The 123,380-nt window shown below is 42.6% G+C and overlaps 6 protein-coding genes across 6 annotated transcripts in view; 5 read left to right on the top strand and 1 right to left on the bottom strand.

Moving 5' to 3' along the window:
• Positions 1–409, top strand: part of egln1a (egl-9 family hypoxia-inducible factor 1a) — a 27,501-nt gene extending 27,092 nt beyond the window's left edge. Inside the window, exon 5 of the mRNA XM_063491061.1 lies at positions 1–409. This exon is cut by the window's left edge and continues 378 nt beyond it. The gene's annotated coding sequence lies outside the window, so the exon portion shown is untranslated.
• A 116-nt stretch (positions 410–525) lies between these two features.
• On the bottom strand, positions 526–6,615 carry gpr137ba (G protein-coupled receptor 137Ba). The gene is made up of 7 exons (XM_063491060.1): positions 5,876–6,615; positions 4,573–4,622; positions 4,245–4,467; positions 3,539–3,685; positions 2,957–3,085; positions 2,689–2,810; positions 526–2,595 (listed from the first exon to the last, which is right to left on the bottom strand). Exons 1-7 carry the CDS (start codon positions 6,254–6,256, stop codon positions 2,487–2,489), a joined length of 1,161 nt encoding a protein of 386 aa, XP_063347130.1. The 5' UTR covers positions 6,257–6,615; the 3' UTR covers positions 526–2,486.
• Positions 6,616–11,941: 5,326 nt separating this feature from the next.
• nid1a (nidogen 1a) lies at positions 11,942–23,676 on the top strand. Its single transcript, XM_063491767.1, has 20 exons — positions 11,942–12,203; positions 13,768–14,070; positions 14,148–14,374; positions 14,449–14,738; positions 14,965–15,105; positions 15,297–15,548; positions 15,831–16,031; positions 16,147–16,380; positions 16,575–16,712; positions 17,405–17,533; positions 17,915–18,052; positions 19,240–19,359; positions 19,820–20,041; positions 20,158–20,330; positions 20,841–20,967; positions 21,052–21,223; positions 21,397–21,554; positions 21,636–21,759; positions 22,490–22,602; positions 23,163–23,676. The coding sequence occupies exons 1-20, from the start codon at positions 12,000–12,002 to the stop codon at positions 23,285–23,287; spliced, it is 3,591 nt and encodes a 1,196-aa protein (XP_063347837.1). The 5' UTR covers positions 11,942–11,999; the 3' UTR covers positions 23,288–23,676.
• Positions 23,677–26,592: 2,916 nt separating this feature from the next.
• lyst (lysosomal trafficking regulator) lies at positions 26,593–92,765 on the top strand. Its single transcript, XM_063492258.1, has 54 exons — positions 26,593–26,699; positions 26,817–27,099; positions 36,604–36,695; positions 43,674–43,872; positions 47,354–47,444; positions 50,534–52,634; positions 62,337–63,279; positions 63,381–63,542; positions 65,645–65,801; positions 67,542–67,753; positions 67,874–67,940; positions 68,457–68,566; positions 69,337–69,706; positions 69,797–69,953; positions 70,066–70,239; positions 70,331–70,482; positions 71,178–71,368; positions 72,023–72,268; positions 72,908–73,081; positions 73,945–74,094; positions 75,015–75,152; positions 75,233–75,431; positions 75,522–75,650; positions 76,459–77,083; positions 77,634–77,814; positions 78,821–78,990; positions 79,142–79,372; positions 79,561–79,727; positions 80,521–80,673; positions 81,280–81,471; positions 81,577–81,788; positions 81,907–82,116; positions 82,396–82,572; positions 82,784–82,860; positions 82,980–83,168; positions 83,364–83,509; positions 83,607–83,703; positions 83,793–83,854; positions 84,029–84,084; positions 84,196–84,348; positions 85,560–85,804; positions 86,074–86,140; positions 86,228–86,384; positions 86,867–87,007; positions 87,105–87,322; positions 87,423–87,650; positions 87,774–87,963; positions 88,048–88,184; positions 88,293–88,391; positions 88,819–88,958; positions 89,063–89,160; positions 89,280–89,436; positions 90,409–90,480; positions 90,579–92,765. Exons 2-54 carry the CDS (start codon positions 27,019–27,021, stop codon positions 90,715–90,717), a joined length of 11,481 nt encoding a protein of 3,826 aa, XP_063348328.1. The 5' UTR covers positions 26,593–26,699; positions 26,817–27,018; the 3' UTR covers positions 90,718–92,765.
• A 346-nt stretch (positions 92,766–93,111) lies between these two features.
• Positions 93,112–108,311, top strand: LOC134639838 (guanine nucleotide-binding protein G(I)/G(S)/G(O) subunit gamma-4). Its single transcript, XM_063491293.1, has 3 exons — positions 93,112–93,540; positions 94,795–94,900; positions 106,069–108,311. The coding sequence occupies exons 2-3, from the start codon at positions 94,802–94,804 to the stop codon at positions 106,195–106,197; spliced, it is 228 nt and encodes a 75-aa protein (XP_063347363.1). The 5' UTR covers positions 93,112–93,540; positions 94,795–94,801; the 3' UTR covers positions 106,198–108,311.
• A 2,853-nt stretch (positions 108,312–111,164) lies between these two features.
• b3galnt2 (beta-1,3-N-acetylgalactosaminyltransferase 2) lies at positions 111,165–120,322 on the top strand. The gene is made up of 12 exons (XM_063492075.1): positions 111,165–111,434; positions 111,987–112,113; positions 112,530–112,630; positions 114,515–114,714; positions 114,984–115,079; positions 116,562–116,672; positions 116,788–116,866; positions 117,346–117,529; positions 117,864–117,989; positions 118,182–118,341; positions 118,422–118,478; positions 119,327–120,322. Exons 1-12 carry the CDS (start codon positions 111,326–111,328, stop codon positions 119,462–119,464), a joined length of 1,488 nt encoding a protein of 495 aa, XP_063348145.1. The 5' UTR covers positions 111,165–111,325; the 3' UTR covers positions 119,465–120,322.
• The last annotated feature ends 3,058 nt before the right edge of the window (positions 120,323–123,380 follow it).

Genomic DNA, 123,380 nt, shown 5'->3' with positions numbered 1-123,380 from the left:
GAACAGGTATTAAGCTCAGAGAAAGTCTTCATCTTTTTTCTCTTTTTTTTTTTTGCTGTTTATTTCTTAAAGGTACAGTGTTCTGCAAATGTGTCATGTGTTATGCTTTTCACAATGAATCAGCTGTTATAATAAGCTACTGTATGTGCTTATGTTTGCAGTCATTTCAGAAATTACCTAAAATTCAGTTTTCTGACAGAACGTCTTAGTTTAAGTTCTTCTGCAGCGCAGTAGATGCTAATGGAGGCTTTCGTGATCTTGTTTGGATACATGAACTAGCGCTGACTGATCATTTGTATTTTCAGCATCGCAATGTGAATATGCGCAGAAATGCATCTTAAGGCTACCTGAAACATGATTGCTGAGTCAGTTTATTTACGCATACCAACCTTCCACACTCTGCATGAGCAAATATTTTTAAAGCATGTTTAATTTGTTTTAATCCAGTATGTCTGGACTAAGCAGTATTTGAACTCTCTAAGCAAGGTGCCTCTTTTAAAAAAAAAAAGAAAAAAAAGCATGAACTGTGTTGCTAAAAGCACATTTCAGAATTGGTTTTATTGCAAATCATCATCTTCCAATGTCTTATGCAGCTTTTCCTCACATTATTCAGGCTTAACATGAATTATCGGACTCAACATCAAGTTTGCAAGACACATGCTTAGACAGTATCCTTGACAAGGACTCGGTTTTTATGGGCAGTCCTGTTTGCACCATATACAGTACAAAGATCTGTGCTGCTCCCTGCAGGAAACTTGCTGTACTGCATCTTTTTTTTTGTTTGTTTGTTTGGAGGTTTTTTGTCCATAGATGCGTTGCTGGCTTCAAATTGAAATGAGCATCTATTTTTGGAAATAAAAATAAAAATTTCTCAGTTTCAACAATTGATATGCTGTCGTTGTGCTCTTTTTGGGTTTTTTTAGTGATTTTACGCCGTTTCGTTCTAGAGAAGAGCTGACGTGTCTGTGCTCAGAAGTGCTCTCCTTTTCATCACTGCTCAATGGGAAAATGTGTCAGGGCTGCAGAAGCTGTTATTAGTCACTGAGCATGATCATTATGTAACAGTCGTCATGGGTTCACCTAAACCTATTTGTGTTACGTAGGGTTTGAAGATTTGCCACGAGTAATATGAGTAAAGGTGACATAGCTAAAATTCTGAAACACGTGATATTGGAGTTGCAGTTTAAAAGGACAGAAATTAAAATGCTCCATCACATTAAGTACAGATAGATTAGATTTGAATAGTAGTAACTGGCTTTTTTTCCATTGTTAAACCCACAAGTGCACGCTGCCAAATTTCAGAGGCAGTGAAGCAACCACAAACTGTAACATCTGCGCCATCATCTTGTCATGGGTGAAATGAGGTTATTCTTCTAGCAAGCTCTATTTGGTCTTCATCAATGTGGTTATCTCAGCTATCCAGTTTTTTCTAGTCATCTGCAGATACTGCACTGAAATCTCATTTACTGTAGAACAATTTGACACAATGTTGAGGTTCTTTTAAATCACCTGCCAGACACAGTTTCTATTCATTTTTCTTTAGTCTTTGGAGAGGGCTTCAGATCTTTGAAGATGACCCTCCACGCTTCCAATAGCAGAGAGGACAAGTCCTCGTTGTCAGGTGTTTAAAGAAAATGGATCACTCCCTAAAGAGAACTTAATCATCAGTACCTAATCTTGTTTTTTTGATTTTCTGTTTCTAAGTGACCACAAACCCTTGTGAGTTCTCCTTTGTTTGAGTGTTTCACCATCATTAATAGAAGCTGGAGAGGAAAGCCATCTCTTTCTGCTTTCTAGCAAGACTGTTGAAGTTAAGTATCTTTACTGTTAGTTTCTTGTGCTTATCTAGCTCAAGGCACTGACATTTATATACTGAGAATTACTAGAGATTCCTAAAAAGACATACTCCTCATGTGTTAATGTCATAGATGACTCCAGGTGCTACAGAAGTCTCCAAAAGCACATTTTTTTTTTTTTTTTTATACAAAAAGATGAGAATCTGTAGCTGCCAAAGCTGTAAGAGATCCACATAGAAACTATTCTGGTGCGATATTAAAACTAAACTTCATTCGTACAGTATTTTTCCTTTTTGTTTTTTAATATGAACTAAATGAATATCTCTTCTCTATATAAACAAATCTGTATGGAAAAAAGGAAACTTGTTCATAGATGTTACATAAAACAGAAATACAGTACATATCACAGAGATCAGGATATATATTAAGTAGTATTCAATATAAACCTTTACAAGCAGATCAGGCTTTGTACAAAGAGTGTGCAAAATCACGTCCCTTTACTGGGTCTGTATATATACTGGCAACAAAAGTCTATTAGTTCTTTAGACAAAATAGAAAATTGGATGTTTGAAGTCTTAAGGGCACTTTGATCCCAGTGTGCCTTGGTCGGTCAGTCAGTGTGCAAAACTTTACAATTTAAAAAAAAACAAAACAAAGCCAGAGGTCCGAGGGAGTCATCATGAACTCCTGTCAGTAGTGGCTGAGCTCCTCTGGAGGAGTGAAGTTGTAACTGTCATCGCCGATGTAGGCGCCGATGCCGCCGCTTTGGCTCCCCCACTCATAACTGTCGGCGGCGAGACTAGAAAGTCAAAAATCAAAACACTTGAAGCGTCTCATGAACATTTTTTTTCCTGTGCAGCAGTTTCTAGGGAACAGGTCGTGGCACGCTTACCTGGCTTGGATGTTTTGAGGCATTACGCTCCACGCTAGGTCATCGTCACTGTCGTAACGCCGCGGGTTGTCAAAGAAATAGGCCCTAGAGGAGAAGACGTGACCAGGAAGCCCAGTGCCGCTCTGCGGTACAAGCCGAACAGAAAAAACAGTAAACAGAAGGCATCAGTGCAAACACTCAAAGGTAACTGTCCTCCTTATAAACCTGTGTTGTAAACCTGTGATCTCAAGGAGGGTTCCTGACTGGTTTAAGGTAACTGCTGGCTCACCCTGTCCAGTTTAGGCTGTCGAACTCTGAAGAAGAAAACGACAAGAGATGTGGGGAGCAGCTCCCACACGAACAAGATCACTCCGAAGACGATGTAGCCGGTGTCGCCCAGAGTCGACTGTAGGTCTGCCTGAAAGAAAAAAAGAATGATGCATGCATTTGAGAATAACATGAAAGCAGAAAAGGGACACGTGCAAGTCTTACTAAATTCTGACCAGCTAGTCTGAACAGTCAAACACAGCTAATTGGCTTTTAAGAGATAAGAAATAAAATATTTAAAGGAGTTAGAAAACAGACTGATTTCTCTAGAACTCGCACTAAAACCCACTTTTTGTTACATATTTGCAGCAGAGCAAAGAAACAAAAAAGTAAGCTTTAGATGAACCGGTCTGAGCTAGCATAGCTGCTTCCCCTTGTTTCCACACTTCCTACAGTCTATTTGTGAGGTATCGATTTACTATAGAGAGCAATCATTCTTCTTATCCAGTTTATCCAGTTAGACAGGAAACCAAATGACATTTTGGGACAAAGGCACTCAAACTGTTAACATGAACCATCGTGACCCCCTCCCCCTGTGATTCACCTGGTCTGAAACGTTGTACCAGTCATAGTCAAAGGAGTTAATACTCTTGTTTGAGAGCGCCAACACCACCAGGTTGTAGCAGGCCCTGGATGCGTACAGAAGGATGACGATGGCTCCTATAACCGTCACCTGGCACACTGATGTCCCCTTCAGTTTAAAAAAAAGAAAACAGAATGACTCATGAATTCATATTAGGCTGAAAATAAGACGCAAACTGGTGAGACGTCAAGAAATGGATTAAAGAAAGTGATCTAGATTGTCACTAAAAATATTATGTGCTTCCCCTTTCCGCGCTCCACCACTCCACTAAGTTTCATGAAACTGTGCTGCTTGGTTTTTTGCATCAGCATGCTCAAAATTTAGAAAACAGACCTCCTTCATGCACAGGAGGAATTTCTGTATCTTTAATTAAGGTGTGATTGGGACAGTTGGGACAAACAAGAAGCATGTCCACACTGTATCGAACCTTAAGCTTTCGTATGCACCGCAGCACAATTTGTCACGCACAAGAACGACGCCCAGTTGCTAGGGAACGATCGCTACGTGGCAAGCACAAATTATGTGCAGAAGTGACTCTTCACACGAGGGTGCACAATACCTTTTGATGCTAGTAACGCACCGGCTGTTAAATCAGTCGTAAGTGGCAGTGTTCAGGAAGTCTACATCGCACCAATCCTGCCTGACTTTGAGTTGCAGGACATCTCACCTTGGACTCCAGGTAAATGTTGGCCAGCGACATCTTGGCGATCTTGTAAAGACACAAGGCCAGCGAGATGGCGCACAGGACGAAGAGCGTGTCGTTGATCGCGACCCTCACCAGCACGATGGTGTGGGCTTCTGCAGAGGACATCCTCACCAGCAGGGCGCACACCAAATTGACAACTAAAAACACCAGGCTGATGAACAGGAAGGTGAGATACAGTGGCAGCCTGGTGGTGAGGAAACAAAAACAGGCAAAGATTTATTAACCCCAAAAATTACTATTAAAAAGAAGAAGACTCTTTATTTTATTTAAGTCCACCAGCTGGTCTTACCTGTACTTCAAAAGCTCTGGTGCATATTTGGACTTTGCCTTAAAAATAACCTGTGAAAAGGAAACAAACACAGTTTCATTCAAATGAGCAATGGCCTTGTGTCAGACTGCTTTCACTTCTCTGTTCTTGCTCTCCGAAATGCACAAGACACTCTGATTAAACAGGAACCTCCAGGCTGTAAAACGATTTAGAGTTGAACTTCGGATATGCAATGGTCACACAGCGCAGGGCCTCAGAAGCTTTGAGCCTCGCTTCTCGTTCGCAACTGTGACTCACATCAAGCGCAAGAGGATTTACGCTAAAAATAGGCTTCAGGCAGGGGCCAGAGGAGCTATTATTTAGTATCTGGATTATGTAAGCAGTTGAAGGAATGATTCACTGCATCCCACTTTTGCACCTGATGTGAATGGGAGTCTGTTGCACTGAGAGCAACAGGTAATATTCAGTGGACGACTTACTTCCTATATGAATCACTGTTACAGTGGCATGTCAAACCCAGGGTCATGGCCTGTATCCTGACAATGCCACTCTCTAAAATTCTAAATTCTGAAAAATAAAAATAAAAAAATAAATAGAGCCATCCATCCATCCAGCCACAGTGGGTGGGTGTATGGCTCTGAGTTCATGTGCATTCAAAGATGCTCTGCAGGCATGACAAATTAAAAAAAAAATATCACATGAGGTTTATGGACCTATATTATCAAAATGTGTTTAAACTGGCCAAATGGTTCAATGCAAATGAATTTTATTTATATAGCACCAAATCACAACAACAGTCTCCTCAAGGTGCTTTAGAGTGTAAGGTAAAGTCCCAACAATAGTACTATGAAAACCCCCAACAATCAGATGACCTTCTGTGAGCAAGCACCTGGCGACAGTGGGAAGGAAAAACTCCCTTTTAACAGGAAGAAACCTCCAACAGAATCAGGCTCACAGAGGGGCAGCGATCTGCCTAGACTGGCTGGGGGTTATACCTAGAGTGACCAGGTGGTCCACCTTTCTCCCCGTCCTCCCATCCATGACAGTAGAATACACAAAACAATCACATACATCGGTGTTTTAAAGCAGCTCTCAGCATTCCCACATTATCCCACTCAAATCTACCCTTTGCCCCACATTTAGTTTGTTTGCTAGTTCATTATCACACTGCAAGTTGGATGTTGGACTAACTGGTTTATAAACCAGCTGGGGTGTGACACAATTTTTTTTTTTTTTTAGCCCAGACAGAGACTTCCCTCATTAATCAAACACTGTGCTGGCACACGAAAAAGAAAAATAACGTGACAACATCTGAGCAACTCACCTGCGCAAAGTACAGGTTCATGAGGCAGAGTGTGAAGAACTGCAGGCAAACGGGGAAGCAATAGAGCAGCCAGAAGGGAAAGGGTCCCAGAGTGTTGGCCGTGACAAAGTTCTTGAAGTAGAAGGAGAAGAGCACGGTGCGCAGCGCCGACCACAGCAGGCACAGAAACAGGAACACGGTCTGGTAGCTGAAGCGCTTGTGTCGGTACCGCAGGACCAGCCAGAGCTGGATGTAGATGAAGATGAAGAGGAGAGAGTAGAAGACGGTGTAGACCACCGTCAGGCCCAAAGTGACGTAGGGTGGCACGGCCGGGCTCAAAGTAGGCAGGGGCTGCGAGTCGTCCGACGCCCAGAGCCCCTTCTCCTCCGCCAGAGCCTCCATGACCTGCTCTCTGTGTCCGGGGTGAGAAGACGGGGGTTGATCACCGCCAGCTCCTGCGGCTTCACAGAGCCAGCTTGTCGGCTCTTGTCTCTCTCTCTCACGCCCGGCCGAAGAGAGAGATGGACGCCAGGGCGAAAACAGGAGAAAGGGGGAGGAGAAAACAAGGCTGTCAAGACGAGCGAGGAGGGAAGAAACGCAGCAAGTCCAACTTCCTGCAGCCGCGCCGGAGAGCGAAGCACATGATCAGCGATGAGAATGAGCCGTTTGTCAGGAGAGAGAGCAGGAAGCCGCTCAGAGTTGCAAGCAGGAGCTCCGAGAGAGGACCAGCCTCCTCCAGCGCCCCCATCCGCTCCGGTCTGCGCACTCGTTTACGCGACGCGACGCATCAGCTGACGCACGTCGCCGTACCTTTAACCCCGCGGAGGGGTTTCCCACCGCAGCGCCGATCCCGGGAGAGTTTACATGTGTTTACCTTCAGTTCATCAAGATGAGTGAAATAAAGAGTATAATTAATCACGCAGGGGGAGCTGCCCTCCCGGTTCACACAGTTTAATGACAAAAGTCAGGATCTTTAATCAGTTTTTATTTTTCTTTCATTTTGACTTTTTGAAATGTATTTATTTTTAACTCAGTTTAGTTTCAGTTCCTTTCCAGAGTGGAAAGTAACTAGTTTTTGATGTTTTATAATTTTTTAGTTTCAGTTTAGTTTTTAGTATGTAAAAAATATTTTCACTTCGGTTTTTATTAGTTTCAGTACTAGTTGTTTTCTTTATTGAATTCCTGTTAATGTATGGAGAGAATGTGTCAGGGTTAAGATTACACACAGAAATCTTCTTACATTATATTACATAGACGTCCGATAATTCAGGAAAATCTGGAAAGGTATTATACTGAAACAATGTAATGAACATGTCCGCCAAAGCCTCATCAGGTAAGTTCTGATAATAAATTTAACCAAATTAACAAATATTAAAACTGAAGCTTTTTACTCGATTTATTTATTTCTTTTATTCGCATCTAGTTTTAGTTTTAGTTACTGTAATAACCTCATGTTTTGAACGAGAACGTGTAAATCCCAGATCAACATTACGGTTTAAAATTTTTATGAAGTTTAAAGACTTATTATATGCTAATTAATGAATTAATTATTCTTAATGAGATACATTTGCATACAAAAAGGAGGAAAATGTTATTTTTATTTAGCGTTTGGCACTTGTCCTCTTTACAGGACAGAGCCTCAGACTTTCGAGGTTATCTCATTTCAAATTCCAGTTAATCAGAATGTATTTGTATATTTAATAGATTATTGCAGTCCAAAGGTCCTTACAGATGACTGATAAGCCAATCATAAGACAGGGCAAAAATTGAATTTACAAAAAGGACACAAGAATTGAATGAGGTCAATAAAGTAATGATTTTTTTCCTGTGATTGGCTGCAACTTGCAAACAGAAGGTTTGAACCGCCGGTGCTGTGCTCACAGTCAGAGGTGTTTGCCTCTTTCAGGACATCACTATAATGTGTCAGGTCACAGGACTTTCTAACATTAGCCTCTTATTCACACTGAACTTCAAAAAACTGGATTTAGAAACCTTACTGCCTGTAACTGGAATGAGCTCCAACAAATACAGAAATAAATAAACATGGAGCTACATTTTCTGATGTTACCAGAACATTTTAAAATGATCTATTTATGAATCTGAAATCACTCTCATGCATACTTTTCCTCAACTATGTATAATGTGTCTTTCTATTTCTATATACATTCTTTCTTGATCAAAGTGGGACATCCTGTTTAAATAAAGGGTGTAATACTGAACATGATCTAGATCCCACAGCAGAAAAGTCTGTCTGAGCAGTTGAAACCTGAGGTTTTGACTCTCTGAGAAGACACTGACATCATTATTGTAGACTTTTTCCATGTTTAATATGAATATGCAGCACTGTAACAGTAGGTTGATGACACAAAATAAGAAAAAAGTACGATAGGCTGACTTTATGGTATAAAGACACTGTTTATACAGTTAAATTATCATAAAGAAACAGCCAACCTTGGCGAAAGGCAAACTTTCAAATGGTCAACAAATGTTCGAACTAATCCTACAGAGGCGATTGTTTCCTGACCTTTAGTTCCTGTTATGAGTCATGATCCAAAAATACTGAATCCTACAGCTTTGATGAAGCAGATCGGTTCTTCATTTGACCTTTCCTGCCTGGAAAACACCCACATTTTTAGAACTTCACAGATACATTTTGCGATGTAGCTTTTCCATTTAAAAAAGTAAGTCCCATGGCTTTCATGATATCATCAGGATTATTTTCTGCCACATTTTAAACTACATCCTGAGTTTCAGAAGACCTTATATAGTTTTCATACATTGAATAGTCCACCTGGTCACAAATGAAACATTTTTTGTGTTTTAAAATGAAAATGAAATAAAATGTAACATTTCCCTGTAATTCCAACCACAAGTCACATAATTTAGTTTATGACCCAATCGGTTATTTATCCAATGTGCACAGAAATCTAAGGGACATTTGTTTGTTATGGTAAATATCCTAGCAGCAAGGTTTTGGTTTCACAAGACCAGGGCATGTGAACACGAAGAATGTCAAGGATGGAGGTCACTGTGATCCATTAATCTTTTAGCACACGGGGACAGTGCCAGCCAGACACCAAACAGGATGCCATCAGCTACAGTACCTCCGCCTTGGCTGTGAAACCACAGGTTGGTACTCTCCTATATCAGAGATATGTGATTTTGTGTTTGGCCTGTGTAAATGCGAAGATAAATGCATATATTTTTACTTTAATTAGGCCAGGTCAGTGCAGTTTGTACAGAGTGCTGGGATGAACTGTTCTGCTGTTGGGGGATACAATTGCTCTGACATGGAGTGGGAGGTGTGGATGGATGTCTTAGTCCATTCCAAAGTTTAGGTGGGTGGTAAGTGTCAAAGTAACATCCACATGAATGCCAGGACTCAAGGCATTTCCCAGCAGAACATTGCAGTAAACTGACCAGTCAGTGGTTTCACTGTTGTGGCTGTGTACTGTCAGTCTATACAGATAGCATAAAACCTCTTTGTACATGGTATATATTGGTTTCTTTGTTCACTCAGAATTACTTCAGCCTGCCTGCAGCCCTTCATATTGCCTGCATCTCTGGTTTCATCTGTAACAGTATTGGAGTGATAATGAAATAGCACTTCAGTCTGATTATCAGGCCACAGCGTCCTGTTATAGACACATCAAACACCAGCCTGCTGGTTCCTAGGCAACTTGGTAAGAGAAAGCAGACTCGCTCAGACAGTAACAAGTCAGAGCTAATGGCATCACCAGCTCTGATGTAAATATCCCAACAAGGGTCCACTGTGTCTCACCATTCAAACGCAGAGAGATCCGTTTTATTTCCTACAAACAATGTGCTGTTATGAATAACATTCTCTTCAGCCCATATATAACAATCTAAATCTGTGTTAAGGAAATACAAGTGCACTCTGTTATTTAAATATGGTGTATGCAGATTAATTTTGAAGCCATGTGAATCTGTGGGGTAGGCATTTAGAAACCACAAATGGAAATCCCACAAAGTGACCACGAGGTGGCGCCTTTTAGCTGTAGAAAAACAGAAAGACATCGGGGGGATACTGTCTTGCTGATTTTGGAAACACAGCATGTTCGGTGCTGTGAAAAAGTTTTTGCTCTCTACCTGATTTCTTCTTTTTTTGCATATTTGTTACACTTAAATGTTTCAGATCATCAAACATTTCATCTTTTAAACATTTCGTGTGTGTGTGTGTGTGTGTGTGTGTGTGTGTGTGTGTGTGTGTGTGTGTGTGTGTGTGTATGACGGACCCTGTCCGTCAGACTGAAGTAGACTAAGAGATCTCAACATCTGAGATCCCTTTGGAAGTATAATTTCTAAGGTTTTGGGACTTCAGTGAAGCACGGTAGGAGCCATTATCTACAAATGGAAAAACTTGGAACAACATCTTGAACATTCCCAGGAAAGGCCAGCCTATCAAAATTATTCCAATAACCCTTTAATGATCCATTCAGGAGGTTACAAAAGCACCAAGAACAACATCTAAAGAACTGCAGGTCTCACTTGTGTCATTTTAAAAAAGGGGGAGGTTTTTGAGTGGCCTAGTCAAAGTCTGGACTTACATCAGATTGAGATGCTTTTGAGATGCTTTGACGTGACCTTAAACAGGCCGTTCATACTCGAAAAGACTCATTGCCAGTTATTACAAATGCTTGATCATCGGCCTAACTTTGTGCTGAGTATTGGGGGGGGGGGGGGGGTCAAGATCCCTTTCTAAATAAATAAATACAGCTGGGTAAATTCCCAGATGATTAAACATGCAACTATTTTGCTGGTAATACCTGAAATGAGTAAACAAAATCAACAGCCTATCTATGCAAGATAATTCATAATTGTATTTGGGGTGGGGGGGGGGGGTGTCATAACCCCCCCTGGAAATTACGCCCCTGTGCTTGATTTTAGTTTTTGCTGCCAAAAGTGGCCAAATCAGTTGTTAGGTTTAAGGGGCAATTACATTTTGTCATGGGGCCAGGTAGGTTTTTCCCTTAATAAATGAAATAATCATTTTAAATCATTTGTATTTCCTTGGGTTGTCTTTGTCTAAAAGTTTGATGATCTGAAGCATTTAAGTGTGTCAAATATACTCAGGGGAAAATACTTCGGAAATTATAAATTGTTACTACTTGTTAGGTCAAATTTACAAAGAAAACCTAGCAGCTCAGAGGAACAGAAGAAATATTTCATTTACACAGTCTCAGCAGGTTTGAAAAAGAAGTTAGTGTTTTATCACAACATTAGGCAGCTTCATAAATCACTGTCTTATTTAAAGAAATCTCATCCTGGTGGTATTTATGAGAAAACCACAGAAACATTGTCTAAACATATCATATACTTTGGAAATCATTCTAGGTCTTGGAGGTAATTTGTCATTGAAGATACTTTAAATGCTACAGCAGTGGGTGAGTCTGCATTTTGGAGTGATGGCAAACATTTGCAAAAACCCTTTGTGGGGGACCGTGAATACCAACTGTCAGAGCACTGTGGACCAAAGAGTTGGACGGTTCACTAAGCATCTCAAAAACAGCTCCAAGTTGAAGCATATTACTGTACCGGCATGCCTCTCATTATCCCAACTGGAGATGAGTCTGATAGCCTCAGCACATGCCTCAAATGATTAGTGTATGGTACAGTGCTTTGTGATATTGTCCTTTACATAATGTTTCAGTCAAACCGGGCATGGGGCTCTGTTGCCGGTTACTGGTCCATGCTCTGATGGCCCGCTGGCCTGTGTCCAAACCTGCAAATACAGCTTCAGTGTTGTCCCTCCAGAGACAGTGGCCCTTCTATTAAAACCACTTATAATCTGCACACAGCTGTCTGTTTTCTACTGTATTGGCAACACTGCAATAATCCGTTTGAAGAATTTTAAATAAAGGATCTGCAAATGACCTTAGCTCTTCTCAGAGTTTAATTTGACTCAGTCAAAGAGCATGCCATTATAAAAAGAAAACAACAACAACAGCAGCAGCACCATACCATTTGTTTCAGGAACATTAATGAAAGCAAAGCATGGGCTACCTCTTACTGAAACTCCTCTTTGAGTTAGTGACCGCCCACAACTCTTTCTACAACTACTGGGTTGGATGTATCACTCGCGCCTTTAACGCAGGACTGCTTAGCTCCCTCTGAAAGACGGACCATGGGTTGGAAGGAGCAAGGCTGGATCGCTTGTCTGAGTTTTCTCGGCTTTGTGCTCTCGGTACAGAGCATAAGTCGAGACGAGCTTTTTCCTTTTGGTCCGAGCGCAAGAGACCAGTTACTGGAGCCAGGGAATGATCAGACGTACCGACTGGATCTGAGCAAACCGGTGTTGTTTTATGATGGCACTTTCCGCAGCATCTTTGTAAGTTAATTCTTAACCTTTTGATGATGATTATTATTAACATTAATACACTTGCGTTGGCTTTACTGGTCACCAACCGTCCGTAGTTCTTGCGCAATTGCGCGTTAGCCAGAAATGGAGTGAGTTTAAACAGTTCCTGGAAGTTGGAAAACGGAGTTCCAGCAGGCTATCACTTTTTCCTTGTCTGTGGAGTATTTGTAAATACTGGATTTCTTATCGCAGAAGCGACTGTATCATGTCGAAAGCATGTGCCCAGGCATTTCTTTGTTTCCCTCGAGGTTATTATTTTACTGCCGATACCAAATACCAAACCTTATTTTGCAATCCATCCCAAAAACACTCAGTGATGAGACAGAGAACTTTACAGAGTGGTCACTGGGAGGTTTCTGGTATAAATGCAGTAAATCATGTAAAACTGTATGATTTGCTAGAATATTAACTGTTGGCCTGTAGTGTTTTTAAACAGAAGCCGCACCATTGTGTGGAACGGACAAACAGCCCTTTATTCCCGCAGTTCTGGTTTCAAAGAAAAGTGCTACATCTCTGTTTCAGTGCTGCATGAGGAAACTGTGCCATGACGCAGTAATTACACTAACAGATGCATTCGTCAAAGCTTTGCTGATGTTTTATGCATAAAGATGTTTCTACCAAGCATTCAAGCTCTTAAAATGAAAGTTTCTTCTTTAGTAAAGCTTGCCATTCATTCCACAGTAGCCTGTCCAGTCTCAACCCAGTGGAGACTGTCTCTGCACAATCTCCATTTAAGGAGATCGTGCAGAGGTAAAGATTAACATGATTAACACACGAGCCTGAAGCTTAAATGAAACACATGAATGCAGTGTTCACCAATTAGTCTGCTGACTGCCTCCAGGTTAACCTTCCATTACCCACCACAAACATATTTCTGCGCTGCAGTCAAGATGCCCTCAAGAGTTTTGTTTTCATCTGTGAGACGGTCTGCCCTGAACTATCTCTGCCCTGGGGTGGGTGGGGGTGATTCTTCTCACCCTTCATGAGTATGATCCATATTTTACTGAGCACTTACATGTTAACCACTAACCTTAGAGCTCTCTTTCTGCAGCACCTCTGTAAATAGGATCACTGATCATTTTCCCAGATCTACCCTCCATTTTGGCAGGAAGTTTCTGTAATGACATTTAGTGCACAATCTTTAGGCTCTCTGGGGCTACTCATCGCGGGCAAGGACAGGAAACCTTTTGTTTTTTCCTTTGGTCAGGAAGTGAAGGAGCCCCCATGTCCAGTGTGTGTCTGGGCGTGTTTTCTTCACACGAGCGCCTTTTTCTTTCTTTTTCACGAGCCTCGCATGTGTTCCCACTGCAAGTGTGTAAAGACTGCGTTAAATGGCATCTTGTTTGTTCATTAGCACAGTAGTGGGACATAGCTGCTGACTCAAATCATTGCTGTAATGAAGATCAAAGTGGGTCAGATTGTATCCCCTGTGAAACAGTTCAAGTTGTGTCAAGAATAAAACTGTGTACAACATCGCAGGGATTTCATTTCAGTTTCTGTCTTCTAGATTAATGATTTTAGCTTTTCGTTTCAGATTAATACCAATGGGTTCGTCGCCACAAAAGAGCCAGAAAGCGAGCTGACATATCTTGGCAAAATGCCCCCAAATTTTGGCATGATTGCAGCTCTGCAAGGAGACCTGCACACGAGCGATGGCGTGGGGAAAGTTTTCTTCCGAGAGGACTCCAGTCCTGATATTGTACGCCGCGCTGCTGAGCACATCAACAGGGCTTTCCCTGAAGACGACGAAATCAATCCCACCCATGCTGTGGTGGTCACCTGGGTTGATGTCACCACCCATGGACTTGAGAGCAGAGGAGATAGCGGCATCAAGAAGGTGAGTGTCACATAGTTATTCAAGTAATCTAAAGTGGATGTGATCACTGACAGAGTCTATAATGTTTGGTTCCTCAGAGAAACACCTTCCAGCTGGTTATTGCATCTCTGGAGACCACCTCATATGCTATTGTCCTCTATCCAAGGGATGGGATAAAGTTTTCCTCCATGCTTGTGGGAGACACTAATGTAATCATGCATGCTGGTTTCAGTAAGGGTTTAGTCCAGGGTTTCTTCAGTTCCAGCAAGGGACCATACTACCGCACCACCAATGATGACGAGCAGTCCGTGAGGGCTTTAGCAGAGTAAGTCAGACGGTAACAATGTCGGTTCTAGAAGACATGTTTTCTGCCCATAATCTAAACTTTTCCCCCCACAGGGAGACGAACTCTGGCCTGAGGGGTGTATGGGTGTACGAGATTGGGACTTCTCCCTATTTTAGCAACGTGGCTCCAGGTGAGGTCCCTGAGCTGCCCACTGAGGCTCCACCACAAGAAGACGCTGACGCTTATGAGGAGTCCAGCGCTGCAAGGAAGCCGTTGTACACTGACGGACAAGTGGTAGCCTACCCTCCTTATCTGCGGGAACAGACTGAAGTCCACCCAGTTCAGTTCCAACCACAGAACCCGGAGGTGGTGGAGGTGGATGATCCAATTATAAATGTAGATGGTGAGCTTATGGTGTTTTAATCCAACGAGTGCTTGTTAGTGAGCCGTTCACCCACACTCGCTGATGGTAGCAAGCTTGTCTGCAGCTCTGCTTCCTGAGCCATGCTGTCTATCACACTGTATTTTGAGAGTGAGAGCATGTAGTATATAAATGTTTATTGTACTTGTCTTATCAGCTGTTCCAGTCATGGTATTCTTACCGTTCCTACCGTTTCCCATGTTTTCAGTGTTCTCGTACAACCTTGGCAGCTGTGCAAACAACAGAAATAAATGCTCCAAGTTTGGTGAATGCAGGGACTATGCCAACGGATACTGCTGCCATTGCATCTCTGGCTTCTATGGCAATGGGATACAGTGTGTGGCAGAAGGTACACGCAGAAAAGCATTTAAATATGATGTTTTTTATTAGCTGGTTAATGTGGAAATATTAGAAGAAATCTTAGCTGTCTTGTTGCAGTTTCACATGCAGTTCTTGGATGAAATTCATTTTAAGTGAAGTGGGTTTGCACGTCTCTGTGAGTAACTTCGTGTTTTTGTTTTGTTTTGGGGGGGTTTGCAGGAAAGCCACAGAGGGTAAACGGCAAAGTACACGGAAGAGTGTTTGTGGGCAGGTCTCCTTCTCCGGTGGAGTTCGCCAACATCGACCTCCACTCTTATATTGTTGTGAATGAGGGTCGAGCCTACGTCGCCATCAGTGACCTCCCGGAGACTGTTGGGCCCTCGCTGGAGCCCCTGGTGTCAATTAGTGGTGTGATTGGGTGGGCGTTTGCTCTGGAGCACCCGGGCTTCAAGAACGGCTTCAGCATCATCGGTGAGTGAGAACAACGCTGCAATGAAGATATCTCATGATGTGATATTCAGTAGCTTGTCTTGTAGTTTTTACAGGGTTTTAAAAAAAAAACTAGTGGGAAGCATAAATTTCTGTAAACAAATGTCAGCGCTGCTGCAAACACAGCTTGCATACAGCTGCAGTCTTCTGCACTGTCTCCCTGAATTCCACTCGCATTACCTCAGCTGTAACAGAAGGCCACGAGACAAAGTTCAACCCGGGCCAAAGTATTAGAGTTAACATCCTCCTCTCTGGCCTCCACAGGGGGGGAGTTCACTCGGCAGGCTGAGGTGACCTTTATGCCAGGGAATGAAAAGCTGAACATCAGGCAAGAGTTTAAAGGCATCGATGAGCACGACCACCTGATTGTGAGCACCAACCTGGACGGCCGGGTGGCCGAGGTGCCTCTTGGCTCCACCATAAAGCTCGACCCGTATTCTGAGATCTACCAGTACAACAACAACTGTGAGACATGACTTGAACAGAGAATCAATATTTCACCACCTTTTCTGATTTTGAGCGAGACATATAAGAAGTGAAAAAAGCTGAGCGTTTCTAACGTGTCCATCTCACCTTTCAGTGATCACCTCGTCGTCCACTCGGGACTACGTAGTGACTCTGCCGGATGGATCCAGGGAAACCAGGAGATATCAGTGGCGTGAGACCATCTCCTTCAACGGCTGCTATCATAGCGAGACTTTGAGAGACATGAAACCTACACAGATGCTAAACGTGGACCACATTTTTGCCACTTACGATCCTGGACAACAACTCATCCGGTTCGCCCTGACCAGCAAGATCGGGGACATCAATGGTGAGAAGACTTTTTCGTTTTCCTGCCTTTGGTTTGAGCTCACTTCCTTCCTCAGGAACAACGTCCTGACAGAGAGATTATTTTTACCAGACAGGCTTTTTGTTGCTATTGTTAAATGGTAAAAATAGGTATGTTTTGCTTCAAAAACCCAAAACAAAACCTGTTTAGAAATAAAATTCACCTTTCCTTTTCAGGAGGGCAGCCGGAGCAGAACCCATGCTTAACCGGAAGACACGGATGTGACACGAATGCTGTTTGCAAAGTCGGAGAGGGAGCAGCGTTCACTTGCCAATGTGCTGCTGGTTTCAGCGGCGATGGACGCACATGTTATGGTAAGAACTGCATATTTAATCGTGTAACAAAGAGCATATAGAGTTTATTTTCTGCTTTTGGAAAAATCTAACTGTTTCCATATCTTTCAAACTCATCATTAAAATCATCCCAGATTTTCTAAAGCCTTCCTTCCTGACTAGGGAACTGCACAATCATACAATTAGCAGGGGGAGTCCCATAGGATAAACAAAGCATTTCCGACTCAGAGACCAGGTTAACAGAGCTAGTTCAAGCTCTATACAACCGAATCTTTTGCATTAGAGACCAAACAGGAAGAGGAAGGAAGAATTTCAGACAGATGCTATCAGAAAAGTATTAGGAAATCTAATCAGGCTCTTTTCTTTAATCCCACAACATTTGATAATGAAAAACTTATCTGGCAAACCAGACTTTTCAAACTCTGACCCAATCCAAGACTATTTAAATCAAGTCATTTTGTTTATATGAGTCAACGTCACACGTAAAGATTCCCAGGATTTTACATACATAAAAACAGGAAAAAGGCACTTGGACAGAGAGGCGATCTGTCCAGGATGTACTCCGCCTCTCATCCTATGACAGCTGGGATACACTCCAGCCTCTTCTGCGACTCTGAATTAGATAAGCAAAAGACAGTAGACAGACGAAAAAAAATGTTATCAGTTTAGCATATCTTCACTACTCGTTTCTTTCTTCTTCTTTTTTTTATCAGACAACGATGAGTGCAGAGAGGATCCTCAACGCTGCGGCCCTAATGCTATCTGCAACAACCAGCCCGGGACCTTCCGCTGCGAGTGCGAAGAGGGGTATCAGTTCGGTAGTGACCAGAGAACCTGCATTAGTAAGTGGTTTTTGTGTGCTGTAAAGTGCTATTCCATATCAGGCAAACCTCACTTGGTTCTAAGGAGGTAGAGGTGCAAACATAACCTGTAATAAAATTCATTATAGTATGAAAAAGTCTGTGGTGATTATTAAACCGTGTAGCAGCAGCAGCAAATTAGTTTTGCTCAGCACAGTGGCTGTAAAGTATTTTCTGGCATGCCCCCAAAGGATCCAACTTGAATTTCAATTAAATAAATATTAAAGTATATTCATTCGTCTTAATTTCACGCCATATTTTTCACCCTGTTCCCCAACTTAAGCGGCTCTATCCAAAACCAGTCAACACATTATTTTTCTCACGCTGACAGCATTTCCCAGAACTTGTTCTGCTTCTCCTCAGAGGTTGATCGACCTGTGGACCACTGTGAGGCAGACACCCATACCTGCTCACCCCACGCTCAGTGCAGCTACACCGGAGGCTCGTCCTATGTCTGCACCTGCCTACAAGGGTTCATGGGAGACGGTAGAAGCTGCCAAGGTACTGCAGACAAACACAATGCTCTCAGAATGTGCGCAATAAAATAGACAAAGTAGGCTTATTTGTAGTTTTTAGACAGTCCAACATAAATAACATTTTTAGCATTTAATATCACAACTTGGCTTAGTTTTTTTCATTTGTTTGTTTGTTTGTGGGTTTTCTTTTTTGCATGTTAGTCCACCAACCTGCAATAAACAGTAGGTAATTTTACTGACAAAAAAAGGCTTAAAGTTTGTTGGCTGCATGTGAGAATTTGCAGTTTTCCCTGTTCCTTACATTTATGAAATCAAATTAAACAATTAAATTAAATAGGAGGAGCTTCTAAAGCAGGGGTGTGAAACATAAGGCCCAGGGGCCAGAATCGGCCCAGCAAAGACTCCACTCCGAAACACAGTTTTAACTTTACTTACTTTAACTTCACTTTATTTATATTTATTTAAGTTTTACAGCTTTTCCTACTGATAAAGATTCCCCCCACCCTGCTTCATACTACAGCAAAGTCATCTATCGATACATAATTAAATGATGGAAATTTCCTGTTTTTTTTTACTATCTGCCACAGAAATTTATGGGTTTGTTTTTTTACAGTGAGTTCACAAAAAAGGGCTTTGTTTTCTGAATGAAACTTTGAATTTTATAACTACAGGACAGTCTGGGCAACGATTTTACACATTTATCATGTAATTTCACTGGTCCGGCGCACTTAAGATCAAAGCAGCTTTAAGTGTGACCGGTCAAAAATGAGGGACATGAAGAAAAATCTGCTGAAAGTAAGGACTATGTTCAGTGTGGCCAAAATCACTTGATTCACCAAATGCATCCTTAGGAATTATTTGAATTGTTACACCATCTGCTCGGGACTGTGGGCGGTGAGGTTAGTTGCATAATACACCAACAGAGACCGAAGAGTGAAACATTAAAAACAGATGGGAATTTCATGTGTAGAGTTCCTGAGTCTGGGTGTAGGGTTTTTTGGAGGGGTTTTCTGGTCTGGGTCCTTCCATTCTTTCCACATTTTTGCTTGATTTTCTGCTATTTGAGGAAAGTTTAAGTCAAAGGTTCACCTAGGCTCTGCTGCATAGACCTCCACTCATAAAATGACACAGAAAATATTCATATTTGATTTTTTTCTGCTCTGTCATCCTCCATCCATCCATCTCGCCATCATCTCATCCATCTGCCTGAAGACATAGACGAGTGTCAGCAAAGCAGGTGTCACTCAGACGCCGTGTGTTACAACACTGAGGGATCCTTTACCTGCCAGTGCAGGCCGGGTTACAGCGGCGACGGTTTCCAGTGCCTTCCTGGTAGGTGAAATCTCTGAATTGCACCGCTTTAAACACAGGGTTATTTGTTAGCTGGCTTGGCTGCACATTCATTCTGGGGGTTGGAAATAAAGCCTGTGTAGTTACATGTTTGCTTTGGAGATCCTTCACTGGAGTTCAGACAGCCGAGTAATAGTTTTTTGTTTGATGTAGTTTCGCAAAATGGGTCATTTTCATTCACAGCCTTGTAGCCGTTTAGGCCGGAGGGGGTGTTTGGAAAATGAATTCCTCGCCAGAGTATATTGGTGCCAGTTGGAATCTGTTTCTCATTCCCTTCTGGAAAGCACGAGGAATTTGTCATGCCTTGTGAGGGATGTGAATTTTATGTGTAGCTGAAATTTAAATTAGAAGACTCCAAAAAGATAAAAGAAACAAGTTCGGGGAGTTTGTTGTAGGCTGTATTTGTTAATTTTGGAGTCTTTCTTTTCATACTTCTCTTCAGGGAGGCCAAAAACACGATGTGAGGTTCACAGAGAGAGCGTCCTGGGTGTGTCTGGCCCACGGGGGCCGCGGCCTCCGATTGGCGCTTACATCCCCACGTGTGATAACAATGGTCAATATGAGCCCATGCAGTGCCATGGAAGCACGGGACAGTGCTGGTGCGTGGACCAAAATGGACAGGAGATCTCGGGGACTCGCACCGGACCTGGCAGCAGACCGATGTGTGAGTAAATCACAGAAAGAGGTCACAGTGTCACTCACAGTGGCATTAAACAAAAACTATGGAAGCATAAATACTTCGGGAGTTTTGATGAACTGATTTGTGTGCGTCTCAATTAGGTATCGACCACAATACTGGGCCGTCGCCCATCGGACCCCGGCCACGGCCCGATGTGGACGCCCTGACCCCAGGAACACACCTGCTGTTTGCCCAGAGCGGCAGGATAGAGCACGTTCCTCTGGAGGGTTACGACATGAAAAAGAACGATGCCAAGCCCGTCCTCCACCTGCCTGTAAGTTCATCTTTAAGACAGGAGTTATTTCATTAGTTTTTATATGGCTATTGCAGCAGGGTTTTTTTTTTTTTTAGTTTTTTTTTTAAGTTAAAGCCACAATTTCCTGTCACAATTGTTTACTTAATTTAAATCATATATGAGAAAACAGTCACAAATAACTGCGCTCTGATGTCCTAAAACTTTCCTCAGCTCTGGGATTTTTCCCATCTGCTTCTCGCATCCAAAGCTTGCACTTTATTGAGGGCACATGGTGGCATTCACGCTAATTGCTAACATCAGTCAGACAACTTTACAGTTGCAGTCTGCTTTTCTTGTTGCACTGATTTCCAAAACAGCTGGCATGAAGTCTGCTTGAGCTCCTCACTGTGTGACTCAGTTTGTTTGGATTTAAAGTCTTGACGATACCATCCAAAAAGCACATCTGCTCCACGTTCTGGACCGTTGTTGTGTGACGAAAGCTGCACTTCAAAGGTTTGTTGTTTGCTCACACCCTCCTTGGCTCCACAGGAGAAGGTCATCATTGGTGTAGCCTACGACTGTGTGGAGAAAATGGTGTACTGGACAGAAATCACGTCTCCCTCCATCAGCAAGGCCAACATCGAGGGGGGAGAGCCCACTTCTGTCATTAGTTCAGGTAGTGTTTTCTTCATGCTACTGGTTTCCCTACATTTTGAAAGAGGAGGTTAAAAAAAAACAGAAAAATGCACTCTCTTAACAGGTTTGGAAAGCCCAGAAGGGATTGCGATCGACCACTTGGGTCGAACAATGTTCTGGACGGATTCCGCTAAGGATCACATCGAGGTGGCGTCTCTGGACGGGTCTAACCGACGTGTCCTCATAAACACCGACCTCGTCAACCCCCGAGCCATCATCGCTGACCCTTCCAACGGGTGCGTTACGATTTAACAGCCTGTTTATTGAACATAGTTTGAGTTAAACAGCATTCTCTGTAAAAATCTACGATGCTCATTTACTTTAAAGAGCAGGTAACATTCACAAACAGATTGATATTCAGTGTTGCCGAAAATCACAGCAGACTCACTCTTCACCTGTCCTCCAACAGTAACCTATACTGGGCTGACTGGAACCGTAAAGCCCCCAAGATTGAGACATCTTACATGGATGGATCCAACAGACGGGTGCTGGTTAGAGACAATCTAGGCCTGCCAAACGGCTTGACTTACGACCCTCACAGCTCACAGCTTTGCTGGGCAGACGCAGGTAGATTTCAGACGGATGACTCATCTGTGAAACGGTGTCTGCTGTGTGCGATCAGCGCTAATTACAGTCTCTCGCCTGCAGGCACGCATAAAATGGAGTGCATGGATCCGGGTCGGGGTAGTCGCAGTACGGTTTTGGAGAGGATCCAGTATCCTTTTGGAATGACAGCTTTCGGGAAAAACATCTACTACACCGACTGGCAAAGGTTTGATTTTTATTTTAAGAATGTTTTTTCAAACTCTGCCTTTTTAAATCGTGAAAAAAAAACCCAAAAATAATATTTCTTGCAGCTGGAGTTTGTTTATAAATGAGACCCACTGGTGTTGTAGCACCCAAGACACAGGGTTTTTACTTTTACCTGTGATTCAATGTGTCAAGGCAGAGGAAAGAGGGAAGGTTAAAGGTCAAAAAGCTGCCCACACTCAACCACGGCCCCTTTACATTCTCTGTGGCAGGGCTCAGACGCTCCCACACTCAAAATTGTGGAGCTTCCTCCACATGTGTCCGGCTCTGTAAGTTATTTATTCCTGAGCGACTGCAGAAAAAAAAAGGCGAGGGCTTTGTGTGTGTGTGCATGTGTGAGTATGTGTGTGTGCTAGTGTGCACATGAGGTGAGGAGGAGTCCTAAAAAGTGACAGCTGCTTGCAATTTCTCAGCCCCAGACGTCTGCGAGTGACCTCCACAGGGCCTCCCTGTGATCTTGCCAGGGCCGCAAAAAGGTTGAGAGGAGGTGGTGTGGTGTGGGTGGTGCACACTTAAACAGTTTACAACAAACTATGTCATGTTGTGGCTAAGAAACCCACCCTCATCCCCCTCTTTGGCCTTACTCAGTCTCGACAGACTTTATAGGAAACATAAGGAGGCCGGACGGATGATTGCGCAAGCTCAGATAGTCCTGGATTTCTGAACTCCTGTGCTGACTGTGTTTGCAACAGGGATGCTGTGATTGCAGTGGACCGCTATGCCAGCAGGGAGTCAGATGAGTTCCAGCCTCAGAAGCGGACCAGGTTATACGGGATCGCCACAGCCTATGCCCAGTGTCCTGCAGGTAGGAAGTTGTGATGACACATTCCCCTTCAATTCCCCCTCTTCACGTGCTCGAAGCGAATCTTTGCACGGTATCTAACCCTGATGTTCAGCTCCACCTTAAAGCAACACACAGAAACTGCTTGATCCTTGTATATTTGGGGGCTTCCTTTGAGGCCAACCTTATTATACGCTCCTTTTCCTTTTTGGGACCAGGCTGACCTAGTTGTGACCTCTGCAGGCTCTCTAAAGAATCCTTTAGAGCACTTTGCAAACAAAACAAACAAACAAACAAACAAAAAAACATGAGTACAGTTCTTAATCTTTAAGCAACTGGGGGAATTCTTCCAGCTTGTATTTATTATCAAGCAAAGGAATGACTAATGGCACCAGGCAACAGCCTCTCTTCTAGATAAGGCTAAAGCCAGGGAATGCAGAGTCGGGGGAAAGGGGCCTCCAACATCTGGAGATTGCTGCGTGCTTCCTTTGGATGTTTTTAGTGCATTAATAACAAGCAGTGAAGAGGCTATTTCCCACTGATGCCTGCTGTAAAATGTTTCCTTTGTCCCCTCCGTCTGTCAGGACAAAACTACTGTTCTGGAAACAACGGTGGCTGCTCCCACCTCTGTTTAGCAACACCAAACGGCCGTTCCTGCAAGTGTCCCGACAACGCGGCTCAGGTGGGCTGCGTCGAGAGAGAGTACTGAAAGGAGACGTCCGGTGCTCCCGGAGTGGACAAGTTTTAAATCCGGAGCCACTCAGCATGACTAAATTCTAACTGCTGCAGAACCAGAACCGCCTCTGAAAAGCAGAGGTGAACTTACTGTGCCTTTTTTTTTTCTACTGCTCACTGTTATTGTTACCTACATTTTTTTGTGTGTGTTACATTTCCCATTTATAAAATCACAATGAACTGTAAGTAGAAGCACTACCATGGTGACCTTTTTCCTGAGTGCACAAAAACTGAGAATGAAGCTCGAGGGAATGCGTAATTCTAATGTGAACTTTATCAGAGCGGTAGATGACGTCATCTCATGCACTACTGCACACTGAACCTGGGCTTTTTCTCATGGAAGTGTTATTGTGGAACAGGGTGGTGGTGGTGGGGGGGGGGGGGGGGGCAAAGCTGGTGGGATGAGTCTAGATGCTGGGCAGAAATGTGAGGGAATAAACATTTTTCTGACACCGTGGGCTCCCGAGTTTGTTGCTTTACAGCGACACCTTGTGTTAGGTAAGTGAATTACAAATATTCATATTTGGTGCTGTTGCGGTAGGTGTCGCCATTGTATAACCTCAAAAAGGGGATGCCTTGTGATATACAGTACCTGCCATGGTTGAATAAATAACTTGTCTTGCAGATTTATATGTATGAAAATGTAATAAATGTTTATTCTTAAACAATTTCTGTGCGACTTTTATCGCAGATGACTTATACACAGGTGCCATTATACACCATTTCTTCCAACAGGCTTATTTTTAACAAGCGGTGTGCGTAAAGACTGTCTGGGTGTGTGTGCTTGTGTGTTTCTTGTCAGATGACTTATTTTTGCGTCTGCTTGGATGATGCTTCTACTTTCTCAAAAAGGATCAAGAAAAGCTGCCACCCACGCAGTCTGTGTGCTGGAGGGGGGAGACACGCACGTCAGTGGTGCATTAAGGGGGCTTTTAATAAACCCGGAATATTTTTATCATAAAGACTTGAAACCTGATTGGAAACCTGCTTCGAACCGCAGCAGTCGTTACTGTCTTTCTCCAGTGGCCTGTCCCATTCACATCAACGCCTTAGGGGTATATCTTGATATAACAATGAGACAAATGTTCATTTCGATCTCATAAAACAATGCTATGACCATAACTGGAAAACAAAATAAAATTATGACCTTTTCTTTCCAAAATATCAGTGACTGTCATTGTCTAACAATAAAAAAGTCTGGCCATTAGTGCTGTGCAAGACTGACTATAAATAAAAAAAAAGACCTGACGATCAAAAAGGTTCAGATATTTTTCAAAGTGCATGTTTGATAGAAACAAAGTATCGATTCTATCGTGCTAGTATTGATCTGATACCAATACCAGCGTTGGTATCGATACTATTGGCTCAGTCCGCCTACCTCTACTGGCCATCTGTCAAGCCACGGGTAAGGAACAGCAGGGGAGATTGTGACCATAACCAAGGAGCTAATTCTGTTTTTCATAACTGTGACAGATGTGCTTGTCTTGCTTCACTGATTACCAGCTGTCCATTAAAATGTATGAATAAGGGGGGGGGGGGGAATCATTCAGTGTCCTGAAGCCCACAGTAATGTCACCATAAAATAAATAAAAGCAGCAAATCCTTGTTCTTTTTTTTTCCCACTAAACACATCAATCATTCATCATTACGCAAAAATTACCTCAGTCGATTGTTTAACTTTATAAGTAGTTAAACTTATAAAGTTGAAAGTATGAAAACTACATTTTCATACTCGTAATAACCCTAATCTGCAAGAAAGATAACCTAACACCGGGATTTTTGGACAATTCGCCTCGAGTGTGGCGGCTTCTCACTTTGATATGCACAAACAAGCAAATTACACTTTAGGGAAAAATGAATTAGCTTGCCAGTCTGTTCTGCAATCTACAGAGCTTCCCCAAACGCACCACCATTCCCTGGGCTAAAAGCTTTGATTGATTGGAAAATGATTTGCGTGTTATCCAATGGGGAGCAGGACAGGAGTCAGTGGGCACTCCACAGACCGTGAGCGCTTAATAACACGATGGTCATTTGAACCCTCAGACATTTCTTTGAGGAAAAAAGCTGATCAGCGCATAGAAAACTTAAGCTAACTGTTTGGCTTTCAAGGGCTAAACAGTGGATAAATCAATGACATTTTAGGTTTTGTGCGGTCTATTTGTTTGTCTGTGTGTTTGTTTGATGTTTTAAAATATATCCATGCATTACGCAGTACCATATTAAGTCTTAGATCATATTAATAGTTTCCAAGGAAATAAATCGCGATATTAGTGTACCTGTTTGGGCGTTATTACAAAACATTTGCTATGACTTCTCTTTGGATTCTAGGAGGTTCTTCGCAGTCAACTAAATGGGCTGTATTGTAGAGGGAGTTGTCTTGCAGTCAGAGCTGAGGGCTTAACGACCCATTATATTTAGTGCTGGATGGATGCTAGCTTTAGCTGGGTTAATTTGGGGGAAAACGAAGGTATGTCATAGAATTAATTCTTCCTAGTAACAGGTAAATATCATACATGTAAGAGATATGTGGCTATACCCATATCACCTGCTTGTTTTGGATGTTTTTGGAGATGTGTTGGTCGCTCTCTGATACAGTTTTGACAGCTGCCGTACACAGGACGGTGCGATGCAACAACCAGCAGAGCAGAGCCGCTAACGTCACGGCTGCTGGCTAAAGAGCCAAGAACTCCGGAATAGCTACTTTATTCATTAAAAAACGCTCATAAAGTCAGTCGGTACTGCGTATCTCAGGAGAATATGGCATTTATTTGGACATTTTTGTTAAAGTTACCGAAGCTGCTGGGTTGTTTCTTTTTCGGTCAAGCTAGCCAAAACTATAAACACGCTAACGGAGATGAACTTTCAAAATATATCTAACTCGTTCGTGCTATGCAAAGTATATGTATTTTAAGTAAAGTCCAGTTCCGAGGAGGGGAATAGCCACATTACAGAGTTACCATTTGCAATTTATATATTTCTTTTATCTCAGTATGAATCCTAGTTGTCTCTGAATTTGACTCTTTCCATAACACACTTGAAACGAAATTTTATATATAAACATGCAAATTGCATTTCAAATGAACACATTTGAGAGTAATTTAAGCTTTTAATGCTGACTGAATACAGTAAGCATCCAAATTTAATATTGTATTTTCTGTTTATTTGAGATTCGGGTTATCGATGTTCATTTACTGCAATATAAATGTGGGTGCTATTATTTTGAAAACACAATTTTTCGCCGGAAATGGGATGTGTGTCGCTGTCTAAAGACTTTACGCAGTTCTGTCAGATACCTAGCTAGCTAGCTGACTGTATGGCTAGTGTTCGTTTTGTTTTGGTAATGCTCCTAGTGTGTCAAACCCGCTTGTGCGAAGTTTGTGGTTCAGGTGCGTGGTTTTTTTTTCTAAAACTGTTAGTGTATCTAGGTTTGTTGACAAAAGCGAATGCGGCTTTGCCAGCTAATTCTGCTTTGCTAACCCATCACACTTTGTATTTTTCAGCAGAAGCCCAGTTTAAAAGTGGCAGAGCGGTGCAGTGAATGAGGAATATGCTATGAAAGACTCCGAAGAAGATTTGGGGCTTCGTTCGGGTTATCCCGGGGCACTTCCAGCCACCTGGAGGATTGAGAACGAACCCCAGAGGAGACCTTTCTGATTCCTAACTTCCTCAACCAGACTTGGTATTGTACCTGGAAGTGTGGACGAAATGGCCAGTCCACAGGAGACGGATCTGTGCTATGCGTGGGAAAAGTACATGGACTGTAGACTGCAAGGAGCCGATCTCCAGGTAAGGCGCTGCTGGCAGGAGTGTAACGTCAGAGATCATTCTTTGGGTGGTGGTGCTGCTTACTTTTTACAGGAGCAGGTCCTTAAAAAAGATGATGTCATTGTACTTGGGAAAGTCCTGAAGACAGCCATGTGTCTTGTTTATTCTGATGGAGACCAATTATTTGTTTTTAATCACGATACAGTTGCAAAACCGGTTCTCTCCAGGATTTCATTCAAAGGGCTGAGTCGATATGAAGTTAGTGTGCTTTCTACGCTTGAATAGCAAAAGTTTGTTCTGTGACAGGTGCTATATGAAAGCTTTTAACCTTGATAAACTCGTGAATAAGGTAATCTTATCCAGAAATACTTTGCTTCTCATTTTTGCCCTCGCTGTGCCGAGGTCAGTGTTCACTAACACATTTAGGCAAAATGCTCCAGTATGAATTTTGTTCAGAATTATACATGTGCATATGAAAAGTGGGTAAGGGGACAGTCACTGACTATCAAAGAAAATGACTTCCAATGTGTTTTTGCATATACCTTAAACCCTCTGGTTTACCTTGGAGGTTCCCAGATATCACTTAAGTGGCCAGAAATGTGGCTGATGCACACCAGAGGCCTGCGTAGGCCCAGCATTAAGTCACTGCACAGAGGTGGAGGCAGGTGTAAACCACAGATTATTCACTGTTGGCGCTTTCTATCTCATTGTATCCTGTGCGTATGTGGTAGCGGTTCTGAAATCTGTCAGATCTCTGCAGCTCTTTCATCCCCCTCTTTCTGTCAGGGAATGAACGGCATCCAGATCACGAGACTTGGATTAGGTTCAGACTGCGGATCTAAGAGTACACACTCGCGCGCACACAGAGGCACACTCACTCATACGGGTAGCCAATTTAGCCATTATGTACCCCATTACTTTTGATTAATCATGTGTGATTTGTCCTTTTAAAGACAGACCTACTATCATTTTTAAAGCTAATTAGTGTTGAGAAAGCCTTGAGGGTTTGTTCTCTCTTGGAAATAATGACTTCCTTCCTCCATAGTCATCATGTCTTTGCTGGTGTAGAATGCTTCATTGCTTTGTTAATCACATTGGTCTGCATTATGATATCAGCAGGAGGAATGGTGCTGGCTTTTTCTCAGTTGTTGCAACACTTGGAGTGTGCCAGGCAGGCTCAGCCTTTCTATTATTGGTAACTTTTGTCACTTTTGATGAATCTCATGGGACAACTGTGTGCGCTCCTCCACCTGTCAGTTTCCAAGTGATCAAAGTGCCATGCAAATCTGTGTGTAGAGAGATGGTTAGGTGAGCACAGCTGTCCTCTCCTGTGTTATGATCCTGTAGCTTGCCCTCCTGATCGAGCTTGCAGCACACAGATGCAGCTCATTCCGCCAACCCCGTCAGTGCAAGAGCATCTACTTTCCATCCTTTTCACCCAAAGTGACATCTTCTGTTCATGGCAGTCAGTCTACAGGTAAACACAACAAAGCGATCATGGGAAATGTCCAACCGTTGACAGAAGCAAGGCTCTGTCGTGCTGCTCTGCATCCATTTCTGTGATCACACCTTCTAGAGAAGCGGGGAGGGCAAACACAGCTTCTCCTGCTGCAATCAATAAGAGAGCACAAAAAAAGGTGTGAAATATACCGGTGTTGCAGCAGCTCCTTACTTTTATCATCTTTTATTCATGCCTCTCTGCTTTTCTTCTAAGGTGTTTCAGGACTAATTTCACACCCTGTATTTCCATCATTTGTTCACAGCCCAATCACAGTGGTCATTAACATAAGTGCTGGGTGGGCTAACCCTGACCGATATGTTCCTCTTTCTGTTTCCTCTTGTGGCTCGATCGTCACTCTCTTCTGAGAAAGCAGACAGTGCGAGTTTGTTTATGCTCCACGTAATCACAGATTTTTTTGCTGCAAAGACAAAAGACATACAATTTCTCTGTGATTTATATTTATTTATTTATTTTAAATGCCACAAGGACGACTTTGTCAGACCTTAGATGTGGCCACTGAAATTTGCATGCTCATCACGGGTAACTTGAGCGTTCTTAACGTGGGTGTTAGTTTTTAGTGTCTCAGAGTTATGCTCTCAACAAATGTCTTGCTTCTTTGTAGCCAGAGGGAATTATTTCACTCTCATCTTTAGTTGAAGCAATCTTTGCTGTTGTTGAGTAGTCATGTGTTCTCTTTTGGAGGTTTCGGGGGGGGGTTAGCCTCATAATGGGACTGTGACCTGTCCAGGGTGTACCCCATCTCAAACCCTATGACAGCTGAGATAGGCAGTCTAAACAAATCAAAACTGGTTAGAGTAAAATGTTTGGATTGATATTGCTGCCTCTTTTTGCCCCTTGCCACGTAGTTTCTCCTAGTTTGCACATTATATTACCCTTTAGATGACAGCAATATGGCATAACCACAGCCTCTTCTTGTGCTGAATTGGTGGTATTTACCTAGGGTGTGCACATGTATCATAGCTTCAGTATAACAGGATTACTGAGATTAAGCCTTTATGTGCATTCATTCTTATGGACCCAAAGCTACTGAATTAGTGTGATCTGCTACAAAGAGGATATTTTGAAGGATCCGAGAGGATGCTTTTCATTCAGTCCAGTCTCTCTGAATCTTGATGAGCAGAGTCCATTTAGCAGAATGGCTGCCTGGCGAGGAGCCAGGCAAGAAACCAGGTTGCTTGTTGATAGTTAAGTTTCATTATGAGCTAACAGGATGTTTCAAAACACCAAAGTGAGGTGTTTGTAGCACTTCTCTTTTTCTTGCTTTTTGGCACAAAGGGGGTTCAGCTAAGTGATCTCTTTGCTTGCTCTGTATGACTCCTGATCTACTTAAAATTCCATTAACTGAACCAGTTGGTCTTGAATTCGTGTTAAGTCCGCTTGGCTTTAGCTTTTTTGCATAAATGTGGATAACCAGTCTTTTCCTGCACGGTGGATGGACACATCTTGTGAGTTATGGTTTTGGTAGTTTACAAATTATGGGCTGTAATGTTAATTACACTGTCTGTGCAATGTCAATTAATATGTGACAGCAGATACTTTTGTTTAAAGCTGATAAAATGGTATGTTTGTTTTGTTTTAATTGTTTTTATTAATTTGTTTTTTTAAATTAGGACAGCCACACATTCCACCCACATCACTTGTTATTACCTCTCCGAGTTCTTTTCTGTGCGTCTCATTCATGCTGTGGTAAAGCACTGAATCCTTGTCTAAAGAAGATTAAACTTGTCGAGCAAAGCATGAGGCAAAAATGTGGTGAATACTAAAAGGAGAGTAAAGATGGCAGTGCTGCTTCACTTTCATCCCCAGTGTTTATTATTTGGCTTGTCAGGACTGAACAGTGAGGGGAAAAAACTGTGCCATCCTCGTATTTTTAGAATATTTTGGTTAAAGGCTGTGCTGTCAATGTTATTTCTGTGATTGTATTAACTGAGACCTTATGCTGTGCTGTTTGTCTTGCAAACGATTGAACTCATAGCAGTACAGTGCAGGAAATGTAATTGTAGCAGTAAAAATGGAAAAATAATTAATTGTAGTATTTTCTTTTCATTTTAGGGTGAAGTACACTAAATGGTCTATACTAGGCCATTTAACTAGGCCATAACTTATTAAAAGGCATATATCTGCAATGCTATATTTAGTTTAACCCTAGGTTATTCACTAAAGAATATTTGTTTGTAATTTTTGAACTGTGTGTATCTATTTGTGCAATGTAAGTTCTTATTGGTGTATCTCATTCGTCTTCATAGTAGTCAGAAATGAATGTTCAGTTCTTTCTTACCATAATTTAGATTAGTGATTTTGAAATTCATGTGAGTAATTGAAAAATGACAACCACTAAGTTTATGCTGGAGAGTTCTTGATCTTTATGCTTTCAGTGTTAGTAATTCCTAACCCCAGGTGGTGGGGGAGCTTCTCGGAGGTTGTTCTTTCATACCTAATGTGTCAGAATCACGTGGACCAATAAGATGTAATGCATTTAGAGACCACTTCAAGATCTCTTCTTTTTTCTTCCTGTTTTAGACTTATCCCACAAATAAATCACATCACTGAGGTCCAATGAATTAATTTATTAGGCAGAGGTGGACTTCAGTCAAGATGTAGACGCATCTTCAGCGTCACTGATGGAAGTAGGACACTCCAGAGCTTTTTTGCAAGCTCATCAAAAACAGACTGGTAACAGTAATATTACATTTAGAGAAACGCCTAAAAACTTGATTTTACTTTTTCATAGGCCCTTTATTTGTTATGCCTTGTTAATACTGAATTGGACGGCTTTTTACCTTCAGAACTACCTTTATTTTTCGTGTAACTTGCTGAGATTTAAGTCCATATCAATGTGGTGTCATCACATAGCTGCTGTAGGTTTGCACATGCATGATGCAAATCTCCCATTCCACTATGGAGGCCATTTGACTTCAGAGATCCTATTGTGAAGAAACCAGTTTGAGGTGATTTGAGCTTTGTGACATGGCATGTTATCTTACTGGAAACAGCCATCAGAACATGGGTAGACTGTGGTGAAAAAGATCAGCAGCAACACTGCGGTGTTTAAAAGATGGCTAGTTGGCACTGATGGACTGACCACATGCAGCTGTCGATACAAGACTGGATGGATTTGTGCTCTGATGTTTATGCCAAATTTTAACACTACCATGCAAAAGCAGAAATCGACACTCATCAGCTGGGACACTGTTTTTCAAATTTTGATGAGCCTGTGGGATTTTATAACCTCAGTTTCCCATTCTTAGCTGACAGGAATGGCAGTGTGGTCTTCTGCTGTTTTAGCCCGTCTGCAGCTAGATTTGATGTGCTGTGCATTAAGAGATGCTCTTCTGCATACTTCAGTTGTAAGGAATGGTTATTTGAGCTGCTGTTGCCTTTCTGTCAGCTCAAAGCAGTCTGGGAGTTTTCCTCTGACTTCGGGAATCAACGAGGCATTTTTTGCAAAGAGAATTGCTGCTCACTGGATATTTTCTGTTTTTTGTGGTTGTGTGGTAAAATCTCGGTAGCTCAGCAGTTTCTGAAATACTTAAATGGGCATGTCTAGCACAGACACCCATGTCATGATCAAAGTAACTGAAATCTCCTTTCTTCCCCATTCTGATGCCCAGTTTAATCTCCAGCAGCTCATCTTCACCACGTCTGCATGCCTGAATTCACTGAGCTGATGACGTGATTGGAGGATTTACTTTAATGAGCAGCTGAACAAGTTAATCTAACAAAATACTTTTTCCAGTGCACCATTTCTGTCCTTCAGTGCTGAATAAACAATAGAAGTTTTAGGATTACTCATTTCTAACATCTGTCAACACAGTAGATAAATCATTTGATCCTCAGTGATTTGCTGATACTTCACTGTTAAGTGATTCACCACTGAATTTTAATTCAAGTGCTACAGATCATGCCGGATCTGATCATGCTGTCTTGTGATCATCACACTTTGACAGGCTGCTGTTGGCATTGTTTATCATCGCAATTTTAGTGAAGTTGCTTTGTTAGGCTTGCTGACTGACCATACACTTGTTTCACATCTGCTTTCATTGTTCTGCCCTTTAGCTTCAGCCTAACTCCTACTCGCTCTGGTCTCCGGGGCTGTTCCAAACCACTGGCTGAATGGATGAATTATTCATCTCTCTGGTTTGGGGTTGAGTCAGATCCCAGCCATTGCTATGCCTCAGCTTTTTCCACCCGGTGGCTTGTTATTAAGTCAGATTCCTCCTCAAAAAACACAGTCTCTCAGGCCACAGGGGAAGAGAAAGGCCAGAGCAGGTTGCTTGGTTTGTAATTTTGACTTAACACCAGCTTGCGTGCTATCTCCCTGTAATGAAAACAATGAAGCAGACGGTAACACATTTTCATTTCCTGCACAGTGGCTATGCTCAAACAAAGGTCAGTGTTTGTGACAGCGAAGATCTGAGAGTAGCAAAAACACCAACATGCTACTTTTTTTTTTTTTTTTTTTTTTTTAAATTGTGGCTTCCTGATATTTTGCCTGTGTCTCATTGGACCGGGGGGGGGGGGGAGCATTTTATTATGTTATTTATGATCTTGTGTGAAAGGATTCTGCTCTCTGACTCATAGCGGAAATCTGAAACGTTAGGGGCTTCTCATGATGCTCATCACCCAAATGTCAAATTAAATCAGCTGGGATCTCAAACTAAAAAACTAAAAAAAACCAAGATTGCATAACTAACGCTACACGTCCTCTCTCATGAGGACAGGATCACATCGCTTTCAGCGCCTCTGCCAAGTTGTAGACTGCCCAATTATCCAAGGAGAGCTTGAGAGGAAAAGTCTGTACGAGCATGGGTGACTCACCCATCACACTCCCATGACTAGGTCTCCCATGATCACCAATTGGATAAAGACACAAGTCACAGCAACTGTATCAAAGCAATTATGGAAAGTCAGAGTCTCAGCTGGAATCATGCATACCTCCCATGTAATGTAGAGAAGGGAAGTCTGATTTGAATCTGTTATTTTTACTTAAATGTGTGTTACTTTAAGCAAATTAATCTTAAACGTGTGTAGTGGCAGTCCACGAGAGAAGTTGAAAGGAAAGGTTGACATAACCAAAGTTACCTGTGGTTAAATTATTTTAATGTATTCTACTGTCGCAAGCTATAAAACAGAAAGTAACACCTTAAATAAGCGATAGTAATGGAAATCTGTAGAGGCAAGTGTCAACCGACCCAGATAGCCTGCCCACGTCTACATGACAAATGAGCGAATAAAGAAGTCGGTGCAGAGGAAAGGTCAGAACTTTCCTTTTGTTTACAGAGATGTGTTCAGTGAGCTTTGTGAACTGCTGATTTCCCTTCTAAGCTGCATTAATCGCTATTGGCAGTCTCTCCATTATCAAATCACGCTGGCTGCTTGGTGCTGAGTGCATTCTAATATTGGATTAGAGCCTCGGAGGAAAAAACAAACCTTTGCTGGGAAATTGCATGTTATCTCGAACCATTCAGTTTCCCTTTCCCATATGAGGAATACAACCAGAACACAGGTACACAAGATAACACGAGGACAAACACAGTCATTTCAGATCCTCATTTTGGAAGATTAATTTAATAGACGGCGTGCACAGCGCCAGCATTGCTTCAGGGCTTATTTATCAAACTAATAACAGTTTTGGCGAGCTTGAAGCTTTGATCTCCTGCCAGTCACCCCCTCTGTTTATCTTTGCTCTCATCTGTTGCTGCATTTATTTCTTTCACCTTTACGCTCTTGTCCACTCTCATGTTTTTCCCCCCCTTGTCCTTTCCTGTCTCTCTCGTGATCCATGCATTTCTTTTTCTTCCCTTTCCCCTCTGCTCTGTATGATGTTGTCCAGCCCCCTGATGTGCAGTGACCCCTCCCCCATCCACCCATCACATCAGTGCTTAGGTGGGTTGTTGCCTCAGCTGTTGAAGTGTCACCCTCCCTGCCCCTCTCTGACCCTGGTGAGTGTGGTCAACTTTGCACCTTCATCATCTGGTACCTCACAGTGTAAGACACCTGCCTTAAATGTCTACATCCTTTTGACCATATGACACACATGTAAAATCTGTTTCATACCATACATAAGCTAACAAAGTAAATAACCTCCTTTTGACAGTTATGACACAGGAAGGAAGTTGACTTCTCGCCTAAATGTAGGGTGGCAGAGCAGTGATGCCAGAAAATAGCCTCAGTCCTTGTGCTAAACGTGATGCTTGGCGTCAAAAGCTGAGGTGTAACAAAACTTCAGGCACCTGAATAACCGATGTGAAACTTTTCCCCCGTTGTGTTTCTATCACAGCGTGTGAGAAAATCACACTTCCACTCTAACTGTTGCCAAGTTTACTTGTTAAAGTGAAGCTTTACGTCACTTGGCTTTATTGTTTTGTCATGTCGTACTGTAAGTTGTGTAATGATAAAAGACCGTTTTGCAATGAATCTGTTTGAGGTGCTTGACATAATCTTTTATCTGAAGATAAAGATCTTTTCAAACTATCGTTGTTTTGATGGGGTTGGGGGATTCAAGGGCTAAAATGCTAAAATGACAAAAATGAAGACAAATCAAAAACAAGTGTGCTTATTTTCTGCTTTTTCTTTCCAAAATTTGCTGTTTTTCCTTCAGGTCTATGTTGATTCTGTTTCCTTCCACATAAAATCTTAAAATTTAAACTCCTGTGTTTATCACACCCTTGTTTTCCTGCCAACAGTTTCTTCAGTGTTTCAATGAAATAACAAGAAGCTTTTGCCAGTAATGTTTACTTTCATGCTTGTGCCATGTGCATGCATCATACAAACAAATATGGACCCACTTTTGAAAACATTGCTGCTGCAGGAGTTGTGGTCCAAACCTCCACATGGTATATTAACATGTACTTTAAAAAATTTACTTGAATCAGTATATTCCATGCATCTGAATTATCTTTATTTAAAGGATTTAAATGCGGCTTTATATTATTTTTAACGGACCAGTTGTGTGGATTGTCATTTAATAAGCATGCCTTCCAAAAAGCAGTGTAGGGATCACCCTGAGCTTGTAGGTCTTGTTGTGTAATGTAATATGTGGTGTCTGTTCTTTGGCTTTGTGACCCAGACACTCGGGGCAGTCGCATCAGTCAGGGATCAGTGTTGCCCGAACGAATCCAGTCAGCGGTATCAGATTAGCGGAGGCGTAAAGCTAGCTCCTGTGTAGCATAGGAGACAGCAGTATGCTGGCTTAGTGGCTCACCCATCTGTTGGCAAGGTATTAACACACTACCCTAGAAAAGTAATGCAGTTAAAAGTGGTCAGATGGCATGTCTTACTGGTAAGAAAGTTCCTGTTGCCTTCCAGCTCTAATGACAGATTTGTGCTTGGCGGTCAAGCTCTGACCGCTGCACTGTGACAAAACAGATTTCATCATTATATGGTCTTTGTTTCCCCACACTGATAGATGCCTCAGTACTATTAAGGTTACTACTTTTATTGCTAATATTGTTAATCGTGAACTTTCATAGTGCTCTCCAGTAGGGCAGGCTTTTTGTTCAAAGTGTTAATTCTTCACTTTGCTAATAAGTTTATGGAGTTGGGGCAAAGATTATATTAGAATATTAGAAAGATGCTAAAAAGAAAATGTGGTTATTTTCATCAACATGGCATCAGAAATATAACTACAGGACTTGTAATTTTGGTAACTTATTTTTCTCTTTGAATGTGTTTTAAATCGGTGCTTTTTCATTCCAGTGCTTTTATAGTAGGAGGTTAGAGAGGAGAGAGAAAATATACTGGCTCCCAGCACTTTATCTGACCTGAAAAATCTATATTGGAGCAATACGCTCACATAATGACTTTAGAGGCTTTTACATCACTATTGAATGGACTCTGCTACCATTTCGAATGATTGTAAAACCTAAAAATGTTACAGTAGCTGTCACTTTAAAAGAAAATGCTTTCAGGTCCTCTTTGTTTTAGCACATGTACATAATAACCTGGGTTTGATTTATGTTGCTACTCTTGTGTCTCATTTGTGTGTCTCTGTGTGTTATCAGGTCAGCCTTCAGAGTCTGGAGAATTTCCTTTGTCTCTTCCACTACGTGCAGCACCACTGCAAGCACAGCAGCAAAGATGCACTGAAATTCTGGTAAGGTCTCATCACTCTGTCAGTGTCTTAACACCTCATTGCCGGGATAAAACCTATGCATGAAATGAGCTTTCGAAAATCTGGTGCAACAGTGGAATCATAAAGACATATTTTTTTTAGCATTATTGTAGGCTAATAACACAATCACTATAGTTGTGTCTCAAACTATGTTGTCAAAATCAAACAATCAAGTTTAAGAGAATAAACAAGGCCACATGCAACTTAATGTATATATTCAATTCAGTTCAGTTTTACTAATATAGCGCCCAATCACAACAGCGGTCACCACAAGGCGCTTTATATTTTAACGTAAAGGCCCTACAATAATACAATGGAACCAGTGTGTCATAGATTGGATGCAGTGCCTGCAAACATGCAGGAACTGCAGTAATTTTAGTCCTCTTTTTCTCTGTTTTGGCAAAAGAACAGCAGAAATGACACATTTGTTTATATCCTTTTATGTCCTGCCTCTATAGTAGAGGTTTGAGGAATTATGTAATCATGGTGCATTAGCGTTTGGAGTACCTTACTGCATAGATTTACATACTGATGAGGAAAATTGTGGGACTTTAGGAACCTCGAGTACCTCTTGTTTGTATTCTGTTGAGTGTGAGTAAGTCGATCTCTCTCTCACACACACACACACACACACACACACACACACACACACACACACACACACACACACACACACGCAGTCTGCCTAGAATTAAGTGGATGCATTAGCATTTGCAATCCACATGTTCCTTCAGCTGAAAAATCATTGTTAAAATACCTAAAATAATGTCCTTGTGTAAAGACGAGCTTGAGGCGTTTTGATGTTTTGCTCTGTGAGATCAATTACTGAACACTAATTTGCTTAATTAACAGAGCTTTTTTTATGTGAAAATGAAGCAGTTGGCTAACAGATGTTGTAGAAACAAGACCTCATGCTGTACTGCTTCTTACATTGGACTAGGTTGTAGATTTGCAATTGTGTGATGTTACTGTGGTTTGTTTTAAACCGTCAGATGCTTACACTTTTATAAGTAATATTGTTAGAGGAACATGATCACAGATTAAAGTAATACCTATACTGCCTACATGCTCACATGTGAACAAAGAGTTGTGCCAAACCTTTAAAAAAAAGCATGTTTGTGGGGATTATTTGAAGAGGCAACATCCAGTATACATATAGTTAAAAAATGTTTTTCAAGGAAAACACTTGGACTGCATTTTGAAATAAACTCCTTTTACTTGAAAGTGTTTGAGCAAACGTGAGTAGAAGTGTTGTTTCTTTTTTTTTGTTGCAAAACTAGAACTGAGAGAGGAATTGAAAAATTTGACTGTAAGCCTTTACAAAGTTCTGAAATGATACAGGAAGATTAGTGACCGTAGTACCGCTAATCCTCCAATCACAGTGACAATGTTCACGGTCTAAATATGAAAAAGAGATGTCACGGGAGTATCGGTGATGGTCTGGATTTCAGTGACTTAGACAGTGCTAAGATTACAGTGTCAGTCTGTATTGATAATGGCCAAGAAATGAAAAAAAAAAGAAATCCTTATTTTCTCTTTGGCACATCATTGCAAATTGTACTAAATAAAATAGAAGAAGCTGTAGACCAAGATTAAAAATTTGATTAAAAATTAAAGAGCTCTTAGGCAATCTGTTATAATAAAAGATTAAAAATGTATTCTAGCTGCATGGTTAACCTAAGATATATATATAGGTGCTCCTTTAGCTCAATAAAAGCATTTCAACTTCTATTAAAACTAATTTACTAAACGAGAGTGCATTGGAGTTCCCTGATCTCTATGGGTATACCCTGCTCAAAAAAATTAAAGGAGCTCTTTGAAAACACATCAGATCTCAAAAAGAAATCATGCTGCATATCTATATTGATATGGACTGGGTAACCACCAAACTGGTCGTGCAGATTAATGTTACAGGCAGCATAATGTTCTCCATGGCTTCTCCAGACCCTTTCACATTTGTCACATGTGCTAAGGGTGAACCTGTTCTCATCTGTGAAAAGCACAGGGCTCCAGTGGTGGACCTGCCAATTCTGGTTTTCTACAGCAAATGCTAATCTGCTCCACGATGACAGGCAGTGAGCAGAGGGCCCTCTAGAGGACGTCAGGCCCTCAGCCCACCCTCAGTGAGTCATTTGTAGCTCTGGCAGTGCTCATCTTGTTCTTCTTTGAACAAAGGAGCAGATATCGGTCCTGCTAATTGGTTAAGGCTCTCCTTGACTGTCTGTTTCCTGGAATCTCCTCCATACTCTTGAGACTGTGCTGGGAGAGACAGGAAACCTCCTAGCAATGGCGCATGTCCCCGCCATCCTGGAGGAGTTGAACTACCTGTGCAACTCTGTAGGGTCCATGTATCCCCTCATGCTACCAGTAGTGACTCTGACCCTAGCCAAATGCAAACCTAGTGAAAAAACAGTGAAAAATGTCAGTGTCCTCCACATGTAAAACTATTCCTGTTTTGGGGCTTGTCTCACTGTTGCCCCTCTAGTGCACCTGTTTTTAATTTGATTAACACCAAAGAAGAAACTGATTAACAACCTTGTCTACTACGGAACTGGCCACATCAATATCCCAGAAGATTAATTGACTTCATGCTGTACTCTGATTAAAATGTGCTGCTCTTTTTTTTTTTGTCCACATTAAACTGAATCAGGTTGAATTTCAGGAAGCGCTTCAGTACTATTACCAAAAATTATTCGTTCAGTCAGAAGGAGTCCAGCATGTTTTAGACAGGCTAGTATACTCCTGTTAGTGAAGCACACAGGTGGGACTGCAGCCGCATCACTAAGTGCTGTTGAGACGGCACCATGAATGCCTGTGGTGCTGGATGACAAGGTGACTCCTAGTCTTCTGAGAAGGGAACACAATGATAACAATGATAAAATCACAGAGTTTCTAAACAAGATAAAAATGGAAGACCTTACTATCTTACCTGATCCAGTAGAATGCCTATGGAGAATACAAACGAGAACGATGGCGCAAAACAACCCTCACAAAAAAAACAGTCCCGTAAAGATAGCGGTACATATGTTTAGAAATCGACTCTGGATGTACTGACTTCTGTTGTTTTCTGTGTAAATCTGTGTCAAACATATAAGCCTGGAGTTCACTGTCCCGATTGTTGTTGTTTACAAGCAGCCATGAAAACTCACTTAAGTCTTAATTGACAGATTTAAATTCATTACACATTTTTTTTACATTAAATTTGCAATAATTATCTAATCTCATATTGTTTGTAGTAGAACCAGAACTACAGATGCAGGAGATAAACAGTGCTGACAGTCTGTTAACAGTGCGTGCCACACAGGAATCCTTTCAATGACACTGGGGTTTTTTTTTCATAGATGAGGGGAGCTGTATTTGAATATTATCCAATGCATGACTTAAATGACAAAGCTGAACAAAGCATCCACTGTAACGATAACCGGGTTTGAGTGAAGAACGTCACAGTTTTTGGCCTGGGGGTAAACCCAAAATTTGACATCTGCAGTGGGAAGCTTTCATGGAAATTGTTTCGAAGCACTGAATTTCTAATTAAGGTCTTGTGGTAGCAGGACAAAGCAGGTGAATTAGATCAGATATTGACGACAAAGAACTTTGAAAAACCAAAACCAAAACTGTAGGGCACTTTCTATTAATTTACAAAACTGTATTAAAGTTTTCTACATTTCACAAAAACACAGGCTGAACTGTCATTAAACTCTCTTAAACACGGGGGCTGTAAACTGATGGTGTATTTGCAGAGCTGTCATATTGATCATGGTGATGATTTTGAGCTATTAGCATTTCTTGATCTCTAATAACAGTGGAAGAAAATTGTGCATGCAGTTTTTTCAAGAATTTGTTAGACCAACTGTCATAAAAAAGACAAATATTTTAGCAACCTGCCAAACACTTGTTTAAAGCTTCAAATTTACATTGTTTATTAGGCAAATAATAAAGCAAATTTACATTTTTATACCCAAATTTGAATCGGCACACTGGATTTCTCAGAAATTAATCAAGCATAAAATTCAGCCACTAAAAGAAAATTTTCTGTTCAGAGATGTAATTTGGTGTCTTAATCAAACATCCCGAATTAGTTTTTTTTAAACGGTCAATTTAAAAAATTCAAGGATTAAAAACAGTAATTAATAGTAATATTTTAGCATTACAAATGTCATTTTGAATCAAGAGCTTGGGCATACTGGTGAAGTCACCAACACCAGAAACATAACAAAATTATATTGTCAGTACTGTTTTACCAGTACTGTACTGTTAATTTAGGGGAACTGTGGCGTAAACCTTACACTGGGTGGTGGTTTAGTATTTTTCTGAAACACTGTACACGAATTTATCTGCTTCTTTTAAAAATTATTCAGTGCTTTGAACTTTGATCAAATATTCAGGGAAATGAAAAATGCTGTGCACACACTACTAATTACAGTAAGACGTGTTTGAAAAATGTGAGATCCAAAGGTTGTTTGTCAAGTTGAGTGGCTTGAATTAGGTAACTGTTAAGCAATTTTTGGCAAATTCAGCAAATTTAGTCAATGAGCTGATATATTTACTCATGTACCGAAGGTTCAATTTGAGATTTATAAAAATTTAGATTTGTTGCAACTGCATCATTTGAAGCCAAATTACATGCAAATTCATGCAGCCAGTTATAAGATATAAATGCTTCCAGGTTGTGGTGCCACCTATTAGTGAAGCACAATTCCCTTTATTACATCAGACTACTGGAAGTCCTGAACATCTCTAGAATTTCAGGTTGAAATCCCAACGTGTTTACAAGTTATTGAAAGCGTTTGAAATATAAAGGAAATGAAGGGAAAATAAAAGCAGCTCAATGTGGGAAACCTCAAATGTTCAGAGTCAAAATGGTAGCGAAGGCTTCTTGGGAAAGGTTAACCATCCTCAGAGACAGTTAGAAAGCTTCTGTAAGCAGAGGCAGATCTATACAAAGGCGCAATTTTAGACCTGGCTCACAAAACCAGGTGTTGCAGCTGGGTTTTCTAAAATCTGCCGCCCTCTTTTCTCTTTTCTTTAGCCAGTTCACTTCATCTACTTTCTTCTTGTGACCATATCTTTTTCTGAGTCTAGCCGGCAGTGAATATCTGCAGCCCATTCCTCTTTCCGACAGTGCTGGGTTTTTTTTGTTTTTTAATATTTATTTATTGTGTAAACCTCATGGCCTTAATTAGAGCCAATATTGGAACTGCAATAAATTAAAAAATAAACATGTTTTTTACATTTAATATCTTACGGAAATGGTGTTTACTGATTGGAAAAGTATAATTAGAAATAGTTGGGGAAAAATTTAATTAAAATTTGCATTTCAAATTCATTACCATGCAAGGTTAATTTGTAAAGATGAAAGCAGCAAAAAGTTTGAGAATTTTTTTTTTTTTTTTTGTAAAGTTTCCCTTATGGCACCTTCTCTGCGTATCCTCTGCAGGGCTCTGTGTGCATTAAAGAAAACCTCTCAGCTGTTGTAGTGGAGGATACAAAGGCAGTTACAATGAATGATGGTTGAGGTCTAGTACGGGGCACTGGAGGCTGATCAGTACGCTCAGAGGGCCACTCCCATCGCCATGTGACATCACATGCTTTCATGTGATACGCTGATCTGCTGCGAATCTGGAAAGCTTCCATTTGAAATTCCAATTTAATGGAATTTGTGCTGCAGAACAGAAAATTCAGTCAGTAGTCATGTGAGATGGTATGCAGATACAGCCAGCAGAGCTGCAGTCAAGCTTGGAGCACACAAAAGATGACTGGAAGGAAACTATTTGGCCCAGTAACATTTGGTAAGATAAGAAGGACTGTGCGTGTTGCAAAGGTTTGTGTCAGAAATGGGTGTTTTTTGTTTTTTTTTTAATTATGTACATGTTTTATTAACCAAGCCCTCCTGTGTGTAGATTATTGTATTGTAAGCAGGTTTGGATTAGAGGTGAAATGTAAACATCCAAGTGTGAACACTGAGTTATTGGATCTGTCTGATGGAATTAATCATGTCTCAGTCCTGAAGCCATGTCTTGAATTCACGTTGTGCTGTGTTACAGGAATTGTTCTGAAACGGTGATTGAAGGAGGTGTGTGGTTTACAGCTTATGGTGCACGTGGCTGCGGCAGGCACGCAGATACAAGCCTGGAGCTGCTCTAAATGGCTTTCTCAGTAGAATAAGCGCAGTTTCCTGTTTGATTTGGTATCAGTACGAATCAACAATTTTATGTTTGATCATAATGAGCGTAATTGGAGCGTTGATTTGTTTTGCTCATTTTTACAATGCCTTGTATAGTCTAGCTGGTTCAGGGGGGTTGGGTTTGGCGGTTTTTCATTCATCGCATGGTTTTGTGTCATAGATCTGACGTCACCAGTGGATTGTAAAGGGAATGCAGTTTTACAAAACAAAGGCTGAACTAATGTGATTACATCCTTGTTTTGTCTCATTAGTTAGAGTTTGTTCATCAGGAAAAAAACCATGCTCCATGTCTGAAGCTTTTTAGTTGATCTTACAATAATGATAATTAATACTACAAAGCTACACAGCCATGTCAACATATTATGGCAAAAGGATTATTTGTTTGTTTTTGGAATGTTTTTTGCCTTTTTTTAGAGGTAAGTGAGTGCTGTGGTATATCTGTATTTGCTAAAATCAGATATTCACGTGCTTCCTCATGTGCCATTGCAGTGTAATTGTTTTATTTGATACTAAGGACTGAACTCTTAACCCATTAGTTTTTCTTTAGGTTACTTTCATAGTTGAGAGTTTTCCATTTACATGTGTTTTCTTTTACTTGAGAGAAATTTACTATCGTTTGTCTGAGCGAGTTAAGTTACAAACACACTAATAGCAAGGTGTATTTTTACTGTTTGTCCATTAATGCTTGTGAAGAAGGAAACCAGAGTTTTTCAGTTTCATAATGCTACAATCCGAAATATTTATGAGTGTTTTGATGTGTTTGTCTTCTGTTGTAGCTCAGACATGAGTGGGGCCAGTAACACACTGGCACGGGAGTTCTTGACTGATGTGCATCAGCTCTGCAGTGCGGTAGCCCAGAGATCGGAGGCACGGGAGGAAGATGAGGAGGAAAGTCACATGGTGGCTCTGGGCGAGTACCTGGTCAGGGGACGGGGCTTCCTGCTGCTCAGTACCCTGGACTCAATCATTGACCAGGTAAGGAGAAGTCAAGTGCACCCATCCTGACTTTGATTATAGAAAAAAAATCCTTTATGTATTTAATTCCACAAAAAGTTAACCTTTCTGTGCTGTAGTTACAGAGAACCCACAAACATTTATCATTTATGCAGCTTTGCCGACACCAGCGTATCAGATTCAAATTTCTCTTCACTTGCCGCCTTTTGCAGCATCTAATCTCTTGATCAAGGGGAAACTGCAGATAGACTTTGCATGAGGGAGATGCAATATAGTTAAAGCGCATGACAGAAACAAAAGAATGGAGATATTTAATGATCGCAGTGCACTAAGCCCTCAGGTAAATGTCCATTATGCATTGATAAGACGTGATAACATTTTAAGAACATACAAGATGGGATTTAGTTGAGCATGCTGTATATTTTAAAATTTCCTGGAGTTTGATGGTTGTCAGTAACTTTCTCTATGCTTTTTTAAGTGCCTGGAGGTGACTACTGTTGTGATTTGGCGATATATAAATAACGTTGGGTTGAATTGACTGCTTTTCTATGCTTCTAGAACCTTTATTCACATTAGGGGACTTCCAGGCATTATAGCCAATTCTTTTACTACCACAGAGCCAGTATTTTCTGTTTGTTCAAAGGCAATTTAGGCTCCTACAATACATCTGCTTCTGGTGTTTGCACAACTTACAAGACGGTTTTATCATAAGAGGAAACTGGCGATGCCCACACGCTGTTGATGACATGAATGATTGCTGAGAGACGGTCTTTCTGCTTCTGCTATATGCAAATTATTATAGTCTTTATAGAATAGATGAGTTGCACTTAAAAATGCGCGTGCGCGCACACACACACACACACACACACAAGCCCGTTCAGCTATCTTAGTGAGGACCTTGCTTGACATAATGCTTTCCCTAGCCACTTACCCTAACCATTAATAATGAATGCCTAACCCTAACCCTGAACCTAACCATAACCTAATTGTAACCCTGACACTAAAACCACATTTTGAGCCTCAAAATGCCTTTAAATACCATCAAATTTGTGAGGACCGGTTTGTGTGTTCTCACAAGTGATGGTAAGTATAGTAGAACGCAGATTTCGGTCCTCACAAAGATAGCTAGACAGGAATACACACACACACACTGTGTGTGTGCATTTTTATAATAGATCATAAAAGACAATTCCTCAAAAATTCTTTGTGATGTGGTCCGAAGATATTATTACATAGAAATAAATGAAGGCCAAAGTTTCCTACCCACTGTCTATGAGGGTAAGTTGAGGCCTTTATTGTGGTGCTCCTGTTAAATAGGATGTGCCTCTTTTAGACAGTTTTTGTTTCCTCTGTTAACTGGCACCAGGCTCTGACAGAGTGCAGTGTTTTTTCTGCCTACACACTGGTGTACCAGTCTTCAACTTCACCTTGGAGCTCACGCTAGAGCGCACTGTGTGTTTCTTATATATTGATTTGGTCTATGAGTGTTTTTTGTGTCAAGAAAGAGTTTAGGGGATTTTTCATTTGTTTATTTATTTGTAATCCACAGTGGTTTTTGCAGCTTTCACATGACTGCTGGAGCGCTTCCCCTTGATAGTTTGTGTGAGAAAAAGATTTCGGGAAAAATGACCTGTCTATATCAAGCAGTTTCTTGAAAAAAAAAGAACTGTTTGTCAGTGTCCCCACTGCCTCATGTTATTCATATCTTTTAGCTAATTTAAAGTATATTTTCTATTTTTTGTCCAAGCCTTCAGTGTAAAGTATTCATGTGCATCTGTGTGCATCAGCAGCGTCCCAGGTGGAATAAAGCCTTCAGAGACACATTATGAGGAACTTAAACTTTTCGAACAAATCAGGTTTTAAATCATAGACCTAGTGTGTGAGAAAATGTATTTTGAGTAGTGTTTGTTCCACACGGTTGTTATGTCCTCCCAGACTGTGTCACCTTCACTCTGTTGGTTTAGATGATTCAGATTTGCTCGGTAAATTTCTCTTTAACAGTAGAAGTGTAATTAGTCTTTACATTAGCAGAACAGGAGTCCTGTAGTCAACCATGTAACATCCTATTGATTTGAGGGTTTTATTAAATTATTTTTTGTGCCCTTTTAAATTTGTTAAGGTTGTGTGTTGATGTGTTAAGCATCAGGCTTGTGTCGGCTCTTTGATTTCACCTTAATAGTTTACCTTTCAAATGATTACTACATATACTACAGCTAGAAAAAAATGTATTGGAGATGTTGAATCTGCACAGAAGTCGTCAATAAATGGTGGTAAAAGTATTTGTGAAAAATTCCAGAGTAATACTAACAGAATATCTAGTGAAGATACTACTGGATGTCGGTGTGAGTCATTTCTGTCTGCAAACAGTTAAAGTTGACACACCCATTGGAGATGTTCTAAAGAACAGAACCATCAAAGGTTGTGCTGGAGCACCGACGTTTTGAGCCAAGGCAAATAGGCACGTTGGCCATATCTCTTACCCTATATTCACATTTCAATAACAAGTACACTTGAGACAAAAAAATGAAAACAGTTGTGGCTATAATGTTCACTTATATATCCATAAGATACTGTGTACAGTATCTTATGGATATATTATTCCAGTGTTTTTTCTCTAATTTTTCTATGCAACTTTGCACTGTCCACTGCTGTAACAAAACAAATTTCCCACGCGTGGGACTAATAAAGGTTATCTTGTCTTATCTTATCTTTACCCCTGAACCAGAAAAAACATAAGAGAAGCACCAATTAGAAACACAGAAGGAGTGAGACTTCATCCTCTGCCAAGGATGCTATTATTACTCTCCTTTGGGCATTTCCACAGCAAAGGTGTTTGGTGTTGTGTTCATACTCTTCTATTATGAATCGTTAAGAAAAGAACAGCTTATTTTCTCCCTTCACTATCCAAAATGTACCTTTTGCGATAAATGGAGATGCATATTTGTAAAAAGTAGTAGCTGAACATAATACTTTGAAATGCTCAAAATGATCCTGGAATGAAATGGATTGCACTTTTTCTTTTTTCTTTTTTTAATGCAGTCTAAGTCAGCGTGCGCTATAAACTAAACATACTGTATGTTTTTGCTAAATCAGAAAGCTGTTTAATTCACACATGAAGGAGTAGGTTTATCATTTTTAATTAACACCTGGAGGAGGAATCCCCTGGATAGACATGAGCTCCCCGAGGTCTCAGAAGTAAGTCTGTCATGTAGCTGCTACATTGCTCCTCGACGCACTTGCATTGGAGATTAAATAACTAATTCAATAAAAGTGCATATAAAAAATAAATGCGTTGTTTCCAGCTGAAGGAAGTTTTTAAGTTTATTAAATTTAGATGCAAAGCAGATTATTGTGTCTGGCAATAATCTATTCATTCTAACTGTTGAAAGTAGTGCAAACCAAGTCTGGTGGGTGTGTCTTGGTGTGACATTGGAGTGTGACCACAGGGAAAAGCAAAGTGAGGCTTTCTAGGTAAACTCAGTGTGCTTTGCTGCCCTCTCAGGAGCTGACCTGTCGCGAGGAACTGCTCACTCTGCTGCTGTCTTTACTCCCATTGGTCTGGAAGATTCCCGTGCAGGAGGAAAAAGCCCCAGGTCAGTGCCCACACATGACGTGTAATGTAACATGTACCTAAAAATTTTCCTTTAAATGTTTCCATTTCATAAGTATAAAATTAGCTAACCATTATAGTTACTAACGTTTACATTATTCTTAAATTATTACTATCAAGCAATCCCAAAAAGTTGATTATGGGAGAAACGAGACTGAAGAAGTCACTTGAATGAATGACGAAACGTTTCTCCCACTGAAAGTGCTACGTTCAGATGAACAGAATCAGCTTTCTGGGATTTACTTACCTGGATGATTGAGCATGCATCAAGACTATCAAGCAGTCTTCCAGCATCAGGTTTGGTGGGTTTATCAGTAATATGCAAGAGTCTTTACCCATTGTTCATTTCTTTATATTTTCATTGGTGAATGGGGAAATGAATGCAAGGATTTATGGAAACATGTGCAGACACACATGGAAATAACATATATAAGTGAACATTAAAAGTTAGTGTTTTCACCTTTATTCTTTTCCACAGCTTTAGTTGAGCTTCTTTGTAATTTCTTTAAGTAGCCTTTAGGAATAGTTCTCCAGTTTCTTTGGATGTTTGCTGCCTTTTATTCTGTTCTCTGTTAAGACGATCCCACACTGCTTCAATAACGTCGAGGTCCATGACTAATAGTCTTCAACTGTGTTTTTCTATCCATGCTTATGCTTTTACTGCTCTGGCAGTGTGTTTGGGATCATTTTCAAGCTGAAAAATTAAGCCATAGCCATGTTTTTTGCATTGATAATTAAATCTATTTTGAAAAGATCCCTAACACCACTGACTGAAATACAGCCCACAACCATGATAGACCCTCCACTGTCTTTTACGGATGGCTGTAGACATTCAGTTGTACCGCTGTCCCAATCTCTTCGGTATATACTGATGACAGTTTGACAGCCACACTTCCACAGAGACAATTTCTGATCAGGCTTTTACAAAAAGTAAAAGTCTTCAACTGAAGGGCCAGATGCATCTGTTTTTTTCCTTTCTTATTTCTTAAGGACTTTCAGATACTTTCATGTTTTGTGTATAAGCGTTTAATCGTGCCAATGTTAAATGTCCAAAGAAAACGTTTGAAAGACCTTCATAAACTCTGGAGAACTGCTGGTCAAGACCACTTTAAAAAAACATTACAAATTAGGGGGAAGCTCAAGAGTTTTGCACACTACTGTATGTGAAGACACTGAAATTGGTTTTGACTTTAAATTGCGTCTCTAATGTCCTTATTAAATTACTTATTTTTATTTCAGGGCTTTATTTGCACACACAAACTTTCTACTGTACTTGTTTCGCAACGGATTAATCAATTTTAACCATTTACGACATTGTGAATGATGTTAGTATTACAAACACAAGCAGCCACAGAACAGGAGAAGAGCAGTGATTACAGAGTCCTGTGACCTCCAGATGACACTGGCATTTAGTACAGGGCTGCCGATCCTTTCTAACATGCACCCTAGACATTTTTACTTTAATTAATTCTTGCTTACTGAGAGTTTGAGCAAACAAGGTACGGATGCTGAGATGCAGCTGAGCATTACACTTAGGAAGTAATAATTTTGATATTTAAAAATAGATATTTGTCAGGCTGGTGTCTAACATTAAGTGTCAAATACTAAAATGTGACATTTACAGCTGCTGAGTGTACGTCTACAAGTATACTGGCTAAGGTATGTCTATAGGTAGTCCTATGAAAAATGTTGCCTTTTTGGTATTTGTACAGATAACATTTTGTACTCTTTGAAGCAATACCAATTAATACAAGTGTTGTATTTAAACCCAAAATGTAACAACTTGACTGCATTAAACATTTGCCTATATTAAATCAGTAAATAAATATCAGTCACTTGCAAAAAAATACACTTGTACATATGTAAAACTATCAGATCCATATAAATGGAATTCAGCGTTTGTGAGATCTAGGGTTGGGTATTTTGCTTTCTGTGGGAGTTTGTGGTATAATCACTCCAGTCTCAGTCAGGTTTTAAGAGAAAAAGGTTGGGGATACCTAAGAGTCAGTCAGGGTGATTTAAAAGATTTATTTGAAGTATGTTAGTCAAGGTACACATAACAATGATTGGCTCCAGCAAGTTCAGATCAAGATCACTTGATGCGTAAAAAGAAATGAATAAAAAAAAGGCCCAATGAACCCTCCCAGATTTTATCTCGGGATCTGCAGGTAACTATTTCAACTGTCGGTAACAAAGTGCATGTATTTACAATCAGAAAGCAATAGAAGAATTTTAACTTGCATGGGTGTAGGGCCAGTAAAAGTCTTTTCTATCCAAAAACAACATTAAAGCTGCAGTTTGCCAGTGAACATATGGGCAAAGAGCTTACCTTTTGGAATATTGTTTGGTCACAGTAATGATAGGATGTAGAGCACAGACCAAAGACAGCTTTTCATGAAAATAACCCCATTCAAACTGTGAAGCATGGTGGTACGGCTTGAGGTTGCTCCTCTGCCTCAGGGATTTGGCAGCTTGTTGGCAGGGCTTTAACTTTCATTTTTGCATATCAAAGCTTACTTGATGATGATGTGAAGCTATTTGTAAATGGTAAATGGACTGGTTCTTATATAGCACTTTTCTACTCAATCTGAGCACTCAAAGCGCAGTCTGAGTGCTCAGATTGTAGTCTGAATGTCTAAACAATGTAGGACCATTTAATAGGATGGTGGTTCTAAGGACTCAAAGAAATCAACCAAAGAATGGTACAAAAAGAAAAAAATGAGGTGGTGTTGAATGGCTTGGTCATGAAGAAAAAGATTTTAATTCCATTTAAAGTTGTTGGGGAAACCCTGTATAAGATTTTTTTTTTTCTTATACAGGGTGCCATAGTAGTTTGAAAGGTTACTATATTTTATCCACACAAGCATTTCACATCTATTGATATTTTTGTTGAAAAGGTTTCTTTTGTTCTTGTTTAAGTATGTCACCTTTATCTGTAAACACCAGAATCAAGTTATTGTCTAAATACTAAAAAAAAAAACCAATACTCTCACTTCGTGGGATTTTCTTACTTTTTAGTGATTGCATGCACCTAGAACAAGTATGATAGATATGTATTCTATGTATTGACAGATTTCACCCTGCCGTCCCTGCTGGAGGTATTCCTGAACCGGGAGGTGAAGGCCATCCCTCTCAGAACAGGTCTGAAGGCTGCAACAGATGAGCAGACCTCTGGGAAGAGATCCCGTGTTGGCAGCGGTACCTGGAAGTCACGGAGGTCCCGGCGGACAGCGCAGAGATACTCTGTGAAAGATGCTCGCAAGTCTCAGGTTTCTACCTCAGATTCAGAAGCCAACTCTGAGGACAAAACTGGCCCAGGTAGTGCACGGAGCCGAAGATCACATGGCTCCACCATCCAGGTAAGCTGTCAGCATCATCGATCAGACGCCTCGCAGTTCACATCCACCGGCACCACCACCACAGAAACCATGAGTGCCCCATACCCACATCCCAGAGCCCCTGGATCCCAGATGGCTGACAGCGAAACCCTAACAGACCCAGCTGCAATATCAATATTCAACCGAATGGAAAACTCGCCTTTTGATCTCTGTCATGTGTTGCTTTCCTTGTTGGAGAAAGTGTGTAAATTTGACATGAGCATCAACCACAACCCTGGCTTGGCTGTCAGCGTTGTACCTACTCTCACAGAGATCCTTACTGAATTTGGAGATTGCTGTGGTCCAGGGGGAGAAGGTGGAGGTGGAGCAGGACCAGAAGAGCTCGCTGGAGGCTGGACAGAGGAGCCAATTGCACTAGTTCAGAGAATGCTACTACGAACCATCTTGCACTTGATGTCTGTGGATGTGAGTCAGAATGACAGCCTTCCAGACAGCCTCAGACGTAGTCTAACAGACCTGCTGCGAGCCACTCTCAAAATCCGGAGCTGCTTGGACAGACAGAGTAACCCTTTTGCTCCTCGGCCCAAGAAGACTCTACAGGAGGTACAGGATGACTTCTCATTCTCTCGTTATCGCCACAGAGCGCTACTGCTTCCAGAACTTTTAGAAGGAGTACTGCAAGTGCTGCTGGGTTGCCTGCAGGCTTCCACACCCAACCCTTTTTTCTTTAGTCAGGCTCTAGAGCTCATCCATGAATTTGTTCAGCACCGTGGCCTGGAGCTCTTTGAGACTACAGTGCTTCGACTGGAGGGACTTGGCAGAGCCAGAGATTCTAAAGTTGGAGGTGAAGCCTCAGAGAGGCTACGAGGCCTCATTGCAGGGGTCTTCAAGATTGTCAATGCTGTAAAGAAGGCAAAGTCAGAGCAGCTGCATCAGTCTGTATGTGCCCGACGGCGCCATCGTCGCTGTGAATATTCCCACTTCCTGCATCATCACAGAGACTTGTCAGGTTTGCCCGTCTCTGCTTTCAAGCAAGCTGCTAGGCGCAACCCCTTTGAAGAGGATGGAGAAGGCGGCGGAGAGATGGAGGGTGAAGCAGTACGTTATCCTGAGCGCTGCTGCTGCTTGGCTGCCTGTGCCCACCAATGCCTGCGGCTCCTACAGCGCCTGTCCCCCAGCGGGCCAGCTGTGTTGCAGGTATTGGCTGGGGTGCAGGCTGTTGGTATCTGCTGTTGTATGGACCCCCGTTCAGTCGTAGGACCTTTACTCCATGCCTTCAAAGCTCCAGGGCTGCGTAGTTACCAGTCTCATGTTCTTAGTGTCCTGGGGAGACTGATCTTAGACCAGCTTGGTGGGGGACAGCCTTCAGAAAAAGCCAAGCTGGCCTCATGTAACATCTGCACTCTGGATAGCAGCCAGCTGCCAGGCCTGGAGGAGACATTGCAGCACGGGGAACCTTCAGCTATTTCTACCAGCCTGTGTTACCGCTCCCAGGGTATTCTGCCTAGTGGAGGGGGCACCGAGGATATGCTGTGGAAGTGGAATGCTCTAGAGGCCTACCAAGAGCTAGTGTTTGGTGAGGACTGGCAGCTAAGTCAGCAGATAGCTGGCCATGTGTGCCACCTAACTCAGAGGGGCAATGCTATAGTGCAGTGGCAGCTCTACACACACATCTTCAACCCTGTGCTGCAGAGAGGGGTAGAGCTAGCCCACCACGCCCAGCAACTGGGAGTTTCTACTGTCTGTACTCAGGTCTGCAGCTATCACACGCAGTGCCTGCCCGTGGAGGTACTACTTGTTTACCTACAAACGTTACCATCGCTTCTCAAATCAAGGTGAGCTGGTTCACAGGTTTAGTTAGTTTAAAATATAATTCTCAGTTTTCCCTCTTCATCTGGCTTTGTGTGTGTGTGTGTGTTTTGTTTTTGTGTTGTTGTTTTTTCCCCCTGTAGCATTTTAGCGTTGTGCAAGTTTCTATATGTAAAATGTGAATCTAAATCTTTTTTCTAGATTTAGATGTCAAAACCACCTGAAAAAAGCAGCAAAGTTCTTTGGTTATGAATATTTTCAGAAGCATCAGCAATTTATTTTATCAATTTCTTCTGAAAGGGAAGTGATATAGATGTTTGTTTCGAAAGATATTGCAAATTTCTTTCTTATGAAATTGATTCCTGTCCTTTTGATACAATGACCTAAAGCAAATATAATCCGCCAGTTCAAAGTAGGATACCTAATCTACTTGGAATTTCTTTGTCATTAGATCTATCCCTACAGGTCATTGCTAATTAATGCTAATCAATAATTTAGCACTGCTTTGTGAACTCAGCGAGAGAGAGAGGATTATTGACAGTTTATGTAACAGTGTCGTGAGTACAGTAGCAATGTGAAGTTGTGTAAAACTGTATTTTTGGTTTTTGGTGTGGATATTCTCAGTTGTCTGTAGAATTCTGAGATGTTGAGATAATCCAGAGACATACAGGTTAAGTAAACTCTGAAACGCCCATAGAATGGGATGTGCAGAGGTTTGTGCCTGTGTGTTAACCCAGGTGACCTGTCTAGATTACATCTCAGTGGCCGCTCTACACATGCTGTGATTGGTTGCATGTTCTTGCGACCTTCAGCAAGATCGGGAGTGTTAAAAAATAGATGGCTGGATGCTTTGAGATGTTTTGTCAGCAGTAGGCTGATAGATTTCCTTGTTAAAATTCAGAGAGTTCTCTGCTCTCTGCAGGTTTGACTGACATCTGTGATGGGTTTGGGTTTTTTTTTCCTCTTTTAACCAATCCTCTGAATTACATTTTACAACTCTTTAGAGCATAACAATAAACTACTCATATCAATGTTCCTAAATATTACATTAAAAGGATTGATATATAACAGCTAAAAAGTGGATTTGCAGTGTAGTTACATGTAGAATTCCTGCAATGAATGCTCATTTACAGTTTTTGTCTGATAAAATATTTATTGATAAAAAGTCCACATGTTTTTTAACAGTAAAATCCATTAATAGCCTAATAGCTATCAGTTTAACTATGCTGCTGTTTTTCATTATGTTAAAGTTTTTTGAGACCAAATGCACAACAATTTACTTTCAGATTCAGAAAAGCATGAATCAAAATTCTCAGCTTGTGTCAAGACTTTTAGTTTAATTAATAGACTATAAATGTAGATCTATAAGTTTATATGAACAAGTTTTCACTTATAGTCAAAGCCCGAATGAAGGGATATAAAATTTACAATTAAAACTCTGTTCCCTTTCAGTCGATTCACTCGGTACAACACATAAGTATGGGATATCACGCCCTCGCGTGTCCTGGCTGAAGAAACCTTTATTCACGCCTTTAAGGCAGATGACGTGTGATGACACGCGCACGGCCCCGCCTGCACATATAGCCGCTGTCATCACAGTCATCCCTCAGTTCTTACGCTCTTCACCTCGCTGAGAACACCTCTGCTGAGTTGGGCTAGCTAGCTGCTGCTAGTTAGCTCCGTTGTCTGCCGACTTGAACTTAGCTTAACTGCCCCTGTTGGTGTTAGCCTCCACCGCGCTGTTGGTGTGTAGGCTGCCCGCGGAGCGCTAATTTCAAGTTTTCCTGTGCAGCGTTTCGCTTTGCGTTTTGGAATGGACTCCAAACCGAAGCGAGCAAAGCAGAAATCTTCTGTTCGCCCCTGTCCTCAGGGATGCGGTTTCTCTTTGCACGACAGCAACCAGCACGATGCCTGCCCTGTCTGCCTGGGGATCGTGCTAGGAGAGCGTTGACGGAGCCCGAAGCCTGTGCGTTTTGCCGCCAGCTCCGGCGCTCGACCCTGGAAAGACGGGTGACGTTTGTGGAAAAAGTGCTGGGACGCTCGGCTGTCGCACGGCATGACCCTCTCCTTTCTGAGTCTGGAGCCCCGGCTTCGTCCGAGTCCGAAGACGAGGATTTTCCGGTCGATGTCCCCACAATTAGCTGGGCTGACCACATGGAATATGTTGACGGGTTAGCCGATGACGAGCCGGAACCATGCAGGAGCGCTGGCGGGCTTCAGCCTGGGTTGAAGCCCGCCAGCGCTCCCCAGGAAGACGATGACGTGCTGGACATCGGCCTGGACATCCATGGTTTGTCGGAGGATGAGCAGGAGAGCTCATTGTCGGCCCAATGTGCCGCCGCTGCTGCGCCGGTCGGCCACGATGACACCTCTCTTTTCTCCCTGTTTCGCCGTGCTGCTGAGAAGCTGCAGGTGGACTGGCCCTCTCCTCCACCAGCTCGGAAGCCGTCGCGGTTCTCGGGTTTTTTCCTCCCACCGGAGCCCGCAACGGCCAAAAACTGCCTTCCCATGTTCCCAGACTTTGTCTGCGAGCTAACAGCATCATGGGACAAACCTCTGTCTACCCGCGTCACTGTGCCCGGCTATGGACAGTACATGGAGTTGGACAGCGCCGAGGGGGCTGGCTTAGCTAACCCACCCCCTATGGAGCCGTCTCTGGCTGCTTATCTGGCTCCGTCCCATAACCATGGTGTCGGCGGCCCCGCAACTCTGCCGTCCAAGCACTGCAGATTCTCTGCTTCGCAGCTGGAGAAGATTTATCGGGCTCAGGCCGGCACTGCTCGCGCCATGAGCTCCGTCACCATGCTCCAGACGTACCAGGCAATGTGCCTGGCGGAGCTCGGATCGCTGGTTCCTGATGACAGCCCGCTGGCACCTCTTCTTAACGAGGTCAGAGTCGCCACAGATCACATCCTCCGTGCGTCTCGCTGTGCAGCGCTCTCCCTGGGCAGAGGGATGGCTTCGACAGTAGTGGCGCAGAGGCACCTGTGGCTGACCCTCTCTGACGTCCCGGATAGGGACAGAGCTGTATATCTGGACGCACCAGTGTCTGCGGCTGGGTTATTCGGACATTCACTTGAAGCCATTCAGGCTAGATTCGATCTGAGGAAGAAGCAGACAGAAGCTCTGCGCGACATCATCCCCAGACGTCAGCCGAAACCCAAGCCCGCAGCTAGCTCTCACAGGCACGCCGCTCCTCTGCCGACTGGCAAGAGATCGGCGCCCACTGCTGAAGTGGGTGTGCCGCCAGCGAGAGCACATCCTCCGGCCCGAGCTCCACGCCAGTCGGCCTGGAGCAAAGGCCCACCCTCGGGCCCCCAGCGGGACCCGACGCCCAGGAGGAAGAAGCCTCAGCCCTCCTAGCTGTGGTTTCGAGTGGAGAAGGGGTCCAGCAGCAGGGAGACGCTGCTTTTACCCCTCTGTTGCCGCACAAGAGGTGCCGCTTAAGTTCTGTTCAGGTTGTCAGCGCCAGAAGGCGCTGCACTTTCCTAACACTGTCTCCCAAGCACAAAACCCCTGCACACAAAATGCCTCAGTTCCGGTTGCAGTTCCGGGTCAATCCGCCTCGTTTCCAAGGAGTCGTAAACACGACTGTCAACACCGAGGCGGCCATGATACTCAGAGAGGAAATAAAGGCGCTATTGCAGAAAAGAGCAATACGAGTGGTCCCCGCTTCGGAGACAAACAAAGGTTGGTACAGCCGCTATTTTGTTGTTCCGAAAAGAGGGGGAGGGCTTCGTCCCATCCTCGACCTGCGAGTCTTGAACACGTATCTACGTACGTACAGGTTAAAGATGCTAACACTCAGACAGCTCTTGAATGCAGTCGGCCCGGGAGATTGGTTTGCGACAATCGATCTAACAGATGCTTATTTTCATGTGGCTATACACCCGAAACACAGGCAGTTTCTGAGGTTTGCATTCGAGGGCGTAGCCTACGAATACCTAGTGCTGCCGTTCGGGCTGTCGCTTGCTCCTCGCACCTTTACGAAATGTGCCGAGGCAGCGCTAGCGCCCCTCAGAGAGAGAGGCATCCGCATCTTAGCCTACCTAGACGACTGGGCTCTCGCAGCTTGTTCCAGAGAGCAGGCGGAGACACAGCTGTCACTGGTTCTGTCACACTTTCAAAAGAGCTCGCTAATCCCGAGTCAGCAGATTTCTTTCCTCGGTTTGGAAATATGCTCGCTTTCCAGCCGTGCAAGTTTGTCGGATCACAGAGTGGCCGCGTTTCATCGCTGCCTCGCTCAGTTTCAGCTGGGACGCAGACTGCGTTTCCAGACGATATTACGCTTGTTGGGCATGATGGCATCTATGATCGCCGTAGTGCCACTTGGACTGTTAAAAATGAGAGCGTTTCAACGCTGGACTCTCTCTCACCGCCTGTGTGCATCGCGTCATCCCCGGAGGAGGCTGCCGCTAACCGCGTCTTGCATGCTAGCTCTCCATCCTTGGAGGGAGCCCAGGCTGCTGCATCAGGGCTCTCGGATTGGGAGGGTGTTGTTTCGCAAGGTGGTGTCCACAGATGCTTCCCTAAGAGGGTGGGGAGCGCTGTGCAAGGGTGCATCAGTGAGAGGGATCTGGTCCGCAGCTCAGCGCCAGCTGCACATCAACCACTTAGAGCTGTTAGCAGTGTTCTTAGCTCTAAAGCATTTCCGTCCAGTCCTGGAGGGCCAGCATGTCTTAGTCAGGACGGACAATTCAACAGTGGTGTCTTACATAAACAGGCAGGGAGGAACACGCTCTCTTCCCCTGTTGAGGCTGTCTCGCTCTCTGCTGTTATGGTGCAGTGTTCATTTTCTGTCTCTGAGAGCCACCCATGTCCCGGGCCACCTGAACCTGGGGCCGGACCTTCTCTCCAGGGGGGGTCCTCTGGTGAGAGAATGGAGGTTACACCCTTTAATAATCAGCCTGCTAGCAGCGAGTTCTTGGCAGCTTCCTCTCCGCAGGGATCTCCTCTCTCAGGCGGGAGGAGAAGTGTTTCATCCGCGCCCAGATCTGTGGCGCCTTCATGCTTACCTGCTGAGAGGCTAAACTTGATTGCTAAGGGTTTGCCACCTAGTGTGATAGCGACAATTCAGAGCGCTAGGGCCTCATCTACTAGAGGCTTGTACGCTTACAAATGGTGAGCCTTCGAGCAATGGTGCCAGGACCGCCACACTCTCCCATTTCAGTGCTCTATTGTGGATGTTTTGTCATTCCTGCAGGAGCTGCTGGATAAGGGTCTTTAATTTTCGACAATTAAGGTTTATTTAGTACCTCGTTCCTCTCCTTCAGGGAACAGAAGTTATAGACATAACTATTCGTTTTATGTTTTCTGCAGCAACTTTAAGGTTTTTAAAAAAAAGTGCCAGATTCAGTTGTTCGGTATACAATGGATGTAGTTGTAGATCTAGTTGTATTGGTCTGTTAGAAGACCAATACAACTAGATCTATAACTAGGAAACACATCATCACACCTTAGCTCACAGAACACAGGATAGTTGGTGTGTGGCTGGCTTACTAAGATGTTAAATCTGTACTGGTCTCAAGGATGAAATTGAACGACCACATTTCCCCATGAAGTCTGCAGCATTACTCCATGACAGGCTCCAAATTAAAAAGTCTTCATTAGTACTGAATTTGCAGTTGCATATGGTCAAACCGCACATCTTTGCACATGGTCACTCTTGCTAGGTTAGACTATACAGCTCCATCTACTGGGCTATATACATATTTGTTCCAAATATAGCTGCAAAGTTAGCTGGCTGCAAAGCGGTGACTAACTTGTGTTGTTTAAGTTGACAGACAGACAGAAAATTAGGCGTAATAGGATCCACAGATCATTTGATTTTGGGCACATTCATGTATGAGTTACACAAATTGGAGCTTTAGAGCCTTCAGTACTGCGGGAAAAGGTTTAAGCGACATGTGTCAGATCTTTCTGTCTTTCGTGGTCTCACAAACCGAGTGATTGAATTGATGAGGACTGAATTTTAATATTTGTGTGATCATCCTTCATCTGGATGGGCAAAACCAATTCTATTTAAGTGGTTTTTACATCACCTTCTTATGCAGTCTGCTCATGCAGGAAAAGCTGTCTAAAGATAACCTGAAATACAAGCAGCTTTTCTTCAAAGTTGCACATCATCTGATACGTTGCCCGCCACTGCATCATCTCCTGCTCTCGTTTCGGTTTCTGCGTAACAGGAATCATATTTTTCAGAAGTGAGCATTAAATATGCAGATTAATGAAAAGCCATACTGATGGACTTTCAGACCACTAATGAAAGGAGGAAATGTTGTGAAGAAGCAGATTTAATCAACTCTACATTTATTTTGAGGAAGACTGGAGAAAAGGAGTTTAAATTGGAGAAAAGAAATCAACAAGTTAATAATCTGTTAAATTTGTTTCGTGTTTCACACTCCCATCTCAAAGCTCTAACTGAACATCTGTGTCACTGCACACTGCAGAGAAAACTCCATGCTGAGATTAAAGTGGTTGTTTTTTGTTTTTTTTTGTGGGATTTCAGTCCGTTTGTAATGTTAGCACTTCTCTCAAGTTGTTTTTCCACACCAAATGTTGATTTCACTCAGAGGTGACGCTTTATTCTTTCACCATAATTTACCTTGTGCTGTGATAGCGTCATTTATTATTCATCATAGCCTCAGTAGTGTGTGTATATCACCAGTAAACAAATTTAAAAGGGTAAGGTGTCAGCTGTGTTTTCCCAGTAAATATATGATTTGCCTTAAGATAACAAGTCGTGAATTTGTCTTTCATGTTGCTCAATAGAATAAACATGAAGCAGAAAAGACATTGGAGAACAAAGAAAACGCAGTAAATAAAGAATAGCAGGTGTGTCCGTGTGCATTATTGTAGATGATGACTTATTTATGTAAAGGTGTTGTGCTGGAGAGAAAATTATTTCTGCAACCTGATGAGAACAAATGGAGTTGGCGTGTGAAGGCTCCTGCGTGATGAGGTTTTTTTTCTGTCACTGGCTGGTTTACAGCACTTGTCTGATTGAACTGAGCGGTGCTTTTTATTTTAATAAGGGAGCGCTGCGGTAGGAGGGTTTTGTGTGCACTCTACACATCTACCAGAGTTGTCAGCATGTTGTTTATTTTGCTGGCTAATAAGAAGTACAACTCCAGTTCCAAAAAAAGTTGGGATGATCTGGAAAATGCAAATAACAGAATGAAATGATGTGCAGATTTCATAAGCCCATATTACATTTGCAGCAGAAGATAGAAAACATATGTCTAAACTGAGAAAACATACAATTTCAAGAAAAATGTAATTTTTAATTTGATGGCAGCAACACTGCTTAAAAAAGTTGGAACAGGGTCATGTTCACATGTTCACAATCACATAGCATCTCCTCTTCTTTTAATAACAGTCCATAAACATCTGTGAAATGAGGACACTAGCTGCTGGAGAGAAATGCTGTCCCATTCTTCTCTGATACAGGATTCTAGCTGCTCAACAGTCCTGGATCTTCTTTGTCACTCTTTCCATTTCATGATACACTAAATGTTTTCAATTGGTGAAATGTCCTCAGCACCTGGATTCTTCTAGTATGGACCCATGCTGTTGTTGTACAGGGTGGGCCATTTATATGGATACACCGTAATAAAATGGGAATGGTTGGTGATATTAAAGTCCTGTTTGTGGCACATTAGTATATGTGAGGGGGCAAACTCCTCAAGATGGGTGGTGACCATGGTGGCCATTTAGAAGTCGGCCATCTTGGATACAACTTTTGTTTTTTCAATAGGAAGAGGGCCATGTGACACATCAAACTCATTGGTAATGTCACAAGAAAAACAATGGTGTGCTTGGTTCCAACGTAACTTTATTCTTTCATGAGTTATTTACAAGTTTCTGACCACTAATAAAATGTGTTCAATGTGCTGCCCATTGTGTTGGATTGTCAATGCAACCCTCTTCTCCCACTCTTCACACACTGATAGCAACACCGCAGTAGAAATGCCAGCACAGGCATCCAGTATCCGTAGTTTCAGGTGCTGCACATCTCGTATCTTCACACCATAGACAGTTGCCTTCAGATGACCCCAAAGATAAAAGTCTAAGGGGGTCAGATCGGGAGACCTTGGGGGCCATTCAACTGGCCCACGACGACCAATCCACTTTCCCGGGAAACTGTTCATCTAGGAATGCTTGGACCTGGCACCCATAATGTGGTGGTGCACCATCTTGCTGGAAAAACTCAGGGAACGTGCCAGCTTCAGTGCATAAAGAGGGAAACACATCATCATGTAGCAATTTCAAATATCCAGTGGCCTTGAGGTTTCCATTGATGAAGAATGGACCCACTATCGTTGTACCCCATATACCACACCAAACCATCACTTTTGTTGTTCCAACAGTCTTGGAGGGATCCATCCAATGTGGGTTAGTGTCAGACCAATAGCGGTGGTTTTGTTTGTTAACTTCACCATTCACATAAAAGTTTGCCTCATCACTGAACAAAATCTTCTGCGTGAACTGAGGGTCCTGTTCCAATTTTTGTTTTGCCCATTCTGCAAATTCTGTGCGCCGATCTGGGTCATCCTCATTGAGATGCTGCAGTAGCTGGAGTTTGTAAGGGTGCCATTTGTGAGTAGCTAATATCCGCCGAAGGGATGTTCGACTAATGCCACTCTCCAGTGACATGCGGCGAGTGCTACGCTGTGGGCTCTTGCTGAATGAAGCTAGGACAGCCACTGATGTTTCTTCATTAGTGACAGTTTTCTTGCGTCCACATTTTGGCAAATCCAACACTGAACCAGTTTCACGAAACTTAGCAAGCAGTTTGCTGACTGTAGCATGGGAGATGGGTGGTATTGTAGGGTGTCTTGCATTGAAATCTGCTGCAATGACCCGGTTACTGCGTTCACCAGATATCAACACAATTTCGATCCGCTCCTCACGTGTTAACCTCTTCGACATGTCAATGGCTGTGAACAAAGAGAAACTTGTAAATAACTCATGAAAGAATAAAGTTACGTTGGAACCAAGCACACCATTGTTTTTCTTGTGACATTACCAATAAGTTTGATGTGTCACATGGCCCTCTTCCTATTGAAAAAACAAAGGTGGTATCCAAGATGGCCGACTTCTAAATGGCCACCATGGTCACCACCCGTCTTGAGGAGTTTGCCCCCTCACATATACTAATGTGCCACAAACAGGACTTTAATATCACCAACCATTCCCATTTTATTATGGTGTATCCATATAAATGGCCCACCCTGTAGATGTGGTATGCAGTTTAGACCTTCCCTAAAAAAAGGCATTGTCTCGATAGGAGCATATGTTGCTCTAAAACCTGGATATGCATTTCAGCAGTGATGGTGTTTTTCCAGATGTGCAGTACCATAGGCACTGAGACACCCCCATACCATCAGACATGCAGGCTTTTAAACTGAACGCTGATAACAAGTCAGATATTCCCTCTCCTCTTTGGTCCAGAGGGTGTGATGTCCATAGTTTTCAGAAAGACTTGGTACATTTTCTAAGTACAAATATTTTATATGTTTTATATGTTCTGTTGTGATTAATAATAATTCATGGCATTCTGTTTTTATTTACATTTTACATAGCTTCTCATCTCTTTTGGTGTTGGGTTTATATATATACCCATTCTTTATGAGGGGGGTAATAAATGACAGTGCATTGTAATGTGAAAAACAAGTTATTAAAATGTCGTTTTTGTTTAACTTAGTTTCTCATCTTTTGTATTATAGGGTGATCAGAGACCTTTTTATTAGCTGTAATGGACTCAACCAGGTGACAGAGCTTGTCTACTTGGACCAGACACGCTCTTTAGCTTTGAAGGTGTTTGAGACTCTGATAATAGGCAGTGGAAAGCAGCAGGCTGAGGGGGTGCTTCAGGAGCTGGAGAGTGCTGATGCTGAAGAAAGGGAGGCTGTCTTAGGCCTGGCTGAGGAACTGGGGCCCAGAGGCATCGGAGAGGGCGCACAGAGTCTCAGCAAGTTCTATGAAGGTCTGAAGGAGGCTTATCCACGACATAAGAGCCGTAGCGGGCAGGCACGTGGACCGGGGCGCAGCCGAACAGAGATCCACCTCCATGTTATCAATCTTTTTCTATGTGTGGCCTTCCTCTGCGTCAGCAAGGAGGCAGATTCCGACCGGGACTCAGCCAACGACTCCGAAGACACTTCAGGTTATGACAGTACAGCGAGTGAACCTCTGGGTGGACGGCTGCCATATCTGTCCCCAGACAGTGTAGCCTTGCCCTCTAAAGAGCAGCTACGACGCGCCGCTGATGTTTGGTCAGTGTGTCGGTGGATCTACCTGGCTAGCCCTTTGTTCCAGAGACAGTTCTTCAGGCTGGGTGGACTGGATGTCTGTTTGCGCCTCATGGCAATGGTCATTCAGAAGCTCTCCTGTAAAACGAAGGATGGAAAAGCAAAGAAGAAGAGAGACGGCAAAGGTAAAGGCAGCCCCGACTCCACAGCCACTTCACTGGGACTGGAGGAGACTTCTCATGATGCATCTGAAACCAGCAGCACCAGTCCAGCTGAAGGAAAGACCAAAGATCCATCAAAGAAACTTGAGGAAGAATGGCAACTTCAAAGTATTCGTCTCCTTGAGGCTTTGCTGGCTATTTGCCTACACAGTGCTAACTCAGCCCTGCAGAGGATAGAGCCTGAGCTTTCTTATCAGGTATGTTGAGCAGTGTGTTTAATTAACTAACCCCTAAACAGGCCAAATACACAAAAATTTACTTTGGCTTAACTTAAAGTGTCATGTCCTCTCGATTATAGCTCCATTCAGTGGAGGATACCTTGTTAGAGGTGAGAGACCAGCTCTCTCGGTCTGGAGTGGTGAACTCTGACCTTGCCATACCCCTGTTTGACTCTCTCCTGAGAGTGGCCTTGGCCGAGGTGTCATCCTGTCCCGATCCCCCCGAGGAGAAGCCAGAGAGGGTGAGTCCTGCCTTGGGAGAACCTGTGAGACAATAAATATTCTCCACTTTCATGAAACACTCATGTATCGAGAGACATGAGGTGCTGTCGTTGTTGATCACATCTAATCACTCTATAAAGCTTTTGGCAAAATGTCTCTCCATTAATCTTCATTTGTTCAGCTGAATTCCATTTACTCATTAAAATTAATCTTTTTTAAATCTCTTTTTAAAACCATTTGTTTTCGCTTGCACAATATGTGCCTGTTTTCACACTACTAAAAAGTGCTCCTTTTAGATCAGCAGTAACTCATGAAATAAATATTTCAAATGACTATATTATGGCCTTTATTGCCCCCATATCTGTCCTGTTGACTCTATAATAGTTAATGCTTTTCCAAAAAAAAGCTTCCTAATCATACTTTCCTGCCTGTTTTTTACTTCTCTGTCTTTTATGTTACTGTTTTTCTCACTCTTTTAACAAATTCCAAAGATAATTCCTACTGATTTCAGCAACTTGGCAGAAGGGCAAAACAAAAGGGCAAATGCCTTCAAAGGTTTCAGGCAGGGCTGAGAACTGGAGAGAGAGTTGAGAGCCTGTGTGATCAGAAACAACTGCATTTTCTTGTGTGTGACCCCATGGTATTAACTCATCACCTCCCACCAGCAGCCACTATTAACCAGTCAGACGGACAATAACATACAGTACAAACACGAGTGAAAATTGTATGTTTCTTTTTGCTGCCTCTTTTGTCTGCAGAGTGAAGCATCTGTGCATCTACAGCGTGTGTTTGAGCACCGTGGTAAAATCTAAAGAGCAGTGGTGTTTATTTAAGAGGCAAGCGTACAATGAGAGGAAAACCATTTTCCACCCAATTGTTATCAAGCATCAGTACTGCCGTGTAAGGCCACTCGCACTATGTTGCTAAGCAGCTGTTATCAGCCTGATGTACAACAACAGAAACAGCGAACGTAAATAATTGTAGCCCTTGTGTGGAGCCAGCAGCGGATGCAGCCTCATTTTAAAACCCAGCATGCTGCTGATGTTTCTTTGTTTTAGTGGATTTTACACTCTGCTGTCAGCTCTTCAGACAGACTTAGTTTAATTAACATATTGAAAACATTTTTTAATTCAGTCAGTTATCTTCACACATGTTGACAGTTTCTCATTTGCTCAGTACAGATGGGCCTCTACAAACTCTCACCTCCTTAACAGTGCCACTATCAATGCAGGCTTTGTTCAGCGTTATTTAAGATTCGCAAGAGACATGAATCTGTTTATTTATTCCGTAAATAAGGCAAACACAAATGAGAAAAAGCCATCCGCACTTAAATGACTGAAAGTCGCTGTCTCCTGTCTCTCAGCCCTAGATGTGTTTTCTTCAAGTCTTAAAATGCCTGTCCGACTAAGCCTGTTCCAACACAGGAGGATTTGGCTTTTTATATAATAGATTTACCTATTTCCTAAGAGCTTAGTTCTTTCTCAGTGAGCACTGGCAGACTGTGATGTTCGCTTAACCATTACAAGTATGTGCTTGAAGCACTGAGATTAGTCTTCCACCGCAAAGTTTGTCCACTGATTTAGACCATTCTTTTAAAATGTTCACCCACAATTAAATATAAAAGCAGCCTCATATTAGTTTCAAAGGAATAGAGGTGTGTGTTGCTAAAAGCCTCTTTGAACCAGGAAATGGTTTAGTTTGTCAGTTTACGTGTGTGTGTGTGTGTTTGCCTACATGCACATATGATGACTGTTCATGTCGAGGAACTGGGGCTGTGTGAGCGCCTTGCAGGTCAGCTGATATTTGTCTTATGACTAAAAATCTTGTACTTTCTTTTTCCCCCGTTTTGAGAGCAGTCGATTCGCCGCATCAGGCATGACACTCCATGTCATGCCTTTTACATTTTACCCTAAAAATACTCTCGATCAAGGAATTAAAAAAAAAAAAAAAGCAGCATTGGGTAAGCTCTTACGAAAGCAATCTTATCTTACAAAGTGCTTGAAAGTTAACCAGCCGTTGAACTTGGAGTGTATGGGATTGAAATTCATGAGGGGTTTTTTTTCTTCTTCTCTTTCCTACCTCCTCCTCTGCCTCACTTGCTCTTTCACTCTCTTCTTGCCAGAAGCTCCAGGTGTTGGCGGAGGGGGCGGCCCCAGCGGGCGATCTGTCTGAGGAGGTGGACGAGGTGCAGAGCTGCAGCGGCAAGCCCCCAGGGGAGGAGGAGGGCTACGACGCTGACAGCGAAAGCAACCCAGAGGACATGGCCAAGCAGGAAGAGGGTAGGTCCACACTTACTGCCACACTACCACACACACACGCGTTCTTTTATTCTCACTTACTCCTCCTCAAGGATCCATCGCTGTTGTACATACCAAACCACTTCAGATATTGTTACTGAGGCTGAGGTTCACACTTATATGAGTCTTATTACTTTTCACTGCCTATTCATTTTTCAGTTTATTTTCTGAACGCTATAAATCAGTTTTGCTTCAGATGTTTGTCGTCTCTGCATCTTGTTTTTATTGGCTATAACAACAACAGACTAACCTCGATGGATTGAGAGGTCATGTGACCGTTATAACCTCTAAACCTGCTTGTTTTGAGTCTTCGGAAATCTTGTTTCTCACGCTGTTAACTGTTTATTCAGTCTTTTACTGAATGATTAGTCCTTTCTGGAGTTCTGTGCATTCACTGAATGCTCTTTTTTCAGTGCAAATGCACATACATACAGACAGTTACTTCTATAATAAAGAAAAAAAAACAACATCCTCCTTTGGTGTGCTGTGGAGGATGTGAAGCAATAAACAGTGGCTAGTTTTTAATTCATGCATATGACACAGCAGTAAATGTGTTTAACCTCTTGTGTCAGCTCTGTTTCACCGCTTGCAGGTTAAAGACACGGCCCAATTACACTATTTTTGCTTCATCTCCTCAAAATAAAGTCATTGTTTTATGTTTTACAACTGCAGGCAACTAAATTCTTTTGGCCTCATGAGCTAGATCTTGTGACTTAAAGTCTTCATCAGATGGAAATTTTAGCTTCCCGGAAAACTATTATGTCATGAGAAACAGAGAATCTTTAACCTTGAGTCATATTGAGCAAACCAACTTCAACTTTACAATGCAGTGCTATTTATTTGGCAATTAGCCTTATCTCGTGTTTCTGTAAAATCAAACCACTTATTTCCACTGAAATCCTTTTTCAATGGTACATAGCTCAACTTAGGTAACTGAGCACAAGCACCAATGACTGTTCCTTTTTTCACACTCAATTAAAACTTGATCCCTTTTCCTGTATTTTTTTTTTAAAATCTAGCGTTACAGCAATTCAAAATTATTTCAAATATTTAATAATAAAAATGTTTATTCCAGAATTTCTCTCCTCAAGCTGTTCTCGTTTTGTCCAAATTGGCTCCTGTAGCTGCTGCCTCCTCACATTTCCTGGTCTCTTAGCGGCGTTTACACTGCTCCAGCTCCTTGTGTTTATTAGTTTGAGATTAATTGAAAGGATAAAAACCATAAACGTAGCGAAAAGTGACGTGAAATGCATACTGTAGACTTCCTGCAATTAAATTTAACCACAGACCAAACACAAGCATCAGCATAATGCGCTATCAAGGCAGACGGGGAGGACAGTTGGTACGTGGCTTTTAGTTTATATTTACTGCAAGCAATATGTGACTGGATGTGTGAGTGGTAAATTGTAACAAAGTGTGTAGCGGTGCACAGGAAGACAACCAAGCTTCTTTAATTAAAAGGAGTTTCTAGGAGCCATGTGAGAGCCTGCTGGACTGCTTTCCTTGAAAACATGAGGCAGCTCTGCGGCTGCGCACAGAACTGAGGCAAATTCATTTTTATGCTCTACCTCCAAGAAACCAAGAAAGGGAATGCCTTTGAATCATGGCGCTGTTCAAGGAGCAGAGGGTGGCATATTGTGCCTGTGCGTTAGCAAGGCAGGCAGTGCGTGCCTGCCTTGCCTCTTGTTTGTGTCTCTGATCTTCTTCTGTTGGCTTTCTTAGGTTTGAAGGTGGAGCCAGCCGCATTGCATGAGTTTGTAGCAGTGGCAGACGGGCCCGGGCGAGGCGCGCTCCTGTTCCCAGAGATCTGCACGATGGAGTTGCAGCTACTTGCCTCTGGCTCCCCAGACCTGGAGGTTCTGAGTCATGTGTTTCACAGCCTGCTCGGTGCAGTACACGCCAATCGCCACAATGCTGCTCTCCTCTATGACCAGGTCCCGCCAACCACAGTTTCCTCTTTGTGCTACTCTTAACCACCTCCTGTATTTGTCTTACTTTACTACTCAGCTGTGGTCTGAAGAAAATGACTGACTGCTTTGTTCCTGTTTTCACAGGGAGGAGTCAAAACTATCCTGTCTGGCTTTCACAACATTCTCAGTCAAACAAACCACTCGTTCACAGGTTTGTTCTTCATCCTGCTTTATTTTTTTCTGTCTTATTTGATCGAAACAGATATTTTTCATGTGTGACGTCTCAGGAGGAGGGGAGCCCTCTCAGTTTGCTGTTTTCCTGAGATTTTTTCTGCTTCTGACATTTCAGCTGGGTCCCCTGGGCTCAGTGTCATGTTTTATCATAGGTACCTTTAGTAGTTCTTAGGCAGTCTGTACCCGGTGGGCTTCTTTGGAACTTAAGTTGATCTTATTTGACATCATAATATCATGATGTCCAAAATCTAAAGGAAAAACAAGAGAAGTGTTCACTCTCTGTGGTGTTGGGGAGGATTTTTTTCCCTTGGGATATTTTGTCAGCCAATTTGTAATGGCTGAAACATCAAATACAACATAGATTACATTCACAAATATTGAGAAATCTTAAGAAAAATCATCTGTATTTTCTGTGGTAAGAAATTATTCTGATGCCTGCCAAAATGTGATGATAACTCTTTATGTAATCCCCTCTTCACTGGTCTACATTCAGATTGCCAGACTGTGCTTGTGGAGCTGCTGGTTGCCATGGTGAGCCAGAGGATCACAGCTGAGGAGCTGGCTCTATTGAGTCGCCTCTTCCTGGAGAAGACCCCACCTACTGTAAATAGCCATCTCCTATCAGTCACTCAACAGTGTGCTGTTTGCTTGCACTCGTGATGCCTGACACTGATGTCTTCTTGTGCTCAGTGCCTGCATGCTCATTTTTTTTTGCAGGAACAAGAATCTATTTTTAACACACCGTGCTGTCACCCTCTCTTCTCACTTCTTGCCGCTTTAAAATGTATCAACACATAATGCTCCCTTAGGTAGCTTCGTTCTGTATACAATTAACACCAAAGTGTGCAGAACAGATGTAATACTAGTACTTATTAACACACGTCTGCATTTAATTGGAATTCAGACGTCTATGAGAGCAGACAGGAAGGATTTATTTTTAACCACTTGCAAGGCAAGTTAATTTTGTCATCTATGAGGATAACACACAACTCTTTGTGCTTAGCTGTATTCAGCTGCATTTTTCATGGTTTGTTTGCTGGTTCTTTATCAATATTCTGCAGGTTTATTATGGATCACAGTTAAATCAGTTACATTTCTTAAGGTATTAGCTTTTTTTGGGGGGGGCTTGATTTTGTTTTGTTTTGTTTTTTTTAAAGGGGACATATCTCTTTATTGGGTGTGTCAGGACACCTGCTGTAAAAATCGGTGCGATCAAATATGTGGAGCTACCCATTGTGGCAACCCCTTGTGAATAAGAGAGCAGCTGAAAATAGCTTTAAGTTTAGGGTTACAAAAAAGCCCAGATCTAAGTGTTTTTTGCATCAAATTTAAAACAGTTCCCCTAATTTCACATTTACTTTGTTACCTCCCAGGAGATTTTACTGAAGGGCATCTTACAAATTGTCGAAGCCAACATGAACATCGAACCTCTACACTTTCTGAGTTTTCCGATAAACCTTGGGGCTTCGACTCCAGGAGGGTTTTCTCCCAGCTCCAGACAGAACTGTGCCGCCGGAGGGAAAAGTGTTGGTTTGCTCTGGAAGAGCAAGCTGTCTCCAGGCCGTAGGGAGGGAGAAGCTGAGTACCAACCGAGCCACCTGCGCACCTCTCCCTGGCACATCGCTCCTCTCCACCTGCCCTTAGTTGGACAGAACTGCTGGCCCCATATGGCCAGCGGCTTCAGTGCCTCTATGTGGCTGAGGGTGGCCGAGCAGGAAGCAAAGGACGGGGACAAAAACAGGGGTGAGGCAGAACTCCTTCACTAAGAATCCTTTGTGCATGATGCCCATGAACACGAATCGTTTTTGACATTCTCTGCTTATTGTTTTCCAGAAGAAAGTAACCCTCCTGCAGCTGAGTTGCACCATGCGTCATCTCAGGCAGGGACAAGATTGCTAGAGGAAGGACTCATTCATATTCTATCCATGGGCTCCAAGGCACTGATGCTTCAAGTGTGGGCAGACTTCTCTACAGGCTCTCTCACTTTTAGGTGAGCTCCAAGGAGTGCAGTCTCAAAGTAGTGTCAAAAGAATGGAGTGCTGTTTCTTAAGTATTCAGATTTTCTTGGACTTTAAGTATTCTAATATATTTCTTTTCCTCAGGATTTGTATAGACCCCAACGATGACATAAAAGCAGGCCTGTTGGCACAGGCAGACTCAGGTGAGGGCCTGTTCAGTGGGGGCCAGTGGCAACACCTTGCCCTCACTTACAGCCAGCAGCCGGAGGGAAAGAAGAACGTCCATGGCCGCGTGGTCGTCTGGGTGTCTGGCATCTGGTGAGGAAAACTGACCGAAATGTAAGCTGTCGTTTGGCTTGCGTGGTTTGATAAATAATTAAAATTCAGTCCAAACTGCCATTTTCTGTAGGAAGTGTGAAGTTTCTTTGGATTACACCCTACCCAGAAAGTCCAGTTTATCATCTGACAGCAACAAAACCTTCTGCATGTTGGGCCACTGTGTGCCATCCTCAGAGGAGATGGGAACACGCTGGAACATGGGCACTGTGCTACTCTTCAACGGTAGGGCTCCTGTTAAACTGAAGTGAAGATAGTGTCTGTAATATCATACTTAGACATGCGTACTGCAGTCCAATTTAATTGTTTAACTGCCCTCAGTGCTGCTCTCTGGTGGCACATTGATTATCACCTTCACTTTTACAAAGCAGTAGAAACTGTATAAATGCTTTGTGATGCATTTGTATTTTAAAAGCGTACGCAGCTGTAGAAGTCTGCGCTCGGTGTGATGTGTGGCGTGCTGTGGATTCTCAGCATTCTCTCGGGAGGCTTACTGAATACTTCTCTGGTTACCTCTAATTGGCTGTGAAAGCCTTGCATCTAGGCGCTCTCGACCTATGAGCCCGACTGATGTGTTTAGACAAGCTTAGCCTCTCCGCTGTGGTTGGAATTCATTGTGTGTAGCAGGTTCTTCTTCGAAAAGCAGGACTGAAAGTATCAAGAAAAAAAAAGTTGACCAGGACACTTCGGTAGTCTTGCATTGCATCAGCTCATGTGTTATTAATTTGCAGCGTATTAGTGGAATCATATAAATCATTAACTCTTTGAGTTCATTCAGGCTTTAGTTTGGATTTCTCACAAATCAATTTTACAGCTTCTGGATTGCACAGACAGACAAATGTCCAAGATATTCCTTAAAAGAGAGGATATTCCCTTTTCCTAAGTCAAATAATAATAGATGTTTGCATGCCTCTTTTCAGGGTCTAGAATAGGATCTGAGGAGGCCTTCTACCTGTACACCAGTGGACCAGACCTCACCTCGATCATGCCCTGCAAGTATGGCAAACCCAGTGTAACATTCTCCAAGTTTGTCACCCAGGAAGGTCTGAAGTGTGAGCACGTGAGAGAGATTTTAATGAAGAGCAAGGATGTAGACACAACAACTTTGGTCGTAAGTCTCTTTTTTTCTTTTCTTTTTTTTAACATGAGGCATTAAAACATCAGCCGTGTCACAAAAAGTGTAATTATGAAATGAAGCCAGAAAAAAAATGTTGCCGTGTTTGTTCGTCTCTCACTCAATTCCTGCACGTCCGCCGCCGACCCCTCTACTTATGCAGGGTGATTCAAGTGCTCTGTTAGCGTGGCAAATCCCCCCTATGTCTCATTTATTGTTTCATTTCACGGTGTATGAGTTATGTGCTGTTCCAATTAGCTGTCATTAATGATACTGCATGGTAGGAAGTAATTTGTCCCAAATGGGAAAAAAAACTATTATAGTTAAGCTGCAGTTATTTTAGTGAGACTGAAAATAGTTTTTCTCCCATTAAGTGGGAATTGCTTTGTTGATAATAACTCATTTTTAGCTAATAGCTAAAAAAAGAAAAGCCAAGATGGTAAGAATAGATGTTTGGCCATTTTTTTGTAACTTACTGTTAAATCTAACAACCCTTGCCCTGGTGTACATTTGTACCCTATTTGAGGACATTTTGGCTCCTTATTTAATTTTTTTTTAAAGTACTTTATATCTAATATCCTAAATCATTACAAGTATCAAGATATTAGTTTTTCCCCAAAAGGATAATTGTGTGCGTTGTTTTCTGCACAGGAGAGCCTGGCGGTCGTGTACGCCCCCAGCAGTCCGAGAGTCTACACAATTTATGAGCCTGTAATCAGACTGAAAGGTCAAGCAAAGACTGTGGTTACCCAGCGGCCCTTCAGCTCCAAAGAGGTGCAAAGTGTTTCCCTGGAGTCCAGTGCTCTCAGAGCTCTGCTCCCCACTGAAACCCACGGCCTGCAGAGTGTCCTGCACAAGATCGGAGGAACTGGAACTTTTGTCTTCCTCTTTGCACAGGTGGGATAATTTAACCCTTTCTCACCCAAGTGTCATACAGGCTGCCTGGACTTATTTTGTAATTTTGGCTTTAAAATTGCTTCATAATTCTCAGCTTTCAAGAACCATTTGAATTTTCTCTCTAGCCCAAAATAGCTGAGGAGTTACAGTAATGTGAGGCACATATGGTAAAATCTAGGACCTGATTTTTCTGTCTGTGTGCACACAGCAGTATCTCGTGAATGCTTTGTGCTACCGTTATACACCAAATATCTCCATAAAGCTCATCTTCTCTTTCCGAAACCAGTTGGGGTTTCTTTCTGACACAAACTGTAACAGAGTTATGATTATTTAAAGAGACCCAAAATAAGTAAAGGGTTAAATGTGAAGGGCAAAGCCTATATAATATGTATGCAATTTGATTGCAGTATGTAGGAAAAAGAAGGCTCTTGAATGACTTTGAAGAATTTTTGTATTTGATTAATTATATTCCAGACCAACTGATGAGGTGCCCATTAGTTCAGTTTCATTCATAAAGAAAGCATTTGACATTATTTTGTGCTTCTGTGAGATCTCAGTGGCCACAGCAGGCCCTCATGTTCACTCTGTTTTGTTTTTTCCCCCTTCCCTGCTCGCCTCCTCTGGCACCGTTGTGTCCAGACAGTGGAGCTCAGTGACTGTGAGAAGACCCAGGCTCTGGCCCTGCAAGTGCTGCTGTCGCTGTCCAAATTTAACCAACACCGCATCCACGAAATGGACTGTTACCATGGTTACTCCATGATCCATCAGGTCCTCATCAAGCCCAAATGCATTGTAGGATATCACATGTTGAAAGTGAGTCACACCTTGAACCCTTGTCGTCTGTCCCTGCAGCCTCAGCTGATCTGCGCAGTAAAATATATCCTCCATTTATTTTATTTTTTGGGGGGCCATGAATCTGATCCGGACCGACACACTGGTGCCTCTCTGAGCCGGTGTTGGTGACCCTGCTGTTACTTGACCCTCTGGCTGTGTCTGTAATTGAGCTGTGTGATGGCTCTGGCTGAAATGGATTGTGTCTGACTTGATGAAACACTGAGCTCCTGCAGAGTAACACAGCAACTCTGATTGCATTTGTCACTTTAGGCTTTCACATCCTGTATTTTGTATAGCATAGAACTGCACTGATTAGTGGCATTAAATGCCCATAATCATTCCTATATAAAAGGAACACGCTGTGCTGCAGTTGTTGATAGTTTCCATTTGTACTTTTCACTTCATGCTGTAAAAGAAATCTAATTCTGGTACCTTTCTTAAACTGGGGTAGTTACATTGTTAACCTGCATCTCAATGTTTTAACTGAGTGCAAGGCTGCAAGCTTCTGTCTTCTAGTAACACAATGTACCAGAGACATAAAGGACTGCAAGATTTATGACCACTGCAGTGAATCTGGTCACAAATGATATTCTTTGATCGATACAGACAGGGCTGCTCGTGGAGTAAATGGAATTAGTTTTGACTGAGTTGACTGAGTGATAAGCACTCCAAAAATTTCGTGGAGAATGTATTGATTTTCTTCCTGCTTGAGATTCAGAACTAGAGATTATCAATATGTTGAGGTGTGTTTCTGATGAGAGTGAACGGCGCCCTGTGAGTTATTATCACAGAAACTCTACAGAAGTCGTTGCGTTTCTGACAGCCACATTTTTTCTTCCTAGACTTTACTCGATGGGTGTTGCAGTGGACCCATCCTCATCCTCGGAGAAGACGGTCAGTTCCGTTTGGACGCGGAGTCGGTGGCCGTGGTACAGGATTTAAGGCTTCTCTCAGACATTCTGTTGGATTGGAAGATCTGGGCCAAGGCAGAGGTAAAGACTGCATTACAATTGAATGTAACTATGGCACACCGTCTAATTCAATTACATCGTTTTGGTCAGGTCCATCACGTCCAAAAGCAACATCCTTGTATTTGCACACATATATATGTATATATATTTTCTTAAGAACAATTTTTATCATTTAGCATTTACATCAAAAAGAAACTGTAACATTACATCAAGTTAAAGTTCATCGTTCATCGCCCTTCGTGCAAGGATATCTGTAATGTAAATATCCAGAAAGCCTCTCTCCTCCTTAATAACAACTCATCATCTCCACTCCCCTCAGTGGTTCAGAAATAAGTAGAGCATAAATAAATAATATATGATTTTTGAAGGACATTGTGTCTAACAAAGGCAGACAAAACATGACAAACTAAGCAGGCGAAGATGAGCAATCACACATTCATTACTGTGAGGATACTTCAAATGAGCTGCATTTCTAATGCAGTTTGTTCAAGATCTGATCATTCATTTTCTCATCACACCTGAAGGTACAGTTGTAAAGAAAAGAAGGAAAGTTGTTTTTTTTTCTGAATGACTTTTGTGAATCTCAGCATTCTGGTTTTCTCAGGGTCTGTTCATTTATTAATATCCACTCCTGATGAGGGGCAGAAAGCTTAAAACATTATCAGCTAAATGATGAGCTTCTTAGAAATTCATACATTAACTCTAGTGGCCATAGTCACTGATTTTAGTTTTCCCACAAAATCCCCGCGGCCTCTGAAGCATTTTAAGGTTTTATCTTCTGGTGAATCAAATGTTTTGGGAGGAAGCATCAGTTAGTGGTTATTCCTGCAGTTTTTGTGCTGCGGACGACATTTTTTAAAATCAAAGAGTCCGTGATGATTCTTTCCAGAAGTGTTTTACTGTCTCAGCCGTCATATGGTGCCATTTACTGTTTGTGTCAGTGCGGAGTGTGGGAGACGCTGCTCGCTGCTTTAGAGATCCTCATCAGGGTTCACCACCCTCATCAGGTCTTTAACATCCGTCAGTTCCTCAAGGCTGAAGTAGTGCATCGCTTCCTGCTCACCTGTCAGGTATTACAGGTAGGTCGCTGCCACAGAGCTGCTTCACATTCCCTTCCCTCTTCCTTCCTTTTTATTTTAAATATCGTGTTTGTTTTAAGGAACATCGGGATGAGCATCTCACAGCGATCCCGCAGGAGGTGTCTTTGTCATTTATCAAAATCATCCAGGAAGTACTCGGGTCTCCTCCAGACATGGATCTGCTAAAACTGATCTATAACTTCCTGATGGCTGTGCACCCACCTACCAACACCTACGTCTGCCACACTCCATCCACCTTCTACTTCTCACTGCATATAGGTGAGGAAACGGTTGCAGCTGAGCGCAGCGCCTCCATATCAAAGATCCATTAATCTAATGTGCCGTGTTCCTTTGATGTTTCTCTGTCAGATGGGAAGCTGTACCAGGAGAAGGTGCAGTCCATTATGTACCTAAGACACTCCAACAGCGGAGGAAAGTCTGCCAGCAGCTCTGTGGTGTCGCTCTCCCCGACTGCTTTCGCTGATGCTCCTCATGACGGTACAGCTGCTCCAACTAAACACCAGCCTTAATGCACTCCCAGTACCCTAACACAGCAGATAATTAAATACAGACCTCAGGTTGTTGCTTTGAATGATATTATAAATCGAAAGCTCAGCAGTGCTTTTATGAGAGTATGTGCCTCTAACAAAGAAAATTTGTTTAACATGTTTAGTGCTGTATCAGCCTGATTATGTTGTGGTTTTTTCCCCCTCACTCTGTGATGAATTGGTCTCAAAAGTTTTATTTTAAGAACTTAATGTAAACATCATTACTTGTGGGAAAAAGCTGATGCATGAGCATTAGGTCATTATAACTCTCCCTCCCATCCTCCTCTGCTTTTAGCTTTTTAAAAGACTTGAAATAACCGCAGCTTGATGTAAGTCTATTAGAGCCTCTCTTTGTTATACTTTGTGGTATAAATACAACATATCTAATTACCATATCATTTTACATCTTTTGACTGAGCATTTATTATTCCTGGTTTTACTTTAAGAGCCCCATTTTGCCCTCACGGTGTTTCTTTTTGATTAATATTTTATTTTAGTTAAACACTTTGATAACTTTAGCAAAGACATGAGTAATTCCTACAATACTTTGTGATCAACTCAGCTGTACGGGGATAGATTTAATTTCCTAATCCTGTTTAAACAAGGTTGCATTATGTTGTTCGCCGCAGCCCGCTGGTCTCTGAGTATTTGTATTTGCACTTTAAGTGTTGTACACTATGCGTGCATACAAATAAGGTGCTCTGCAGCCTTTAACTGAAGCATTTGCAAATACTCAATGAGTCTCTTGTGTTTTCCAGGCCATCTCCATGCTTCTTCCCTTGATCATGGAGGTGATGATCAGTCATTACGTGCCCCTAGTCTGGGGCCGTCTCCGTACTCCTCGCCTCTGCTGACGCCTCGGCTTGGACGCAGTAGCTCAACCGAGGCAGCCGAAGGTGACGGGGCGTCCCTCGCCACTCATCAGGCTCTCGGGAGCACAGAGACGCTCAAGAAGGGCGGAGGTGATGAGCAGCTCCTCAGCAGCTGTGAGTCTGCCAAGACGATATGTGAGGACAAAGACGCAGGCGAGGGAGCGGCCCCGCGCACACCATCCATCAGTGTGGAGGAGGAGCGGGATGAGGCAGCAGAGGTCGACAGCCTGGCAGACGGGAGCGTTGGGGTGGCAGAGTCCGAGGACAGGTTCGAGTGGGTCATGGACGAGGCGCCACGCCGCCCTGACAGCCTGAAAGGCATCCCGTCCTTCCAGAGGAGCCACAGCAATCTTGCCAGTCTGGGTCTGGCCTTCCCAGCTACAAATGGCTCGCTGACAATCAGCCGGTGGCCCACAGCTGCTGACCGGAGCTCCATGCCTGAAGACTGGGAAAGTTACACCTACTCTCCTGGCTATGAGAGGGCTCACAGCAAGACTGAGTCCAATGACAGGTATGTAGTTCTCTTTAGCATGGCAGCTTGATGTTTTAAGTGCTCATTATCATAAGTAATTATGTTTATGCAGCCCATAACAAACTGTGGCCAAGCTGCAGTGAGCAACAGTTTATCTAAATCCACGTGCACGTGGGTTTAGCTCTGAATGTATCACCAGAAACGTCTCACATCTGATAATGACCAGAGTCGGGATTTGCATAATCTTCATAAAGCATTTGCTCAGAGTAATAATCCCCAGCCAACTATGACAATGATTTGTACTTCCGTGATAGATTCAGCTTATTCCTCCTTGTCAGCTGCTAACTTAAGCTTATATTTTGTTTTGTTTTTTTAATTGAAGGTTCTTTGTGATTTTTCTGTCACTGAGTATCAGTGCAGGCACAGCGTGGGTTGCGAGCAATGCTGAAATGCTACTATGATGCTAATTTTGGTTTATGGATGTAACATATATTAAATTCAACACTCTGTCTGTACTTGACTTTCTTAGTGTTATTTGGTTGGTGTAGCCGTTCATGTGCAGTAACATTCGTCTTGGTGTGTTTCTTAGGTCCAGCACAGAGGATTGCCTGGTGCTGATCTGCTGTGGGCTCTATGATCTTCTGAGGGGCGTCTTGCTGCTGTTGCCTGACCTCATGCTTGAGGAGGTGATGGACAAACTCATCCAGCCAGAGGCCCTCATCGTCCTGGTCAATCACTCATCACCGCTCATCCAGCAAGGAGTCATGAAGGTTGGTTTCTCCTTAGAGAGTCTGACGTACTGTAAAGCTGAGGGGGTCTGATTCTGCACCAGGAGTTCATTTTCATCCCAGTATCTTCTGCAAAATACTGTTATGGACTGTAGGATGTGTGAGCTCATTGCCATTCCAACAAGCTGTATTTACACATTAGTTTTGTATTTTATGCTTTGCAGCAAGCACTTTTTTCCCCTAGATACCTCACACTGAGCTTTTAGAAAGCTGGGTACAGCTTGGACAGACTGAACACTACTTTTTTCCTTAATGCTTACAAATCCCACAAAAACTCCAAATCACAAATGTTTTTTGTCACTGAATAGCCTTTTGTTTTACTTTTGTGTATTTTTTCAAGAATTTTATAAACTAGGTGGTTATTGCAGCTAAAAGGTCTGTGCACTGAAACTTCACTACACATTTTCTTTTGTTAATCATAATTAACTTGTAAATAGTGGCTCTTTGAAAAACCTTGCATTCAGCCCACTATATTTTCCAACAATTAATCCGAAATTTTTTGTGCATATCCCTCCTAAATGCCGACACGCATGTGGTTCCTGTGGATCATAGGGGCAGTGCTGCAACCCAATTGTCAGAGGTGAAAGGGTGCAACAGCTGTTAATAAAACAAACAGGAGGGTTGTCGTAATTGCTAACAGAGCTTTGACTAGCTGGCATGGACTCAGAACACTGCTTAGTATTTAAGTATCTACATACAGAAGTGCACATAATAGATAAAAGTACACACTTGATGTCTAGAGTTAAGTACGCACCTTCATAACTGACAGGGGTCATAGGGCACATTAGTTTTTGCAATCAACCTCTCAGCCACCAAAGGCTGAACGGGTATTGTCGTCAGCCAACTTTATGAACATGATAACTCGAGAACAAGGCGATGTAGGACTTTCAAATTGATACCACGGATGCCTCTATGAGGCTGAGGGATAACACTGGCACTGTACTCCTCTGTACTGACAGGCGTAATTTATTCTGCTCCTCCCTCCCAGCTGCTGGACGCCTATTTCACCAGAGCTCTTAAGGAGCAGAAGGAGAAGTTTCTGAAGAATCACGGCTTCTCACTGCTGGCCAACCAACTATACATCCACCAAGGCAGCCAGGGGCTCCTTGAATGCTTCTTGGAGATGCTGTTTGGACGGCCGGTGGGCCTGGAGGAAGAGTGAGTCCAGGGACAATACATAACATCCACTGCACCACAGGCGCATGATTGTACATTAATATGTATAGAATTGTCTGCAGTATGAATAATGTTTGATGCAAACATATTCTTCATGTTGTGCCACATTGTTCTTTCTTGTGTTTCTCTTTAGTCTGGACCTGGAGGAAATGGAAAATCTCTCACCCTTCAGAAAGCGCTGTATCATCCCTGTGTTGGGTCTTATTGAGAACTCTCTGTATGAGAACTCTTTGGTGCACAACATCCTGTGTATGCTCCTGCAGCTCATCAACGCCTGCCCCAAGCTGGCAGACATCCTGCTAGACCACGGACTGCTCTACGTGCTCTTTAACACCCTGTCTACCCTCAATGGCATGGAGAATGGGTACGACTGCCAGAACAGGGAATGATTCATTCAGACACCTCCACGGGTTCATAGCGTGTTTGTCTTGAACCTTTGAGCCAAGAATTAAATCATTAATCCTCTTATTGTTGGTTGATCTGGCACATGTGAGTGGTAGACTGACTTCCTGTGCTTCATATTTTCTTGTTTTCCTTGTCCTTCCTCTGTAGTATTCCCCTGAATGACTACAAACTCCTGGTGTGTGACATCCAGCAGATGCTTGTAGCTGTGACTATTCACTCCTGCAGCTCCTCTGGGTCCCAGTACTTCCGCATCATCGAAGACCTCATTACCTTACTGGGTTTCATGCAGACCAGCAAGATGCGTCGCACACAAGGTGAGAACCAGATTTCGATACACATGCAAAACACATCGGTCTTGTCACCTCCCATGCTCTGCAATCGTGGATGATATCAAGCTGTCAAGCTTGGCTACAGAAACAAATAGGGCTGTCACTTCATTATCTCCATCTGCAGAGTGGAAACTCATTTGAGAAATATCTCCCATTTTCATCTTCCCACCAAATGGTTTTCTCTCATTTTTCCCTTTATTTGCTCTCTGAAAAATATCTCTCCCTCCTCTTCCCCATTAGCACTTATTTCCTCGCTATATTTCTGATCTAATATTATCATTCTGTGATCACAGAAGCATTAGAATGGCATTATGAGTGTGTATCTTTTTATTTTTGGTTGTTTTTCATTTCAGATGTTAAATTCAAATGTTCAGATTATTATTGCCATTATGGGGCTCTGTGCAAAAAAACTTTTTGTATTGTTGTTCTCAACTTCTCTTAATTATTCCAAGTCTTAATTGTACAGCACTTTGCAGTTTGCTTATTTCAACTTAATGACTGTGTCCTTGTTAGTGAGGCGTGTGTGTTCATCACTAGTGTTATCAACACCGTTAAATGCTGCATGAGGCTACCTGTGCTGCTCTGTTTGCAAGTCCTGTTGCCATTAATTTTAGTGTTTTCAGTATCAAAGAGCAGTAATTAATTGTAAAATTGACTAACCTGTCAGTTGACAGACTGACTCAGTTGACTGTAGTATGAAGAGCGTGACCTCGAAGCTCTCAAGTCACTCATCAGAAGCAGGTTGGCTCTAACATGACAAAAATCTTTCTTTTCCCAGAGATGGCTGTGGCTTTGCAGTTCCGTGTCCTTCAGTCGGCGATTGAGTTCATAAAAACGACCGCCAACCAGGAACCTCAGAAACTGAGCACTTCTGTTAACGCTCCAAGCTCTCCGCATCACGCCATCTATCAGAAACGCAAGAGCATCGCCGGTGAGTGTCTCAAACTGGCTCTGGCACTGTAGAAAGCTGCAGTCTGCTTCTGTGCTGCTGGAGGTAGAAATGTGTCTGTTTATTGATTGTCTCCTCATCCCGATCTGAAGGTTCCATTGCCATCAAAGACTCCATTATCCCCCGCATCCCCAGACAGCACTACTGCTCCTATGGCCAGATCCCCTTGTCCCCTCCATTCAGCTTCCTGTCCCAGGACTCCCCCCTCCCTTCCCCCACTGGAGCTCCATCCTACATGCTCCACTGTGATGCAGGTAGCTGGGACTGCGGTCCACAGCGGAGAACATCCTCCCTGTCAAGGGGCATGTTTCCCTCTCATGCAGTGAACTCACCCTGTCCCCAGGACCTCACCTTGGGGGTTAATTTGCCCAGTACCCCAGTGTGTTACTGGTGCCTCCTTTGTGTGCGTGTGTGAGTGTGTGAGAGATCAAATGCTTAACTACGTCAGTGTTAAGCATTCCAGCACATATGACTATTTGATTAGTGAATCCTAATAATTTTCTCTTTTCCTTTCTGAAAACTGGCTAATTATCCCAGACTACCAATTTTATAACCACATTCGAGCACTTATCAAAATTGTTCTTGTAGGTCGGCGCCGGTTCTCTCTGGCCCAGACCGACTCTCTGCTGATGCGAATGCGCTCTGTAGCCAGCGACGAGCTCAACCAAATGATGCAGAGGAGGATGAGCCAGGAAAACCCCATCCGTGCCAGTGAGACCGAGTTTGTCCAGCGGCTGCAGAGGCTTGTGGTTCTTGCCGTCAACAGACTCATTTACCACGGTACACAGCCTGGTGTTTCTTTGAATGATCTGGTCTAAATCCTTTATGAACACTGCACGCTAATCCTGCTTCTGTTTTTTTGTTTGTTTGTTTTCCTTATTTCAGATGTGAGTCAAGATTTATTTGATCTGCTGAATATCCCAGAGTGCACAGACCAACAGCTTTTCACACCAGATCCAGCTGATCAACCGCACGAAGATGGTGGCTCCGCTTCTGTCCCGCACTCTCCAACTCCCTTCACTCTGCCTCCTGCGAGCAAGAAGAGCTTCCAGAAGGACATCCTCCAGCTCATGATGGACGGGATCAAAGTCAGCCTGGTACGACAGCAGTCCAGTCGAAGCTTTTTCATGCTTTAGAAGCTCTTATTTGTAAACCTCTACTCTGAGCCTTGTAGCGTTTGATGGCTAACCTAGTGTTGCTACTGTGTATCCGTAGGGGAGCACAGGTCGTGGTGGAGCCCCGCATCAGCAGTGGCGAAGGATCCTGTGGTCCTGTCGGGACACTTTTCGGGTCCAAATTGGCCGTTTGCTGGTGCACACACTCAGCCCTGCACTTCCTCTATCAGACAGGAAGGAGGCACTTCAGTTTGTGTTTGATCCCAAACATTTGGATATCCTCAAGGAGAGTCTCAGCCCTGGACTAGAGGTGAATGTGATTTCTCATGTTAACTCCCATGAATTAGACACTAAAGTGAGATATTTCTGTTCATTTTAATCTATATAATGAGAGAAATTGCAGATTAGGTACAGAAAAAAACCCTCTTTAGCTTTAAAAGTTCAAAAATTGGTGTCTTTCCCTGTTCATCCCACTGCCAGACTTTACTGAAAGCTAGATAAAGCTCCGCTCCAATAGCCAGTGTCTGTGACTTACTTCAGACACAAATAAACTAAAATCTGCACTTTCTTTTCTCTCGCCCGCTCTCAGCACGGACCAAAGTTGTCGTTGTACCTGTACGAGATGCTGCACGATCACAAGGATAACCTCACCAAAGAAGAGCAGAGCGCCGTGGGTGTATTCATGACCTCTCTCAAGCTTTGCGGTCATCGCTGCATCCCACCCAACACGCCGCACAAACAAGACTTGCTCAAGGCCATAAAAGAGGTACGTCCTACACGGTCATTGTCAAAGAGTCATTGTTAAAGGAAAGGGCAGCAGCTTCCAGGCTGTTTTAGTCTGACCTAATTCACCTGTTCCCTTCAGCTGTATGAAATATATTAACTTTAGTGCAAGCAGAAAGTCTGTCTTTGATAAATGCTAAGCACAGCCTGTCAGGTTTTCTTATTATTCAGATAAATTTGTTTACCTGCAACAGGAAAAATTCAAGTATGAAGCAGAAGAGAAAACAAGTAAAGTGGCATGGGAAAAGAAAATGGCAAACGCTCAGAGGAAGTGAGTATAATTCTTTTCTTTCTTTTTTCTATTGTTAACAGTTCTATTGTAAACAGAAAGAATCATATGTTAGTTTGTTTTATTTCGTTCGCTCACTCTTTTTATTTTTTCCTCTGCAGTCTTATCCAGAGACTGGATGGAAAGTCAAAGGATATATCCAAGATTGCAGCCGATATCACTCAGACTGTGTCCCTCCGGCAAGGCATGGAGAGAAAGAAAGTCATCCAGCACATCAGGGGCCTCTACAAGACCGACCTGAGTGCCAGCCGCCACTGGCAGGAGCTGGTGCAGCAGCTCACACACGACCGGTATTAGTTGTTCATGATCTACATTATTGCTCGTGTCATCCTCGCTGTGGCTGCTTGTTTGTTGGTTTTGGTTGAAGTGCGAATAAAACAAATCAAATACATCCCTTTCAGACCTGCAAAACTTTCTTTTGTACTGATGTAAGTTTTTGAGTGTGCTGTTTTAGTTTCTTTTTCTTTCTTTCTTTTTCCCTCTAGTGCGGTTTGGTACGATCCCACATCCTACCCAACTTCCTGGCAGCTGGACCCCACCGAAGGGCCGAACCGTGAGCGACGGCGGCTACAGAGATGCTACCTCACCATCCCCAACAAATACCTGCTCAAAGACAGACGCAAGCCTGAAGGTGGGGGAAAAAAAACGCTCTTTGGCAAAATTTTGTGTCGCACTGGTGTCTCTAAAATCTCATATTACTTTCTTTTTTTTTTCTTTTTTTTTAATAGAAACTGTGATGCCACCGCTGTCCTTCCTGTTTGAGGATAAGACTCACTCCTCCTTCTCCTCCACTGTTAAAGACAAAGCCACCAGTGAATCCATCAGGTATGACATCCTGCTTCTTTCTTCCTGTAACCCTTTAAGTGAACATGTCATGTCAGGTTGTAAGAAAAACGTCATTCTTTTGTCCTTAGGTTCACCAGACGTTGCATCAGCGTTGCCCCTTCCAGAGAAACAGCAGGGGAGCTACTTCTGGGTAAGACACCGGCCACTGTTTACACGGAGCTCCATAATCTGCTCTCTCTGAGGCACCGCGGAGTATTGCTCCTCCATCACACACAAGCATTTGCTATTTATCCAGTAAAGGAAGCGTTTGTTTGTCTTGCGTTCAGTACACCAAATCTCACTCTCACCCTGTGTTGTCTCACAGGAAAGTGTGGGATGTACTTTGTGGAGGACAACGCTGCTGACGCTCATGACAACCAGGTAAAGCCAGAGAACCTTTCGGGCGTGTTCCCTGCCAGAGGAATGACAATAATTTATGCAATAATTTCCGCCTGGCTACTCAACACCGAACACGTTTGTGTGTCTGAGCAGAGCCTGCACGGGGAGACCGAGGCACCTTCTTTCTCCTGGACGTACGAGGAGATCAAGGAGGTGCACAAGCGATGGTGGCAGCTAAGAGACAACGCTGTGGAGATATTCCTCACCAACGGCAGGACGCTGCTGTTGGCCTTTGACAACTCTAAGGTGAGTGGAGTCAGAGGGGCTTTTAAATAAAAGACACCGGATCGTTTGTGGAAGGTTTGGTTAATGCTCATGATTAACAAACAGTAGATTTTGTAAGTTGTTTACTTTAGCTGTTTAACATAAGTATTGCAGAGCACTGACTGGACTAGACTACCCAGCAGGTTACAGGAGGAAATATTCCAGTCTGTGTTTCCTCTGAGTATAAAAATGTAACCACACAGGATGGACTGTGATTAAAAATGATAAAACAAAGAAGCATAGTGATGGTCAAAGAGAAAGATTGGACAAAATCACACAGTTTCAGAAGAAGAAAAAATAAATGCTGTAGGAGTTAATTGTTGAATTGCCTTTTTGGTATTCTGCTCTTGAAACCTCTGGCTCTGTAGTGCTCCGTGCGAGAAATCGATCTTGACAATAAGCCATGATAATAAGATTCAGTACCATCGCACTCTGCTGTGAAAATATATCGTTATTTTGCAGTGCCTTAAAGTGATACACTGAAAGTTACAATATGGTCAGACAGATGGCTTATTGCTCATGCTTTTAATTCAGAAAAATCAAAGGGCGTGCAGACCTACTGAGCGCACCAAAGCCAAACAGATAATGTGTTGTCTTCCAATTGTTTGCAGACTTCTGAAAACCTTTCTCTGAATAAGGAAGGAAGAAAAGTTTTCCATTTCTCCTTTGTATTTATTTCAAGTTCAGAAGGATATGGAATTTTTAAAGTGTAAGTGTTTGCATGCTTGACCTAATGTGATGTCGGTGGATCGGGATTATAATCAGGAGATCATCTTAATTCAATATCATTACGATAATGTAAGCCTCACAGAGCCACTAATGGTTTGAAGCATTCATGTTCAACTAAACCTTATTATATGGCTAATAATTATTGATGGCTGATATCAGTACATTTTAAAAAATAAATATATTTCGTTTACATTTAAAATAAGCTTCTTAATAGTCAAATTAATCTTTTTAATTGTAAAGATCATTATGTTCTATCATAGTGGTTGCAGAATCTGAGGCTCGGTTTGCTGGAGAAGCTTTAGAATGAATGAAACTAAAACTAAAGAGTAATTTAATTGTTTTATGTGGATTAGCCATTAAATTTTTTTAAATTAAAGTTCATCTTTCATGTTACATTTGCAAGTTAGCACCATGTTGTAGTCAAGTCTCTAAACTACCTCATGGTGTCTCTGCTCTGGCCTCAGTTCCGAGATGACGTCTACCACAACATACTGACCTCCGATCTTCCCAACCTGCTGGAGCACGGAAACATCACGGCGCTCACGCAGCTTTGGGGCTCGGGTCAGATCTCCAACTTTGAGTACCTCACGCATCTCAACAAGCACGCCGGCCGCTCCTTCAACGACCTCATGCAGTACCCGGTGTTCCCCTTTATCCTGCGAGATTACACCAACGAGACTCTCGACCTGCAGGACCCAAACATCTACAGGTCCGTGCTGGATGACGAATCTTTTCCTGAGTTGACATTGACACAAAAGCTAATTTAAGTTTTATAAGTGCAGAGCTCGTCTATAAGCTTAATGTGTGCCTCCTGTTTAAAGCTTTTCTGTTAAAGTATTATGAATCCAGACAAACATTGAACTGTTGTTATATTTTTTGAGAAAAACTGGAAGGCAAATGGCGTCTCTTTGAAGTCATCGCTTCTGTCGCTGATGATGTCATCACTCAATAATTGTTTGCTTTCGTATTTTAACGCAGGAACTTGAGCAAACCCATCGCCGTCCAGTCCAAAGAGAAAGAGGATCGCTACGTGGATAATTACAGGGTAAGTCCTCGTGTCTGTTTCAGCACGTGCTAGTCGAGCATTTTGCATATTCCATAAATAAAACACACTGACGTGTTCCTCGTGCAGTACCTGGAGGAGGAGTACAAGAAGGGCATCCGTGAGGACGACCCCATGCCTCCCGTCCAGCCTTACCACTACGGCTCACACTACTCCAACAGCGGCACTGTGCTGCACTTCCTGGTTCGAATGCCTCCTTTCACAAAGATGTTTCTCGCCTATCAGGGTAAGTCGCAACATTAAGCCTCCTTCAGAATACAAGAAGAAAATCCTAAGCTCAGACTAACCACATAAATGTTGAATCCAGCTGTTTTTGAGGGTGTGGGGATGGTTAATTGTTTTGGACCTCTAATAAATGAATGATGCTATACTTATACTGACCAAACAGTATGTTTTTTGTTTTAATCTGAAGCCTGAATCTGGCACGGTGCTCTCAGATCTAACATAAGATTGCACTATCTGTGTTATTGCTTCATGAAAGCCTGCTTCATCTTTACACTCTTCTCTGATCAGCTCCTCACCCTTCCCCTTCCTCGCTTCTTTCTCTTTCTTTGGTGTTAATTTATTTTGCATTCATCTGATCCCCCGAGGCATCTTTTTATGTGATTTGTAAATGTATTCAGCGAGCGTGGTGTTTAAGGTCATGAAAGGAGATGTTTTCAATCAGTGAGTGGAATCTGTAATTAGACTGTCTCCGGCCTTAATCAGACCAGAGCTTTGATATCCCGGACCGGACGTTTCACTCCATGAACACTACGTGGCGTCTGTCCTCCTACGAGTCCATGACTGACGTCAAAGAGCTCATCCCAGAGTTTTTCTACCTCCCAGAATTCCTGGTTAACAGAGAAGGTAATTAGTTTTCCTTTCCTATTTTTAGCTTTTGTGCGTGCATCTTTCATCTTCTCAGAATTTCCTCTTTTGTTTTGTTTTTTCTTTGCCTGGATAGGTTTTGATTTCGGGGTTCGTCAGAATGGCGAGAGGGTGAATCATGTGAATTTACCGCCGTGGGCTCGCAACGACCCACGTCTGTTCATCCTCATCCACCGACAAGCACTAGAGTCCGATCAGGTCTCCCAGACGCTGTGTCAGTGGATCGATCTGGTGTTCGGGCTCAAGCAGAAAGGCAAAGCAGCGGTCCAGGCCATCAATGTCTTCCACCCAGCTGTACGTAGCTGCTGACTCTCACTTTTGCTTGACGTTAGTGTAAAAAAATAAATAATAAATCTTTGTCGCTCAGACACCAGTTTCATGTCACTCTTTACAGACCTATTTTGGCATGGATGTTTCGGCTGTAGAAGACCCTGTCCAGCGACGGGCCCTGGAGACGATGATCAAGACATACGGACAGACGCCCAGGCAGCTCTTTAACACCTCTCACATCAGCAGGACAAGCACCAAACTCATGGAGGGGGAGCTGCCAGCAGCCATGGGCCTCCTGGTCCAGCTGGCCTTCAGAGAAAGCAGAGAACCAGCCAAGGAAATAGTCTGCCCGGTAATCAACTCTGTGGTGTTTGTGACTCTGGCAGCCTGCTGTGCGCTGAGCAAGACATGACTTAATTCACCACCCGTGAAATGATCTGCTCCTCACCTAGCAATTTTCTCTTCCTCTCCCCAGAGTCCGCTGCCGTGGATCAAAGGTCTGAAGTGGGGCGAGTATGTGGGCTCACCTTCCGCTCCGGACCCGGTGGTGTGTTTCAGTCAGCCGCACGGGGAGAGGTTCGGATCCCTGCTGGCTCTGCCGACGCGAGCCATCTGCGGCCTCTCCAGCAAGTTCTGCCTCATGATGATTTACAGCAAGGAGCAGGGTAGGAAGCCCAAAGACTCATTCCAGAAAGTATTGCACAAGTGCCCCGCTGACTCGCATTACATTTTTCTTCTCTGCTCTGCAGGTGTGCGGAGCATGCACAGCACAGACATCCAGTGGTCAGCCATCTTAAGCTGGGGCTACGCGGACAACATATTGAGGCTGAAGAGCAAGCAGAGCGAGCCACCTATCAACTTCATTCAGTGTTCACAGCTTCACCAGGTACGCATCAGTTTATGCTTCGACAAATCCTGACCACCTGTTATATAAGAGTTATCTGGCCTTTGGTCTGCGCTCCTCCATCCAACCGTCCGTCTCCCTCTCCTCCAGGTGACCAGCTGCGCCTGGGTGCCCGATGGCTGCCAGCTATTTACGGGTAGCAAGTGTGGAGTCATCACCGCCTACAGCAACCGCTTCACCAGCACCACGGTGCGTTTCCATGGCGACGTCCCCCTCTAACCTTCCGCCTCCACACGAACACCCAAACCGCCCACCCACCGCCGATTACACCCCCACCCCCTGTCCTCTTCTTTAGGCAGCCTCACCATGCTCAAACGCTCAGCTTCATTAGTCACATCACAGCTGCCCTTGAAACGCATTTCCACCGAGCCCATAAGTGGGATTAGAGGTCTCAGAGTTCAGTCATCAGAGAAGCTTTCAGACCTTGTCAGTCCCCACCAGTAGACATGTGGATTTGCCATTTTTCTGTCTCTCAAGGAACTTCCAGCAACTACTGAGAGAGTTTAATTAATGGAGATTTTTAGGAAAAAGCAAGACGCAATATATACGAGTCACAGATACATTTAGATCTGTATTTCTTCTGTGTGTGGTCTCTAACATGTATTTCCCTCCATAGCCATCAGAGATGGAGGTGGAATCTCAGGTTCACCTGTACGGGCACACGGGGGAAGTCACCAGCCTGTTTGTCTGCAAACCCTACAGCATCCTCATCAGTGTGAGCAATGATGGCACCTGCATCCTCTGGGACCTGAACAGGTCAGTGTGTTTGAAAGGTTTTTATGTTTTGTTTTTTTAAAGAAGAAGAAGAAAATGCATTATGCAGTGTTATTGTGGTTTCTGAGCTCTTCTGTGTTTTCCAGACTCTGTTATGTACAGAGTCTCACAGGCCACAAAAGCCCAGTGATGGCTGTGTCTGCCAGCGAGACCACGGGGGACATCGCAACAGTGTGTGACTCAGGTATGAGGGGGCGGGCGTCTTCTTTTATAACCCGAGTGTTTATCGTGTCTCATCTTCTGGTTATTGAAGTGTCTTCTAGTCCTTGGTGTGAGTTATGGCTCCTCTTCTTTTGTTTCCAGAGGGAGGAGGCAGCGACCTTCGCCTGTGGACGGTGAACGGGGACCTGATTGGGCATGTCCACTGCAGAGAGATCATCTGTTCTCTGGCTTTCTCCAACCAGCCGGAGGGCGTGTCTGTCAATGTCATCGCTGGTGGGCTGGAGAATGGCGTCGTCAGGTGGGCAAAACTTTTCTTTTGCCGTTACATTTGTCTCCTGTTCCACTAGACAGCTTTGAAAATTGTGGAGGAGGGAATACCTTTTGGACTTCAGCTTTTCCTTCTCATATAGGTCCACTCCATGAAGTAATTAATACAGTTAGGTCCATATAAATATGGACACTGACACAAGCTTGATTTTTTACATGTTTACTGAAACATATTTCAAATATAGTCATAGACGTTTATATAGTTATAGGAATGAACATTTTATTTTCAGTTATTTAATTTGTCTAATTCCTTTTGAGCTCCTGAAATGAGGGGATGGTATTCAAAATACTTTAGTTCTTCACATTTTTATGCAATCTTTTTGTTCAACCCGCTGAATTAAAGCTGAACATCTGCACTTCAACTGCATCTGAGTTGTTTCATTTAAAAATCATTGTGGTGATGTTACAAACCAAAATTAGAATAAAGTTGTGTCTGTCCAAATATTTATGGACCTAACTGTAAATAAGTAAATATTACATGACAGAAAGTTCCTGTTTTTCACTCTCTGCTATAGAATTTATTTATTTATTTTACAATAGCTCAGAAGTTTTTAAAAATGGAGAATAAAATAGGAAATTTTCTGTGAATTACCAAAAACTTTGTTTTATACTTAGAGCGCAGTCTGAGCAAAGAGCCACCAGAACATTTTTTTTACACATTTATTTCTTATAATTTAAGCCCAAGGAGTCGTGCTGGCAGATTTCTTTTACTGCAGCAGAATTTCTGTCATCCCAGATGTCCTGTTGAAACTGCACTGCTGGTTTTCTCATATTAAGAGATCCCAGGAATTAAATGTGTAGTTAAATTTCTTTGGATTGACAGGAGTTTCACTTGTCCGGCCCACTGGGCTTGCATGTGGCCCACGATGTAAAATGAGTTTGACATCCCGCTCCCTGCACTGTTTATTTTTTATCTTTTTTTTAATCTCTGATATGTTTTCAGGTTATGGAGCACCTGGGATTTGAAACCAGTGAGAGAGATCACATTTCCCAAGTCTAGCAAGCCCATCATCAGGTTTGCTTACAGCGCGCTGTTCTCTTTGTACTTCTATGCCATGCCTGTATGCTTGTCAGCATTTTAAGTCTAACAGTCTCCTCTTGTGTCTGCTTCAGCCTGACGTACTCGTGTGACGGCCACCACCTCTACACGGCCAACAGCGAGGGCACGGTGATGGCGTGGTGTCGACGGGACCAGCAGCGCATGAAGCTGCCCATGTTCTACTCCTTCCTGAGCAGCTATGCTGCAGGATGAGTGTTTGTGTGATGTTTGCTCCTGTCCACTTCTCAGCAAGAGGACCTCCCCTCCTCCTCCTCCTTCTCCTCCTCCTCTTGTCTCCACTGACAGAGAGGAGGACATGTCAGCATGTCCTCAAACTCTCTGAACCCTCCCTGACTTTTAAATAAAGCCATCCCCAGCAGAGCAAACTGTACCGCCGCCACTCCCAGCATCAAGAAATGATTATGAAAATAGTATTATATGTACATAAGTATATATTTATAAATACATTAAAATGGACTCTTGCAGGAATGGTTGAGTATTTGGCTGAGGCTGCATCAGACACTTTATACAGGATGTATTTCTGAGAGTGTGTTTCGTTTGTCGAGTCTTTAATTCCTGCTGATGTGTTTTTGTTGGCTGGTGTTGATTTAGCCGTTTCCTGGTAAGCTGCTATGGTCTGGACAAAGCCAGACTCACAGTGTGAAGACCCTCGTGTCTCACCTCGACATCGCTCACGTCTCCTGCAGCGTGCGGTCTGACAGATCGCCGCCCCAGCTGAGTGAACGCGTCCTGCTGACGCTGCAGTGGCTGCAAGGGAGGGGAGCTCCCTCCTCGCGTCTGTCGCCAGGAGAGGTCCCGCTCTGCGGGAGTGAGACGTCCCTCCGCCGTGCTGTCTGCTCCACTCAGATCTGAACGCTAGAGTCACAGACCTGCTTCACTTTGTGTCTGACCTCGGTTGACGGACCGAGGGGACCTTGTGGGTGCCTGTTGTTCTGTCCTGCTTTTGCATGCTAGGACGATGCTGCCCTTGACTGTGAATGTGGATGTGACATTTGCTGCAATGCTCCTTGTTTTAAGGCCTCCTTTAGTTAAACCAGTCCATTTGCTCTTTAAAAACACCATGAAGGCTCATCTCTGTCTTGCCCGTCGCTTAAATGCACTAGAACCACTTTTCACTACTTTACAGGGCTGATTTTTTTTTTTGAGAAAGCAATTAACAAACTGTGTTAGATGCTTGCAGTCGGAGGAGGAAGAAGGCGGAGGAGAGAGTGATTTCCTGAATGCTCCGTGATCCTCACTGATCTCCCACACTTACTTAGCACCTGTGCAGCATTACTAAAAGGGTGCAGTGGGTGTGGGAGGGTTTAGTAAAGAGCGTCGCGTCGGCTGATATGATATACACTACACACATCGGTCTGGGAAACGGCCGAGCAGCTGTTTCTTTTTCTTAACCCACTCCAGGATCCATGTAGCTTTTCTTTACATTCCCACTTACATTACTGCACTTCACGGTTTCTTAAACAAGAATCAGAAGCACTTTTTTTTCCCCTCAGCTACTTCAGTTTAAGTAGAGCCAATGATCTGTGGCCTTAACACGAACTGAGCTTGATTTAATTCCACTAATAAATCAAATCCAGAAAGCAATATCAGACACAGACATGCAATAGGTCATGTTTTTTGCTACCTTGTTTCATGTGGGAAGAAACCAGGGTTCATTTCGTTTCCTTTTCTAAGACAGCTGTGAAACAATTAGTTTTTTTCCCTTTTGTGGTGACCGCAGCGCCCGGTGACGACTAATGTCTTATACTTACTTGAGAAAGGGATTATTTCTTGTTGACTCATTCCTTTTCGCTTCGACCTGATTTATTTTTCTTCCTGATCCTACGTGGACATTATGTTACTGTGTTTGTTTACTGATTTCCTCTATGAAATGTATGAAAAACTTTATGTGAACCACAACCTCTCAACCCAAATGTATGTTTGTATGTATTTTTTTGTTTGTTTGTTTTTTAATGTAAAAGGTAGAAAATGTGACGGTAGATTTTCTGACGGAAGGAAATATTATTTTTCTGTTAATGACTTAAAGCTATGCATAATTTAAGATCATCGTTTTAGTTTGCTTAAGTTGTATTTTGGCCCCTCCTGCTAGTTTTCTTTCTTTTTTTTTTCCTTTGCAGTTTTGGCATCTTGAAGGTTCCTAATGTTTAGTTTTGTTTGTATGCGTGTACGTGTGCGTGTTTGAATGAACCAAGTGATAAGCATATTATAAATATATAAAAATCTATAAATATTTAAAGAAATATTATCGTGTTGTGTCCATTTCTTTGTGTGCGTGTGTGTTGGGGGGAGGGGTTGCGTTCAGGGACATAAAGTAAGCAGAAACTCGTGTCGTACTGCACAAATCAGATCGGAAGCACGAACAGGAAAAACAAATTAAAATTTTAAAAGTTATCAGGATGCAAGCCACGCTTAAGAGCGCGTGCAGTCGTTAAGGGTGAGGCCATCAGGGGGACACGGTGATGTCAAAGCTGATAGAAAATAAAATAATAAATGATACGGGGAAAGCCTGCAGACCTGCGCTGCCTTTTGCAGCAATAAAGCTAATTAGAAACAGCCGCTCCTAATTTGACTAACAGGCAGCGTCGGTGCGTTTACGGCCACTCTGGACAGCTGAAGCTCATCCCGGCTCTCTGCTGCTGCTGCTCCTGGTCCACTGATCGAGTGCTCCCCGCCCCACAGCCTGTATCTGATCGTCACACAGAGGTTTCCCCCCCTGCTGCTGCTGCGTAACATCTCTCCAAGTCCAGCCGTGGTGCTCACCAAGACCTCACCGCTTGGAGCTCATCTTCCTACACGGAATACGCACTGAGCGAGCCGCCGAGGCGACATTTAAAGACGCCGAGATTTTTGGCTCCTCGGGTTCAGTCCAGACCGAAGCGAGGCTGGGATTTCCTCTTATCGTTTCATATTTGACAGATCTTTGTGTGTGCGCGCGTCTCTGTGTGTGTGTCTGTGTGTGTTGGGTGGAGTCAACCCGGAATTCTCCCAAATTGGAAAACCACTGGCACATTTCAGGTAGGTCGGCGGCTGCAGGCTACATTAATGAGCGCGTATCCGACCAATGCAGGGATTTATTTCAAAATGTTTATCATCAGTGCAAAAATCATTGCTGCTCCTTTTTTTTCCCCCCACATGATGCATGGTTTGCTGTTTTCTGCTCTAACCAGGGCCGCAGCTCGCTGTGTCCACAGATGAATCTCCTCTTAGAAATAAATAGTCGCCCGCGTTTTCACAGATCTGCATCAGCAATTAGCAGCATCGTTGCATTTGGATAAAACTGTACAGGGGCGAATACAGCCGAGCAACCCTCAGGATGGATGCATTCAAAGCAAACCTAAACGGAGAAGGCCCGATGGCTTCCTACGAGGGTGTGATTTAAAAGCTATAAATTGGCCGTAGAGCTGTGGAGGCTGGAGGGATGGCAGATTAATTTTGTCGTCTTCGACCGTCTGCTTTAAGATAAACACATTTTTTTGTGATTTTAGCAAATAATAGATGCGCAATAATAATAATGCATATTATCATAGAAAGGGGGATTGATTCAGCAGCCCCTCACCTCCAGTGAAATGCTTCATTTCTTAAGGCAAATTCTTAGAAAACACATCTGTGGGCACATTCTGCCGTGGCTGCCAAACTGGGACATTTCAGTGGTGACTGGGTGGGTGGGGTGGCTCAAGGAGGCTAAAATGGGAGTAAGATTTAGTGATTGCAAGAACTGATCTGCAGAGCTGCAGCTGATGTACTCCTGAGGTGAAAGTTGAGAGGAGGAAGGCCAGCAGTGGAAAGATGTGCAGATCCTGGGAGGAACTGGGGAAACGCTGCAGGTGCTTTGCTTTTCTAGGTGTACCAGCATAAACTCCTGCTGAAGTGCACTTGAGCAAAGCACTAGTTCTGTGTGTGTGTGTGTGTCTTAATCCCTGCCAGCCCTCCACTCCTTGCTAACTTCTCCCCCAGCCAGTTGGTCTAAAGAATAACGTGACAAAGGAAGAAAAACAATCATGCATGAGTGCTGACTGAAAAATGACAAACTGCTGTCCAGCTGATGCCCACAGAGCAGCTTCTTCAGATAACAAATGGACAAACAAAATGGGTCCTTCCAAGTTATACTGTGTAAAAAGGAAGGGGTGGGGGTGAGGTTGTACTAGAGAATTGCTGCTCCATCAGGGTAGAGCTGTCGCCAGGGGGGCTGCTGATTTAATGTGACGTTCACTGACTCTCTCCCCCCCCCCCCCCCCCCCCCCCTCCCCTTGCATCTGTTTGGCGTCACAGGAGCACCATGAAGGACGGCATCGCCAACAACAGCACGGCCAGCATCTCCCAAGCCAGGAAAGCTGTGGAGCAACTGAAGATGGAGGCCTGCATGGATAGGATAAAGGTACAAAGCTTTATTGTTGTTATTGTCTGCGCACGTGAACAAATATTTTCACATCGCTTCTGTTACCAAGTGTGCAATTACTCAAAAACCGTACCTCCACTTATCATGGAACTGAAAGCTTTGTGTGCCTCTAACATCGGCTGGGATTTTGGAGCAGTTCAATAGGCGCGTCTCGATGAGTGACAGTTCTCAGCAAGCATTTCATTTTTGCTCATTTTTGTCTGAATAAAGCACAAAATTAACTTTGCTGGCTTACAATTGGCAACATTATCACACTTGGCTCTCATGGCTTCATATTTGCACACAGTAGCACTGTTTAAAAGAAAAAATGGCCGAGCTGATGGTGCTGTCGTCCAAAAACTGGGAAAAATGCATCGATTAGCCGCACTGCATGGGCTTTTCCTCGTGTTTAAAATACTCACTCGTGCACTAAATCTGCATCCTTTATTAATGCACTAATTACTCCTGTTTGAATCACCGTTGGTAAACACTACAGTGCCCAGCTGTTTGAACGTTATTTATTTAATTTTTAAATGAATCCTCATTTCCACAGTGGGGTTGAATTGGCTTGCTGTCAGACGTATTGAGGTAGTTCAAAATAAACCTGGCACAAAAAGTAAGGAAATTTGTCTGTGGTCAATTTCCTTTTTGTTGTAACAAAAAGCCTCTTGGGAATAAATATTATACAGTTGGAAATCTTGTTTATTTCTCCTTAAATTGTGCCACTTGTAAGGAAAGTGCATTTGTGGGTTGTGCCCATGAAAAACTTGGCAAGCTAATGGACCCTGCTGCAGCAGTCAGTTGGCGTCTAATCCCAACATGCCACGTTTGACTGATTTAGTGCTTGCGCTGTAGGACAACTTCAAGCTGGTGTTCTGCAGAACCAAGATGCAGCATTATTTAGAGTGAGCTCTAGTACAATCTCCAAATTGAAGGCGAAGTTTCCGATAATGGAGGATGTCAGAGAAAGGCGGTGAAGTTGGCGTCCCAAAAAGACTGTTTCCCTCCCTTATCAGCACTTAAGAACCGTTAGCAGTCTTCTACAGATTTGCAGGATGACACGACGACGGCTCTCTACCCAGATGATCTAGAACAGACTCCGGTTTTATGGCGGCCTGCCATGAGCCCTTCACCATCAGGCACTTTTGCACTGGTGTCACCAATATGTGCACTGGAACCTGAACATGTGGAGGAACACCATGTTCAACGATGAGTCCAGATTCTGCTTGTGCTCGCCCCTGCAAATCAGAGACTCCATCCAGAATTTGGGAGTGGAGTGGATGGGGTGGCATGCCTGCAGTAATGACATCAACCCCACTGAATACTTGTTTGATCAACTTGGGCATGCTGTTCGTGTGAGTGACCAACACAACTATACTGACTTATGACAAATGCTGGCTGAAGAATGGGACACATCCCCATCGTATCATGTGACCAGCATGAGGAGGTGGTGCCAGTGTGACTGTATTTCCACAATTTTCTTTAGGTAGATTTAGGTATATTTGGAGACCAAGACACACGTTGTACATGGGCATGGAAACAGTGTATCACTAGTCCTGTTTAAACCTTCATCCTTGCGACATGGTCCACTTTTCTTTCTTTTACTCCAGCCTATTATGTTTTCTTGATTTAGAAGCACAGTGTAACAACTCTGCACTCATAAAACATTCAAGATAACATCCATGTGTTGAATCCTGAGTCCGCTATTATTGTGCACTCTTTGTTGTCTCAGTCCATTATAAAAGCTTTAACCCATTTATTAGATGGCCTGGTCCAGTTGGAGTAAATCACTGCTATTATCTTCCCTCATCTTTCTTGGATTTCTTTTCTTTAGAGAAGCGCGCCACAGTTTTGAGTATTGCAGTGCCGTCATTTTGCCAGACTCGTGATGGATGCTTGGCACACTTTTTCCCACCTTGGAACTCGACTTGGTGACAGTTCAGTGTAATTACAAACTTGCATATTTGTTATTTTGAGTCCCTGGATTGTGTAAAGTTGAATGAAGAATGTTGGGCACTTCTATAGATTGTGGTCACTATGACGTCAGCAGGGCCTCTTGATGTTTTGGAGTACCTCTGACGCAAAAATTCATGGACATGGTTGTGGATTGCGTGTGTCAGTTGCATATGTGGGGAGGGGAAAAAATAAATGACCCTAAACTACCTCTTTATTTTAACCTGTTAATTGCATTTTAAACACAATCTTGGTTATGTAGTGGAAGGGATCAACAACCAATTTATAGCCATTAGGAGGGAGGGAACGTTGGTGAACGCTAGCTAGTTAGCAAGTAATTGACGCTTGATGATGATGATGATGATGATGATTGGATTGGTGTTTGTGTTAGTGAGGTTTGAGTTCTTGATTTATGGCTCTGACTGCAATCACTCAAATTGGTGACGTTCTACAAGTAACTGCCCTCTAATTTAAAAGCGCGGACAGATTTCCAGCACATCGCAATCACTCTGAGATAGTTTACACTGATGAGCGCAACTCATCTGTGATGACTTCTTGCAGCAGGAGACTCGACTCAACTGGTTGCCAACTGGTTCTATTCTTGTTTCACTCATATAAAAAGCAAAGTTGCCAAGCCACTTTGTCATTTGTAGTTAAATTGCATTCCTGCAGCAACTATGTGGAACAACACTATGTGGAAGAATTTCAAACTTATTGTAATTTCACCCCCAGCCGGTCACAGCAGATGGCTGCACCTTCCTGAGCCTGGTTCTGCTTGAGATTTCTTCCTATTAAAAGGGAGTTTTTCCTTCTCACTGTTGCCAAGTACTTGCTCATTAGTGGTCCTCTGATTGTTGGGATTTCTCTGTATTATTTTAGAGTATCTACTTAAAAGCGCCTTGAAGTGACAGCTGTGATATGGTACTATTTAAATTAGATTGAATAGCCAGTATGATTAAATTAAGCTGTAAAGTGATGGCAGATGGACTCTGCCTTATTGGTGTTTCAATGCCAAATCGAGGACCAAAGTTGATCAGAAGACCAAAGCTGATCACATGAGTTCTCAGATCAGGTCTCCATCTTTGAAACGGCCATTTCAAAGGCAAAGAGACTGCAAGTTCATTGCACAATAATTCTGGTTGTGCTGTAGTCTCTGACCACTGCTTTCTGATCTGCTAAGTGGGATCGCTTCTTTTTAACTCCCACAATCTGCATCCTCAGATTTTTCTGAGCCTTGGTGATATCGCTTGAGTCAACATTATCAGATTTGGCCTGGTTCCCTGTCACAAACCCTCAAACTACAACCGTTGCATTTCCCACCACTGACTTCCACAGCAGACTGGAACATGCCAACAAAATGCATGTGGGTTTTTTTTTTTTTTTTGTTTGTTTGTTTTTTGTTTTGTTTTTTTTTTTTTGTTTTTTTTAGACTTTAGTCCGATGTCTTCTGACAGGCATTGCATGAAGTCTCGGTTCACCTTATCATCGCCTCTGCTGTGCACAGCTTGGAATTTCCAGCAGACCAGTGTGGTAAATGTGAGGGATGAACCCACAGGAAAGGTGGGCTACGGTGGCTGCTAACCAGCTCTGACAGTAACTTTCCACCAATTTAGGTCAGTGTGGCTGCAGGATTACTTCTCCACCACACACATTATTGTGAAGCAGTATTGTTTCCTCATTAAACAACACCTGGTTAAATATTGACTTTTGCTCCCTGTGCACTCTTTGTGGTCGATCATCACGAAACTGTTGCTGCAGTTCAAGGTTCTTTATTCGTCACATGCATAGTTCTACAAGTATAACACACAGTGAAATGTAACCTGACACGCTCCTCGACTTGTGCAAAAGGGGGGGGACATTAGAAATTAGACATCAATTTGGTGCTTCCATCCATTCCAGTCGTCATTTTCTCAATATGTTTACTTCCTGTTTTCCGTTCATGTTTCTGGCATGTTGGGGCGATTCTGAACATTTTCTTTTATGAATGACTTCTTGTGCAACTTAATGTCATCTCATTCAGTAGGCTCCTCGTGTGTTTGGGGAATGATTGCCCCGCAGATCAGAGGCTGTTCACTCAGCAATATAGCTAAGCATGGAAGCCGGCCAAACACCTTCATTCCTACTCAGCACAGCACAAAGGCTGCTTACAAACAAACCTCATCGTCTTAAAAAGTAAAGTGATCCGCCCGAAACTGCAATCAGTTTTAAGAAGATTAGGTATCAATTTGGGCTTCTTTCAGGTAGCTCATCAAAATAAGATCTCATGCGTTTTAAAGATATTAAGTGTACCGAACAGCAAAACCATTACTTGGTTTTTAACACAGCATGTGTGCAATGGGACTGCAGCATTTTTGTAGACGATACAAACTATAAAATGCTGAATTTTCATTGGAAAATTGCTGAAAATGTTGAATTTTTATTTTTCAACACAAACCAGCAGGTTGAGTTCAAACCCATTATTAAAGAGCAATTCTTACTCTGGTTTTGAAGTCTGTTAATAGTAATAGTTTTATTATATTAATGAATTTGATGCACTTTGGCTACTTTTTGTGAGATCATTGTGCAGTCTGTGAAAAATGTATTTTTAACAGGACTCCATGCAGTATCCTCGTACTGCTTCCACTGGCACCGAGCTGCTCAGCCAGGTGCTGACAATCAAATGCATTGATTAACTGATCATCAGCAGGTGTGAGCACCTCTATGAATGCAGCCGTTTTGGCAGTTTGTGTGTCTGGAGCATTCAGGTGTGTTAAGCAATCTGTCCCGGGAGCAGACGTCCCAGCAGTTTCACCCCCAAGGTCAGACGGTGCAGTGCTCTGACAGCAAAGAGCTTCATCTCTGCAGGCATCAGTTAGCATGTTAAAGTTCATGAGTACATTTAGAAAATGACTGAACAAGTCTGACTTCTTTGCAAGAGTTGTCAGAAGATCATGCAGCACAGCTTAAGTTTGCAAACTTGTAAGAATAATGGTGCTCACTGACTAGTAAGTACGGGGGGGCATACACAAAATTACCAGATTTATGAAGTGTGCCTAAAAGGGGAAAAAAAGCACGGCCTACTTTGTTCTTACCACCGTGTGTCGTTAGTTAATGAGAATCATTCTGAAGCAACAGGATTGAGCAATACACCCTCAGTTCTCTATGTAAGGAGACGTCTTTACCTTAGAGTGAAGCAGAGATGATGATAGAAAAACTAACAAACTAGAAGGAAATGGAAATGAGGAAGGACAAAACGACACGTGATTTGCCAACCTGAGATGGGGAAACTCACTGCAGTGGATGGGAAAATAAAAATCCAAATTCTCCAGCATCTATAGGATCATGCCAAGAAATTAGGTTTTTTGGGGGGAGATTTTAGGTTTTCAGTTTTTCACAACCATGCTCTAAAACCATTCTAAATTTGTTCAAACTTTACAAATTTAGAAAGAGAGTGGTCCAAAATTTCTTCACAAGATGTGAGAGATTGATAGTCCAACTTATTGCTGCCAAAGGTGGTTTTAAAGGTACTGAATCATGAGTGTAGGGTAGGTGTGTCCCCTCACATGACTGTAGGTAGCCATCCTGACGTAGAGCATCAGTGTTTCCGAATCAAAACACGAGGGTTCCTCTCCCGTATGCAACCGTGTAGAAAAACTTTTTCAGGTTTTGGATGCCAGTCTTATCAGACTGTCTATGCAGAAAGAAAACCCAGCATCAGAAAAATGGACAGTTTCCTTGTTGTTTTTTGCACATTATGTTCAGGCCTGCAGCCAGTTCTCGAGTGGATTCACAGGATTGTGAAAGAACGACAGCAAGGCAGCTGAAAAAATATTGTTTATGATTCATAAATTATTGTCTTGTGACCCACGTCACTACACGCATTTCAGCAGCATGGAGTAATAAACGGTTTATTGCAGGAATATAAAATGAGTCTCTTGTTTTAAGGTGAGAATTAAAGTTTTACTGTCAATTTAGGATTTTATAGATGTATATATTTTATAGAAAACTGTATGGTTTTAATAACAACTTTATTCTTTAGCCAAATCCTCCTAACTTTGGTTTTCATGCAGGTGTTGTTACACTGATGTTAAGTATTGAGGATCATCTGCTTTTTTCCTCTTTATATGAAGTGTTAGCTTAGCTGTAATGGTGTTCAGACAAACCCTCGATGAATACATTGAGGGACATTTTCAAGCAATATAATATTTTAAGCTTTGTTTAAATTTCCAAATTAAGGGAGGGATCTTGTTGCTCTGCAAAACAGCAGCTTCATTTGCAGCATGATTCACATCTGTATCATTTTCTCGGCGGTTGCTCAACGACAGCCAGACAGCTGCTAGTATTTAATAACCGCTTAGTGCATCAGATGTGGCGATCCAAATAATACTTCATAAAAGAACTCAGAAAAAAAAAAGGAAGAAGCAGCCACCGTACGAGACGAATGTGGATGGATGTAAAAGCAGAGGGGAAAAAGAAACTTGGCCACGCCTGTCGATCCCTTAAATTTAATTAAGGGATCTGACGAGGGAGAGTGTGACAAGAGCGGTCTCCGTGCTGCTGATTGAGGGATCACCACACTCGCATTAATTGCTCAATCAGCCAAAGGAATGTGATCTGTGCTAATTAGGAGGACTCTCCTTCCATCATGGGGCTGCGGTGTAATTACAATCAGTCTGGGCCTGACGACACACACACTGAGCAGTACCACTCTCTGTCCTGTGAGCCTCCTGTTCAGAGCAGGAGCATTTGGCTGCAGTTGCATAATAATATAATGACTGCATTTACTTTGATTATGAAAATAATTAAACTGTTTGCTTTGTTAGTGTTCACACTTCATGCAAGCTTGGATTCTGTAATTAGTGCCTGAGTTTGGTCTTTTTTGTTTTTAGGTAGCCATTTGGGGTACATTGTGTCTTCTGAGCGACTAATTTTTAGTTCAGCTAATTAAAGTTCTCTGTTAATCAACGCATTAGTCACATTATTCCAAACATTCAGATCACTGGCGGGTCTGTAAGCGTACAGATACTGATGACGATTGATCCTCTCATGAATGCAGTGTTACAATTCTGCAAAGCTAAAGTGTGGTGTTGAGTCTTTTTTTAGTTTCAGCACCGACACCTCTGTTCTGAAATATCACCGTGTGGTGTATTGAGTATTGGGTGACTTAACAGCTTTTATCAGCAACAGAGGAACTGCAAAAGGGGATCCATGATGTAGGTGCAGACATAAATAATAGAAACGCATTAGCTGGAAGAAGGTGGCAACAGTACCATGGCTGGAGCAGAAAGCTGACAGAATGATGCAGAGAGGTAGCCATGCGTGGTAACACTGCTGTGTCAGTATGCTTGGCTTTTCTTTTTTTAAGTTTCATGCATTGCACAGCTTATAACTTAACTTTGGGTTGGATTTTGCTGAAAGAGGTGCTCGATGGAAGTGAAAGCACCGGTGGGGGAAAATGACACCGCTGTGCATTTGTAGTTTGAACAGGATGGTGTGTTTTCATGGGGTCTTTTTTTAAAAGTAGTTCAAAAGCAGTGAATATGAGAGATGCAGTCGCTGTCCATCTTCTATAGTTACACTTTGCTTGTACTGGGTTAGAGCACAGTTTTGCCTTTTTAATGGCATCAAGAAGGTGCTTTAAACATTCCTCATATTTTGGTCGATGCTGACATGAATGCAGCACACAGTTGCTAACAATCTCCTGTTCAGTTGCATGGAAAAACTGGTTTGGTGACACTGGAGGCCATTTGAGTACAGTGAAGTCACCGTCATGTTTAAGAAATCAGTCTGAGACAGATTTGAGCTCCTTGTCATGCAACAATACCGTACTGTAAGCGGTCATCAAGAGATCGGTGCACCATGGTCATAAAAGGATGGACATAGTCAGCAAAAATACGATATGATGGGGTCTTTAAATGATACACAGTTGGCACTAAGTGTGCCAAGAAAATATTCCATGCACGATTACACTGCCAGCACCCCTGAAGCATTGATACATGGTAGGATTTGTCTATGCTCTGATGTTTAAACCATATTCTGACCCTTCCATGTGAGTGTTGCAGCAAAAATCGACTGAGACCAAACAACATCCAGTCTTCTGTTGTCCAATTTTGGTAGGCTTGCGTGAATCGTAGCCTCAGTTACCTGTTCTTAGCTGCTAAGGTGTGGTCGTCTGCTGCTGTAGCCCGTCTGCTCCAATTGTGACGGCTTGTGCATTCAGAGATGCTCTTCTGCACAGCTTGGTTGCAACAAGTGGTGATTTGACTTCCTGTTGCCTTCCTATAATCTCAAAGCAAGTTTGGTTATTCCCCTCTGACATCAACAAGGCATTTTCACTCAGAGAACTGCTGCTCACTCAGTATTTTGTCCTTTAGACCAATCTCTGTAAACCCCAAATGGTGACCATCTCAGTAAATCGCCAGTTTCTGAAATGCTCAACCATGAAACCTTGAAAATCATTTAAATCACCTTTCTCCCTCACTCTGCTCAATTTGAGCATGATGACGTGTCAAACTACACCGAGCCACCATCATGCATTTGGCTGATTAGAAATTATTTTTGCATTAACGAGCAGATGTACTAATAAAGTGGCCGTGAGTATATCTAAACTGTTCTTGATTTTAAAAATTTGGGCAAAAGCTAACTTTCCAGTGAGAATGAATTACGATTAGAGAGTCTGCCATTTCTCTCAGCAGTCCAACCATGTGGAACAAAATCAAAGGCTTCAGTGCTCCTTTCAGGATGGTTTGTGGGGACACTGGTGATCCCTGACCTTTTAATAATATCACATTTTTAATGTGGCCAATATTTCATTTCATGGATAATATCGCCTGGACTGTTTGTTTTTGTGGCATTTAGCAAACATAATGCTAATATGATAAATATGGTTGATACTGTAAACACGATAAAGCTTCTTAAAGTCGGCTCGCTGACATTAGCGTTTGGCTCAAAACTGAGTTGTTGAGATGGCTACAGACTTTTACTCTTGTTTTCCGATTTACTGGCACAGCATGATGTACCTCGGTGTTTGCCAGACTATGTGACCTGTGAGCGTATTGTCAAATTGTTGTGGTTGCCTGATGTGAAAGCAAAGCAGTAAAGTGTTTGTGGAGAGAGAGGGAAGAGAACATGTTTAATAGATTTTTTTTTTGTTGTTTTAAATAGATATGGGTGTCCTTGTGGCTAAGTGCTTGGTAGGGTTGTTGAAATTAAGAAACTGAATAACACATCCTGGTTTTCTGCCATTTCTTCTCTTTTTGTGGGATTTTATGAGTTGAAACGGCTCCATTTCAGGCTGTAAGATGGTCGAAACGGTAATGTAACAATCCATGCTGAGGACCAAAGCTGTGCTATTCTCTTGTGAGAGCAGCAGTGGGTGAGGTGAAGTGGCAGGCAGGAGATCAGATGGCTCTGTCCTCCACATAGATCCCTGAGCCCTCGCCAGCCCTCTGATGCAGCTGCTCCTCTGCTCTCCATTTGCCGCCTCCCCTCCCGTAACCTCCCACTCAATTCCCAGTTGAAAACCTGCATTCACATACAGTCTGACTGTACTATAAAATTTATGGTCACTGTTCGACTTTTTTTTTTTTTAATTTGCCTTGGAAGATGTCACATGCTTCGTGCTATGCTCGTTGAAGTCCCACCTTAAGACCCGTGAGTTACCTCGACGAGCTTTCTCGCCCTGGTGCCTGAGGCTCGGGTAACGGGCATCGGTGCAGTCACTACAAGGGCTGACAAATCGGGAACATCGGCAATATGCAATTTGAAAGAGCCTTACAGCAATTTGCCCAGGTCTCATCTGGTGTGAGTTTAACTTCAGAAACATCTGCTCTGAGAATGAATAAACGGTGAGCTGCAGAGATGCGTGAGCTTATTCACCTTGCTCTCAAGAAAAGATGTTTGGGCCTCGTCCACTAATATTTGCACTAAAATGTTTTTACCCTGCGCCAACAAAAGTTTGTGCGAAGCATTACTGTTGGCAACATGAAACGTGCTATCTGCATACTGCCACAACTTTATTTTCCTATGTAAGGCAACATGTTTCTGTGTATGGGATGAGAAAGTAGAAGAGTCTGACAGAAGACACTAACACAGTGGGGTCTGAAGAGCAAACCAGTGTTTCCCATTAAAAATGAATAAAAACATAAAAATTCTCCAGCATTACTATTATAGTCCCAAAAAAATCATCTCCAAGTGATGATGCCCAGGAATGATAGATGAGAGGAATATTGGTAAATGTTTAAAGTCTACACAGTTTCATTTCTTTCCACGAAATCTAATAATGTTTATTTAAGTGTGATTCTAAGCGTCTTCTTGCTTATGTTAGGAAAACTGTAAAGAACAATATGGAAATTATTAAAAATGATCATAATAATAAAGATGTAAAAATTTCCAAGGCCTTCATCAGTTGGTGCCCATAGTCTGAATTTGATTGTACAATACGAATTAATTCGGTTACTAAAATATTGATGGGTCACTAGTTTGAAAATTTTACCATCAATACTTTGTGATGTGTGCGTACGGTCCGATGTCTGCGAGTTACTCAAACCTGTACTTGAGCTGAACTTGAGCACTGATGGTGTCTCCACACTCAGCACTGACAGCAAGGTGAAATGTCTCGGTCCTCTTCAGCTCAGAAGTTGTTGATTTCCAAGATATATTTCATAACAGGACTGTTTTTCACTTCATGCCCAGAGAAGGGTTACCCTGCAACTTCTGAACACTGAGCTCCTTCACACTGGATTTCATGTGACTGCATGAATTTCATGAGCTGCAGTGACCGTTTGAACCTCTTTAGCTTTTAAGCACCAACTAGGGAAGCTTCTCAGAACCCATCTTTGTCTTATCTCTTAACAAGGATAGAAAGAGAGCCAGCGTTTCATTGATTCTGGGAAAAACTAATCATCTGGTTTAAATTGTGTAATGCGACGTTATTCGCTATTTTCTGGGGGTCCTTTATGCTGCTTTTTAGACAGCTAAAGTGCAGAGATCAGAAATGAGATGCAGCTATGGCCCCAGGATGAGTTTGAACTTTGAAGCCATGACTACTGAACTTAGTAAGAGAACACTGGAAGCAACTTTAACAACGTGAACATTGATTGAAAATCTGAAATGCAGGACTGCGTGTTTGAGGATTCTGGTAGCGCCCCCAAAAAACGGCCTTGAAACATCATCACACAGAGTTTAAAGAATGAATCTGAAATGCCTGATCAAAAATTTTCTTCTAAATATTTCAGGTATCCAAAGCCGCCGCAGACCTGATGGCATACTGCGAGGCGCACATACGCGAGGACCCCCTCATCGTGCCCGTGCCCGCCTCCGAGAACCCCTTCCGGGAGAAGAAGTTCTTCTGCACCATCCTCTGATGAGCTGCTGGTAGAGCTGTACAGGTGCAGGCATGGCGTTGCCTGGCTTCTCTGTCTTCACCACACCTGAAGCTACTGGCCATAGGCATTGAGCTGAGTTTTGCCAAGGCGGGGACACTCTGTTGTTGGTCAGCTCTGCCCCTGGTGGCTGAAGGTTTTGGGGGAGTCAGCTACCAAACTGGCAACCCAGTGGGCGTATAATGTCTTGTTAAATAGGTTTGTTATTGCTTTGTTATTAGAGAAACAGCCTTGCTTAGTGCTCAAAGAGATGAGAGATGTTTTGGTTTTTTCTTTTCTTTTTCTGTGCTAGATTTGAACTTGCCTCAGGAAACAACTTTGCCCAGTGTTTGACTTTTTTTTTAAAACATTTCCCCTTTTTCTTTCTGAATAAAAATGCATAGGTCTTTGTATAAACTCAATCATGACTTGTGTTAGTTTTTTTTTTCTTTTTTAAATGGCTCTCAATGCACAGATGTAACTATTAGTAGCAACACTTACTTAAAGCACCACTAAAAATTCGATGACTTCCCTCAGCAGTGGTTTCAGTTTCAGCATCGACAATTAACCCACTCGCTTTAGCACAATCTGATTCAGATTAAAGCACAGAAACGGAAACCGTATCTCACAGTGAATAATTTCCGCTGCTCTCTCAGTAAGAATGAGGCGGCCGCACGTCGCGTTCTGCTGCAAAGAAATGAGTGGACTGGTTTTTTTTTTTTTTTTTTTTTTTTTTTTGAAAGGTGCAGAGCTAATGTTTCAACAGCCAGATGAGTTCTTCGGGGTTATCGCTGTGCAAACAAACCCTTAAGTCAAGAATTATTTATGAATCTGCCACCTTCTGCCCACTCTAATGCATTCTAACTTTGCTTCTCGGTTTGATTTGCTCTTCATTTTCTTTCGAATCTGAAAAAGCATCAGTTAATCCTGCAGCCCTCTGCAGGAATAGATATATATATATATAAAATATCTTTTTTCTTTTTCTTTTTTTTGCAGGACATCTTGTTCCCTTCAGCAGTCTCGCTTGATTTCTGGGCATGTTTCCTGAGCCTGATTCTTTTCCTTCTTTTCTTCTTCTTCCTTTTTGCCTGTCCTAGAGTGAATGGCGAGGCCTTTGACATTAATACCAAACTGGAGGCCTGCATGTTTCTCTGCTCCTTTTTGACAGCCTCCTCTGTTTCCGAGGGACCGTCAGTCTCTTCGAGTGTACAGTATGTTACGGTGCCAACTTCTGTGGGAGCGGTGTGATCTTCACACTGTGCTTCCCGGAGCCTTTTCTTTTTTTTCTGTTCTGGGTTTTTTCTCTTTTGGAAGAAAAAAGCACACTGTCGAAACATTTCCTTTACATGGTAGTTGATTAGCATTTGCTGATTTTTATGATGACTTGTTCTGATCGTTATTAATATTGTTATCAGTAGTATTAACGAATATCTGTTGCACAGCACTGACGGCTACATGACGTGCAGTGCTCCTAAGCCTGTATGATACGTAGAGAAAAAGAACGTTTATAAATCATGCAATTATTGATACTATCGTGAGTATTTTTTAAAAACAGCGCTGAGGGTCGTTTACATAATAGGGTCCCTTTTTTCTTCTTTTCTTCTTTTATTTGGAGGTTCAGGCTTTTTGCATCAAGGTTTCTATCATCGAAGGGGAGGGGGAGTGGGGACTTCCTTTTTGGTACTTGAATAGCCATTGCATTAGGAATCAGTCTCTGATACTGGACCTTCACAAACGCAGACTCAAATTGTCTTCAGGATAATTATCGTCTTTATTTCCTATCTGAAAACCTGAGCTGACCTCAGGACACTCTCGCTGACCTCATCTCAAGGATGGTGCCAAAATCTGAAACAAGAAATACGACGGCTAGAGATGAATATTGCATGGATTTATTTCTATTTATAACAGAGAGAACTATTATGATATGAAATATTGCCTGTTCATTGACTTTTCTGGGTGCTACTCTGCACATAATAATCTCCCTGGAGTCTGGATATGTCAACAACGTGCAGCTGTATTCATGAATGGTATTATTGTTTTTGGGGAAAAAAATAAATAGCATTTACATAGCAGACTTTGTAAAAATCCTTTGACGGATCAAATGAATTAAAAGAAAACGGCAACCCACAGTGTGCTGTGTCTTCAGTATTTCTCTCTCTCTCTTTCTGGCATCTGTCTGATCACACTTGACAACATGCTGCAAATCGTTCTGGGTCTCGCAGAGGAACATCGTGTTTCGGTGTGTATTGGAGACCTCCTGTGGCTGAGCTGAACCATGGGCCATCTGGATGCACTCTTGCGTTTTTTGGGGGGGGGGGGGGTTTGGGTTTTGTTTTGTTTTTTTAAAAGAAAAGGATTACGATTCAGTTCAGCCTTGGCCAGTTTGCCTTCTATTCTGCAAATCTAAAGCGGGAGGGCATTACATGTGCTGGGTGACAGCACAGTTGAGGTATCAGCGGCTGACATCAGCATTCACGTTGTCTGCTGTTGCTCGTTCATGTCTCCATCCATGCATCCATTTACATCCTCACCGGGGGAATAGGCCAAAATTACAACTTTCCACCTAATTTGGTTGATAGTGGTTATTTTATTTTTAGCCACTTTTCACTACACTTCATGGTCTGATGATCAGGTCAGAGGCAGAATTGTTCTTTTTTTTGGACAAACAAGGAAATCAACTCTTGCGTGTTGATATTATGAGAGACCGCGGTTATGATTTAATGCACAGCACTGACAGTTTTGATGAATGACACAGAGAAGGTGAATACTGGTATCTCTTATTGATTTTTCTTTTTCTTTTTTTTTCTTCGCCCAGTTGATCCCAAAGGGCTAGGATGTAATTAAAAAGTAGTCAGTGTTATAGTTTTTCTTTTTTTTTTTTTTTAAAGGCTTGGGACCAGCTGTGCTGTGGATTATCTACATTTATTTCACATTTAAGCCCCAGTGAGAGGCGAAGTTTCTCAGTCAGCATCTTACAGTGAATGATGGGCTCCTCCATGAATACGCTTCTGGTTTCTAAAGTTGAAACGCTTTTGTTGTTTTTCCACAGTCTGGATAATCTTGATCTCTATTAATCTACACCTTAAATCTCTTGGCAATTATATTGCTTTAATGTAGCCATGACCAACAACTAAATTTAAGTTAAGAAAAATCCTTTTGCTTGTGGAAACAATATGCGCTATTGAGAAGACAAATAGTGTACCCAAAAAACCCCCCCCTAAAATTAGGTCCCTGCATCATTGCAGGCACATTGTTCCCATGTGGGACCTGACTGGATAAAAAGAAACCTTTATAGATGTGGAGGAAAAGTACAGTGATTCCTGAGTGGGAAAAGATGAAAAACACAAGTTGGAATAGTATAAATAGAGTATGAACGCAACATATAAATAAAAAGTGAAATGTGAGAGACAAACAGCAGACTCTGATAGACGAGGGCTGGAGAAGCCACAGCATTGCGGGATGTTTGGATGGGTTTCAAGAACCCCTGAACATGCTATGAATAGCCTTTTCCTTTCAAATGAATAATGTGTTGCGGGGAGAGAACTAAATCATCCTAATGAGTAGATCTATGAATACGAGTCCAAAAAGAATTATATAATGCACAGGAAAGTAATTATCCCTGGGGCAGTAGGTTATCTAATATTGGGTATCTGCACTGGAGCAATTTTCCAAATTGAGCAGTGAGGCCCCCAAAGTCTACCAGAATAGTAATAATTCCTGATAAGATTATTCATCTACAGGCACAGCATGGTGTTCTGCAGCAGCTTCTCAATGAATTCTGCTCAGAGCACTGACATGCAGCACATTGCAGTGTTTCCCCGTCACATTATTATTTTTTCACTCCGAGGGGCGGTAAGGTCTCTGAAATGGCATTTGTGAAATGCTGGAATTCCATTAAAATCAATACAAATAAAATGTTTACAAGCACTGTGGAGGGCTTGTTTTTTTTTCTTCAGTGGGGTGACCCATTCCTCCTTCTCCTCCGGGAAAACACTGGTGCTCTCCGAGTCAAAAGAAATCCTCCTCAAGCGTTCGTCTCCATGCACAAAAGATTCCATTTAAATGATTTATGTGCAGCACAGGGGAACAGCTTTTGATAAAGTTGCGCTCCTATCTTAATGCTAGAACACATCACCTGGGTTTAGAGAGGATGAAATGATGTTAATTTTTGTCTTTGCTTACAGTGTTTTCCTCACTTTACTGTGTGGAGTAAAGGAAAGCAAACCTACCAAACTGACATGTCTTTATGTGATAATCATGGGACGCACCTTTAGTGTTTTAGCGTTTCATTTGTTTTAGGGACATGGGATAAAATATTTAGTGAACATACTTAAATTAACATACTGTTGACTTTAATATGATTTGAGTGGAAAATAAAACAGCACGAGGCTGCTTTATTTTTAATGGAGACACATTAAATGCTAAAAAGTGTTGCCTGCTGTTGTCAACACATTTATCTTTGTACACAGTATGATGGAGGAAAGGGAGCTGGACCACTGTATCACATAAAACCTTTTTTTTTGGCCCTAAATATCCAGTATTTGTCACTCTAATTTGCATCTTTTTTTCCCATGCTAGTCTAATTAAGTAAATGTACTGGAAACATGTACTTTATAGTTTTATTTCACTAGCTAGAGTTTTAAAAAAGTAATGTAATACTTAATTTTTTTTTTAAATACTATTACTATTAATCCTACAAATAATAATATTGATAATAATGAATTTGAAGATACATGCACTTTATTGCTAGTGAAATAGAAGTAAAAAGAATAAAAGTAATTTTATTAAGCTGAGAAAAGGACCAGAACACAAATTTGTATGATTTATTATTATTATTATTATTAACCTAGAGAACTACTATATCAAGTTTAAGGCTCGTTCGATTGGCTACAGGGTTGAACTTCACCTCCCAGAGTGCACCGCGGTAGGGCTCCTCGTCTCCCATTGGTCTCGCTCATCGAGCAGCGGAGGCAGACATGAGGCAGTGGTGAGAGCCCGGCGGAGAGCTGCGGAGCTGAAATGAAGCGCACACACGGAGCAGCTCACACCGCGCAGCACCGTGCGGCTCGAGGAAGGAGGCTCCGCGCCGCTAAAGCTGAAGGCTGCTCCGGTTGAATGAAGGGCTCCGTCCATGCGGAGGCTAGCGCTCATTCTGCTTCCCTGTGCTGTCGCCGTCCTGGTGCACTTGTGGTTGGCGCAACGACCCTCCTCCGCCCCGCTGGACAACAACACATACTCGGGTACTTTTTTAGCCACAACCCCGGGCTTTTACCTCCTCAGCTTCGCAACTTTTTTCCTTTCGAGCGGCTGGCTAACTTTGCCTTTACCGCCCCGGTGTGGTAGTTTGCTAGTTAGTGTGTGTGTGGACAGGTAGTTAACGGCAGTGACTGGAATGAGTGTTTTCTAATGTGTGTTTTACGGAGGAAAAGAGGTGAATGTAACGTTTGAATAGTGCGGGGCGTTGCTGGGATAGTCTCTCGCCGTGTTACAGTGCAACTACTGTGCTCCGTGGCTGCTTGAAGCGGGGTATCACTCATTATCAGCCCTCACGCTGGCTGATAACCGGCTTCACCATCAGATCAGTGTAGACTAACTACCTTTTAATGCACGAGGACATTAATCTTCACGGGGTGCATCGCAGTAAGTCACCGCAAACTGAGTATGAGAGGAAAACCGGTTTGGTTAGATTTTTTTTTTTTTTTTTATCCATATCTTCCATCTGCCCTTACATTTTGAGTACTCTGCTATTGTGTGAGGTCATCTTAAGTAAAATGTGTCTGTCTCCAATGCAGATGAGCCATTACCTTTCTATGAAGTTTTGGTGGGGGTGCTGTCAGCAAGACATCATTATGAACTGCGACAGGCGATAAGAGAGACCTGGCTGGGATACCTCAGACAACACCCCCACTTCCAGCACAGGTCAGCAGGCTGGACCTTCAACTTCACTGCTTTTCTGTTTGTTTTGATTTCTCTTGCCTTTCTTTTTCTCACCATGTCAAATTCATATAGTAGAGAGAAAGGGAGGGCGGATGAAGCCAGCAGCAGCTGGCAGCAAATAACTGACAGCCCCATCAAGCCTTTTATCTTTACCTGACCAGCGGCCAATATTGTTCTCTTTCATTCTTCCTCTTTGTCCATTTCCTTCTCATTGAGCGATCCGAGCACAGATAAGGTGTGATGGCCTTTAAGCAACCCCCCGGTAACCATGGCAACGCAGGGTGGATAGATGGACAAGCTTTAGAAATCTTGTAGCTGAATATTGCACAAACGGGGGGGGGGATGTCACAGTGTTTCTGTTGTTGTTACATATTTTTTTGTTGTTTTCTCTCATCCAGAGTGGGGGTGAAGTTTATCGTGGGGGAACATGGGTGTCCTATACCAGAGGATGACCGAGAGGATCCGTACTCCTGCTCCCTCCTGAACTTCACCGAGCCAGGTAAAAGAGGGGTGGGGTGGGGAAAGAAAAGCAAAAGAGGGGAGAGGCATCTGACTGCAGCTCTAATTCTCTCGGCAATCTGTTGCTTGTGTGCACGGTCGTCAAAGGGGAGCGGAGGCAGGATAACAGCAGAGGAGCCGAGAGAATGAGAAGAATGGCTGTTGAGAAAAAGAGTGAAACACCTTTTTATTCATGTGTTCCCACAGCTCAAGGACAACTTTCTTTTCCTTTTGTATATCTAAGGCCAAAGCAGAAATGCTCACTGCTGCTGCAGGGCTGAGGGAAGAGGAGGAGGAGGTGGGGTAACTAGAACTGCTTAACACTTAGAAAAGTAGAGCTGCACAAAGAGCAGACACTATATAAAATAATTTAACTCCCTCGCAGTCAGTTTTGAACGTCGGCAGTAATTGTTAACGTCTGTCGCCTTCACCGAGCCCGTCCACTTGAGCCGGCTTTCTCCACTTTTACTGGCGTTAAGCTGCCTTCATGGAAACATAATTACAGCTCATCAGAATGGGCTTTTCACACAGTGGCCTTTAGGGTCATGGCAATGCGTTACATATATATATTTATTTATTTATTTGTTCCCCAGCCCTTTCTCTTGCCCTGCACTGCGTTAATGGCTGTTGGTTGTTGACGTGATTTGCTTCAGAATGGCAGGCAGGCTTTGGGTGCGCGTGATGCTCCATGTGATTGGAAGAGAAAGAGGCAGTGGCAGCTTTTAAGCACAGTCGGGGTACCTGACGCAGGATTCAGGTCAAAGCGCGCGTTAAGCGGACAATTAATTGTGGCGCTGAAATGTGTTTGTTTGCTCCACGTTCATCACAGGGATTTTTTATTTATTTATTTATTTTTTGGACTACAATAAGGTGAATGCTAATTAGCCTCTCAGAGCAGTAATCCTGCTGCCGGCAGAAGGTGTGTGTGTGTGTGTGTGTGCTTTGAATCGAGGCGAAATAGTGAGATATTTAATGATGTTTGAAGGTTTTGAGATTTCAGAGCTGATATAAACACACTACAGCACGAGATGAATGGACTGATTGACATGTAATTAAAGATTTTTGTCTTTGCCTTTGAATTCTGAACTATTACAGAAAACAAGCACTTTAAAGACGTCACACTGAGCTCTGTTTTTCTGTGTTATTTATTTATGTACTTATTCTTTTTTTTTTTTTTTTTTTTTTTTTTTTTAGACTGAATGTTCATCCACTAGCCAGTAATAACAATAATGGTTTGATTTATGATCTATTTAATGAGCCATGCCCAATGCAGCCTATAGTTGGTGCTTGATATTGAAATAATCACCCATAAACACCCTAAGCAACGGAAATGTAATGATAAAAATGTATGATAGCTTGATAATCACATTTTTGTCATGTTTCCAGGGAATAAAGCATCAATCAAAATGATTTATGTCTATTGTCTCTTAGTGGTACAATAATCCTGCGGCTCAGTCCCATTCAGCTAACGTGAGAGGCGTTTGCCGTGATAAAACGTCTGCTCCTCTTCGCCTCTAATTGTCTTTATTTTGGAAGGAGCTGTAGAAGTTGTGTAGAATGCACATAAAGTGAAAACGGGGCGGGAGGCTTCGCGGCTTCGCTTTAACAGCCTCGATCTTTTCATTGATCTCTCGGGTAATAAACTGCTCTTTTGTAATTAAGAGAGCACGCTCACAAGCAGGGGCTCGCTTTGAAGACAGCCGTCCTGAAGAAGCGGCTCCTCAAAGTGCTGATGGTGTAGCTTTCCCAGAGTCCTCCGCCTTTTCCGAATGCTTTCTCTCTTCTGTTCATCGCTAGGAGAAAAAAAAAGATAGTCAGCGTGTTGGGATTGTAATAAATTTCATGTGTGCTTGTGCAGTGACTCGCTGCCCTCTCTGTGTCCCAGCGGCAGGCCGGGACGGAGAGATGGAGATTGTGACGGTGTCTGATCCCTCGCTGCTCGCCCCCTCCGACGTGTCTGCCATCGCCCTGGACTTCAAGGTCCTCCACCCGGTGGTGATAACCCAGCTAGGGGTGTTTCCCAGCGGGACCCGAGCCGAGCTTCAGAGCAACGTGACGGTGAAGCTTCTCCAGCTGGACCAGGAGGTAACGCGGCTTTGACCTGTGAGCATAATGCATGGCGTATGCTGCGTTTCTGTGGAGCTCGGTAGAAACACAGCCCGAGGGCAGCTGGAGGACTCTGTGCTGCTGCTGTTTGTTGAACAAACTTCAGCTCATTTTAGAGTCCTGCTGTTGACAGAGCAGTGTGTGGCTGTGTTCAGTATGGAGGACGGCGTCTTTGTGAATTCTTTATGGATATAAAGTTTGAATATTTCTTTTTCTTTTCTTTTTTTTTTTTGCACTTTCCTCTCCAGGAGGCTGTGGTTACTGCTCGCTTCAGCTCCATCAGCACGGGGACCTTGGTGAACTGGATGTGGTACAAACCAGTGGAGCAGTTCATCCTGCCGAAGGTCAGTTTGTCGCTGATCCTCTGAGCTGTAGCCACAACTAAAGAAAAATGGAGTAAAAGTCCTCCAGTCGGGAATATAAGTCTTCAGAAGCTGTTGAGTCCATTCTACTTTCTTTTTGAATTAAGCTCTTTTTTTTTTAAAGTACTAGAAAGCTACTTTCAGCTGCTCTTATTCACAACGGGTCAGGTAGCTCTGCATATTTGATTTGACAGATTTGTTTTAATTAATTTTATTTTTTAACCTGGATTTTCTTGATGCAGCCACAAAGGGATTTGTCTCCTCCTGAAATCAAACCAGGGATCTTTGGCTTGTTTTAATGCAATCATTTAATGCTATATTAGTGTACCTCCTACTGTCCACAATCATTTCCAACACAATATTAATTTTATTTGTACAACACCATTTAAAATACACAGTTACAACATGATTGACAGTTCAGATAAAATGCACACAAATAACCAACATAAAGTAGATACCCACACACGTATGTACACATAAGATAAATATAGAAAGAAAACTGTAAAAATGCAAACTATATAAAAATGAAAAACTTGAGCTTGAAGCAATTTAAAATTCTTCCTCACATGAAAGAAATGGACGACTTTCTTGTGGAGAAATTGCTCAAATTTGACTCAGCAATGCCTCGAATGTGAGCAGGTCTCTCTTCACCCCTAAATAATGCCTGTGAGTTACGATGCTGTACGACCACTGAGTCTTTGCAAACATCATGGTCCCCGTCTCGCACGCCCGCGCAGTGCGAGATGATTATCTACATCAGCGGCGTCTCGTCCTTTTCATTAGCTCTGCTCAGGTTGATAACTGTGGAGGAGACGAAAAAGAGAAAAACACACGAGACTTATGAAAGTTCAGGAGTTTATAAATTAATTAAACAGAAGTGATTTATCATTAATGTGAATGGGTGCCACATGCAGATTTAAAGAGGTTACCCCCCCAAATCAGAGGAGGACACATGAGGTCATTCATGTGTATGAGCTCACTCATTGAGGTTGATGTTAAATAGAAGAAGTATCTGTTTGGAGAGCCAAATTTTGGAGAGCCTCGCTTCATTTTATCCTGTTATATTTATATAACGGTGACCTCACGCTGAATTTGATGTTTACCTTTGCATAAGTAAACATCCCCAACCTGAACTGATGCAGAAAAGCAACACATCAGTGCATAAAAAAGTGTTTGATGCTCACGATGTCCTGGCTTTAACATGCACGGCCAAGCGAAAGCCGTCCCCGTGTCTGCACGTATGCCTGGCGGTGATGTCAGGGGTACAAGAGTACACCGGTACATCGCTGCAGCAGAGGCTAGATTCAGGGGATGTTAAATTAATCTTTCATTAACATTGTAGCGAAGCATAATGTAATCCACTCTAAAGTTTCCAAGTCTGCAGTGTCCTTGATGGTAGCTAATGACATCATTCAGATGAGATGGCGTTGGACAGCACACCCGTGACATCTGTCTTTATTCCAGGGGTTTGAGGGGACGCTCGTCTGGGAGAGTCTCGACTCTGCCACACTGACCACAGTCAACTCCTCCTCCGTGCAGCTCAGTGATGGAGGAGGCGTCCTAAAGATCTCTTCTGTATGTGTTCGCACACAGTATCTAGAAGGAGATATATGAATAACGCACTCTCATTCCTCTTTCAAGTTTCCAATAACTTAAAACTTTTTTTTTGCTCTTTTTCTTGGAATTGCAGATTGCAGAGGGGATATTGCCTCATAGAAGTGCTCTTGGATTTCCTGGTTTGGCTGGAGGCTTCACATTTACTATCTATGGTTAGTCCTGCAGCAGAATAAACTTTGCACTTTTTTATATGATAATTGTGTGATCAAAGCCACATTTTTAAAAACAGACCAGATGTAAGAACTCCAAAAACACTGCTCACCGCGCTGCAGGCTTTTTGTATATGTTCCAAATAGAAAATAGCATTTTCATAGCCTCAACACCCTGCTGTTCCAGTATTGATTTTACCTACATGTGTTTGCATTTTGAATCTTGAGAGCAGATTTGATGTAAATTTGTGCAAAACAAAATTAAATCCATCATTTAGCATCTCTGAAGAACCGAACTATTGGTCCATTGTGCCAAACGTTATCATTTTTTCATATCATTTTACTCGATGGTAATTAAAGTTATTATACCTCAAGCGCCTTAGGTTATTAAAAAATTTGGGCTGAATAAATATAATTTTTGCACAAAAACTATTACAACTTTTTCCCTGATTACCCCGATTGTTTTCCTCACTCTGCGTCAGATGGAGACGGTCTGTCAGAGCTCCTGCGGGGCCGCCAAGCCAGGATGGAGCGCCATGCCTCCAGGCTGAGGGAGGAGGATGCCACTTTGCAGGAGGAGAGCCTCAGGCATGGCGACATGGTGTTCGTAGATGTGGTAGACACCTACAGGAACGTGCCTTCCAAACTGCTTCAGTTCTATAAATGGTATGCCAAGTGCTAATGACTCGATTCTCTGTCTCCAAATTGCCTGGGCCCTCTGAGGAAATCAGCAACCTGAAATGAAAGTGTGCCGACGCCTCAAAATGTCTCACTGTTAAAATCACGACTGCAGTCGCTCAGTCAAGAAGTAGAGTTCTGAGTCATCAGATAAAGCAAAATACACAGAGTGGTCTTAAGCTGTGATGTGATAAGTGTTATACTTATTTGCAGACCTCCTGCCCTTCATGCTCGCTGGTATTTGAAAGTAAATCCACTCTGGGATATTGTATAAAATCAGAGGGTGGGCTTTAATTAAGGCTGCATATTCCCTCTCCGGCAGGTCTGTGGGAAACGCTGACTTTAATCTACTGCTGAAGACGGATGATGATTGTTACATCGACGTGGACTCTGTATTAATGAAGATTGACCACAAGGGTCTCAAACGCAGCAATTTCTGGTGGGGGAAGTAAGTACAGTTCGGCGTCCGGTCCTGTTGACAGCGTATACTTTGTGTCCACTTGTGCTTACAGTTTAACTTCAGTGCGCTGTCAGCTGAATTTTGGAGCAAAGAAAGGGGAACGCTGTGCACGGTTAAAATGCTGATAGGTCACCTGAAATGGAGACTGTATTTGATGATTTCTCTGCCATCCTGACCCAGTTTCAGGCAGAGCTGGGCAGTGGATCGCATTGGGAAGTGGCAGGAGCTGGAGTACGCGAGTCCAGCCTACCCGGCATTTGCCTGCGGCTCTGGCTATGTGGTTTCTCGTGACCTGGTCCAGTGGCTTGCCAACAATGCAGAGAAACTGAAGGCCTACCAGGTAGAGTACGAATGCTAAATAAGAGCGGCCGACGTTCATGATCATAACGTGAGCAGCCCATCCTGGATGTCTCGTTGCAGGGAGAGGATGTGAGCATGGGGATATGGATGGCAGCTGTTGGGCCTCAGAAATATCAGGTGAGAAGCTGAATGGTATGAACTGCCAGCTTTAGTAAAACATAAATGATTTGTTTTGCTTTATTATCAGTCTAACACTGGCATAAAATACAACTTAGCCCAGCGCTTTCACAGTACACTAGCCCTTATCAACGTCAGACTGATAAAGGTCAGCGTCTGGCATTAAAAAATGTTAGAAAGGTACAGATATGAATGTGTTTAATGTGTACATTTTTCTTAGAATATAAATGGCAGCTGTATTCAAGCTGTAAATATAAATGGTACTTAAATTTCCAGCATTATTGATAAGGTACGGTGTATTAACACATTGCCTTTTATATGACTTAGAGCAGTTAAACAATGTAAGACAAAGAGAAAAACAAATACTGTGAAACAAAAAGAAAACTGCACTCATTTGTACTCACTATTGGTCCTCTGAGCTTCATTAGCCAAACTTTAGCATCTCACTAATAGGCTCTGCAAGCAAAAGACACAACGTGAAATAAAAATGTGAACTGAAATGATAAAACCCCCTCTCACCCTTGAATTTTTTAGTCTGCTAAGCACGTACAATTTGATTTCTGTGGAGAAAAAAAGGGCAGCAAAGAGGCATGAACATTTATGATTGTTTTTCTCTTACCAGTAATTCAATATGCGGTTTGCTTTACAGCTTAACATTTTTATTACGAGCATGCGGCAAAAAATCTTTGCTAGTGGAGTCACAGTTTAAAGGCGTAATTGTGTTAACTGGTTTAATGTTTGTAACCTGGAGCATATCAAAATAAAATACTGCCAATTTAACCTGAGAGAAACGTGACCCGGCGTCCGCCTCATAATTAAATCAATTTTTTTCCCCTTCCTGTTGCCAGGATCCCGGCTGGCTGTGCGAGAAGGAGTGCTACCTGGACATGCTGTCGTCCCCCCAGCACACGGCCAAGGAGCTGCACGTTCTCTGGGATAGGAAAAGAGCCTGTGGAGACCCCTGTGGATGCCCCTGGGACCACTGAATGTGGTTCACGCCACACTCACTACGTGACACTGTGGGTAAAATGCACTCGACACTAGCTGTCAGGTCATTTTCTGTAATATTTTTTTCCTTAAAACACTAAACTGAGCCATTATCAGTTACTAGAATTATTATTATTATTATATTATTAAAAAACACTTAGATTTGGAAATGTGGGACACTCTGTAGGGAAAATAATGTCAAACTTTGCAGGTTCGTAATATTAATAACATAAACCATTTGCAGCTTAAAGAAAAAAAGACCTCACCTTTAGCTGTAGCATCCTGCCGGTATTTGTATCATGAAGTCGGTTATTAAATTTGAAAATGTCAAAATGTGGGAAGACTGCAGATGAAAAGATGCTTTATTAATGTAACTGTCAGGGATGGTACAAGAACCATGTGCAATACCAGCATGTGAAGGTCATCATGTTCAGGGTGATTGCTGTAAGACTGAGTACTTTATTCTAATTGTTGGTACTCTGGAGACAGAGCTGAACCTTTTTTTTTTTTTTGGTTTAATGCAGATATTTGATGGCGTTTTAACGATGATTCCTCTGCATTGCTATGTTTTGTAAATTTATTGTCTGAAGCTTTTCATCTTCTTTACTGTTTGTAGGTTTATGATGGGCTTTCTCACAGACACACACACACACAGTTTGTACTGTAATTGTTATTGTGCAGATAGTGATGTGGCCTTACTGTATTTGTTAGGCGTCATACTGTACGTATGTTAACACTTGTGATATCGACAGATTTTTGGGGGGAACTTGACTAAGCAGCAGTGTGGAATAGACTCACTCGTTTAACACGGTTTTATGAAAGCCTCCTCAAAGGTAATAAAGAACACTTAAGAGAGATTAATGGCTCACTTGTTGTTTATTTTGGGAACGACGAACGCAGTAAACTTGGGGGCGCTGCTGATGCTGCTGTGCTCAGTCGACACTGGATACGGACTACACAGGTCCTTTTTTTTCCCCACTTAAAAAGGAACAGGAATCCTATTCTTCTCCTAAAAGAGTAACAGCGCTGGAGTTCTGGAGCAGAGGATGTGTTGCCACCAAACTGATCAGTGTTTTCATGTAATCGATAAGACCGAAGGCTTCTTTGGACACATGCTTCTTTTAGGGGGATCTGTTTGTTTACTAAAGTATAGCCATGTGATTGATGCTGAGTCCCCAGAATTAGATTTCCTCCCTGTATATTTTCTTTTCTTTCTTTTTTAATTAATTTATTTTTTGGGGTAAATAATGAAAGATGATGCTGAATGTTTTACTAATGGAGGACAGTTTGAGTCGTTTGTTTTATTTAAGCCCGTCCCACCTGCCAAGAAATCTGTTCGTGCACTTAACCTGACATTCGAGCAGGCATTCCTCTTCTTCTCCTAACCACCCTCCTCCTCCCTCCCGTCGTATCCTTTCGCCTCCTCTCTTTCACTGAGCAGCATGATAACAAAGTCATATCCGCATCTGTTCCACTCTCCAGCATAGATAAGCACGGCGTTTTCCGCCCCATCAGCCTTTCTCGCTGATTCACATCGAAGCCCTTCATTGTGAACTGGGAGAAGCGTGGAAATGACACACTGACGGAAGGAAAAAAAGGTCACTTCTACTTTCCGTGCCGATGATTCTTTAGGGGAAGAAGTTATTAAATTTGTCTAAACTTTGATGAGCGCTGCAGGGATACTGATGCAAAATCTTTAAATTATTAGCTCTAGAGATATTCTTCATCTCCTCTGAATCCTTTTATTCGAGTCCTGTTCTCTCACCAGAATCTGTCATTGTGTGAAACAAATTGTACCGTGTTTACTGTCAGATTGCAGTTATGTATTACACTTTAAATCTCCTCAGGCTTTTCTATTATTGTAATAATTTAACAGCTCGGCCGTATTTCCTGAGTGTTTTCTTCCCTTACGTTTGCCACTGTTCATTTTCAGAATAACATGTAATTCAGTGTGTAATTATGAACTGCCCTATTTGGAGGGAAGATGAGCTCCTGTTTGGGTTTAAGCAAGAGATAGAAGGTACAAAGTGATGTCGTCTAGGGGGAACACTACTTAAGAATTCCTTGTTTTCCGAGCGATCAATACTTGTGAACATATACGCTCTCAAAGCTGGGCGCTTAAAGACTAAAGAAGCCAAAGTGTAAAAGTGCCACAGCAGTAAAACGAGCGGAACGAAAAGATCTCAGCTCATCTAACTGACCCAGAATCTGTGATTCATTCATATGTTTGATATTAATAGACCCCACACGTTCTGAATTGTTCTATGCCCTCAAGCGTGTATGTAATCTTTTCTAAGTGACGACAAGAGTACAATTCCCTGAACTACTGACTTCTTTCACTCTATTAATATTTTGCCATGAAAGTGCAATCATCCGTTTAGACTGTGACAAGCGCTGCTCAGAGAAAATAGAAGGAAGTTGGGCGCTGGAGTTAATTGTATTTATAAAATCCTTTTCATCGTGAGTCTCACCTCTTCCAAAAACTCATCTTCTCGTGGTGCAGAGTGAATACGAGAATGTGTTGACATTACAAATCTGAGTCTCATTTTCGGGATGGGTTTGGCAGACACTTAATTTTTGCTTGAGCATTTTAAAGATTTCTTTTTTCCCCCCTCTGAGGTAACCCACACAGGCCAGTCTGAGTTTATACCTACAATTTCACACAGTTACAGAATTGTTACAATATTTTTCCTTGTAGCCGAAGTTTTTATGTTGCTTTGGGTATATTTGGACTCTTGATACCGCCACAGGAAGAACTGATGCTTCAGCAGGTCAGAATTTTAATGGTAGTTCATTATTTTTGGCTATTTCAACTCTTGACCTGCTACTTTCAGCTATTTCATTGATTACTTTTAGCCAAACTAACTGCTGATAATTTTCTTTTTAATGTATCTGCCTATTTTAATTTATTTCAGCTATACATGTTTCTGTTATCTACAGTCTCCATGCACATCATTGCAGCTTTACGAGTACAAAGCTGCACCCTGTTTTTAGAACTGCTTTAATTCTTCATGGCAGATCCAGCTAGGTTCTGGAAACATTTTTTTTTTTTTTTTTTTTTTTTTTAAACCTGTCCCGTTTGGTTCTTTTGCCATCAGAATTATTGTCTAAAGGCGAAGAAAGATGCCCAACGGATTTACTTTACCAAATGGACCATCCCAGCCTTGCCGTAATGGTCCATTTGATTTACCTTTTATTGTTTATTTTATTTTATTTTATTTTATTTTTTTTACTTGCTAGATACGGGACAGGGGAAAAGAAAAGGGAGAAAGAAAGAGGGGGGAAAAAACAAAACAAAACAAAAAAAAAAAAACAGCGGAGAAGAGGGACGGGGATAAAGGGCAAAAAACAAAAACCAACAAAATAAGCAGACAAAAAATACATATATCGATCACCTGGATCACCTGTTGAGAAAGAAAAAAGAAAACAAGCAGAAGAAAACGAGAGTAATAGAATAAACAACATCACAATGATATATGGGAATATAACACTACATACTTAATATTAAACATTATTGTGCAGCACGTAAGATCGACAGCGCACAGTGTGCTTTGAGGTAGGAGCCAAAAAGGGTGTAGTTTGTGTGTGTGATCACCTGTGTGTACACCTGTGAGCATGAGTGCGCTTGTATTTAAAAGGTTCCTTAATGTAATGATCTGCTAGAGGGTGTGGGGGGCCACAGTCCCATCCTCCAGGGCATGAAGCAGGTATGGAGGAGATCAAAACTCCAGACATCCAGAGGCCCCCAGAACACAAGAGACCAAGGAAGACCAACAGAGGGGCAGCCGCGCCACTGTCCCAGAAAGAGCTGAGGAGAGTCCCAGATGAGGGATCACTCAGCAGCCGCGGAGCAGAAGCCAGGGGGGGTTGCAGTGACGTGCCCGTGAGCTCCGCCGGCAGCCAGCTGTGCCTGAG

The sequence above is a fragment of the Pelmatolapia mariae genome, linkage group LG13 (genome assembly GCF_036321145.2).
Source record: "Pelmatolapia mariae isolate MD_Pm_ZW linkage group LG13, Pm_UMD_F_2, whole genome shotgun sequence".
Taxonomy (NCBI): domain Eukaryota; kingdom Metazoa; phylum Chordata; class Actinopteri; order Cichliformes; family Cichlidae; genus Pelmatolapia; species Pelmatolapia mariae.
This window is presented reverse-complemented; position numbering and strand designations above follow the sequence as displayed.

What these genes read in the sequence shown, in the direction of transcription:
- b3galnt2 (XM_063492075.1), top strand. Translation starts at nt 111,326, where the DNA reads ATGCGGAGGCTAGCGCTCATTCTGCTTCCCTGTGCTGTCGCCGTCCTG. An exon ending in GCGTCCTAAAGATCTCTTCT is followed by an intron (nt 116,673 to 116,787) that starts GTATGTGTTCGC and finishes TTGGAATTGCAG; the next exon opens with ATTGCAGAGGGGATATTGCC. An exon ending in AGCAATTTCTGGTGGGGGAA is followed by an intron (nt 117,990 to 118,181) that starts GTAAGTACAGTT and finishes ATCCTGACCCAG; the next exon opens with TTTCAGGCAGAGCTGGGCAG.
- nid1a (XM_063491767.1), top strand. Translation starts at nt 12,000, where the DNA reads ATGGGTTGGAAGGAGCAAGGCTGGATCGCTTGTCTGAGTTTTCTCGGC. An exon ending in AGACGGTAGAAGCTGCCAAG is followed by an intron (nt 18,053 to 19,239) that starts GTACTGCAGACA and finishes ATCTGCCTGAAG; the next exon opens with ACATAGACGAGTGTCAGCAA. An exon ending in TACTACACCGACTGGCAAAG is followed by an intron (nt 21,760 to 22,489) that starts GTTTGATTTTTA and finishes TGTTTGCAACAG; the next exon opens with GGATGCTGTGATTGCAGTGG.
- gpr137ba (XM_063491060.1), bottom strand. Translation starts at nt 6,256, where the DNA reads ATGGAGGCTCTGGCGGAGGAGAAGGGGCTCTGGGCGTCGGACGACTCG. An exon ending in CCAGAGCTTTTGAAGTACAG is followed by an intron (nt 4,468 to 4,572) that starts GTAAGACCAGCT and finishes CCTCACCACCAG; the next exon opens with GCTGCCACTGTATCTCACCT. An exon ending in ACATTTACCTGGAGTCCAAG is followed by an intron (nt 3,686 to 4,244) that starts GTGAGATGTCCT and finishes TTTAAACTGAAG; the next exon opens with GGGACATCAGTGTGCCAGGT.
- LOC134639838 (XM_063491293.1), top strand. Translation starts at nt 94,802, where the DNA reads ATGAAGGACGGCATCGCCAACAACAGCACGGCCAGCATCTCCCAAGCC. An exon ending in CCTGCATGGATAGGATAAAG is followed by an intron (nt 94,901 to 106,068) that starts GTACAAAGCTTT and finishes TAAATATTTCAG; the next exon opens with GTATCCAAAGCCGCCGCAGA.
- lyst (XM_063492258.1), top strand. Translation starts at nt 27,019, where the DNA reads ATGGCCAGTCCACAGGAGACGGATCTGTGCTATGCGTGGGAAAAGTAC. An exon ending in TCACCTGTCAGGTATTACAG is followed by an intron (nt 75,153 to 75,232) that starts GTAGGTCGCTGC and finishes GTTTGTTTTAAG; the next exon opens with GAACATCGGGATGAGCATCT. An exon ending in CTGACGCTCATGACAACCAG is followed by an intron (nt 84,085 to 84,195) that starts GTAAAGCCAGAG and finishes GTGTCTGAGCAG; the next exon opens with AGCCTGCACGGGGAGACCGA.